The sequence below is a fragment of the Stigmatopora argus genome, chromosome 9 (assembly GCF_051989625.1).
Source record: "Stigmatopora argus isolate UIUO_Sarg chromosome 9, RoL_Sarg_1.0, whole genome shotgun sequence".
Taxonomy (NCBI): Eukaryota; Metazoa; Chordata; class Actinopteri; order Syngnathiformes; family Syngnathidae; genus Stigmatopora; species Stigmatopora argus.
The window spans coordinates 12428075-12554471 of record NC_135395.1 but is presented as its reverse complement, the minus strand read 5'-3'; the positions used below and the strand labels follow the sequence as shown (position 1 = coordinate 12554471).

Below are 126397 nucleotides of genomic sequence, written 5' to 3'. Positions count from 1 at the left end.
CTGTCAGTCTATCCATCACAATTGCATGCAAACAAGAAAGGGCTTAGAACCCATCCCTGATGCATTGGCTTTGCCAATGTTAACTCATCTCTCAGTCAATGCACCTCACCACTGACCTACATCTGTCATACATGTTGAGTTATTGCCTTTAAATTAATTCGAAAATTTGGTCAAATTTGGATGAAGTAACAATCTGCTACTATTACTATCATTGCTATGCATTGCATATTCTTACATTTCTATTGAAAATACATGAAAACATTCACAGAAAAGGGAACTAAAAGAAAGGGAACCTTTGAATTTATTAACTGCCGGATGTTTCTTTGTAAGTAATAACATCAACCAAATGTTTTCTGTTTTAGAGACGCTCAACTTTCTAGAGAATTTTGGACCATTCCTTTTTTACAAAACTGTTGCAATTCAGCAAAATTCCTAGGATATCTGGTATGAATAACACTCATGAGGCCATGCCACAGCGCCTCAAAAAATATGAAAACATAATTGTGTGGTATTAGTTTAAGCACTGTTGGTTTATTCTCATGATTTGATGATCACGCCACATTTTATGACCATTTTATATAAATCTTCCTCTTTTTTTCAAATTCCAATAGGGCACACTATTTGGCCCTTCTAACATATAATAACAATAATAATAAAATACATCAGTCTTAATACTGTAAATGCATAAGTAGCCAGTCACACATTAAGTAGGCTCAAATTCTTGTAAATGCCAATCACGTGACAGCTTTTGGTCTATCATGGCATTGTGTGTGTTCGTCTTTCATTTGGCTGCTTGACTGCTGGCCCTTTACACTTTTCCGTGGCAAGCCAAGCACAATATTGGCACGGGGACTTAATAACCACCATGATCACCTGGCAGCGGTGACAGTGGAGAGAACGCCAAGCTGAGGCAGCGAAAATCGAGTCTACGCAGGAAAACGGTCACACCTGCACTCTGATCCATTATCCACTCTGGCGTGACATGAGCTGGACTGACCAACACCAACACAGTGTTGCTTTAAAAAATAAAAAAAAAAAAAAAAAATACAGTATTTTAAGTTTCAATTATTTTACTTACACCATCCCATCCTACTGGTAATTAAAATCCAAAAATGAAAATATGTATTTCAGACGTGGCTTACTTTGCTTTAATCGATGAACAGTGTTCAGTACTGGGTCTCCAACTTGCAGCCCGAGGGCCAATTGAGGCCAGCGGCTAAGTATTTTGAGACCTGTAAGATACTTCCCTGGAGTCTTTTTTTATTTTTTATTTTTTTTACAAGCTACCCTATCTCGGGCTCCAGTCCAGGGTTTGTAAATACGTTCATCAAAGGATCATATTTTATGAACGAAAAGTGCACCAAAGTATAAGCCACACTAGCACTTCAAAAAAAAAATCCTCAATTAAGATAATAAAAACATATAGAAGTTGCACTGGTTTATAAATTGCTTTTTTTTCTTTCTTTTTTTTACCAAACTCAGTCTCACTCCAAATTCCTACAGAATACATTTTTGTCTTAATCTTCTGTATCACATCTGTACAACCTACTCTGGATGTAGAGGACACACCTGGAGTGCAGTCAGAATGATAAAAAAAACATATATAAATTGCACCTGTGTATGAATTGGAGGCCCAGCCAGACTATGAAAAACTATTAAACTTATAATCTGGAACATATGGCTCTTTACAACATAATAAACCAGAAATTGAGCAAAGGCTTTTCTTCCTTACAGTCTGCAACATGATGTCTTGTTCTGTTTTAATTGTTTGACATTCAAATATCCTTTTTTTAAGAAAAAAGGTTTTCTTATTATTTCTCAAATGATTGTTTTAATTGTTACTTGCTGATTTTACTGTGATGTAAAGCATATTGAATTTAACGATACAAATAAATTCCCCATGCCTTCCTTAAGCCTACTCAGGCTTAGCTAATAAATCTAATTCAAGACTATTTTCTGTAAGGGACAACGACATGTACGGTAACTAAAAGAGGGAGAGGTTCCAGACTGCCATCTGTGGCTTTTCACTGAATAAATCATATTGCAGACGTGTAACATCATCAGAAATGTACCACTGAGAATCCTTTCTGTATGTTGTCATGACATTTGTGCATTTTTTTGTGCTCGACTAATGACCACTTAAACGTTTTCTGGGAAGAAAGATGCAGCGATAGGTATGATTTGTCTGCTGCATTTTTTCCACCGTTCATCACATGGGTAATAGTAACTGGAGAGGGCACAGCCAATGGAATATCACCAACAAAATAATTGGGGATGCGTAGGCCTAGCATCTGCTCTTTGCCGAATCTGAGTGTCTTCCAATGAGGTCACTTTTTTTGATGAAAGGGCCGGTTTGTCTCAAATGGGCAGCAGTTTGATACAGTGACATGAAAACACTCCTGGCAGCAACTTCATAAATCCTACAACAGGCCCAGGAGAACCATAATCACCACTTTCATTTTTCAGACTTGTTTATTTCAGGGTCTGTGGTTGCAATTTAGGCCATTTGCCTTGCAATTACCGGGTTAAAAATAATAAATACAATTTTGGCCTACCTAAAATACCTGCATTACGTGTAATAAATTTAGGCTTTGCAAATTGAAATTGCAATGTGTGGACATTGTCACGGAGCTGTGTGAAGCTGCCCAGAGTGATACAACTATGTTTGTGTGGGTGTTTGTCTGCTCCTGGATTGCTAGCACTTTACAGAATGCAGCCAAACCCTGCTCCACTTTTCTGCCTGACTTTCACTGGATAATTTTAGCTGTGTGGATGTACAATGTCATGATTTACTGCGAGGATTAGTTTTTCAACAGCCACAATGTAACCGAGGAACATCTCTCAAGGGTCAGTGAGTAAATTTCCCTGTCAGTAACGCTGCACCCTCGGCACACATAAACACGCCGTGATCCTCAGCACAGCATACACTCATTTTTTTTTTTTTTATAAAGTCCCAGAGCTCGGCCAACTGCCGTACTCAGGCCAGCAGACAGAGACGTGCAGGAATACCCAGAGGGATATTCTTCACGTACGCCAGTTTACATGCGCGCAAACATCATTCTCTTTTTTTGACGGCAATGCGATAGTCATCAAATCCATTCGCTCTGGACTGGAAGGGATAGTAGAGGTCATATTTTGCCAACCCTCCCAGTCCAAATAGATTGGATGTTGATCATTTTCATTGACAGCCAATGAGTTAGTTAAGTTGTCACTCCTAAAGTAGGCGGGCCAAACTATTATAAAGAACGTGTTTCATTTTTGCAGGGTTTTATTTTTAGTTTATTTGGACATCTACAAACATCAGCAGACAAAGCGTCATGCCCTTAAGAGTGTTTAGAATGCTCAAAGAGTGTTTAAAAGTCCCAAAGAGTGTTTAGAAGTCCTAAAGAGTGTTTGGAAAATAAATTTCACCTAGAAAGTGTGGGGGAAGATGTGTAAATTGTGTAATGTATGTAGTAAAGTTGGTCTGAATAGGCTCCAGCACCCCCATCCTGGTCAGGATAAGCGGTATGGAAAATGAATGTATGTAAGTATTATATAAAGTATTTGTACATGGTAAAGAAATAATGGAACTATCATATAATATCTAATAGATACTAAGGCTTATGATTATTCATTAAAGAAAACATTGCAAGCATGGTTGAAATTGTTTTTCATTTCATTAATAAAAACAAAAAATCAACAAACAGTAGTATTTTCTTTTACCACCTAGTTATTTAGTTGCTTTGTTGGTGACACAGCTGAGATGGAAAGACATGCAGCCAACCACAGTGGTTGGAATTAAATCTCTTTGGCAGGCTTTCAGTCCCACACTGGGGGCTGCTATTGCTGTCTTTCTTGTGTTCGGATGGACTGAGGTGAGAAAACTATTGTAAGTCATGTGTTGCAGTCATGACTAAAAGACAAAAGGCATCCAACAATTTTCTTTGCTCACCAACGTAAAATACATAAATGAATAAATAAATGAATGAATGAATGAAAATTAATGACTGAATACATTATAAATTATCAAAATCCTATTGCGGACATATAAGTAATATTATCTTTCTTGCACATTTTCTAAGTATGAGAGTCCCCACACAAAAATGTATGAACAATTATTCTCAATACCTGAGATGGAATATTCTTTTTTTCTTTGCTGGCCATAAGCGGAAGACTGGAACAACTCAAATTATACTTGAATATCAATGCAAAGGTAATAATGTTGTCATTTAAAACAAGACTATTTTCTCATGACACCATCTGAGGCTACTAGCTTTTTTTTTTAGTGCATGCCGAGTCCGACCAAATTAAAGGTCACACTCCCTCTGGACAACCACCCACCTGTTGTTATAGGCAGCGAGCATTGGACAGAATTATTTTCTTGGCCTCTGACAAGGTTCATGAACACATTATCCAGTTACAGAAAGAGCAGCATGAAGAGATAACAATGACAACATGATATTTAACCACCACTTTACTCTGATAAGAGCTAAAATCTTGCCTTTTAGTTAGTTAATATTGCTTCTTTGTATTATATTTATTTTATATTTTCAAATAATCTATTTTGAGTTTGTGGCTCTTGAAATCCCACCATATGTACGGTAGGTTGCACATAAAAGCAAAGGTAATCAAAGACTACTACTACTCTTAAATTTCCATCAGTATTGGTAAATTGTAAATGAGATCATGAAACAATTTTAAATACAACACATCAGACAAAGATAAACACAAGTAAAAATAAAAATACCGCTTTCAAATGGTGATTAAACAGATAGGAAAATAGAAGATAGAAAAATAATTCCAAAATCTTAAGAAATTTTGGAACAGGTGAGAAATAATGGAATGCACATTTACTCTCAGTCAACCGGATTACAAACCCATTCCTTTTGCTTAATGACCCCCGAAACCACCGAGTCAGCCGTTATCCAGAAATGGAAAAAACATGAAACAGGGTGAACCTTGCCAACAGCAGCAAAAATTACCCTACTAGCATTGTGGGCACTTAGCCATGATCGCACAAAGGCCTAAGAAGGACACCATCTGAAGAACTGCATGCCTCCCCTGCCTCGGTTAAGGTTAGTGTTTTATGACTCAACAACAACGAACAAATAAACATGGTAATGGTAGTAGTGGAGAATCTGGGGCTGCGTTCCTATTTAATGACCTGAACGACCTGTGATTGATGGAACCAACTCTGCAACCCTGACTTTGTTGCCAGCCAATCGCTTGGCACAAGGAGATGAACATCCCTTTACTCTCACACTCATACCCTGGGACATTTCGAATGTATGTTTTTGGGATGTGGGAGGGAACCGGAGTACCTGGAGAAAACCCGCATGGGCACGGGGATAACATGGAAGGAAGGAACACACCAAGGATTGAACCCTCGTGAAAACCACACGTTCACCGTGGCCCTTTAGAACTGGACAATGATCCAAAAATGCATCTTCAGAACGTCACCGGCATGTTTTTGAACCCGTTTCCAAGTATTTTAAAATATTAAAACCAGCAACATGTCTTACCTCATATTAAGTCATTAACATGACTAATTTCCAAAATGGTTTTAGTTAGTAATTAGACAATTTCATCCAGAGCATTTGCATGATTTTATGACACATGAACCAACCACATCATAGCAACGTTTACAATAAAATATCATCCAATACAGAAAAATAGGCATCAGCTTATATACACTCAGTCACAATCGTCCAATCCAAAAGCAGTTCACCACCAAGAAAATGTGCCACATATCATTCATAGTGCCAAACAGCTGCTTTAAGCATTAAGCAAGCACATATGACCAATCATCACCCTCCTTAAAACTCTGGTCTGGTTTACTGAGATGATCCATCATGTTCCACACATGTAGCTGAGGAGAGGCACACAAGCAGTTATAAATAGTGGCGTAAAGTAAATACTAATGCCAAATAATATTCAACTCAAAGTGAATTTGCATTTCAAATAAAGGGCAGTGTCATGCATACTGTTTTTTTTAATGCCCTCCAAACCGAGAGGTTCTTGCAATTATCTAAATGTGCATGGATGTGTTATTATGTTAGAATGTGAATCCAGTATTGTTACAATGATAGAGAGAGGAAAAAAACATGGCAGAAAAGCTTGCGGATCACATACTACACAAGCCGTCAGTCTGAGCCTTGCGGGGGGAGAGGGGGCACATACAATAATTAGATATGATATCCTGACCGATCTGTGCCGGGCTCATGTTGCACGAAGGCTACAGGGTATTTGTTTCCATCCGCCGGTCCCAGGTCAGGTGCGTGGCCTCCCATACACATTTCTTTGCCCGTGTTTTGGAGAGGGGAAAGTGATATCGCGGGTATTATTCCCCAACTTATTGACGGCGTAAATAGATGTGGAGGTTTGCACTCTGCAGGAATCTGCAGCTCCGAGCCAATTGTCCATGTGGCGACAGTTTCAGCTTCACACAGAAATGAGAAGCATGCAGCAGACAGCAGGCAGCACTGGCTGTGGCAGCGGGCTAAGCGTGGCAGGGGCTCTCTCGCGGCCTCTACGCAGTGTGCGCCTCGTGCTGAATGTGCTCAGCTCCTTCCTCGCTTGTGGAATGATAACACACAAAGATTGCCTTTCACTCTCCTTTTATAGTTACCTCTTTATTAGTTCTCTCCCATAAGATGTTCATTTACTATTCCTTCTCACCGTCATGTCAGCGGTTCTCCGAAAATGGATCACATGGGAAGAATTTCAATGGAATGTTTTTTTACTGTAACTGCAGGCAAGCATCTGGTACAAGCAGACATCCATTACAAAAGATTCAGTTTCACTATCTTCTGGTGAGAGTTGAGGTTTTCATTGTTTTAAAGCCAATTTCTGGATTAACTGTGGTTCCATTTGAACTGTTAGAGGACGCGAGGCTGTCATCGGTAGGCCGATAACTGCGAGAGAATTTTTTTGCTGCCTTATATGAATAAAAAAGAAAGTGCTGGGAGACGTTCAGCTGTCCATGCCATCAACTTTTATGTTGACAACAGCCGACATTGTGATTTCACAGCTGGACAGCAATTGGGGAGTAATTATAAAAAACATTAGAAAAAAGTCTGATTTGAATGAATTAGTGGCAACATACTCTCAAACAAATATGCCCTTAGCAGCTCAACACGTGATGAGAGACAAGGGCCTTTTTAATTGCAGGGCAGTTTAAAAAGAACACAGCGAGTACACTGTGTCCCTTTTTCCCCAACCTTTCACTTTGTAATGACATGAGGTTTCCCCTCTGGATTGGGAACTGAGGTCCAATGAATTTGACAGTGGCCCAGATGGTACTCTACTGGTCTTCTCAAACTTCAAAACATCATATGACCTATTCTTTTGTGGGTTCTGTGTGAACCAGACATGGAAACGCCAAAAAGTGGTGATTTTTGACAAGACCTCATCGTCTTGCATGCTATTTATTATATATTTTAGGCACTATTGCACTAAAAATGGATGTTTTATACAAATGGGCTATACATTATTTTGTCTTATTACCACTTCAAATACTGATTTTACGGGAAATAGACAAACTGTTCTAATGCCTTATCTAACGCCTTCACAAGCGTTAACTCGTTTTAACTCATTTGCAGGGTTATTTGACATGATAAAATTGCATCCAAACATTTATGTTTTGATATTTCTGGATGTTGCCACTTTCACAATGGAATGTTGACTTCGATTTTGAGATTTATATGAATCGGGACTGGTTGCCATGCTAATAACAGGCTTTAAATAACTTTAAATGTTTTTTCTTAAGTAACCAAAAGGCGTTTAGTCCTTAGGAACTTGGTGGCAAAGCCAAACCTGTCTGTCTGTAAAGTTACTGATTGATGTTCGAGTCTTGCGACCATAAAATAAAGACTGTGAGCAGCAGGGCTCTAAATATTTTTCCTTGGGTGTAAATATCTGAAACGCCAAACACTCTTGTTCAGCAATTTTAATTACTCCCCACACTCGGACCAAACGTTTGTTTACCTCATGAGCAGGGTCACCAGAAGAATTAAATGTCACTGCCAAGGTAAGTGAGTCTCTCCGAACTCATAGTAATCAGAGATTGTGAACTAGTACAACAAGTTAATTTGGTTATGACAGTTTTCTCTGGCTTCTTATTTGTTTACCTATATATTTTATTTTTTATTTCATTACTTTAGTTTTAGCATTTACTTGGTAAATGCATCACATTCATAATCTTACTGTTTTAACAAACAAACAAAATTTTAAAAAATCACAAAAGCCATGCAATAACTAGAAAAACCTTGAAGCACTTGAAGAAAAAAATAATATTGTATTTTTTTTAATCCTGAAATGCATTTGTAACCACTCATATTGGTGGTCATTTCCTCATCAAACCTACATCTTGGAAGTTGAGCATTCTCAACATTGAACTACTCAAACTGATCGAAATAAAGACTGCGTGCAGAAACTTAGGAAAAGCAAATTCCATGAGAACGTTAAGAAAAAATGCCCTGGTGGCTGAAGCTTAACTAGTCTATGACTTTTGGCTCAGTAGTCAGCACACTCAACTCCAGTGGTGACTGTTCAAGTTCAAAAGTATTGTTTTTATCAGGCCAGTTACAGAACCATTCTTTTTGGTGTCATTCGTTTTAACACATCAGTTAAAATGTGGGTTTTAAATATATTTTATGAGTTTACGGCGGGCGAGTGGTTAACATGTCAACACCACAGTTCTGGGGTCGAGGGTTCGATTCCGGGTGGGTGCTCACTGTGTGGAGTTTGTATATTCTCCCCTGGGTATCAGGGGTTTTCTCCTGGTACTCTGGTTTCCTCCCAGAATCCCAAAATAATTTAGGGCAGGCTGGTTGAACACTCTAAATTGTCCCTAGGTATGTATGCGTATGAGTGTGAACGGTTGTCCACCAATTCAGGGGGTCCCCCCCTTGGTTCCCGAAGTCAGCTGGAATAGGCGCCAGCACCCCCTGTGACCCTTGTGAGAACCAATGGTACAAAAAGTATTTACAGAGTTTACAGTTTTTTTTCATGAAACAATTCTGGTAATCACTCCTACCAGTATTTTCCTGCAATTTTTACCTTTTTTACACAGTGGGAGTATGAATAGAACACATCTTAAGTAATTAATTCCCTTGATTACGGTCAGGAAGCACGTAATCAATGACACTAAAGCAGTACAGTCATAGACAGTGAGTCTCTTTGCATGCCAAATCATCTACTACTACACATTTATGTTGAGGAATAATTGCCAGAAAAGACAAATATTGCAGGTGTAATTCTCTTTGACCCCTGACTTTCAAAATGAAAACAATGTGCAGACAGAAGAGGATTCCGGGACTGGCTTTACTGACTGGATATAAAAAGATAAAATATGTGCTCTACTCATAAAAGTCTCCCATAATCCAGCACCACTGTTTGTTTTTTGTGCAGTTGACAAAGTTGCCACACTATTTTTCTGTTTTTATAGCTTACTCATACGAGCTATTTATGCAGTGCCGCTGTCAAGTTTGAAGCCCCATTTTGGAATGTTATTATTTTAATTGCATTTATTTTGTAATCCGTCCAATGTGAATGCACTCCCATGTAAAATTTGGGAAACATCACACAGTGTTATTTAGCAAATACCACTTCCAAAGCAAAGACCACCATTGGCTATATTTATTAATGCTACATTTCCAACTAAGTGTCTTACTTCCAAGTGGGAATTATAAATTGCATGCCATAAGCCAAATGGGAGACACAAGTCTGGTGTCACAACCTGCTGATTCAGCTGTACTTCCTTACTTGTCATTGAAAAAGAGCACACTGCCGTTCTGTCAAGGGATAAATGCATGGTGGCTGAATTTATCCTGTGTTTGGCTACCATTTATGATGCCCACAGTGATCGTGGTTCAGTTATTTCATTAGCCCAGGCCAACAGAGGACTCCTCACTTGAAACTAACCTATAAAAGGAAAAAATACATTACCACAGCACTTGATAGAAAAATAAAAGCCCATCCGAAAGAAGACAATAATTAATCAAAACTATGCCTATAAGTAGGCAGGGTATACTCAACGGTTGTCAGCCAATTGTGATGAATGCACTTTTTTTAACACGAATTGGGAACTGCAACCACACACACGCAAGAACCCTGTAAAATTTATTTGAAACGACTAAGAAAGCAATAATGATTTATTTACATACAATCACAGTACAAAAATCGTAAATTCTGCTCCATGGTTAATTGGGTGGTGCAATTGATAGATCTGAATTCAAATTCTGATTCATAGACCAATGTCCCCAATACGATACAGATTAATCTCTGAATGGATAATTGCGATCCGTTCATTTGAATACTGCGTTCCAGGTGACTTCTGTGTTTAAGTATTTAAACTTGAAGATCACCTTTCTGTGTACAGGAATTGTTTCATATATATATATATATATATATATATATATATATATATATATATATATATATATATAAACTTACACACATTTGGGTGATACATCTTACAGTCAGGTGTGGAATTTGCGGTAATCACTTGTTCTTTAATGGAATTGGATGCAGTCCTAGGCCACATGTGGTGGTGAAAGCCAGATTTGTTGTTCACATCTCCACTTAAAGCTGCATCTGTCCTGGACTGAAAACTTGCTCAGCAATAGAATTATTGAGTTAAAGGGAAAAAGAGAGCAAATAACTGCTTTTTTGTATGTTTGGATTATGAAACCACAATATTAGCGCAAACCATAATGGTTGGCCAAGCAACTCGCCACAACTTCACTCTCCCAGGCTATGATGTAACGCCTGCCATTTCATAAGAAACATTCGCCCTCAAAGTCTATTTATGCGTTTCTCCATCTCCTCAGAATAAAGCAGCCTATGTTCATCGAAAAGCCCTTTAAAAGTCCATTTATTCAAGCCCAATGAATTACAATACAACTGTGGTGGCAACATCTTACAATTATTTTATAAGAGACAACTGTTGGGTTTGCTTTTTTGTATTCTTGCCTGATGCAAGCAACCGAGCTTCATAAATCACTAGATTGGTGCACAAGTCCCATTTTGTGTCTGCGAAAACCTGCGGTACTGACCAGAAAAGTGTGTTTGGCTTACCACCAAGTCTCAGTTTATACAGCAAATCAGTGTAACCATTCTGTAATTGAATTGGTAACACTCCAGAGTAGTGCATTAGCAACACATGTCAGTGACTCTACATATCTGGGGCAAAAATAGCATGACTTGTAGATATTAAACCGTAAAGTATATTATAACGAAGCTGCTGTAAAACTGCTTGGCTATCCAACTGCCAGCCAGCTGGTGTATGTCTCATGAAATCTGCACTTCAAATTGTGGCAACCAATGTATGCCACTAAGGGCAGTCCTGCTTGTTTCGGAATATTTTCTAAATGGTAGTCAGATTTCTAATTTTGTATAGAGGTGAAATGATGTGTCACCATGAATTATTAATTAATCGTTCTGGTTGATTTATATCGATTGGTGAGCACAATAGAATCCCAAGGGATTAAAAAAAGGTCAATATCGTCCTGTTTTATATGTGCCATTTTGTTAGAAAGACAGGTTTCTATTCAAATAAACTAACGGAAATGAAAATGAACCAAAGCATAACTTTAGTAGTAGAAACATTGTATTTTATGTTATGGTACAGCAAGTATGGTACAAAGCATGCCATACTGGGGCTATTTTTAGCATGTTATTTTCTCAAGTACACGCTGTTATGATAAGAAACCGCCTAAAACAGCCTGTTGAAATCCTCAAATTATAGATCTGTATAAGTCATCAATCACTTAAGGCAGTTCTGCTGTTTTTTCTCACACAATTCCCTAGCCATGCCACTCTTCTTATTCTCTCTGTCAGTCTATTCTTTCTTTGATACTGTTGCGCTTGTCATCACAACTGCCATTATCATTTCACTTTGTTTGCAGCTAAATGTTCATTCCGACCTCATTTCTTTAGAAAAGGAAAATTTTCAGATGGGGACACTATGTTTTAACCGTGATTTTGAGGTCAACTGCTCACTCACGTTTTCCTAGTTATTTTTTGCCCTCTTTTGTGAAACTTTCCAGTGCTCCTGTTCGTCCCCCCTCCCAACCCCTCCTCTTTTCCTTGGTGCCCACGAGGCCATAGTGTGATTGCTGTAGGAGTAATCACTGCAATCCCAGTATCCCAGGAGTTGGCAGGGCACCCTGTTTGTCTCGGAACATTGTGTCCATGCTTTGCTGTGTGAGCGGTGCGTCGCAGATTTGAGGGTGAAAATTTTAGTATGGTGTTGAAATATGTCACATATTAGAATCCCGATGGTGTCAAGATGGTCTAATTTTCACTAAAGGGATGATGTTGGACATTTTTCACAATTTTGTCACTGGAACATTTTCATATTTTTAAAAATGATCCTGATATTGTGACGCCATTGATTAATTGATTGATTAGTGAATCCAGATTTGTGTTTCTTTGCCAATTTACTGAAGATTCAATACGACATCAACTCTATACGATATAGCGGTCAACTCTTTGTTTAAATTTATTGATACTGTCGGACATAATGATAATCACTGCCACCCCCGCCCAGTCAAAATGGAAGCCAATGATGCCCTGTCACATCCTAGTTTATCCTGTCCTCCCTTTTGGATGTTTTTTGCCGTTAACACCACTGAATGTTCAATCATATCGTGAAATTGTTGCCAGCTGGTGGACTTCCATACTTTTATGAACTTAGATGTGTGACAAATAAGAAAAAAAATAGATCATTAAAATAGAGCACTATAGCTCGTTAATTGATTGCCATTCGCAAATCTGGTGCAGCTGCTGTCACATTTTTGATCTTCAATCAGTATTGTGCACCTTTGTTGAAATGCCTTTCATGAGTATTCTGTTCCAACCATCTCAGGTTTGAAGGGTGCTTCTTCCAGTAAGCATGTTGGACTTCCTTCCACAAATGCTCAAAATGATTTAGCTCAAGATTTATGCTCAGGACAGCCAAGTGTTTTGTTCTTACCCAACCATTTGTTTTAGTGGTTACGGTTTAGTCTTTGTTTTGTTTTTTACCTCTTTGAACTTGCATTATATTTATACAACCTAAATCACTGTCTCAACAGGCTTCAAAGGCCAACCGTTAACATGAATATACGATCAATCCCCCCTATCGAACAAGGAAAATCTCAAAATTCCATCTAGGGAAAAATATGAAGAAAATTTGAGAAGAGCGCAATAATTTGTGAGAAGTGTAAATCAACAATTTGATGAAAATATATTATCTATTTGTTGCCAACTATACAATAGTTGCCAATATTGAGTCTGCCATGATTCAGTGACGGCCCTCCAATGTATTTAATACAATATGGAGACATTTAACACATACAGCTCCATTTCAGGTTGTTCATCTTGTGCCCTGCGATTGGCTGGCAACCAATTCAGGGTGTCACCTGTCTACTGCCCAAAGTTTTCTCAAACTTTTGACAAAAATCACATTTTAAACTAAAGAGCATACAGATAATATGTAAGGAGGAAAACTATCAAAAGAAACAAAATTCAGTCATTCACTCAAAAAACACAAATCATCAATACAGTTCTTTTATTAGTTCTCATTTGATTGTGAAAGTGGTCTTAAGTGTTGTGACTTTCCCGCAGGCTCCTATGCGGGAATGCCTGTTTACATCTTGATATCATTTGACATCCTAACAAGAAGCTATCAAGATGACAAAAGTGCCATTCACTGTTGCGGCAGACTAAGTTAAATCTGACACGTCTGGACCGTCACTGGCCCTTTCATTCCTCACTAGCACCTATCACTGCCCAAAGTGCCAATTTGAGGGCACATTTTGGGAATATAACTCATGTAGTACGTGCCTTGAGGTTGTCACAGAAATGAAACACATAGGTGTAAATAAATGCTTGAGCTTCTCCACGGCTTCTGGCAGCGTGCTGGCACGGCCTCGGCGTCAGGAATGCTGTGCCCATCTGTCAACATGGAGCTGCCTTCACTGGCAGATACCACAGAGAGTATTTTGTTACCTGGCCCAGGCTGGATTTCACAACCTGGCTCATAAGTTGTATTAGGCCTTGGAGCTCCAGGAAGATTGTGAGCTTGAATAAGAAGGAGTTGTAAATGCATGTGTGTGCACGAGGACATCTGTCTAGTAAATACAGTTGTTTACTTCAGCAGACTTTATTGAGCGACAGTATAAACCAACAAGAATCTAGTTGTACCCTGCAATCATCTCGGTCTCATGGGTTTAATACTTATCATGAATGCTCTTCTCTATATAGGGCCCTGAACGTGTGTGGTCGCACCACCTGAGCGATGTGTTCCCATACACACTGCTGGGAAAACAGTGCTTTGCTGTATCAGGACTCTGTGGCAGGGGGCAATTAGAGACATTTAGACAGAGACCAACTCTTCTCCAACAGTCTCCATTGAAGAGAGACAGACAGGCAGTGAGAGGCGACAGGAAGAGGACACTCACTCACTGGCATGACCATCTATGCATCGTTTTTAATTTACGACTAATTCACTGCCGGCAGGGGGTTTGGTACAACTTGAATTTTCAACTCATATAATTTCACTGGCTTTTTCAAGTTTTGATGGAAAAACTCAATAAACCAAGTGAACTCCACCAAGTGAGGGCCCCCTCATGGGATCAAAACCTCGACCCCAGATCTGTGAGGCAGACACGCTAACCACTCATCCTGCAGGCCACCACACCCTCATCTTCAACATAGTTGATCAAATTCTCAATAATAACTTGATAAAATGAGTTAGGAATACTCTAAATACAAACTTTTAAATTTTTAAGTCCAGACGTTGTTTTCAAGTGAATGATTTGGATAGTGGATGATTTTATAGAGTTGAAACACAAGTTGCGTTGTGATTGAAGTGTTGTCACCTTTAAGAGTTTTCACAAAAAGACATTTACAATTTGAGAACAAGAGACATTTTCTCAAATTTCACTTGTATAATAGTAAATAACCCTTGCTTTTATTACTTGGATGAAAATACTGCCTGAAATCTGGAGCTCTCAGATATCACTAAATTCCCAGAATTGTTTTGCCAGATTTTCAACAGCAGATCTTCATCTGCTTTTTTACGCCCTCACATCTTCAGACAGAGAAAATCTTGCTGAATAAGATGAACGCTGATCTGATTTCATTAGCTCGTCACCATTTAACTTGTTCTAGAAGGCAGCATTTCTAATGAAAGATGCTTTACATTTGAATAGTTTGTAAATGACCATATAAAGGAATTTAAAGTAAATGTCATTAGGATGACGGGATTTCTGACGCTCTTGGATGAGTAACTTTGGATACGTCAAACTGCTTTTCCTGAGAAACTAAGTTCATAAGATGCTTGAACAATGTTGAAGTTCACAGTAAATAAAAGGTAAAGAGAATGCATTTTATATCCAAAGTATCCAACATCAGGTGTCAAAGTGATGATTTTTTGCTGCATATCAATGTAAATGTTGGGAAAAAATTAAGAAAATACCAAAATAACTCAAATTAACTGTCAGTTACTCAATATAATAAAATAATATTACTATTTGACATTGATCGTATTATATATTCTTCGTTAGGAGTACACTAAACCTTGCTGCGCACTCATGTTGTGCACTGCCAATGCTCCGAGTATCCCTGGCTGTCAAAGCCTGGGAATAATGGTCCGAAACAGACTTGATTCTGTCAGACACAGCAGAGCTGCCAAGATGACGACACCATGTTCAATGTTCTAAATACTGTATGGGTTGCCACCCAATTAAAGAGTGGTGAAAATGGGTGCGGAGCAAGTCAACAGTGCGTGTTTGTGTGCAGACCGATGGAAAGCCGAGGGACCAAACACGTGCGCAGACACCAATGCCCAATTTAAAGTCTTCATGTAGTGTTGACAGGCCCCCCAAAAAACAGCATGCTTGTCTTTTTCTATGTTAGAGATGCTCATATGTCAATTTGGGGGAAAATTGATCAAAAGACCAGCACTTAAATAATTGGGAGTCCAAACAAGTGGCACCTTGCATACATCCCACCAGTTTAGTGTAGGTTTGTCCAGTTTGGATAGACTCTAGTTTCCCATGACACAACAACAGAAAATGTAGATCTTGTATTGATGATTTTATAATCATTTACTGTGATTTACAATGTGTTATTTTTTTAATCAGCTATTGCTCTTACCAGTGTTTCAGTATAAAATTACTTTTAAATTACTTATAAAAAAAAAAATTCATTCATTCTCAACACCGCTGATCCATGTCAGGGTTACGGGGTGCTGGAGCAGATCCTTACTGACTTCAGGCGAAAGGCAGACTACACCCTAGATCGGTCAGCTGTCAGTTGCAAAGCACACATACAAACAGACAACCAAGGATTGGTCGTAAGTCAATCACAGTTCACCCATTTACACCTATATGGACATATACTAGCAATTTGTTCTTCCAGATAAACTTGACTAAATTCAAAATGACTATAAAGACATTCATATATAAATCTCAATGAACAATGTATACCTTGCATTTACATCGTTCTCTAATCGACACTAAGTTTTGATGACAAAAATATCTGACATTTGTCTCCATGTTTTACATACAATATGATGCTGCACTCTTGTGGTCAAATTGTTTGCTGTTTCCAAATCTCTTTGCCTCTAACTGCCAATAAACTACTACCTATGTCACCCACTGACTGATTAAGTTCTGTCAACCACATAGTAGTTCATTTTTAACATTGATTTACCCAACAACTCCTAATTTACTTTACAAAGTCAATGAATATTAGAAAATGGGAACATGTCACTCAACGCCAAGGGGATATAACCATTTTTTTTAATGTATATATACGTTATAGCAGGGAAAGTCAGTATTGGGCGACGATAAAAACTTTAAAGACAGAACCATCCTTTTTTATGGGGTAATATTTGTGAGAAAGAAAATGGGGTGTGTGCTGTACGCTATAATTATTGACCTTGTGATCGTATTCTGAATCAAACATGATGTTAGGAATCTGAAAATTGTTTTTAATTTGTGAGAGAAATTCAGAGTTGAGTTGTGAATATGATAGACATTTTAATCAAGTATATTATGGCAGACAAGGTTTTGTGTTTGTTTGGGTTTTATAAATGATAATCTTATCTGTTGAATATGAACAGTTGTAGTTTATCTTTTGTACATTAATCACGGTTGTGAATGTCAAAATGTTACATAAAACTCTCTTGTACAGGTAAGGTTTTTTTATGAAAGTTATTTTAGAATGTGAGCCGTTGTAATTGTAAAAACAATGGAGGCAAATAATTGAACATTTGAGTTCCTTATTCTCTTTCTTGTATGCTGTGTGCATGTCAACAGTTATACAATATTTCCCTTGAAGTCTATTCATCAGTCCAGGACCTCCAGTACAGTATCCTACGAGTGACCTCAAACGTCAGCTGCCGGAGGACATAGACAAAACTACAGCAGATGCAGGATAAAATTCATCCTGGCTGATCCCTAAGGGACCCAGACAACACCTTCAAGTCAGTATAGTTATGTGTGAAGTCTTGCCAAACTATGACCCTGACCATCATGAAGGAGGTCACATGATGAAGAAGCTGCAGGCAGCATTGCGCACAAGGCAAACGATGCGTCGACAGATGCCACTTGACATAAATGTCAATATCATAATTTTCCCTTACAACCTGACTCCAGATCAGTGGATTCTTTAAGTTACAGCAGTGTACTAGTGTGATAAATGATACAGTGGTTGATGATCTTTGTTGCAACAGGACAGGTGCAAGTCTGGGTTATGAACTTTAGGCCTTCTCTCATCTCACGCTCATTTTTCCATGCTTTTTTAACTGAACTTTTCACCTTATCTCTATCTTTTTTAGAGCTTCTCTTTAATCCAAATATAAAAAATAGTGAATTATAAAGGATGAGAACAAATGCTAAATGTGTTATTTGAAAACAATTTTAGTCATTTCTTTTTTGTTTTAGATTCTGAGCCACTTGGTGGCAGTGTTACTTAAAGAGAAGCGATCATGGGTTTTACACTTGCTGGAATCACCAGTACCCAAATAAATTGGACGTGTATTGCCGTCAATAGCAGGCATTGAGGGAAACAAAGTGCATTGCAGTCTTTGCATAATTTTGTGGAAATAGGATGGTCTCAAAACAGGTGACTAATGAAATGTACATCTTTGGGACGTGTTCAAGTGGACTTTTATTTAAGGTTGGGACTCAAGTATGGTTCATCTGAATTTAAAGGTCGATTAAAGAATTATGTTTCATAGAAGGGGAAACTATTGCAGTCCTCGAGTTGCTTAAACAGATTTTAACTGAAATATAGAAGATAATAGAAGACTGAATTTGGAATTTTACAAAGTTGTACAGGTATGAAGTGAAAAGTCATATATTTGGATACTAAATTCTCCAACGTTGTAAATTTGAGGATCCAGTTTAAAGTACAGTCAGGTCCAAACATATTAGGTCATCGACAACACTCATAGCTTTGGGAGAGCTAAAAACTGACCAAAGGCATATTTGAAGTGAAATTAAAATGCATTTCAGGTGACTGATTCAATTTGATCTCATTGTTTCAAACTATATTTGATTACTTTCCAGTATGCTTTGGGTGGCACACACCGTCCACAAGTGTTTGGTTAGTTACAACACATTATTTTCTAATATCAATTGACCAATTGCAAATATCTTTCCCCCCTATATAAATTGCAATGACTTAGTCATTCATTTACTTAAAGTTGTATAAAACAAAACATTTGAATTTGGACCTATACATTTATACTTTTGATTTTAAAGCATTTATTTTGATTTTATTAGAATTTTTGTTTCAAGAATGGCCAGAGCTCGTTTGCACACACATTTCAAAACACCCACACGTTGGTGCAGCGGAAGTTTTTAAGCAAGCTTATCAGCATCTTTATCTGAACTGAAGATGTCCCACCGAAAAAAAAGGTCAAAGGGGACGAAGCATTAAGGATATGAAACACATGCCAGACGTTGGATTTACAGTCGGCACAGAAGTTTACATGAAAACTTACAAGCATTTTCTCCACCGACGGGCTGCCAGTTCGCCACTTTTGACGAGCGAAAAACGTGGCCAACTCTCGGGTTTACTTTATTGGGCCAATTATTAAGACAGTGTTGACTCTGCGCGTCTCGGAAGGATTGCGCGTCCATTCATCAGCTGCGGAGGCGCACAAATAGTCTTTAAAACTATAAACACGGCCCAGGTCGGAGCCAGAGGGACCCATTTAGCCCGTGGCTGTGCTAAACGCTACAGATAAAACAAACGATAATACTGTCTGTCTCCCGGCCCAGTCTCCACTCGCATTAAGCGGCTTCTCTCAAATAGCACACACACACGCACAGACACGCTCTTTACGCGTCAGTGCACGCAGTTTGCGCGCACGCACACTCTTCTCCACTTTACTGCAGTCATTATTAGGGATTTTATTGATCCTGATTGAAATTGTGAACAAGTTGTGAATTGGAAGTAGTCGGATGACTTTCGCCAGATGTGATCAGAAAAAAAGTTAGTCATAGAAGCAGAAGGTTAGAAATTAAAGAAAACATATCATTCGTGACTGTATTGTTTCATGTATTAACACCTTTGGCAATTTACTATACCAAAGTAATAATAGTAATAAAAATAAACAAATGTTGGACCTAAACAAATGAGAAATAATGATTTAAGATATTTATAAAAGTCAATTTCTTTCTGGAAAAAAATGAAAGGGTGCCATAAATAGGACGACCATTATAAAATAAGGAAATCTTAATTCTCAAACCATTATAAAAGAAGAAGAAAAATGACGTTTTCAGTGGTTGTAGCCCATCAATACTGTTGCTATAGTTCCCTATAGTTATCTTATTATCTTCCATTCACAACAATATAATTTAAATTGGGAGGTGTGAATGCTCATGTTTCAATGGGAGGGTCAAAATGAGTTGGACGCCTCACATCGTCAATGGCAGTCAATGAGTTAAATGTGTGCCCTATAAACGTTCAAATGTTTAATATTGATTAAATATGTCATCTTTGAGTCAGGTTGTTTTGTGGCACCAAGAATGATGACGATATTTAAAAAATATATACATTGCAAAGTAATAAACGTGAAGAATTATGATTTATATAAGACTCACGTTTGTAGTTTTTCTGGATATTATGGGTGTAATAATACATCGATCTGGATCAATACATTAATAAAAACCCAATACATCAATTGATTAACCCATGAACCAATTAAATTGATTATATTGCAAAACATTGATCCATATTATAATCCTTTACCATAGGGGAATTTATATAAATATCAATAAAACATCAAATGATATGGAAAAATCACCAAACCATTTTCCATATAATGATATTTCAATGACGTTGAACCATATGTAATTACTTGTGAAAATAAATACATGAAATCTAATTGTGCACCAAATTAAAAGCAAACCACAGGCACGTAAATTGGGGGTCGATTTGGTTGCAGTGTTGTGGGTGTCACATATAGCACTTGTGAGCCGGCAGCATGGGTGGGTGGATGTGTGTGTGTGTTGTGTGTGTGTCCAGGTTTGTTGTCGTCTGTTATCACGTCCAGATAAGGCCGACAGTGGCTCCAGCATCTCTCGGAGGCAGACGGCGGAGAGTGTAGCTTGTGGTTTCAGGTTCCGTGTTCAAACCTTTTGTTTGCCCCATTTCTTGACCTCTTGGCTGCCCCATTTCCTCGTCTATGATGAGCGACGAAATGACACCCAAAGTGTGCAGACAAACCAAATAGTGAGAGGGGAGGGGGTTACTATCGTTAGAACTGACCCAGCCTCTCAATAAAGAAGGGTACATACATGTTTTAGTAATTATAATAAAGAAGCAATCGTAATGAGGCAAGTGGGAATATGTAGAACTGCAGGTGCAGGAATATAAATATATAATGTATATAATAAATCAGCTACTATACCATTTATAAAGATTAAGTATAATTTGTTGAAAGAAAAGCTGCTTGTAAATAAATCAATTTCAAAGTCAAATAATTAATTTTATTAATATTCCTGTTTTGTGTTTCACAATATCAAAACGTTCTAATTGTTGTTTTGTATTTCGGTAGTGAGAAGAAAACAGCACATATGTGTAAAACTGTGTAAAAACAAGCAAAAGTGGTGTTGTTTTTGTGGTTTGAGACAAAGCCATGTCTAATATTGATTTACTTATTCTATTCATTCCAAGTGTCACATTTCACTCGTATTAGGTAATGATGAATTCTATTACTAATTCCAGGTGTCAAATTTCACTGATATTAGGTATTGATGATGATGATGCTGTAGCCCTACAAAGACCTCTGGGACAGTGTCCATGCAAAATCTGAACATTATTACCATTATGAGTTTAGACGATTGAGCTGGTGCTTGCTAAGGCAACAATCAAGATTGAGGAGGACCTTTAATTCATTTCTTGGTATATCAATAGTTTCAGGAATTGTTATGAGCTTCACTCACAATTGTAATATAGAGCAGTTCATTGCAATTAGTCTGACTTCCTTTGCTGTGGATCACAACATGGGGCCCAACATGTGTCAGACCTCATAGCCATGTCATTTGGAAGTACACCGTGGAGACCTTTCTTGCATGCCCACCCTCAGAGAGGAGGGGGGGGGGGGGGGAGAGAGAGAGAGAGAGAGAGAGAGAGAGAGAGAGAGAGAGAGAGAGAGAGACCAAAAAGTGTGTAACTTTGACGCTCAAAATGACTGAGAGCTTCACCGAGGACCAGCGTGTGGTGTCTACCAAAGAAATATTTTCTTCTGATAAACATTGCCAGTAAGGGACAAGGACTTGTCTTCTTCTCGTTGCCTCCACATGACAGTTTAATAGTCGTTGGCGATGTTTCCGAGCCCCAGCACGTCCACTCCCTTCTCTGTCAAGGATATATTAAACCTGGAGCACAGCCATGAGCTCATGTCTTCTCTGGAGCTGTCTTCTCGCATGGATTTTTGCAGCTCCACCCCACCGTCCTTCTGCTGTGCGTTGGGTCGTCTGAAGCACGAGCCCGTGCGGGACATGGCCACGGGGGTCCCACTTTTCGATGAGGAGATCCATCACCAGGAGCCCAAATTTGCTGCAGCCATTTACGGGAAACCGCTCACGCAGATGGAGGTAGCGAAAGAAGAAGCGGCAGGCCTGTTGGAAGGGAAAAATGGAAAAGGTGAGATGATGTTAAAAAGTCAAATTTCTTGGGAGAAGAAAGGCATGAAACACCTCAACACAAGATTGTAATTTTGGGGTGGGGGGTTGAGGTAATTTGGAAAAATTTGGGGACAATTCCAACTAATCTCCACAAGTCAGGTGACTTTTACAAAGTGGAAAATAATGAACTCAAACAAATGAATCAAGTTATTAGGTAAATATGTGAGGGGCAGTTGACAAGACCAAAACTTTCAATTCATTCCAAATAATCGGCAGTTTTTTTTCCCAGAAAGTCAATGACACCAAATATCTCATTTGTTTAATTATTTGATCCTACAGTGATCTTCAGTTTCCCCCTCAAGTTGAATGAAAATCCTAATTAATTATGATAACCTCAAACAAACCTATGAACCTTTTTTATGATGGCAGCCAATAAAATGGACTAATAAAAGGGCGAAACGTTTTTAAAAAAGACAAATGACCTTTATAAAACACGATGTGGTATATATATTTTGGATATTTTATTGGTTTATAGTAAAAATTGCAATTAAAAAAGTCAGGCCATGCACGCATCCAAAATAGACACAAAAAAAACACATTGCTCTTGTGCCAAGAAATAATTTTTGCGTTTTCTTGACTGGACCTGGAAGAATCGAGTCCGGCAGCCGATGCCCCAGACGACACAAAGCCCGACGACCCTAACCGTCCGAAGGCCCGCCGACGGCGGAAGCCGCGGATCCTCTTCTCGCAGGCTCAGGTTTACGAGCTGGAGCGTCGCTTCAAGCAGCAGCGCTACCTGTCCGCCCCGGAACGGGACCACCTCGCCGGGGTCCTCAAACTCACCCCGACCCAGGTGAAGATCTGGTTCCAGAACCGGAGGTACAAGTGCAAGCGGCAGAGGCAGGACCAGAGCCTGGAGATGGTGTCCCTGCCGCCGCCCCGGAGGGTGTCGGTGCCGGTGTTGGTGCGGGACGGCAAGCCGTGCGTGTCGGCTGCCGAGGCCGGCGCGTGCAACCCGCCCTACTGCGTGGCTCACGTCAACCACTTCGCTTACAACAACTACCCGCAGTTTAACTCCACCTGCGCCACGAACTATGCCTGCACTTACCCCTCGGCCGGCATGCAAACGGGGGCCCCAAATAATGGCAATTACGTGAACTTTGGCGTGGGGGACTTCAACAACGCGCAGCCCACCTTTCCCCCCACTAACGGGGGGACCTCGCTACATGGCATTAGAACTTGGTAGTAATAATAATCGGCTGCTTTATTTGACTGCATGTATGGATCAACACTTTTGTTTAAATATTTAACCATGACTTTTCGGTCCTAAAATATTGTTTTTATTTTGTTCGGATTTTTTCTTTTGTGTTATGAGAGCGAAATAATCAAAAATAAAAATAAATAAAGAGCACAAGAAAATGGTTCCAATTCTGCTATGGAAGTAAAATAATCTTTTATAGCATAATCAAAGAAAAATAGTCAGAGTTGAACGTTTTATTATTGGAGTTGCAATTTAACCCTTTAGGAGACAGTGGTCACCTATTGAAGTTTAAGATCTTTATAAACCATTATAGAGCACGTGTTTATTTTTTGACAATTAAAAAGTAACTTCAATATGAGAAAACAATTCTATATTTCATTATAGTATCAAAATGTTTTATTTTTACATCATTTTATGATCATAAATTTATAAATTAATATTCTTAAGAAAAATTCATACTGTCTACTCCAAGTAATACTAAAGTTTGCTTTCCTTGCATGGTTCTGATATTGATAGAAGTCCAATTAATTTGGACTAGGAGGGTGAATGCTCATTCCTCGTTGTAGCAATCATGAGTGCCTCGTAAAGATCTATATAGTATATATATATATATATATATATATATATATATATATATATATATATATATATATATATATATATTTAAAAATCATAATTTGTGCTTCATGAACAGGTGAACAGATTTAAACTGCACCTTTATGTTGGTTAAAACGTATCCCAAAATTCTTCACAATTAAATCAATTTTGTTCCACACAGAATACTATGTTTCTACTACATCACAATACGTATCATCAAGTTGTCATATCCCAAAGGAGGTGTTCAATGAACATTGCAGTCATTTTTGTTGAATTCATTTATACTATTTGTCAATATTTAGTTTTTAAAACAAGCACATATTAAGTTGGTTAAAGACCTGATGTGGTAGATAAATTGTGAAATCCTGCACCCCAGAGTTAAAAAGAGCTGTTAGACCTTATTGAACAAAATGTTTTTTCCCACTCGTACTTGATTATAAAATCTCATTTGTATTCAAGTGAACAAGATCAAGTTTACTAAAGAGAAGGGTGTAACCCCACTCATCCCAGTACATATGGGTTGTGTCACGTTAAAATGTTCAAGTGGCTATTATGAGACTTCATTCAATGTGCTTAAATAAGGTTAAAAGGTTGTTAGTAGTTTACATATTTTACAACTTGCTGTCAGCTACATGTACACTCACTCAACTTGTTGAACGGCTGCAGCCGGCAGGGAGAGATGGCTGTACGTGACCTTGACTTATTCATGCTTATATGAAGGGCAAAAACTTTTACTGTTTTTGAAAACAATACCGATCGAAGTGGTTTGCTCAAAATTCTGATTCATGAAGGCATAAGACTGGAACGTCAGGAATATTATTTATTAAACTGCCAAGTTTAGACAGCATAAAGTTTATTCCATGATTTAACAATTCAGGGCCATTGACGGTGAAAGGCCTCCAATCCATTTTGACTAGGAGAGGCTGTATACCAACAATCGCTGCGACCCTTCCGGTCAAAGTGAATCGAACATCTACGACCGTCAATGGCAGCCAATGATTTCATAACCTTCGTGTTTTAAGGGGAAGAAAAATCAAAATATGGCAACATGAGATGCGTACGGCGAGGTCATGCGGCTTCTCTGGACACGCTCTCCTACGAGGTGCTGAAAAGGCAACGTCAGATAACAAATCCACACACACCAAAAATATCCGCCACCATCACCCTCGGCCCACACTGGAGAGGGGAAAAACGGACAGGAGTTTGCTTTTCCGGGTCTTATCTGAAGAAAGACAGGGATGTGTGCTGTTCTCTCTCTGCCATTCACATATGTCCAAGGCAATACACGGCTACGTGCAGATTAACAGGTGCATTTTGAGGCGCTAACATGACTCAGAAAGTTAAAATGCACAATAGTTCAATGAAAGCTTTCTTTTATTAAAATAATATTTGAGTCTTAGTAACCCAGGCTTAAAGTATAGTGGCAATGTCATACTTATCACTAGGGATGTACCAATCACATATTTTTGCATGTGACTCAAAATCGCCTGATTTTGAAAATATGACAATCCAGAGTCCCCATCTGATATGCAGGAAATGTATAAAGTAGGGGCGGAAAAAGTACTATATTCAAATATCTTTGGTGCACCCAATTTGAGTAGACCTATCACAAAATTGTAATCACATAAAAGGGTGATTTTAACAAATTTTAACAGATTTCCGATAAATTCCTATCTGATTTCTGATAGGGGACATACCTATTTATCACAGTGGTGGATTTTGGCATCTCAAGAGAACAGGTGGCACAAATGCCAGATTAAGACACATTATGTTTAAAGTCCATCTTTTCAAAAATAGAACCTATGACAGCGAGCAGAAGCACACAACAACATCCATTTGAGGTTGTTTCTGCTGGCGAAGGGAAAGTGCTGCTACCTGGTTATGGCTTGTGGTCCTCAAAAGAAGGGAAAAAGTCTTTTCTTCAAGATGTAGAAGACAGTGGCGAAGAAGAGGGCAAGCGCGAGGAAGATGAGCAGTTTATCAGTGAGCTCCCTGCGGTTGTACTTGGTGATGAGCTTCCTCCCAAGATGGATGGTCCCAGTCATGGTCTTGAATTCGTCATTGGTCTCATGAACGGTCCGGGATGATGTCGCTAGAAATAATATGTAAAATATGTAAATGCTCATGTTGGACGTTAGACTTGCTTGGCTGGCAAGCATCATTCCATGTTTTTTTGTATTTTAGGACTGAATAATATCGGAAAAAACTGACTTAGCAACTTTTTGGATTTTTTTTAACAGATATAAAAAGGCCTGTGATATGAATAAAGTTTGTTTTTGATTATCACCCAGCACCACTTCCATTCGTCTATTTTCTACACTGCTTTCCTGCAGATTGGTCAGCAGCCAATTATCTGACGCACTTGATTATCTTGAGGCAAATGTATTTCTATTTATGAGTCTTACCTAGCGTGGTCATGGTCTCCTCGCTTTGATTAACCTGTTGGGCCATCATTCGACTGATGCTCATCAGGTTCTTTGTGATGTCACTGGACGTCTGGGCCAGATCTTGCTTGCTAGCCTTTCTAAAAAAAGACAAAAATACATTTTGAGATTTTTTTTTACTTTAAATTTTGAAATTTTAAAATAACTTCTGATGTTGATACCCTGTTTGTAGAACCCTAAAATAAGCATGCCAGAATGGATTGCGGTTCCACTGTACGAGTTTCAGTCTGCCCGAGCTGAAACCTGACTCTGTTTCCCCTCACCTCTGTCTCGCGCCGCTATCAGCCCCATTAAGGAGCTCCTGCTTCTCCATATTGTCGATTGACAACTTGCTGGCCAGGTTGGACTTCCTCCAGGCGGTCTGGTTGCTGCCACAAACACACACACATGCACGCACACACAATTCCTTTCACAACATAGCCACTGGCATGTTTGCATAGGCGCTTAAAAAGGGATACAAATTCCATTCATTTTCTCTAATCATTCTCTTCTTTGGTGCTGTGCTGAAGAATAGCACAGCAAAAATAGTGATTTAAAAAAAGTTACCTGAGCATTTGTTTCCTGTGTCCCTCAACTTGAATAATTAATGTTTGCCTGTCGGACTCTTTGTCCTGCTCCATCGCCATTTGCTCTAAATTCTATCCAAAAGAAAATCAGGCAAAGCGAAATATAAAGGGCTTCATGACTAGGTGTTTATGGTTTAACTTCTCACTTGTATGCGCAATCGTAGATTGTGGAAACTCTTCTTCACGTCCCCGTTGAGCTCCGTTAACTTGCTTTGAGGACCTCTGCACTCGTTGATATCCTGACACAAAGCATTTTTATGTGATGCAGAATTGTGCAATAAATGAATAAAAGCACAATCTTCAGTGGAGTAAAACCAATGAAATATGGTGAGAACACAGAAATCCTGTGGCGAAAATTATAACTTCCTCAGAACAACTTTACCACTCAGACACCATGTGTGTTATTATGAAATTACCACTTTACATATGATGTGGGCATATTGGTAATATAACATTTTCAATAAGCAAAAATTATGTAAGCCAGTGTACATCCAAATTTTAGAACTATATTTAGCCAATAATCCTCTATCATCTTGTAATAACAATAGAGAATGGATCTTATAGAACCTTTATATATATTCGGTTGGTGTAACATTGCCAGTTTGCATCAGTCCTGAAAAGTTGGTAAGGATGAATGAGGCAATTTCTTAATGACATTTAAGGCAAAAAAAAAAAAAACATGTACAGAAAAAAAGAAAATCGGATTTTCTGCAACTATAATGGGAAAATAACGAGAGCCTGAAACCCAGTCGTCAACATCTGCTTCATCTGTTTACGCGTCATCATATTTTGACTCGCAGGAGAGGAAATGCTAAATAAAGACGTTTCAGTGCAATGACAACGTCAAAAACCACCAGGTTCTAACACAATCCGATATGCCCACCCAAAGAAAAAAATCGCACCTGGATGAGAGCCTTCACTTCCAGATCATATTTCAAAATTTCCTGTTCACATATTCGAAGGTGTACTTCGGAAGTAGCCATGTTGTCAACGTAGACGCTGTAGATATTATATGAATGACACTGGATTTTTTTCAGAGGACTCAGCAGCGCAAATGGCCAGCGGCCATATTGCAACAGAAACTTCACTGGCATGGGTGTCAGGTCTGCTTGTAAAAATATCAAATCAGATATGACCAAGAAAAAAAAAACAAAGCGCTCATTATTAATGCAAATGTTTGATAATATAATTGCAAATTAGGTTAAAGACCAAAAGAAAAAAAACTCAACAGCTGGTAAATTAAACATGATCAGATATTAAAGGTCCATACAAAAAAGGCCCAACACAAAATTAATGAAATGTTTAGATTTAATCAATTGAACACTCAGCAGCAACCAATAATATATATACACCAGACATGAAAATTATTATATTTTGTTTAAAGCACACACAGCAGGGATATATTTTAAGGAGCGTTCCTTAGTGATTCTATTTTGTACAAGGCACAGATGTGGTGTCACTCTTGAAGGCCACGGGGATGTTGAGTTCAAGGTATTTCATTGCAGCAGGATTGCAGCAGAAAGTGCTCCATGGTTTTGCAGAAATTTCTGTTTTGAGAGCAAAACAGAGTCGTCAATCAAAGATTTACGAAGTACAATCATAAAAAAAAATAGGGTTGGGTGACTTATTTAGAAAAATAAACAACTTGACCTCAAAGCTTTTTACAATTACATATAATTTAAATAAACATTTTGAAGAGGCTTGATTTTTCTATCATTTTTATATTTCTTTTAGCATTTGCAATGGCAAAACTACCGAGTGTTTTACATTTTTACACATGAAGTGAATACAATATCAATTAGAATAAATATATGACAATAAAATCATCCAACAAAGCAAGGAATGTACAAAAATGAATATGGCCCAGCGATAAGGGCCATTTTTGACATATACATTAGTAAAAATAAAAAAGCTCTTCCTTCATTTTCTGAAGTTATGATCACAATTTTAAAATCCCCCAGTGCTACTGCAACATTCAAATAATTTTGGGTGCAACACCCAAGTGTTTACCTGCAGTGCCAGGTGCTTTTAAGACCAGTGGAGGTTAAGGTACCAGATGGTATCAGTGGACAGGGAAGGTCCGAACAGTGGGTTTAACTGGGCCAGAATTGCAATCAACCAGCTGATGGAACAAAACAAATGAATTTTATTCTCTTACTCAACTACTGTTTGTCTGCTGTCCCCTTGCGTACATGTAATGTATAACAAGAAACCAGGAGGAAACTTTAGCATAGCGTAAATTATTTAGATACGTTTGCAGTCTTTGTTGACGTTGTTTGGAAGTCTAAAACCTCGATTTCTGTAAATTATTGGTTATATATTTGCTTAGGCAAGACACAACTAACATTACATAGATAGCCCTTGGTAGATGATGTTTAGTATTGGGTGAAATGCTTTTCGTGACAAAAAAACACAACAAAAATGTCATTGTGGTTTTGAGACCGTCTAAAAAATGACCAATTTAAATGAGTTTTAAATGTTAAAATTGAATAAGATAAGAAAAGAAGCCTGGGAATACTTACAACAAGTAGCAGCAAACGGAAGTTAATATCACCATTGTGATGATCACTCTGTGGGCAAAACAAAAGTACGTTTTTGGCGACAGAAAATTGGGAAGTTTCCCTGTTTTTTTCCATAGATGAGCTATTTTTATTATAAGCAACACAGCATAATTCACGAATTCAATGGTCGCTTTGGACAGAAATACAAAAGCTGGAAAGCGTTCGCATTTTCACACAGGAGACACATGATCTATCGAATTAATCTTTCTAACACTATGTTAAACTAAATAACATATACATGACACATTGAACACTCCCAAATGCGTATGCCAGTGATAATGACAGGTTATAAACAGCGGCAAACTGGACTCATCAAAAATGAAGTTAGCAGAAAGCTAATGAAGTTTACTCTCACCCTTTGTTTGGTCCTTTGGGGATAAACCATGGCACCACTCCTCCAACTATGCCCCAAAACAGGGTCATTACGGACATGGTGATGACAAAACTTAAATCTGCCATGGTTGGATAAGGCCAAAAAGTGTTAATTATCACACGAGCAAAACTTCGACCAACTTGGGAGAAAAGGCAGCAAAGGTCATGTGACTACTTCACGAGCAAAGGAGGAAGCTCCAGTGCGCATGCGCTATACCACGTGCGGGTGAGTTTTCGCTTTTATTTGATAAATGTGCTCAATTTAACCGATCATATCATTCAATGTGTGGAAAACTTCTAAAAACACTGCCTGTTTAGAGCAGTTAATTTCTTGGCAGTAATATTTGCCACACCAATTGCATGGAATCATTTTATAGTACGTATGCCCTATCCATTCATCTTTCATCAGTCTCGTTTTCTTCAATGTATAGTGTTTTTGTTTCATTTTAAAAACCTATAAATGCAGATGAGATTGATATCCAAACATGACTTCCCTCTACTAGTTAACAGCAGCCTGGTGTCAAAATGCAAAAGAGCCTTTGCAAAACATGACCTTTTGACATCAAATCATATATTCACACAAACACATAGAATCGTTCAAGGGTTTTATACAATTTATTGATAGCAAAAGGTGATTACTCCTGCATCTTCTCAATGGTTTCCTCCTTGTATTTGCCCTTCTCCTTCCCATCAGCACGAGACTTGGCCTTGCGTTCCAGGATCTTTTTGCGGTCCTTGTCCAACTTTAGCCTGGTGATGACCACCTACGATGCAAGAGAAAATTTCATTAGTTGTGTAACTCATTTCGGAGAATCTTTATATCCCCCTGACATTATCGATTGGAAAATGATCAATCAATGTGCTAGCTGGATATCTGAACTGTTCAGCTTTTGCGGAATAAACCGATTTATGCGTCCACAGTAGTGATTACTAAGATTGCATTCCTCAAGGTAAAGTCAACATCTTAAGTGTCAGAGATAGTCACATTTTTGGCATTGAAGGGCAAGCACGATTATCCCACAAGTACTAAACCCCATGAACCAACTTTAGCTCAAGGACTTCAGACAGAGCTTTAGCACTCTGGTCTGGAGTAGAAATGAGCCTGGAACTCTGTCAGACAATATAACATTTTAACCCCGGACGGAGTCAAGAATTTAAGATTTGTACTATTACACAAACCCCCCCAAATTGCTTCACATTGGCTTTCATCTCATATCCACTCCAATGATAAGACCCATTTGAGAGAGAAAGTGTTCACCTTGCTGGGGTGGATGCCAACATGGACTGTGGTTCCGTTGGCCTTTTCTCTCTGGACGCGCTCGATGTAGATGACGTACTTCTTCCTGTACACCTGCACCACTTTGCCAATCTGCTGGCCTTTGTAATGTCCGCGGACAACCTGCATGTACGAGTCAAGAGCAAAGATGATTTAGGCATTGCATCTGCATTTGGAACTCAATTCAAAACAATCAACAATTTCTTTACCTGGACCTCGTCATCTTTACGGATGGGCATTGACCTCACGTTGTATTTCTGACGGAGCTCCTTGGACAAGGGGGAAGACATGATCTTTCTCCTGATGTGTGAGGGAGCATTGAAGTGCCTCTTACGGTTCTTGCGCCGGGAAGATGTTACAAACGGGTTCAGCTTCATGTTGCTGTAGGGGACATAAACACCATTAGAGCCATCAAACGTAGATGCTTCATATGATACCATGCTAAGTTGGACAAGTACAACTTGTAAATTCACACGATCGCAAACTGTGGCTTCATATTTTAAACAATGTAAACAGGGTGTGTGCCATCAAAACAGTAGTACCTTAGTAATTGCATATTTACCAGCCCTTTTGAGCTTTTATTGTGAAATTAGGCATGTCAACTAGCGTTAGCGTCGTTAGCATAATATTCAACGCATTCAATGAATTTTCCCGTTGCAAAATTGACCTACTGCAATCGCATACTCTATTACTGTTGCGCTTTTTTACGTGGGGTTAATCATTTGGTTTCCTCTAGTGAAATAGTACGTTTATTGACTATACATGCGGATATGCACGGAAGCTAAAGGAGCAACTAAGCAGCAGACCTCTTATTTCAGTCATCGTTCTTAAATATGGGTCGAAATGTGAGGTGGTTGAGTTATACGCGTGGTTTCGGGAATTTATTTGGAGAAATCGACGTTTAATAACGTGGATTGATGACGATTGTCGAGTGTAAATACTCGCATCGAACCTTACCCTGCCGTGTACTCTTCAATGGCCGGCGAAAAAGAGGACGGTGAAGTACTTCCGCTGGTCTTAGTTCACGCTTAGATCTCGCAAGATTTTACGTGAAATTTGTCACTGAATCTTCTCCTTAATCTTCTTACTGTAAAACGCATTTCTCCTCATTGTGTCCCTTTAAACTTAAATGTGTGCGTGTGACTGGAACAATATCCGAGAACTATTATATAAAACAGTTGCGTGTCTGAAGGATTCACGTTGTATCTTCGATTTTGCACGAATACAACCAGAAGATGGCGCTAAAGTGTACAGTATAAACCAGAAATAAGTTGTGTCTGATTGGTCAAGTTTGATTTTGCATCTTTTGCACATGAGGAAACACCGTATTATATCCTTAATTAGTAACCGTTTTGCATAACTTGTACGACACGTGCAACACCAAAAGCTGTCGCTTACTACAAATATTGCTACAAATAAATTGATTTCCCATGTGACATAAGAAGGCGTCCAATGACATCAAGTGGAGTGCGGGACAGAGTTCCATCACCCTCGCTTGAAGGGAGGTTAGGGCGCGGTGTGTGCGGGAGGTGGAGCAGGGGGTAGCTGTCATCGCCCCCCACGTCGTGGACACGCTGCTTCCCTTCCCGTGCGACCCGCAGGCAGCACCCCTGTGATTTTCTGGCTGGCAAATCGTGAAGGCAGTGCGGATGTGGAGCCTGCGAGAAAACACTCCACACCCGTCGGCAAGCATCGGAGAAGGAGGAGAAAATGAAATGTTTTTCCCGTTATCTTCCGTACATCTTCAGGCCACCGAGCACCATCCTATCGACCACTTGCCACACAGAAGGTAAGGGTGATCCACGGAGGGGTAAGCCTGCGAGTTGTTTATGTTTCTTTTGGGACATGGATGTGGTCATTTATGAAGCGTGCATAAGTTGTAAGAGATTTCAGATTTAAAACGGGTGAAGTTTTATGGGACATACTTGTATCATGCTTAAGAATGATGTTTTTCCCCCCATAGCTTTGGGTGCAATATCTTTTATGCGTTGAATGGAAAGTTATCCAAGACTGGATTCTTATCCACACCTACATTTGATTATTCTCATACAGAAATGCCAGTGTTAGGATGAAAATGAACAGCCGACCCATGTCATCAATTGCAGAACAGATTCAATGGAAACTATTAATGTGTTAATCTGAGTGGTTGTTGTTTGCTTATGCCCAGTAACGGCGTGGCGACCAGTCCTGGGTGTACCTCACCTCTCTCACCCTTAAGCGGTATAGAAAATGGCTGGATGAACAAAAGTTGTGATTAAACAGTATATTGTATTGTGAATAACGTGAGAGTCCCAGATGGTATCAGTGTTTGCTATAAACAGCCGATTACTAGGTCATCATGTGGAGACTGGGCCGCTGCATTATTTAGTTTTGCATGCTTGCCCTCCTTCCAGTACTCTCTGCCCTCAGGAAAGAAGGCTGATATAGTCCAGTATGTGGAGGTCAAATCATATAATATACACTACCAGTCATATAAGACTTCATAGATTATGTATTTGGTAGTTAAATTAAGGTCATGCATTTTATACTTTCATCATCTGCTGCCATCATACCACTTTAACCTACATTGAGGGGTGCACAGCCAGTGTATACACAACATACACAGTATCCTACAATACCTGTCTATACTGTAGTTTCAGACCAAAACATCAGGATTGCCTACTGTGTAGTTTTTGACACCATCTTAATGTTGAAAGTGGAGAAGGCGAACTAAACATTTTATTTTTGATACTGCCGTTATATTTGCTTTGAGGATTTGAGTAACCAGAGTCATGTGTCTGGCCACAGTAGATGTAATCTTTGCAGTATGAACAACGTGTGATCAAGCTTATCTTGTGAGGCACACATAACAGTGTTACTGGTGGTCTGGTAGTGGATTATGTTTGTGGCTCCAACTTCCATTAAGTGATAATGTGAAATTGACTGTGAAGGATTATGGTTTTGAATGTGCCCTGTGTTTGACTTCTAATTATTCCAGGAGGAACTAAAACTTTTTCTCTGATTAGGACTGGGGGTTGTTAGATGTTGGAATTGAAGGAATCAATCTTTTTTTTTTAAATAAGACTTTGTGACTTGTTATAATGAGTTTCATTTACAATCTCCAAAATGTCCTCATTTTTCTGTACAAAATATCTCCCAAAACCGTCTGTTTTCCCCCTAGTGTTTGTGAAGTTTTCATTGAATACAATTAGTCATTACACTACATGACGCTGTGGGACAATCCTTTTCATACTTTTAATTGTATGTGTCATGTATTTAATTATCTGTTTGCAGAAAGTTGTGTCATGTTAAATCACGCAGTGATCTGCAGTGCATTATTGATAACGTATTTGAATGTGACTGAATAATGTTTTAATCATCAGAATAAGGTTCATATGCCAGCAGTCGGTAACAAGATAACTAGCGAGATTACATCTTTATTTATTCTGTACTCTTTTAGTTTTTAAAAGTTTTTCATGTCAACATTGTTTTCTGTAACTTTAGCAGAATGTGGTTACTGTTTTGGGCTATGACAGCGCAAGTGAATCGACACGTGGTCTAACATAATTGGGTTGATTTGATTTTTTTTAATACAGCAAGTTAGATGGAACTATTTTGCCTATCTTCTGCCCATTTTCAAACGATGCTAAAGTCAGTATCTGGGTTGTGATGTCAAACAACACAATATGCGAGCTACCTGTGTTAGGCCAATTGTTTCTGAATGTTATGCCAGATTATCAGTTTAATGTGAATTCCCTTGTTTTAGATGGGATATAAATATTTGATGAAGGAATAAGAAGCAGATAAACAGAGAATGGAAAAATGAGCTGTTGACTCTTATGTAGATGAGCATTGGGAATGGTGACACAGCCGATGATGACCTTGGAAATGCCAGCCTCCCCTTCCCCCCGCATTCACACAATCTATTCTACACTGCGTAGAACACATCCACAAACGAGAGCGTGCACATTTGTTCGTTTGTAGTGTGGAATTCCCTTTGTGGTCCCCTCAACAATCTTGGTGAAATTTATATAAATGCACCTCTTGTCCCACACTGTTACCCGCTCCACCCCGCAATCCACTATTTCTCAGCATCAATGTCCACTCCAGCTGAGCCGAGTTCGCCCCCGGGAAGATGAGTGCGCAGTTACCATGTTAGTGGAAAATGCATTACGTAATCCTGGTTGTCGACCCCAATGTTCTTTGTTTGGAGGGAATGTTTTGATGGGCTAGCAGCGCATGGATTCACCTGGATTCTCTACAGATTTACGTGCACATAAACACAGTTTTGGACAATAAATTTCCATTTGCACAGCTGTTCTCCTCAGCCCGTCGGGTCTGGAATGGCGAATTAAGTCCTTCATGTTTCCGATGGCTATGGGCTGTTGTGCATGAGTAAGGGAAAATCAGCATCAGATCTGGGACTCCTTGTCACATCTTACCTCGTCCATCAATCAATCAGGTCAAGCACACCTCAGACACAGTAGTGTCTTGAAGAGGCCGTCACAAAACAGTGTCGTATTACTAAATGGCTAAAATAGATACAATGTGATGGATGACTTCTATACTTTTTTGGTGCCCCCATCTCATGCCATGCCTTTGAGTGGATCAATGTTGTCAGCAGTTATGCTGGTTTGACTTATACTCAATTTCTTTTAATAAGTGGAGTAAGAGTTACATTTGGAAGGGGGGGGATTGTGGATTAAGTAAGGAAGCCACTTGACAGTTAAAACTTAGAGCGCTGTTTACAGACACACATACTGCGTCTTCATCTTTAGGTTTCTCTAATGCAGTTTGACCAGTATGCTTAACTTCATTTTACAGCAGAATGTATTTCTTTCATCTCAGGTTTATTCCCTCCAACTCTATTTTTACAACAATTGATTTGCAATTGAAAATGAAAAACACTTTAAGTAGTAAAGACACAATAACCTACTGTTCTGGAATCAATTGACTTTGGAAATTTTTACAACTCAGTGTGTAAAAGATGGAGCCTTTACAAAGGTGACCTGTAAGATTAGATCCATCCATCCATCTCTAGTACTTATACTGTGCAGTGTTGTGGAGCTGACAGTACCCAAGTCTAATTTTTAGATATTTGATTAAAGGCTAAACACAAAAGAATGATAAATTGTACCATCATTCTTTTCCCTCTCGCAACAAAACGATAATAAGTCAGGAAAATGCAAGGTTGATTTAATATTGACAAAAAATAAGATTTGTGGCGTGGGCTTTGTAGAAGAGGATTGTCATCATACTTGCAGTGCTGTAATGTAACTACATAGTATGATGTGATTTTGATGGGCGCAATCTGGTATCCAAAACCCACCAAGTAAATCTCAGGAGAGAACTGAGATGCCCGGGAAAACACAACAACAACATGGCCATGTTTTTCTCTCACGGAACTCATCTGCAGTGTTGTGTTACCATAAACACTTCCTGCTTGGCCTCTGGCAGTGAATCGACATGAAAACAAAATGATATGAGCAGTCACAGTATCACCATGCCTCCCAACTGACTAAAGACTGTGTGGTGGAACAATAAACACAGACACAAGTTTTATTGTTTTTCTACCTGTGTTTCACCAAATGTGGATTTGTTTTCTTTTATCCTCTTATTCAACTTGATGCCGCAGTGTCGGGATCCCCTTTGTAACAATATTGAATGTGCTTCGATCAAGAGCTTTATAGACAGATAGAGAGGATCTTTATGGAGCTGGACTGCTGAGCCTGAAAGACTGCAGTACATGCAAAGACTACTATTGGGAGTGAAATGTATATATAGAATGGTGGGATGTGCACTCCCTCTCTCTGCCCATCTGTCTCAGTGGCTTTATGACCGTTCCAATGAAGTGAATGAGACTAGTTGTTCATCGATGGTAACAGACTTTGTTTCTCCTGCTTAAAAAAAAATAGCATGAAAAATTGGGGAACAGGTGCACGAGTGGTTAGTATGTCGACCTCACAGTTCTGGGGTCGTGGGTTCAATCCCAGGTCGGTCCTCACTGTGTGGATTTTGCATGTTTTGCGTAGGTTTTCTCCGGGTACTCCAGTGACCTCCTACATCTCAAAAACATGCAGAGTAGGCTTGTTGACCACTCTAAATTGCCCTTAGGTATGAGTGTGAGCTGTTGTATGTCTCATTGTGCCCTGCGATTGGCTGGCCATTGATTCAGGGTGTCCCACGCCTGGTAATTGTAGTTAGCTGGGATAGGCTCCAGCACCCCCAGGTGACCATTGTGAGGATAAGTGGTTTAGAAAATGAATTAAGGAAATTGGGGAACTTTGCTAACATGAATATGGTAAAATAACAGGACTGAAAATTACCCATAAATGTGAATATGAATGTTGTTTTTTGTCACAACTAATAAATTGTCCGTACTATACGGTTAGTACACATGGTATAATTTGGAGTATTATCATTCAGTAGTTCTTGCTGAGGAAATATTGATTAATTGAGGGTGGGAAAATAAGATATTCTAAAAGGATTATATGTGCATATGGCCCCAGATGGCAGTTTACTTTCTGATCTCTTTGAGATTCCCTCAGGATGAAGGGGAAGCTGGGCTCAATTTCACAGCTTAAGGGGCCCTGGGTAGAAATTGAGGCACGTGTCCTAAGTAACACAGGCTGGACATGAACCTGAACAGTATTTCTTTTAAACAAGCCACTACAAAAAGGAAACAAAACAAAAAAAAATTCATTTCAAGTGAGCTAATGCTGTCAGCTTGCACCTACGGGAGTAATGGAAACATTCCATCTTGGACTTTTAATGTTTTTCCCCCCTTCCTAACACTATTTCCAATCTGCTTCTGAAAATAGCCTTGCAAAGTCATCACTCCTCTGTTTGCACAGAACAACCTCAGTATAACGGGGTCGATGTGGATCAGGGATAAACATGGCCGGGAGCGGCGATGACTATACAAGAAGAACGCTATTTTATAAGGGTGTCATGTCAGCACCATGTACAGTTGTGTTTGCGTGTTTTTTTTAAGGGGGAAAGGAACTACATCATCAACTTAGACTCCAAAACCGGGGTGCACACAAATCTGACTATCAGTCTATTGGTTTGGCAAGAAAGAATATACTCCCAAATTGTTTGGAAAGTAGTTGGAATTATCTGTGGTATACTGCACTGGCTATCTCGGGTAAACGTCAAAGCCATAGGCTATTTGAGGACTTCACTACTATACAGTATACTGTTTGTATCTCAATGCAGCAATATTATATCAACATAAATGTAAAGTATGGCTTTCCTCTTTGCCTCTTTTTAATTTGCTCTCTCCACACACACACTCATCCACCCACCCACACACACACACACACGCGCACACACACACATACACACCCACGTTGCGAAGAGGAGCCATAACTCGGCAAGCCAATTTTCTGTCTGTCACTGTGGTATGATTCGTTTTCGAATGTCACCTCATTTATTGGCAAGTTATCAAGGAAGGAAGCAAGTGTAGTCCACCTGGTGTGAAGAATTTTAGTCACAAAGGCCCATCAGCCCTGCTTGGGAGTGCTGCTCAGTCTATTCGCGAGAGGGATGAATGGATGGAAAAAGTGGGGTGGTTTAATGTCGGGGAGGGGGCGAGAGGAGGAAGAAGATTTCTGGGGGCAAAGAGTTGAATGTTGGGCTTGGCTGTGACATACTGAGCTGCCACTTTCCATACCAAGCACTTGGAGCTGGCCTATTAACACCCACCTGCTCCCGCTTTTCTTTCTTTCTTTTGCATCATAGGTTCACTCCTTATCTTCACCGTTCTCTCAGTCGCTGCCTCTTCACCCTTTTCTCGCTTTCTCCGCTCATTGACAAGCTTTTCTCCTGCTTTTCCGCTCGTACGGAGGGCTGATGGGATAGGGTCTACGGCTTCCAGGTTTCCATAGGGATACTTTGTTTCCTGATGTCATTAGTATTGACAGTGTGCAACTGGGCCAAGCTGTTCTGGCACCGGAGTTGTTTACTCGCTTTAACCGTTAATTTTCAGGTTTGTCAACATTCTATTATCACTTGAATGTTGACATGCATATTCAGGTCAAAATTATGTGAAGTGGTGTGTTTGAAGTTATATTGCATTCGACTTGGAAAATGTCATTTTCAGCCAAATCTTTGCTGAATTTCTTCATATGTATAATATCAGCCCTGGCTCATCTCACCCTTGTTTCAGAATAGGTCAATTCTGTGCATTTATCTTTTGTTCTGGTGCACATGTGCATGACCTCTGGTGTGTGAGTAAGAATGCTCTCCCTAAGCAGTGCTGAGCTTCCAAGCCAGTCCTCAGCTGGCCGCTCGCTTCCTCTGTGTTGCTGGTCATTAGTTCTGCTTACCATGCGCCCAGAGACGTGCCAAATATGGATCTGAAATTGATACTGTCACATCATGTTTAACTGTGCACATGTTGTGCCTATCAAATGTGAAATGCTCTGAGATCTTATCTTGTATTCCAGAAAATATATAATAAACGACTCTGATAATCTCGAGCAATTATGTGTAGTAAAATTAATACTAGGATAACAGGTGTGTAGTGTAATGTATTTATTTTCCAGACGATGGCGCCCCAAGATCACGTTGTTTTTGCAGAGCTGCGCCTTTTGAAACTATTTTTTTTTGTTTCTGTATGAGATGCTGAAGAAAGGATTATATTTGGATTATAATCCTTTCTTTCTTCAGCATTAAATGCACCAGTAAAATATTATATTCACATACAAAACCCACATTCCTTACAAAATGTGTTTTTTTTCCAGTCTAGAAATATGACTTAAAAAGTCATATAGAGTTGGTTTGAAGGTATTCATGAAAAAATATTTATCTCTGTTATTGTTTCTCTCTACATTTTATGAATGAGAAGGGAAATATCTCATAACTTCATGAGCATACAATTTAATATAAATCCTTAAAATAGTTGTGTTTACACCTGGATGACATTGTTAGATTATTTTAAAGTCTTGCCTCATGGCCTTTTTTTCAGCCAGTATATAGTTAAAGAAGGGTGAGATCAGTCTACCAGTTGATTTGGGCTGTCCAATTAAAAATAAAACAAAGATGATTACTTGTGAATTTAAAACAACCACCGTTTTTCCTCAAAACATTACATTTTTTTTATTTTAGGAAGGCTACATTGACTGCAGTTCAGATAAAATAAATATCCTATATCAGATTTTATCCACAAGGGGGCATCATTCCCTATGAAACGCCAGTATTTGTCTAATAAGTGAGACAAAATATTTAGCTCTTTTTTCTATTCCCCTTTTGTATTAACTTTTTTTTTCTTTCTTTTAAAGATGTATTTTAAAAACAAATACTTTTGAGGTGACTTTCATCAGATGAACCACTTATACTGACTAATATACTGACGGACAGGCCTCTGCTCAGACCAATTTTGCATTCATTCTGCTGTTTCAAATAATCAGTCCTTGTGGTGCAATGTTGATCCACCATGCCAGATCAGTAGTCTGTCTCTTTGAGCCCAAGATAGGGTTTTATTAAAACAAGTGGCATTTATCACTGGTGGTCCTGATCCACCTTAAGCTCAAGTGTGTGTGTTTATTAAAGAGAAAAGTGTGGATGGACAGCTTGCCACCCCGTGGGCATCCCAACTACAATCTATCTGTGATCCACGCTGGCAGATGCTCTGCCAAATGGGATTTTCCTGGAGATTACAGACTCTAAATGAGACACGCTCGCAAGTGTTTGCCTTTTTGTTGACACAGTGCCTTGCAGACTATTGTAATAAAGCTGTGAGATTTTTTGTGTGTGTGCAAGAGTGAAGAACATGGCCGAATTGTCGCGGGGAAAACCTCTCTGGCGGCGTGTTGCCAAAAGGGAAGGTGGTTGCACCAGGCGTCTCACACACACATTAGGAACTCATAGAAGAAAATGTACTGTCTTAAAAGTATATATTCAAGTACTTGGTAGTTTAAATTTGTGTTTGTAAGGCAGAAAATAGGTGAGAAAGCAGATATTTACATCTCTATCTATTTGTGTTTTAGAGGGTATTTCGTTAATATGCAAGGCATGGTACAGTTCAATAGGTAGTTTAAAATTGCTATGGTGTTTACCCCTCCTTAAGGGGGAGATATTTTATTTTATCTTATCTTAACTGCAGTCAATGTAGCCTTGCTAAAACAACAAATGTAATGTTTTGAGGAAAAACTGTGTTTTTTTTAAATTCACAAGTAACATCTTTGTTTTATTTTTAATTGGACAGCCCAAATCAACTGGTAGTATCACAAAAGGATCAGGTTTTAAGAGTTTTCCACTCTCTAACCAACTGCTTGTTTTTGGGAAATGATTTAAATTCACTGGCACCATCCGGTCGGTGTGCGTATAAAAAATTGTTGCTCACATGATATCGAGCATAAAATTGTCTCATATCTTAAAAATAAAACCCATAACCTATGCTCTTTAGTGCATGTTTGAAACAATGTAAAAAGACAACAACAACAAAACTAAATGCAGAAAAAAACGAGGTAAACTTATAATGTGGCACTTTTGTGACAGTGAGAACTGTCCATGGTCCTGAACACGAGTGGGAGTTTGCATGTCCATTTGCATAGTGGGTGGGTAGGTGGCTTTGTATTCACTCTCTAACCTGCTTAACCTACTTTCCACTTGGCTGTCTTTCATCCATCCACAGAGAAAGAAAGAAGTGCTGAAGGATAATTATAGTAACAACTTAACAACATGCACAGTTTGCCTGTGTACACATGGTTCACAATATTCTTTGTGCCTTTACCCTGGGCACATTGCAGATCATTTGACTAATAAAACCTCACTCATCTGCGAACATGTACTTCATATTCAGTCCATTAACCCGACCGGTATAAAACATGTTGGAACACGTTAGGCCCTTTATGAAAATGTATATGAGCAACATAAAGACATTTTAAGATGTTAATTGTCCAATTATCTTGACAGCTGTTGTACTGCATGGCAATGCCAATTGAATTGCAGTTTCCTAGCAACCGGAGTGGTACAATGAAATGATTTTTCTTCCCCCTTAAGTGGCATTTCGACTCAGCATGTTGAGTTTGTACTTCCCCAAATCTGCACTGTGCGTAGATGTTTTTTTTTTCCACCTTTAGGCTAATTTGTTCATCAATTCACATCTTACAGCTCACAATTTATTGGTCACGGTGGGTGATTGAACTCTAAAACAATCACACTTGATAAATTCTGTCCCAGAATGTACCATCCTGAGCTAATGATTGTACATGCATTCTTTTCAATTAATTTACTATCAAGGGAGTTGGGCATGGTGATTTTGGGGGAGGGGAAAGGAGAGTCAGGGGAAAAAGAAATCCAATCCTGCTGGTCTGAAGACTCGGAGCAATGAAGCATTAGTCACATGCTGATGTAATTGGAATGGCAGCAAGAGTAAAGCCTGCTGGTTTAGGCGCAGCCTGTAGGCAAGATTTAAAGCCCCTACACAAACTATACACCCCTCCCTTCATATCTCTCTCCTCTTCCGTTCACCATCTTCTTACCACCCCCACCTTGTGTGACACTGTTCATTCACTACTATTTTCCCTCCATCTGTACTCTATTAAGAGTGCGAAAAAGCAGCACTTTATCTCATTTAGAAGCTAACAAACTTGCCTTTCTCACACTCTTTTTTTGTTTTTACTTGCACATTTAATATGATTTACACACTTGGCTGACTGTGCACACAAAGGTTAGGCTTCAATGCTGAGTAAATATCTCCGGAGCAAAGTGCAAAGCCAGGACAGATAGAGCAGGTGGAAGCGGGCCAGGGTGCTTGGGCGCTGGGCTTTGCTGCTGCTCAGTCCCTTGACAGATGGACTGGCAGGGCAATCCTATTACCCCCATGTGTTGAGCTCCTTTTAATGCCAGAGTAGGTTGCATAGTTAATGGCAGCCATTGCATGTTTCCTGCTAGAATCTCACGCTACTGAATGTTAATCATCCTCATTTGTTTGATGACACGAAGCAGATATGTCACCTGGAGATCAGGCTATCACTGTAAGTGTTTTGGGATAATTGTTACACAACTGAATGCATATATAATTTTGGGGGTATTTTATTTTTTACAACTCAGAACCCATGGGCTGCTATTGATAGCGAAAATTAACATATACAGAAATGAACAAATGTTCATTCCCTGTCACCCTTCCAGTGTTTAGAATGTCTACTAGTGATGAACACATTTAAATTCACAGCGAAAGGATGAAGTAAGGGGACGTCTGTCTTTGTCAATGGCGGTGAAAGAGTTGATTTGAGAATGTTGAACTATATTAATTTATTTGAACCCAGTAATTCCAGTCTGCCATGCAATTTGTTTCTCCCATGGGATTCATAAAGAATCTATTTATCCATGAAAATACAACCCACCAAGGGTTTGTGACCCTTGACCTCTTGTACTATTTGTGATCGGTTTATGTTTACTGAGCAAATAAATCATTTCTTCTCGTGAATTACAATTAACTGACTTTGAGATGCAAAATTGACAGCGACAGAGGCAAGTATGACATGCCTTTTTGAACCAATGTTTATTGTAGTAGAGATAAATATAATGGCTAAAGGCAACATGTCCATAGTTTGACTGTCCATACTTATCACTGATTTTTGGATCAAAATATTCTCAGTTCTCTCTTTCCAGCTGAATTTTCTGAATACAGTGCAGTACAATATAAACAGCAACATATAACACATAGAAACACACTTCAGGTTTGTCAACACGCACAAAAAAACCTAACTTTTTCTGACTTTAAAAGACACCCCAATTTACAAAGCGAAAAAAGTCTCATTAAATGTAAGCAGTTTGCTTAGTTTCGAGTAATAATAATATACATCATAAGCAGTTCAACATCCCAAGTTCAACTGAAATGACAACAAAGAGGTGTTAAAATACACAGAACTAACATTAGCATATCAGTGCTAGCTTTTAAATTGATTTGTTGCATTAACTGGACGAAATCTTTAGTGAAAGTGGGCTGTCAGTGCTGATATGTCCAGACTAAATATTCAATGTGCACGAATGTTGCTTGCTTGGTATGCAGGCGGTGCCCTTGCATGGCGTTCCCCGAGTCGAGCAATTACCACACATCAAGGAAAGCAATTGAGCATGACTAAAATATCATTGCCCAATACGTTTTGACCGGTAGAATCTAATTTAACCCACTTTGTTGGCGTATTGAGAGACACGCTTTCCAATTTTCACGTGGGCCCCCTGAGCCTTTCCTTTGAAGCATGGCGGCCCGGCCGTATAGATGCGCTGTCACAGATCTTTACCCAGCAGACATGAGTGTTGAAGCAATGCAGAAGTTCAGGTCCTTCTTGAGAAAATGGTTATCGATCTTAGGTCGTGTAAGGGGACCAATTTACGAGGCACAGCGTTGTTGTTCTAAGCCACTTCCCTTTTTTGTCTAGTGGCCATTCTTGTGCTGTCACATTCTTTAAATGGTTTAAGAGAAGTACTGGGGGTGAGTGGAATTGATAAGAGAGGTTATTGAAATTTATATGCATAAAGTGCAGACTAAGCGAGACAGAATTGATCCTAGGCTTTAGTTCTAGACAGCATTGCACTCTTACACACCCATAAATCTACCACGCACTTACATTCTCATCTTCTATTCATTTGTCTTTCACAAGTGCTGGATTCCTTTCTATTCAATCCATTATCTCGCAGATTTTATTCCATTGTGTTATACAGCTCAACTGTAACTTAGCTGACTTCTCAATGGCAGAGGATCCCTATTGTCCCTAGATCCTGTTTAAATATTGATAGAGACGGGAAACACTGCGGACCACTCAGTCAGATCCGGGAGGTCAAGGATGGACGCGTTTTTCTGCAAATTTCATTAAGAGAGCAGAGGATTGTAACGAGGGAAGCACATAACCAGCTTTCATTATTCCCTGCATGGATAATGCCTTGTAATGTATTCCGGGGAAGGTGCAGGGTGATGGTGTGTAAAATAGCTTATGTAGGAAGGTGGTAGGTGGGCGCTGTGTTCTTCTTTCCTCGCAGCCAGATTCCCATTAGAAGTAAAGCAGAGGATCTGATGTGCAAATGGTCCTGTGGATTAGAGAGCTAATGCATTTAAGACAGGGGGTCCCCAATCCCTTTATTGCTGCTGCTGTGCATTGGGGGATAGCTAAAGGGTGATACACAGGCCCTTTGTGAAAGCGGAGAGATTTAGGTTCCAGTGAGTAGATAAAAGTAGGGATGTACACGTTGGTGTTTTTTTGTGTGTGCATCCACAGAGAGCCATCAAAGATTATTGTTTGCACATGAGAAGGCATGGTGGTGTTATTAAACTTTAAAGGGGATCTTTGGAGAAAGAGGTGCAGACAGCATCCCCACTAATCTAATTAATCAACGTCTGGGCTGCTTGTTTTTTCTTCTTCTTCAGCCTTCTTTTTTCTTTTGTTTGTCTTTGTGCTTGTGTTTATCTGAACATGTGTGCTTTGATTTCATTGAATGCACCGACGGTGCCCAGGCACTTTCCATCCCATGCCTTATTATGTGAAAAGAGTACCGTGCCTCCTAATTAATTAACAACACAGTATTTTTAGGTCTTAGAATCTACCATACTGAAAATGTAGAACCTGATAAACAATCTTTCTACATTTGTAAATCTTTCAATGTTTTGTACTAGTTGACTCATTAGCTTGTATTCACATTTTCCTACAATATTTTATAAATGCTGTTGTTTACAAAGTCTATTCTATAACTTGAGAATGCGTCCATAATTTCTTCTCAAATTTGTCCCACTTATGCAGAATGGCCTGCTTATATACTGTATTTAACATCAGATTTTTTTTTTTACCATTTCTTTATTCATTTTGTGAATCTCTTATCCTCACAAGGCTTCAAGTTAAAAGAGGACCCCCCCCTATACATTGATCTGTCCATCCCTTCATTTTTTAATTATTATTTTATGGTGGAAATGTTCAGTTTGTCAGCATGGAGAGGAAGATGAAAAGCAATCCGCTTCAACAGACCATCAGTCTGGTGTCAGTACAACACCCATGCCATCATGACTGGTGGTCATCAGCCTATTAAATTCCCCTTTGGGTGTGTGCGAGCGTCACATTTGCTGACTGCTTGCGATCGTGTCTCCCCTGCCTGCATCTGCATGGGAGGGGCCCCTCTCTGCTCAAGTGCGGAGGCAGCAGCCCCATGTCAGTGCATCTGCGTGCACGCACAGCGAGTCAACGCGGCACATTGGAGACAGGGAGGAATAGTAACGGAACCACCAGCGAGCTGGCGAAATTGCCAGTGCAGAAGCGAGCAAGCCAACCGCCTTGACGCATAATCCCGCCCGCCCCGCTGGCACTGGGAGGGGGGGCAGCAGAGCCATCCTAGACCTCAAGTCAAATCCTGAGATTTACGAGTGCGTCGCTGCACCTTCCCGTGACATTTTGCTCATTTATTGGTGATTATGGTGAGCGCGGAATGATATTTTAAAGCTAGTCGCTGGGGAGGGGAGAAACAACTCTTGGAAAGCCCCACCGGGCACCGTTTGATGCGTCCTGACGTGGAGGATATCACCTGAGCGAGCGAGTCGAGTGTTTGATCGCAGGCGTTCCACCGCAGATCTGGAGCCATGACAAGCACCCCGCTGCTTCCACGGCCCGCCTGCTGACGGTACCGGGCCAGGATGGGAGAGAGGTCTGCCGCTGTCAGGATCCCGAAGCAGCCGATTTATCAATGGAGGAGGAGAGTGACACCCGGAAAATTAACAGCAGCTTCCTTCGCGATCACAACTATGCAACGGAAGGTATCTTAAAATTTCACTAAGCGTCCAATTTATTGAAACTGGCTGTGAATGTTCATGGCTCAAATGCCATTGACGGTGCTAGACTGGGAGAAGCTGGCAGCCCTTGCTGTCAAAATGCATTAGACATCGAGGGCCGTCAATGGCAGCCAGATACTTAATATCAAACCGGGACTCTTCTTTTTAGTTTGTTTTTGTTCGCCACCCCCAAGAATGTATCAGAACATTCAGTTGCACTTGGGCCATGCTATTATAGGTAGAGGAAGGGTTTAATCTGTGTGCACTACAAGCAAATCTTCCAATGGAGTCCATTGTGAACACGTGATGCCATTAAAGCTCCAGAATAGAGAATGACTAATGTTTTTGAGACAAGATAACCCAATTGCTGCTGTTGACAGCATGTCAACAGCATATGTCATCCATTTTAAACTATTATGGAAAACAGTGAATGATTTTAGTCATTTCCTTCCATTATCGGCAATAGACATCGAATCCTATTCTAACTCGTTCCCTGCCAGCTCTGGTATATGTATAATATTCACAGAGTATGGGTTGCAGTAGTTAGTAAAAAAAAAAAGATTTATCTAAAAAAAATATCACTGCCTGTCAGTCCAGTTAAAATGGATTGGACGTCTATTTCAGTCAATGGAAGCTAAAGTGTTACCTAGGAGGGCTGCCAGTGAATTATCACTTAAACTATGATCTCTGTTGCACGAGTATTGTAACAAATAGGGTTGACATAACTGAAAATGTACATTTTTCCAAAATTTTGTATTTTAGCCGCTTGCTTTGGTTATTATGACTATTTAGTCATCAACTGTACAATTGTATCATTTTACTTTCAGAAAAATTCCAACCAATAAATGTTAAAGGTCGCCTGCTCTTACTCAAACTGTCAGTCCCCCACACAAAGATGGCTGAGCATGCAACAATGTATTTTTCTTGCTCGAGAGCAATCATTTCGGCTGCTCCCATCTTGTGTGTGCGCATTGTCCTCGATGGCACATCGGCTTCTTGAATGTCTGCCTGTTAACTGTTGGATTCTTAATAGTTCCCTCAAGCTTGGCAAGCTGTTCACTCACCATAAAATTATACATTTAAGTTAAGCTAAAGACATTCATCAAACCAAATGTTTCATTAGAACTGCTCTGTCTCTAGTGTAGCTAATTATACAGATTGGTTTGTACTTTTTGATGGCTGAGGGGGGGGAGGGCTGATAAGATAATAACAATAATAATGTTAACTTGCAGCAATTAACTAAATGTGTCATATTGTCATTGTAGTTTTGAGTAGTGTGTAGGAGGTTTTCATACATTATGCATTCATTCAATCCTTCATTTTCCATATTGCTCATTCTCACAAGGGTTGTGGGGGTGTTGGAGCCCCTCTCATACAAGTATGGGCAGTAGGCGGTAGACACCTTGAATTGGTTGCCATCCAATCGGAGGGCACCGTAAACAAACAACCACACACTCTTACAGTCATACCTAAGGGCAATTCAGTGTACTCAACCAGCCAAACATTTATTTTTTTGGGATGTAGGAGGAAACCATAGTAACCAGAGAAAACCCACACAGGTACTAAGAAAACACACAAACTGCACACAGGAAAGTCGGAACCCACCAGGGATTGAGCCCTCAATCTGAGAACTGTGAGACATGCTCACCACTCGACTACCGTGGTGCCATAAATTATACAGTATCTTAAATACTTCCTCTAATGTTGTACTTGATACCATTTAAGTGTAACTTCTTCCAGTCATTAATGTTTAATAAGGCATAACTAAATCTAGTGTGTTTTCATGGTGTATTTTCATTTAATGGAGTTTTTTTGCAGCTTGGTTCAGACAGTAAAGCAGCATTCAAATTGCAGTGTTTTCATGTTGGTGTACTTGAAAACTGGCGGAGTGGGCTCCACTCCCCCTTGCACACAGAGAAAGAGACTGTGAAGTGGGGGGTGGATGGCATGAATATCTTTGTTTGCGCTGAGATGAAAAACTGAAGCTTCTTCCAGTTGGTGTTCCCGTCTAACTCCTTCAAACCAATCTCTGTTCTGTACTGAATTTTATCAGAAAAAGTGGGGACACAGGTTGTAAACGACGGCCCAGCCTGTGGCCCATCTGCGCTTTTCAAACAAGCCAAGCCTACTTTTGTTATATTTTACTGCTTTAATTTATGACGGTCATGGCCCATATATCAGGAATGGGTGTGCATGCTCTTCTTAAGTAATATGAAGTCAAACTAAAGTCTGAGCTTTTAAGAGCAGGTGTCTCATCATGATTTGCACACACATGTTCCATCAGGCCCAGTATACTCGGACCACACACATTCACACCTAGAGAGATAGAGATAGTGATTTTGGAGGGATACCCAACCCCCTCAGGCAGTGCTTGGCCGTAGCAGCAGGAGCCTGTAATGATGTCACGTTTTAATGATGTCAATGGCGCTGACCTTTGCCTTTCACCAATCCCATGCCTGGCTGAGTGTGCGGGTAGTTACAACGAAGAGACGAAATGTTACTAACTATACATTGAGTGTCACTTTAGGCACCTCTTGTCAAAACGTCACCATCATTTCAATAAAAGGAAAGGCCATTAAGGCTACTTGTCATATTCCGCAGCAGCCACCTGCAGATGACACATTCAGCGCTAATGGCAACTGAATGGTTCTAGGGTTCATGACTGCATGTCTGGCTGTTAATGTGCACTCTGACTTAATGTTATGCTCTTACAATACTGCACAGTGATCAATTTAATATTCTCTGCCTAAGAGGTTTAAAAAAAGGATGTAAATAGCTTCCTTGCTGTGAAGCGAAACCTAACCTAATGTCTCCTCCGGTATTGATTTTTGCTCCTTTACGGAACAATGACCTAAAGATCTATTGGTAGTTGGTGTAATCCTTTCCTCAAGCTCCCCACCAGTCCCCCCAGACACAATTTCTCCTTTAAGGCACTATGTGATGTGAACCTTTCAGTCTGACTGACTGTTGAGGCAGACCCCCATATCAGAAAGCCTGCAATCTTTATTGCTCCCGCTTGCGAGAGGAGCAGCAGCTCAGCTTGCCTGTTACTAAGCAAATGGCTCGGGGCTAGACTCTAGGACCCCAGCATGAAAAGACTTAGTCCACCATACCCCGAGGTCCTATTCATTATTCACCCCGAAACGTTAATAACACCTCGCCTCGCCACGCAGTGCCATTGCACCGTATGCGTATTAGGGGGAAGTTGGCAAGCTGTGAAGTTGGGGGCAAGTCGCACTCCTTATTCAGCAGCTGCTTTTTTTGCCCTGATTAGCTTATTAAATCTGCAGCACCATGAAAATTTAATGAGAATTTATGAAATTGTACCCGTGGCTCTGCAGCAACATGAGTACAAAAAGATCTTTTTTTCCTGGGTTGCTGTAGGGGAGCCACTGCGAAGGCTTCACCATGAGTGGGTCTTGTTAGCCGCAAGAAGGAGTCATGTTTGACCTCTCTGAGCTTAATAATTGGTATATTAGGACATTTTGATAGGGGAATGCTGTGTTCATATTGGGCCGCACAGAGAACCTTTTGTATTCTAGTGATGATATCAATGAGGAAGCATGATATACAACTCTCCTGCAGACATCTCATTTTTTTTATTCCTTCAGCCTTGAAAACAAGATGAAAGGATTTCAGATAGAAAGCAAGAGGCAGCTTTTGTTTTGTTGGTGGATTAAAATTCAATCTGCCCCCGTTCTCCTCTCGCATGTACCACTCCTCCCTCCGGTCTAATTTTCATGCAAGAGGATAGATTGTTAGCTGTTTTATGCAAATACTTTTATTTAACATTTGCCTCCGTTTTTTTCCGTGTGCTGAAAATGTGAATGAATGACCAAGGCCATTATTTTGATAGGTTATTGCGCTGACTGTTACATTCCATTCAATGACTACTTAGATCCTATTCAAATATGAAAATGTTGAAAAGTGGAGGTGGGTAACGTGAATAACAAAAACTAATAATATTAAACGTATAATAAATGTAAAAAGAAAATATTATGTATTAAAGATGTCACAGATCATATGATTGGAAACGAGCTGGATCATGTCATTTTCAGAGGATAGGAAAAAAGATTTGGGTTTTAAAATGTATTTTTTCATTTTATGTATTAACTCTTTGGCTGCCATTGACGTTTTCTATCGTGAAATTTGATCACTCCATGCCATCCTTTCCAATTAAATGGATTTTATGTCTTTAACTGTCAATGCCAGTGAATGAGTTAAAGGCTACAAACAAGAAAATAATCCTCAGTCATGTTGCAAAAAATACACTAACAGGACTATACTATATATATTTACAGTAGTGAAGCCAGCTTTGAAGAACATTTGAGAAAATCTCCATTTCAATTGATCAAATTACATTATTTCTACTGCCTCCCACCAACTTTGTTCTAATTTTTCCTCTTCTGTTGTGTCTGCAATCATTTCCCATCTGTAATGAAGTCGGAGAAATGAGGCAGGGATACCTTTTCCACCCATCTCTCCCTGGAGCGTAGCGATGTCGAACATACACTACACTAAGGACAAAAGACATGGTCTCGCTCTCATGGGGCTGATCGAGTAGAAACCAGGTTAATTAGCTTGTTCACATTAGATCTTTACAAAGAGTCGTGCTCCTCTCATGAAAAGAGCTGCTTTACTCGCTTTGGCTTTGTGCAGAGCTCATATAGCGTAATAAACCCCTTAATCATATGGCTGGCTCACCAGTCAGTTACAGCAGGATTTTGTTAAAAGTTTTGATTGATCTTGATTGTAAGGCGGCTCTGAATTTGAGCCGTGATCATCTGTTTAATCTGGATAGAAAAATCCTTCATTAATGCTTATTATAGTACATGTATGATAATGCATTTGAGGCTTAAACACAATCGATCAATGCGAGCAATAGTGTATGCAAGCTACACTCACTGCCGATGTTAAATTGCACATATACTATATATAAGCATATTTTTGATCGATTGGAATTGTTTTTTTTACATGGCGTTTGCTTTAACCCGGCCCTCGTCGCGTCTCTAACAAAGCCTTCCCACAATGCCCTGTTGCTTCATGTAAAAGTCCTTTCAGTCTGCCTTTATTACCATTTTAGTCTTTGACAAAAACACTTTGTGTTGTTACAAAGTGAACCGGAGTATGTCTATTTTCACCATTGTCTGTACCAATGAGAGGATCTTTTATTGACCTACTTAGTGCAACAAGCCTCTACCTCCACATACTGAATCAAGCTTGCCCCTCCCACTCCCCCATCACCAACAATTCTCTTAGTGCCGTGTCCTTGTCTATTTTGCCTGATGGATATTGCTAACGCTGGGGTCTATAAATACATTCACTAGTCTCCCAGCAGTGTGCTTGTTTTCGTGGCTCCCTGTTGCATTTCAGAATCAATACCATATATCTGTATTTCCATCTAGTTAGGTGCACTAGTAATTCCATGTTGAATGGAGGGCGGAGATGGGCTTTAGACTGGTGAATGGAAACAAGGAAAGATTTATAGTCGCTCAGCACATCACAACGGCAAGCCAACGTGCTCTGTTATTCCTAATGATAAATGTGTGTAATGTCAAGCATTGCAAAAAGCACTGACCTGTCCACGTCAGACCTGGCTAGCCACGCGATATATGTCCTTTATCCTGTCATGGTCTGCTGATGAACCATGCAAATGTGCGAATGTATAATTACATGTGAGCTGTAGAATCACCACCACGCTTTTAACCTTCAGATAATTACAAATTGTTTTGTATTGACCTGCAATTGATGTAGAGTCATGTAGTAATGGACATTGAATGATGCTCCTGGAAATGAGGCAAGAGACTGTTTATTCCCCCTCACATCGTTTCTTATCATTTCCAGCCGAAATATGGCCATTCAGCAAGTAAACATCTTCTTTCGCTTTAAATTTGACAAGGTTATAAATCATTTTGGACTTCAGTCGATCAAATACAAGTACGTATCCATCAGTGTCTGAGATAGAATACTTGATCTTCTGTTCTGCTTTGAATAAATTTGCATGTTGAGGGTAAGAAACTCTATTAGGGTTTTCATTTTGACTTTCAGCTTCAGTGACTTTTGCTGTCTGTTCACTCTGTGAAATGACTCAAGGACGTATTGGTGTGTAAACTAGCTACCGGTAAATGGTGTCCATCATTTACGGTTCCTCTTCAGTGATTTAATTTGTTAATGATGAGAAAATGAGAGAGAGAGAGAGGAAGAGAGAGAAGAAAGAGAAATGATTTGAAAAATAAATGTTGGAATGCTAGAATCTACCAAGCTGATTCTTGCATCACTGGTTTTGCCCTGATGGCTTATGGGGTGGAAATCCCCACCTGCACAAAGGGCAGATGAATTTGTAAGTGTGTGCACCACTTGCATAGTATATCATTGACTCGTTGGATTTTTTTAGGGTGTTGTGAACTGGCTGGTATTTTTGCAAAATCTTATTACATTTCCTGACTGAAATGTGATTTTGTCTTGCCGGATGTTGTCTTTACTTCATCAATTATTGTTCTCACATATGCAAAGCTTTTATTTTTAGCCTCTCACTGGCTTGAGCAGCTTTAAATGTACACACACACAGTAAGCTGGTCTGCAGGTCATCTATTATAAGGACATCACAAATCCTACGTTTCCGTAAATGTGGGAGCAGATTTTACCCCTATTTCTGTACTCTCGTCGAATGACAGCTAGCATCAGCACCAAAGTCTGAGAGCTATCGGCACACACGCACATACGCACAACCCCACCAACTGCTGCTTGAGATGGAAATGGTCTCCATAGCAACACCCCCCTCTTCTGTTCACAAGGTCCACAGAGGGTGTGGAGGGATACCAAACAACTAAAGCTCTTCTTTCGCACTCTCTTTTTTTTTTGCTATGAAAAAATAATTGCCAATTTTAAACAGAGGGAGCCTCTACTGTTCAATGTCTGTAGCTCAGAGATGTGTTATCATCACCGTCATTTGTTGCAGAGGGAAGCTTTTTAAAATTTTAGCTGCTATTGACAGCGATAAACATCCAATCCATTTGAATTGGGAAGTCCCAGCAGGGATTTTATTTTAAAAAAACTCTGCACTCCACAGTGCTGTTTTTTCTTTAATTGAGAATGGGCAATAGATGTCCCTTTACCAGAAATAAATCACCACAAAATACATAGTGCCGTAATGTGTTTCTGTTGCAGTTTTTCCACAAAATAAAAGCGGTATTTTAAAAGTTTCGACTTAAGCGTGGCTTCTATTGGGCAGTTTAAAAAATAAAAAAATTACATTATTGGGTTTGTCAAACAAAAACGAAAAAAAAATTCCATTGTACATTAGCGATATATTTTGAACATACAAATCTAAACTCATCTGCCAAATGTGAGTGTTTTTTTCTTTCCAAAATTCAGATGTTTCCATTATTAGCTTTTCTTTTCCAAATTTCAGTTTTGCTAATTACTAGGGTGCCAACTAGTGGAACTGTGAGTGAGCGTGAAATAGAATGAGCAGCAACACAAACGTGGTCTTCATGATGATTAGCTGGATCTGAATGATCATGTTAACGTACCGGTGACGGTGATAGAAGTCCAATCCATTTTGACAGGGAGGGGTGGCAGCTGCCATTCAATTGCTGCTAATCCTCCCAGTTCGAATAGATTAGACGGCAGCAGCCCATCAGTGAATATTTTCATTGTTTCATAATAGGCAGGGTTTCGAATACTATCACATGCCTCTTGGTTGATCGTTTATTGGAGCTAATTAAAATGTGCATCTAGTGTATTAAATGGGTAAAATGCTCGCATGTTGGCTGCCTTTTTAATGAAGCTTTAACTGAGCTCAGATGAGATGAGGGACTTGCAGGAACATAGACCTTTTAGTGTGACAGGAACACATTTTAAAATACACAAGAGCATAATTATATGCCACAAATTTGGCTCCCGTTCACAAAATAAGGTTCTGGATAACAGCCAGTCACTGACTTTAGTGCTTCTCGTTACCCGAGGGCGTCTGAGATGTGTCCTTTGTGAGTTAATGACTGTGTTCTTCAAAATCGCTTCACTCTCTAATATGTCTGCTTTTTTACAGGCGGTTACGCCTTGTGCGCATCCACACTGACATTTCTCTGTCCTCTCTCTCTCTCTCTCTTTCTCCCCTGCAGCTGACATTATCTCAACAGTGGAGTTTAACTCATCGGGGGAGCTGTTGGCCACCGGGGATAAAGGAGGCCGAGTGGTTGTCTTCCAAAGAGAGCAGGAGGTACGCAGTGTCCACATAGCAACCATTTTTATTGAATGCTGTCATTTTAAAAACTTTTTAGGTGCATAATCCAAAACTTATTTCACTTGCGAAGTCTTTGAACAATGGATCTAGCCGTTTTCGTATATAAATAATAGGTTAAATAATACTAATCTTATAATTTGTAAAACAAGAAATATTGGCCTTAATAGATGAAACGCACTGGTTTTTAAGGTAAAAATGACATTATTTCCTCTTTCTGGAGTGTTCAACTCGAGGACTATCGCATTTAATGTTCTAAAACAGGGGCGCTCACACTTTTTTGCACCGAGAGCTAGTTTTTAATGAGCCAACATTCCTCGATGTACGTTTAGTGGTCATTGAAAAATCACTCAAAAAAATCCAGAATGGCTGTCAGAAAACCGTAGCTCTGCATGTATATTACTACAGAATATGTTTACCCTTTTCAAAGTGACCGAGTGCAGAGCCGAAAAATGTCAGATCCAAGATATCATCTGCTTCGACATTTGGCGCATCACTTTTTTTGTCTCCTGAAGTGAACACTATACTGTAAATGTCAAACTCTAATCGTCTGCATATTTTTTAACTTCACAGAGCAAAAGTCAACCCCAACGTCGAGGGGAGTACAATGTTTACAGCACATTCCAGAGCCACGAACCAGAGTTTGACTACCTGAAGAGTTTAGAAATAGAGGAGAAGATCAACAAGATCAAATGGCTTCCACAGCAGAACGCCGCCTACTTTCTGCTTTCAACCAATGGTAAGTCATTTACTGGAACATACCAGTAAAAGAGAAAAAAAAACAAGGTTGATGGCACTAATGTCATCAAAACTATCTTCTCGCCTGCTCGTGTGAACGTGTTTGCGTTCCACTCGGTCGAGCATGTGCCACCAACAGAAGGCTTCAAATTGAGAGTTACATGCATGAACCCCGCATCGCACATAGACACACACACACATCAAAACATATCATCTCTGCACTCGCGCTTCAACATCAGCGGAGGAGACGTCGTGCAGATTGTGGTCGTCATGCATGGCTGCTGGGGAAGCGCTAGCGACGGGTGGAGCAGATGGTGCGGGGTCCTGGGGCGATGGCCTCGCAGCGCTGACACCAATATACACAGCGGATATTGAAAGAAAAAAAAACGATAACAACCTGAGTGCTGCCAGCGTTCTTCTCAGTGGACCGAGAAGATGAGATGTAACTGATGTTTGTAAATGCAAAATTGGAATGCAGCCAAGGCGGACGACGTCGTCAACTTGTAGATTGCTATCGGTGACATTACAAAATGTGCAACCATCCATCATACTGCAGCCCCTTTCACATGTCAGATTGGATGCCCCACACATCTGTTTTGTATCAAAGATTGAATGTATACTGAGCCCTTGTCATCTGAAGTGATTTTTTTTCTCATTACATAGACAAGACGGTGAAGCTGTGGAAGATCAGCGAGAGGGACAAACGGCCAGAGGGCTACAACCTCAAGGATGATGACGGACGCATCAGGGACCCGTCCACCATCACGTCACTACGAGTAAGAACGCACAACAAAAACGGAACTCTCTCTTAGGTTCAGCCCACTCTTTTGTTTTAAAAAAAATATTATTATTAAATACATTACTACGAACAGCATTACAGCTAGGATCGAACCCCCAACCCCATAACTGTGAGGCTGATGTGCTAACCACTTGCACCATCGTGCCGCCCAGTATATATACATGTTTAACATAAGTAAGCTTATTTAAAAAAATAAAGTTGGTCATCTAGTGTGGTAAATTCAATTATTTGAGTTTCACTGCCATTGACAGGCGATAGATATCCAATCCAATTTGACTGGGCCACTGGTAGCGATCTTTTTTTTTAATCTGATTCCGATCCTTTGAAAATGACGTGATTGGCCTTGATTCCCAATATTATCAATGGATCATGGAGAGCTTATGAAAGTTATTGTTCTCCAGTTTAAGACATTTTATGTACAGTAGCATTCTTCTTAATAGTTCTTCATTGTAGACTATACAGACCATACAACAAAGTGAATAGAATGGTTAACATCTCCACATCTTTTTTTGCCATCACGTTCTATTTTGTTAGTTTCATTGATTTTATATTCTGATGCAACCTTTGCTTTTCATCTTATCTGCTCTCTGGGCTCATTTTTTTGCTCCTCTTTCTCAAAACAACAGCCAGTATGAAGTAAAAAAATGAATTATTGATATGTGGATTGAGGTCAAGACCATCGTGGCATTATCATCTCATTGCACTTTTGTTATCAACCCCCCTAGATTTTTTTCTGGAGAGGGGACTCACATAAGACAGTGTGTGTCTGTGTGTGTCATAGTCGATTAGTGTAGTGTTCAGCGTGTCTGTACCTCTTTGTCTGGCTAGCCAGGGGATCATACAAGACAGGCTGGTGACTGTGGAAATCCTGTTTAGAAGGTGTGAAATCTCCATGCGCTTGTGGTGTTGCTGAAATGTTAAAAACCTGAATAAGAAATAAATACCAAAAAAATCAGGAATACAGAGTTGTGGAGAGTAGGTTCATATGCTTTAAGTCTCTCTAGACAGTAAATGAAAGATTTGAAATGGAGTGACACCCCCAAGAGAGAGTCGATTTGTTCCCTCATTCGCTCCCCTTTCCTCATTCTTTTTCTCGGTTTTATCTGGCCAATGGGGGTTGCGTGTAGACAGAAACTGGGGTATATCTGGAGCCTTGGCATAGCAATTGTTTCTATGCTTGGTGTGGTTCTCCGAATGAGCGTTCTTGCTAATTTCAGGTACAGAGAGTTCAGTTATCGTTCCTCAGCAGGACAATCCCAGCCTTAAGATATCGCTCTTAGTCTTTGCCCTTTATTTACTCTCTTGCAACCACGTTGTTAAAAAAAAGAAGAGAGAGAAACCATTTTAGCTTGTGTATGCGCATGTGTCTTTTGGAGAGAAGCACAGATATTCACAGTCTGATCGAGACAGCTCATCAAACAGCCCCGCGAGCGTTTGCACGGCTTTCCCCTGTCTCATTAAGATGAGTGGAGTATAAATGTCATATGAATCCCTGCAGTTGAAGGGTTGTGGTTTGGTGTACACTTACACACTTTTGTCACATTCGCACATCTGTCATCTGCATTTGAAAAAAGACAGATAAACAGACCTGCAGCATCGCTAGCTTGAAAGAGGATGCATTATCCTATCAAGAATGTTTTTCTCTTTTTTTTTTTTTATTCCATCGGTTCAGGTGCCGGTGCTGCAACCGATGGATTTGATGGTTGAAGCCACAGCCAGACGAGTGTTCAGTAACGCCCACACCTACCACATCAACTCCATCTCTGTGAACTCCGACCTCCAGACCTACATCTCCACCGATGACCTCCGAGTGAACCTGTGGAATCTGGAGATCACTGACCGTAGCTTCAGTATCCTTTTTTTTGCTAAATTTAGCCTCCATCTGGCATCATGAATTAACACTTGACAAAGCTCCGGTTTGTCCTTAAAACCCGTCACTTAGACATTGTGGATATAAAGCCAGCCAATATGGAGGAGCTGACTGAAGTGATCACCTCAGCAGAGTTTCACCCCCAGCATTGTCATACTTTTGCATACAGCAGCAGCAAGGGCTCAATAAGACTGTGTGACATGAGGGAGGCTGCACTCTGCGACAAGCACTGTAAATGTAAGTAGCAACGGCAGAGAGAATGATGGCCGATTCCGTTTTAAATGTGTTGTTAGAAAACCACATGGCACCGCCATCCGTTAAGGTTTCATCCTGACATTAAAAACATCAAGGTTGTTGCCCTCTAGTAATATTTGAATAATCATGAATAATATATGCACATATAGGAATGCATGAGGGAATAGTAAAATTCTGATTTAACAGATTAAAAAGACACTTTAATCAATGCCAATGCATGTGGGTGGTGCAAGTGGGAATAAAAACAACTTTATATAGCAAATCTTATTTTTCATTTTAATTTTCAGATGGGTCTTTATTTTTAATATTTGTGAACTGTTTAACAACAACACTAGTAATTATAAGAAATTATAAGACATGTAAATATACATTAGATTAAACTTAAAGGAGGCTCTTGAATTAAATCAAAATTAAATCGGGGTAGACTTTGTAATATGGTGTGGTGTATTCTCTGAGATGAGGAAAATGCCACAGTGAACAAAGTCCAAATACAAAATGTATTTTACAATTTGTCTTATTAAAAGATACTATATGAGCATTGTACAAATCTGTACACACTTGTTCACTCACACAGTCCATTTTTCAGATTGGCTTTGTGTGACTGTAGCATGCAGCCATTCTTCTGTTCTACAGCCCACCACTGATTACTCATCAATAAATCGCAGTGTGCCTCTTAAACAATGACTGACCCAGCGTTCAAGACTTAGCATCACATGCAAGCACTTAAATTGAATGAATACATTGACATTTGAAGCGGGAGAATCGATAGCAGGAGCAATCGCATTACGAGACCCTCACGGACACACCCTGCTGTCCAATAGTGTCCGTCATTTCCTACGGTGTAGTATATTGACATATTCGCTGGCATGCGTGTTACCTTTTTAGATACATGGTGCTTGCTTCTTTACTCAATAGGAGTTGTTGAAATAGTGAGGCACCAAGCAAACACTCACAACTGTACACGCACAGCGGGTGGGCGTAAGCCTGCAGTCAGGCATGCTACTATTGAACCCATGATAAAAATACGTATGTAACCTCATAAAAGCTGTATCACTAAGCAATATTTTTCAGAATAAAAACAACAACAACTGCAACAACATATTAATCACAGTCTTCTGGCGCCCACGTACACGCAGCTATAAATCACTGAGCTGAAATCAATCAGTTTAGAAATGAGATGAATGGACGGACGAGAGAAGGATGAACAGGGGGAGAGGAGAATGCCAACATGCTGAGCCCCAGGATAGAAAGAGAGACAGCCACCAGCCCCCCTCCCTGCCAACTCCCCCAGGAAGCCTATTATGTGCCCCCAGAGGGGAATGTGGGGCAGAATGGAGGCCAAGGACACGCACACATACGCATATAAACATGCATCACTGACATACACGTAAATCCAGCGGGGCTCGAACGGGCCTAGCACTTAGACATTGATTTGTTTTTCTTATTTCTATACCATTCTAAACCCCCCCTCCGTTCTCAATTTTTTCATCTTTCACTCCGCATCCCTTATTAGACTCCCTACTGTCATATCACAATATAGAGGGAAATGGGAGGTGGGCAATGATGGAGACAGTGTGTTGGAGAGGAAAGCGGATAGGATTGCTGAAAAGTAACACAGGTTCTTATGAATAAGAGGATCTTTATTTTTCAGGCTTGATCTTCTCATGTTACAGATTGATGGTAGAAAATGAGACATGTTTCTGGAATAATCACGTTAACATGATCGCAAATCCATACTAATGTTACATTTATCTCAAGAGTGGAAGAAAGATGTTTTGCCTGCCGTTACTGCTGACCAATTATTATTGTGTATTACTTATTGTGTATCGGTAAGTTTTATGCAAAAAAAGTAAAAAAAATATCTCACTGTGCTGTACTCCGATTTCCTCCTGCATCCCAAAAACATGCAGGGTAGCCTTGTTGAACACACTAAATTACCCTGAAGTCTGAATGTGGGCATTAATGGTTGCCCGTCTCTTTGTGCCCTGCGATTGGCTGGTCACCGATTCAGGGGGCCCGAAGTCAGCTGGGATAAGCTCCAGCAACCCCTTGGTGAGGATAAGCGGTTCAGAAAATGAATGGGTGGCATAACATTATGGAGCTAGAACTTTTTTTTTCCCATATCGCTCAGTACTAGTGGGAAAGCAAAAATGTGGGAGTAAGAGCAGAGATGAGCAATAACTTGACAGCTCACAGTGGAATGTCTGGCTCTCATCACCCACGCGCAGATGAGCAGCTGCCAGAATCAATATGAATCATAACCAATATTTACCCATCATGGTGACCTGTGGCTGTCTCCCTGAGCAAATACACACAAATAATCCTCAGAGGGAATCCAGCTGCTGCAGACTACATAAATCTGCTTTTTTAACTCTAAGTGTATCCTTCTTTTGTTTAGACTTCGAGGAGCCAGAGGATCCCGCCACACGCTCCTTTTTCTCCGAAATCATCTCGTCCATTTCTGACATCAAGTTCAGCCACAACGGACGTTACTTGATGACAAGGGACTACCTCACTGTTAAGGTGTGGGACCTGCAAATGGAGAACAAGCCGCTTGAGACGTACCAGGTATGCGTTCGCACACCCACATTCACGTGCCGGCGAAAAGCAATCACGATGTATCGATTTTGAAGTCATCGCTCAAGATAATCCCATTCACTGTCACGCTGCAACCACGCCATGTTAAGCAATCATGCCCGGAGTGCTTATTGAGCCCAGTCCTGTAAGAAGACAGATAGTGGTACTGTACTGATTCAGCCTATAAAGGGCAAAACCTCCCACTGTGGCAGGTCACATGGGTCACAAGCACACAGGGTGATCAAGGGAAGAAGCAATCTGAGGGCAGATCGTGATTAAAAAAGCCCTCTGTAGGGCTCAAGGGATTTTTCTGTTCAGTTCTCTCTCCACCTGCTGCCTGGATCACTCATTTACTGCTCGTTTTATGGGTACTCTTGGGATGCTGCGCCCTAAAGTGTGGACATAATTCAAAAGTTGACAACACAAAATCACAAGCAAGGCAAAAGATGAAGCTTAGTCCATTTGCATGTAATTTGATGCTTACTCTCACAACATTCCCAAGTAGATTTTACCTCGATCGTGACGGAGGAATAATTGTCGCGATGATCTAGCCCTTGTCTCGAATTGATTAGTGGCAGACTTTTTAATGCTGACAAATATCATAGTGTTTTCCAAAGAATCGGGGTTGTATCGTCATAAAAATGGTGAGTTACGCCCTTAATTAGATGAGTTTAAGCAGTGATTAAAAGCAATTGAATCGCGAAACATTGATGAGCATTTTAATATTCTACATTTCACAAAATTTGCTTGGAATTTTTGACTGCTTGAATTGAGTTGAAGTGCAATTATCCAAACAATCCTTACTGTGTTTTGATGAAATTGCTGGTTTACACCCTGCGTATGTACCTGACTCTTTTTTTGATCATTCTTAAAATGACATATTGGTGTTTATTCTTCAGGTCCACGACTACTTACGGGGCAAACTTTGTTCCCTCTACGAGAACGACTGCATCTTTGACAAGTTCGAGTGTGTCTGGAACGGATCAGACAGGTGAGATGACTCCCTTCATTTCCACCTGTCACCAGATTCTTCCACTTACGCCATATTCTCTCTTAACCCAGCGTCATAATGACTGGCTCCTACAACAACTTCTTTCGAATGTTCGACCGGAACACCAAACGGGATGTCACGCTGGAAGCCTCCAGAGAGAACAGCAAGCCCCGAGCCATTCTCAAGCCCCGCAAGGTACGAACAACCCCTCCCGGGAGCTCGCTTTAAAACTACCCGTGCTTATCCGCCATGCTGTTCCGCAGGTGTGCGTAGGCGGCAAACGCAGAAAAGACGAGATCAGCGTGGACAGCTTAGATTTCAGCAAGAAGATCCTTCACACTACGTGGCACCCGCACGAGAACATCATCGCCGTTGCGGCCACCAACAATCTTTACATCTTCCAAGACAAGGTCAACTGAGACGGAGAATCCGCGGGGTTTTCCTGCAAATGGACGTACGGTTGTGGAATCTTTGAGGACGTGACCAAGGTGTCTGATCATTTTATTTATTCATCCACGCACCCGCGGACAGAAAGGGAATCCTGTGCAACAAGATTGCAGCTGCATGAGCAACAAGATGTAGCAAAACCCCGGAGACAAAGGCGGGGGATGTGGATACAGCGAACAAAAACCTAGAGCGCACGTGACTCGAGGTCATGTAGCAAGAGCGCCCCCTCTCGAGCTACTTACTGCGGTGCAAATTAAGCGCGTTCTGAGATGGCACAACTTCCTGCTGCAATTACAAAGGGCCGGGGAGAAGAGACTTTTTTTGCCTGTGACACATGGTCAGTCTTTTTACTTAAGTCTGTGATATGAATGAGGCTGTTTTTGATGGGTTTATTTAATACCGGTCGGTCCGTGAGTGTGTTTAGCTGCTGTGGTGCCTTCTTTTGGTATTTGGGGGTTCTATGTAGGAGGGATGATGAAGAAAATGTAAATGTTTCAAGAAAAAAAAGGCATTTCTTTTGTTTCCCCATCTTTTTCTTGTGAACAAAAATGTGTTTAAACCGAAGAATGAGGATGGCGTCAGAGGCTTTAACATTACTACATTGTGTTTAGTAAAAGTCCGTTGTCCATTTCAGGTGAGTTTTGGAGCCTTGTACAAAGGGGAAAAAAGGTTGAATTGAACATCACTAAAAAGAAAATGTTCCCTTGAAAAGACAAATTACAGTTCTGAAAAGATGCATGTGATGGTTAAAACTTGTGTTGCACTAATACCATTTTTGGCTCTCGATAGGAATCTGCTGTGTGGTATTGGCTGATACCAATACAGTGCTGATACCACAACATAAACAAAAATGTTTTTCCTTTTAGTATTAAATTACTGCAGAGTCACTTGAATCTAAAATGATTGGTCAGACACTGCTTAACAACTTTTGCCAAAGTCAGTGTTGATAAAACTTCACATCCTGGCTGGTATTTACCATTTGACAGCTACATTTATCCACCATTTGAAGTAAAGGCTCATACATTGAATATATGACTGGTAAATTAGCACTTCTCAACAGGACTTAGAGGAGTAAAAACTCTCCTAGGTTCTTCTTATTAAGCATTTTGAAACTAAATTTCCAAAATCCACATTGCACGGTATTGGAGCTTTATTTTTCAGGACTCACGATACCAATCTCTGCATTTTAGTGCCCTTTCGAATACTAGTATCGACATTGGTGCAACACTAGTTAAAACCTGCTGAAATGTAGACATTTGAACTTGGAAAGACCATCTGAAGCACTTTGTGAGCTTGTTGTTGCTTTGTAAATTCATGTTTTTATCTCAGATTGTTTGTCCATACTCATTGGAGGAGTGTGGTCCAGTATTGCGGGTTGGGTTTTAGAACCAATCTGGCGTTTTGTGTTAAGAGCCAGCGTTCGCCGAGGTAAGTAAGCACTAAACAAAAAGGTCTAAGCAAACTCTGTGAAATCAGGGAATTCATTCTGTACATATATGGTTCCTTTAAACACTACAACCTTCATTTGTGAGACTTTTATAGCTCAGAATGTAATAATACGAATGACCATGCAGTCTTATTGCTTAACGGACTTTTCTTTTGATTAAAAAATGTAATAAAGCTGTGCAAGTTTAAACCAAAATTGGTTTGTGTGCTTCTCAAGCAGTAGTTAGAGTGAAAGCGCTCCCTTGTGGATAACCTGATATATTACATTGATTGCCAATTCTTGACAGTGAATGTTTTAGTGCCATTGACGGTGAAAGACGTCTAATCCATTTTGAACTGGCAAAAAATCCTAAAAAGGAGTCAGTTTCTTTTTTTCTTCAAGTAATGCTTGTTTCTGATGAATTTCATGATGTGTATTTTTTCCATCTCATCTCATCTTCCATAACGCCCATCCTCGAGAGGGTTGCGGGGGTTGCTGGAGCCTGACCCAGCTGTCTTCGGGCGAAAGACAAACTACACCCTAGACTGGTCGCCAGTCAGTCGTAGGGCACACAGAGACAAACGACCATCCACCCAATCATACGGCCACCAGCGGGAATTGAGCCCACGCCTGCCCGCACCATAGTCAGGCAAGTGAATGTATTTTTTTTCTCTATAAAACAAACATTTACCTGTTAAGTACAGTAATTTCATAAATGATGCAATCAAGAAAAACTGAATAATTTGGTTTGGATATCAGACAAAATGTGTGCTCCTGATGTTAGTACTGTGGTATGTAAAATCATTCCTAAAAATGTTTCATATCATTAGTTTTTTTTTCAATCACAAAGCCTTTTTAATGCACACATTAATATCTATATTTTTGCCTATCCATTTGAAATGTTACTGATTTATTCACAGCGCAGTCAAATGGAATTGAACGTGTCTCGCTGTCGGTGGCACAACATTAGTTAAAGAGCGAATACATCAATCAACTGGTTGAGTTGGTGTCGCCTTTAGTAAAACGGAAGTATTTTTGCACCCAAAAAAATGAATAATTGATCACAGCCATGTAGTAAAGCACCTCAATGTATGGTCGGTCTCCTTAATTGGCCCCAGGAGATGGAATTCCATTGCCATCAGTCAACTGGGCACCCCAGCTGTCAATCAAACATCATCTTTATAAGTTGCCACCCAAGCTGCTAAATCCGCAGACAGACAGCCACTTCCCTGTGATCGCAGACTAAAGATCCATACAGCATTGAATCTGTTTCATAAGCTCCCCAAAATCATTGCGAAGATTTTTTTTGCTTTTCTTGGGTGATGAACAATCTGTCTGGAAACAATTCGACGGTGATGAACTGGTCATTCGACAACACCGGGTCCTTCCAACATTTGGACCCCGGTGAGCTTCGGGTCCTTGTGCCGGCCATCCTGGGCCTCCTTTGCGTCTTGGGTTTGGCGTGCAACTTCACCGCTATGGCCATCTTATTCTCCAGCGCCCACAAGGGCAAACTGTCCCTCATCAACTCCCTGATCTTCAATCTGACGTTTGCCGACGGCCTGGTGCTTCTCTTCAGCGTCCCCTTTCGGGCCGCTTCCTTCTCCAAAGCCAGCTGGACTCTGGGTTGGCTGATGTGCAAGACCTCCGACTGGTTCCTCCATTCCTGCTTGGCGGCCAAGAGCTTCACGGTGGCCGTCATGGCTCAAGCCTGCTACCGCTACGTTTCCAACCCCACCAAGCAGGTGAGCGTGCACCTGGGCTCCATCCTCGTGGTGCTCTTCTTCATCTGGCTGTCGGCTTGCTCCGTCGCCGTCCCTCACTGGCTCTTCTCTTCGCTGCGACGAGGGCTCAGTGGTCTCGTGTGCGTCCTGGAGGTCCCCCCTGAAGCTTGGAAGTTCATGTCTGTATACACAAAGCTGTACCCGCTGGGGGTCTACTGCGCTCCCCTGAGTTTTTCCCTCATATATTTCTGGAAGGCTTACGGTCAATGCCAGCGCCGCTCCAGTAAATGTCAGAATCTGCGCACACAAATCAAATCCAGGAAGCTCACCTTGATGCTTTTCAATCTGACGGTGGCCGCCGCCATATTGTGGCTTCCACAGTGGGCTGTGTGGGTTTGGCAGCGCCACTCCGCCAACGGACAACCCCAGGGCTCGGTCCCTTCTCCTCCTCTTCTCGTCGCCGTCTCGGCTCAACTCCTCGCCTTGTCGCTGTCGCTCGTCAACCCCATCATCGTGCTGGCTCTCTCCGAGGAGTTCCGGGAGGGCTACTGGGGGCTGTGGAGGCGCCTCACTTTCAGCAAGCAGCCACCCCCCAAGCCCAAACCCGGACCTCACACCCCCACCTCGCTCCGGTCGCCTCTCCCCAGACCGGAGACATCCGGCCACCGGAGGCATGTGGAAAGCGCCGAGCCGGGAACAAGCGGCGAGCTTCGGCTGGAGAAATGCGAGGCGAGGGGAGGAGGAAACGTGGACAAAGACGGACTCGGATTGCCGGACGTGGAGCAATTCTGGCACGAGAGGGAGTCCGGATCGCACTTGGATGAAAACGACCCGGTGCCGTGGGAGCATCAGGACCACCAAGAGGGAAATTAAATCCCTCACGTCAGGATGACGAACGCCATCCTTCTTTTGGTGAATTGGATTGGACAGTAAAATCACTGGTATAATTATGTGTCCCATTTTGGTACAATTAGTGCAAAATTCAAATAGAATTCTACAGTGTAAAATGTTATTTGCTATTTGAATTATGTTAGAGTAAGCAATTTAAGAATAGAATGGAGACAGACTTGATGCTTAATAAGTGAATGTTTCCATTTGAAAGAAAACAAATGATTTGTGAGGTTAAAGATAAAATTAAGCTTACATTTTATGTAGAATGGAAATAATTTCAAAATTGAAATTAAGTAGGTTTATGAAATATAAAAAAAACAGCAGTCATCTGATAATGACCAAAATGTGGCAAAAAAATATATATTATACTTTTCCATTTGTTTCCATTACTAAGTGTTGATCATAATAATTATGGAGAATGAAAAAGTTGAAGTATAAGAACAAGTTATGGTAGACAAAGATAGAATGTGGTTTAAAAAATTGTGTCTATGTCATATTTAGAAGAAGTAATGAACCTCCCAAATTATGTAACTGCAAATGTATAATTAGACTGATTATTCGAGAATATTTCAACTCTTTTTTAAGCAAGTAACTATTTCTGATAATTAAAAAAAAACATATATATTATCAAATATTACATATTAATGATAAATTTGAATTCTAATATAATTTCCTAGTATTTAACTTATTGCCTGCTATTGATGACATTACACATCCAATTCATTTCAACAAGGGACAGTGGGCTGTGAACGCTTCAGTGTGCTAATCAATGCCAATCCTCCCGGTCAAAATGGATTGGACAGCTACATCAGTGGTAGCCATGGAGTTTATCTCAAACGTGTGAGCAAAACAGAATATTTTGGCGTGACAGATTTCTGTATTTTGCCTGTCATGCTGTTAGAACTATGGCAGGCAAACCTCTCAATCCCTCTATTAAATGTCTCTGTTTTGCTGTGTTTTGCACATGTGGAAGTCTGTAATTCCAGTTCTTGCATTCCTGTATAAGCAAATTAGCAGTGTCTGCATTAAATTCATTTTAAAAAAGAGTGCCCTGTCGTTTATATCTTTCCAAGTAGATGACACAAGAGTGAAATTATACATCACCGGATGATCCCCACTGACATCTGTTCATTAAGTATATATATTTTCACAGTGGTAGGCCGTGCATTTCACTCGGCCTTCAGTGATGCTACGTCGGAATCAATCCAACCCTCAATAACCATTTTATGGCTATAAAACCTTTACTGCAGCTACAGCTGCGACACATTAAAAAAAATGCATCAATAATAATCTGGGCGGCCTCACAGTGGGGGACCTGGGTTCAAATCCAGCTTGGTCCAACTGTGTGGAGTTTGCATGTTCTCCCGAGGCCTGCGTGGGTTTTCTCCAGGTGCTCCAGTTTCCTCCCACATTCCAAAGATATGCATGGTAGGCTGATTGGACACTCTAAATTGCCCCTGGGCATGAGTGTGAGCGTGAATGGTTGTTTGTCTTCTTGTGCCCTGCGATCGGCTTGCCACCAGTTCAGGGTGTCCCCCGCCTCTGGCCCGAAGTTAGCTGGGATAGGCTCCAGCACCCTCTGCGACCCTAGTAAGGATAAAGTGGTTCAGAAAAAGAATTAAAGAAAGAACTCTACTATAGTACCCATTCATTCAAAGAGGGATGCTATAGTTACTATACTATAGCATCCCTCTGAGTTTAAATATGCATTAGAGTATCATTGTAGTATACATACACACTGTCTTATAGCATCGAGATCACAAAAATCACGACTCTTCCTAGTCATCTTCAAAACATAGATATTAAGTTGGGAGGGAGGACAAACTACCTTGTGGAGCGTGGTAAGCAAGCCACCATCTTTTCCACATTCAATATGGCGCGACAATATGGGCGTGGCTACGCAGATGCGTAAATTAAGCACACGCGCAGTGTCTTCCCCCTTTGGAACCATTTCCATGCTGTCGGTCGAACGACTAGCACCTAAACGAGGTAAGCCCTAGAGCAATTCACTGGCCTAAGTGCATTTTTATCACGCTACCGGTAGATTTTTTAGAAATCAATTGAGCCAAAAACGCCAACATATCTGTTCGTTTAATGCCAGGTTGAACACACGGTCGACACGTTTGGGCTCCTTTTCACCACTGGCTGGGTGCTGTATGTCACTAGCTATTTTAGCATTAGCGTCACGGCGACTATTTAAAAAGTATGTTGCCAGTTTTCTCTCCATTATTGAGTCGCGTAGTCGTGACTTTTTAATTTAATCAAGCAAAGCCGAGACATCGACGCACAGTAAAGGCTCACTCAACGACTTCCTGTTGTGCTCTATGTAATGATAGTTTCCACTGCGAGTGCTAAAACCCGTTTCCAATTAGTTATTCTAATTGTTCTGTGTTCACAAAAAAAAAAGTACAAAATTGTTATGGCCAACTTTGTCCTAACTTTTAACGTCACTGTTTAATAGCCTTGTCTGGGAAAGGGAAAGGAGCACGGAGCACTCACTAACTTATTTTCATTATTTATCTTGATCATTTATTGTAAGATTTCTCTTTCCTGTAATAATTGTTTGGCACTTCCCAAATAGCTTGGTTAAATCAAGATGCAGCTATTCCGTGTGCCCAGAACCATGCACATCTTGAGGGGAGAGGAGACTGTGCCAAATCAAGGTAAAACTAGTTAGAAAACCCCCCCACCTAAACCTATCTGTTGAATCTCCAGTCTCTGTATATGATTACTTTTGCTTATTTTCTTGCACGCACCAGGTCCATGTCCAGACTCTGGAGAACCAGGTGATCTTCCCAGGTTGCCCACTTGAAGATGATGCATTGTCCCTGAACTCTGCTGGCAGTCTTCTGAGAGGTTAATTTATTGTAGAATAGCTAAGTCAAAACATTCTAATCTCACATTATTTTATTGACTAACCCCCCTCTTATTTTAGATGCACGCACCAGGTCTGTCAGGACTCTGGAGGACCAGGTGATCTTCCCAGGTTGCCCACTTGAAGATGATGCATTGTCCCTGAACTCTGCTTGCAGTCTTCTGAGAGGTTAATTTATTGTAGAATAGCCAAATCAAAACATTCTAATCTCAGATTATTTTATTGACTAACCCCCCTCTTATTTTAGATGCACGCACCAGGTCATCTTCCCAGGTTGCCCACTTGAAGATGATGCATCATCCCTGAACTCTGCTTGCAGTCTTCTGAGAGGTTAATTTATTGTAGAATAGCCAAGTCAAAACATTCTAATCTCACATTATTTTATTGACTAACCCCCCTCTTATTTTAGATGCACGCACCAGGACTCTGGAGGACCAGGTGATCTTCCCAGGTTGCCCACTTGAAGATGATGCATCTTCTCTGAACTCTGCTGGCAGTCTTCTGAGAGGTTAATTTATTGTAGAATATCCAAGTTAAACATTCTAATCTTTATTTTATTGACTAACCCCACTCTTATTTTATAGGTGAAGTCCCGATCCCTAAGGTAAGGAGGATCTCTTTTTTTTTTTTCATTCAGAAATTTCAATAAGAGAGATTTGAGTGTCATTTGTCTTTGTTAAAACACTTGGAGAAAAAAGACCCCAGACCCTCCATGGTCTTTTTTTTTCCTTTAATTTTTGGTGTTTATATTCTAAGTCTTTTCCCCCCAATTTTTTTACTAAGTGTTTTGACTGTTTCCAGAGCTTTTGTAATTTGATTTTAAAAATAAAGTGCAATAAATGTTTGTGTACAGGTGGAGAAGACCGGCCATACCAATCTATGCTTCATTGTGTTAACTCCTAAGTGTATTTTAATAAAATTGTATGTTGCTTGGCTTTGTCTACAGGTAGAGAAGACTGACTTCAATGTGATACCAATTCCTAAGTGTGCAAATGAATTTCTTTTAATAAAAACTTGAATGTCATGTTACTTGTATGTGTCTTCATATAACTAGCAAAAGAATGCATGTGTATATTTCAAGGGTTTTATTTTTTCCACAAAAAAGGGGTTGAGATAAAATCCCATAAGCCATCCAGCATTTAAAGATGAGGTGATGTTTCCATCCATTGATGAAGAATCTCTCCTTGGCTCTGGAGAAAAAAAGGAGAGAGTCAAGGGACAATAGACTAAGGCCAACATTAAAAAACTAGATTGGGGACTAGTTAGGTAAAAAAAAAAATTAACAAAAAATACACTTAACTTAGTGTATTTTTTGTTATTTTCTAATCCTCTGGCACCTGTCTAGTATGTTTTCCATGTCTCCCACCATCTGAATCAAATGATCAACTCATGAGTAGCTTGATCATGATTTGATTTGTGTGTGTTGGAGGACCTGGAAAATGAACGGGATAGGGATCCTGGCATATTTCTATTTTTTTTTTTTCCCCTCCTGGGGCTTTAATGTTGCTTGCCTTCTTTTGCAGTGGGATGGAGGCCTGCTGACTGAGGAAAGGAGGGCCCTTCTGATGGTGGTAAAACCTAACTTGGTTTTACCACCATCAGAAGGGCCCTCCTTTCCTCAGTCAGCAGGCCTCCATCCCACTGCAAAAGAAGGCAAGCAACATTAAAGGCCCAGGAGGAAAAAAAAAAATAGAAATATGCCAGGATCCCTATCCCGTTCATTTTCCAGGTCCTCCAACACACACAAATCAAATCATGATCAAGCTACTCACGAGTTGATCATTTGATTCAGATGGTGGGAGACATGGAAAACATACTAGACAGGTGCCAGAGGATTAGAGTTTGAGACCCCTGCTCTATAACAAGCACCAGTGAGGGGATGTGCCATTCACTCTGTCACCCTTTCTTTAGCGTTGATTTGGTAAACTTGGGTGGACCTTGAAGAGAAGCAAGATACAAAATGAGTAGGTTTAGTACACAACATGAAAATAATAAACAACCTGAAAAGCACGTCCTACCTCAGACAACTTCTGCCTTGACTTCTTTGGTCTCCTCGTCGATTTTGACAGCTTTCATCTCCTCCACCGTCTCTGCGGCTTTAAATATCTACAAAACACCACAGCGTGATTATGAAATTGCTTATTTAACCATTTTGATGCACAAATGACCCACATTCATTTTCCATGTTATTTCATCCTGGATGAGTTTTGCCAGTCAATCATTTCAAATCCATTAAAAAAATATATATATCCCCCAAAAATCATAATTGCATCCATTTTTCTCTTCATAAACTGAGGAAAAATGATTGTACCATGTTTAAACAAATCAAAAATGACCCCTGCACTATTGTTGAATGAATCTCTTTGATTTTGTCCAAGCCACATTTTAAAAATGAAAAGGGCAAAGCCCAGGGTAAATGTCTATTCACGATAACATGCCCTGCTTGACCATTACTGGCTGCAGATGATCACGTGACATTGCTTGGCCAATCAGTGCTGCGAGAAATGTATACGTATCTTGAATTTGAAAAAATATATATATTTTAATTCACATTAAATTAGGGTTCGGTATCTCCAACGAGGTTAAGATCCACTGGCATAAATTCTACAAGTGTACTATTTCCTACACCTCCACTGATCCAAAAGGGTTCTTGCTATTAAAAATCAACACCAGATCAGTTAGTGTTTTCATTCAAAATTTGAATGCATCATAATGCCAAACAAGCTGATTGAGCAAAGCATTGAACGCTGACATTTCATTGTTACACGGGGAGAGAAAATAAACTAGGATTTAAAAAAAACGACTCACTTTGCTGACAAACAGCCCATTATGGGGTCGACAAGCTGCTCCTCTTTGGTCGTTTTGGCCACATTCTTGATGTTTCCCAGCAGTCTGTGCTTATTGAGGGACTGAAACACACAATGGAATGATTTCTTTTTAAACAAAGAGTTATAGGTAACGCAATGTAGCCAATTTGTTTGCAAACATTTTTCTGTCTGCACCCACATGGGACTACATCACGCGAACGAAGCATGCTCCCGTCAAAAAGCACTCTTAAAATGACAACTGGGGCTTCGAAATCCCCAAATGATAACGTACCGAATGCGTTGCACTGTCCTGTAAGAACTTTAACTGGTCTTTCTTCGGTAAATCGTCACTTCTGAGCTGCTCTGCAGTCCACTGGCGTCCTAGCTCATCCGCCATATTGAAGAATGACGGGGCTATTTGAACTCTGACATCGGCCACGCCCATTAAAAATAGACACACAAAAATACGTTGTTTTCATAATAACGTGTATTAGACTAATACACGCTCTTGTGAAAACAGTATTTTTGTGTGTCTATTTCTGTGCATTTTACATATAAAATAATGGCTGAAATGTTATTAGTTAAATCACAGGTGTCAAAGTGGCGGCCCGGGGGCCAAATCTGGCCCGCTGCATCATTTTGTGCGGCCCGAGAAAGTAAATCATGAGTGCCGACTTTCTGTTTTATGATCTAATTCAAATTATTATAGATGTACATTACATTTCCTGATTTTCTCCTTTTTAAAAACAATCATTGCAATTTTTTTAATCATTTTTTTCTTTTGTGTTTTTAGTTCAAAAAGCATTTTGTAAAATCTAAAAATAAATATAAAAATATTTTTACGTTTTCCACTTTAATATTGAACACAATTTAAAAAAATATTTTGTTTACATTTGAAATGAAAAACATGATTAAAAGAAATTTTCAATTACTAAGAAAAAATAGCTCAAATAAACATTACTTTAGCTCTATAAAAACGGACTATTTACGGCTTTTGATCCAGTTCTTTTAATCCAATTAAAAAAATAATCTAAATATTAGATCTAAAATGGTCCGGCCCGCATGAAATGGCATTGACGTTAATGCGGCCCGCGAACCAACACGAGTTTGACAACCTTGGGTTAATTGCTTAAATTTGAAAAAACACACCTGGAAGCAGCGCAACCAGGTGAAAAGCAATGAAAGGAAGCTGACAGACAATTTGGAATTATTCATGGTCAAAATATCATTAACATCAGTCATCATTTTTTTTACGCCAGCAGAGAAGGCCTTGCAGGCCCTGACGGTCCACCACTGTATTTTCATAAGGGCACCTAGTCTAATTGGGCCTTTTCCTCTGAACTCAGATGGAGCACATTCAATGGACTTCACTTATTGATCAGCATGAAGCTGTGTTCAAGTGTCCTCACATTAAAGAAACTAGAGACAAAATCAGTTTTTAGTGACGATGATCTATTCTCTGAGGAACCTGCCAAGAAAATGTTATCTTTTTCTTTTAAAAATCTTGGATGTACAGGTCCACCCAGAATTGCTCTTTCTGGCCTCACCTCCCTGTGACTTTTTCTCTCTCATTAATCATTGATGTTGACCTTTCTTTGCCTGAAGCAAGTGCCTCAATAAGAGCAACACTGAACTGTACGGCTCACTTCGGTCCCTGGTGGGGGGTCTTGGCCATGGACACTGAAGTTTAGAAGAAATGCATTTAATGGTGAATCCCTGAAGTCCAGAGCGCTATATAATACGACTATACATTGAGCCAAACCCATTGTTGGTACGTTAGCAACAATAAATCAACCTTTTTTCCCCTGTTCAGTGTGTACAATATATCCAACCATTTTTTGTCCACTTTTACGGCAAGCTGCAAAGCCCAAATCCTTTGACCGATTTGCACTGTACTGCCCAATGACAGCTATATCCGTCAATTCCAACCATAGACCGAACAACAGGTCAAAGCATCCCCATGCAATTTCTCCACAAATGGCATTTTCCAGCATCACATTTATCATGTGACTCAGGTTGATAGAAAATGTGTAGAAAAGAGGAATATAATCAACAATATAAGTGGCAAAGATCTAATTAGTCAATTTGAGGGGCAGGGTTGTCGTTTCATGCCTCCTGGCTGTGCACCACGGCAGGGATGTTTCATCCCTTAGCCAATCATTATCATCTTTTATAGATGAATCACTGCAGGAAGTGACATGCTAGTCAGACACTAATTGTGCTCAGCGGGACAGGGCGCTTGCAATTAATCCTGTCTGTGGATGCAAAGTGTCCCTCAAGTGACCTTTCTATTTACGGTCGTGAATACATTTTTGTATTTATGTGTGCTTGGTATTCAATAGGCTTCTGATTCGAATAAATCAGACATCAGCTCAATAAAGAACACCCCAGAAATGCAGTTATGTGAAAGTTATAGGTTTATGCATGCACAGTATATCAATAAATTCAATTTCAACCACTATTTCCTTCAGAAAACACTGACAAAGAATGTAAAACATGAAACATTTTTATTGAATTCTGGCTGAATAGGTAATGTTTTGTATTTGCATAGATATTTGGAGAGGAATAACATGACAGCTGCATTTCTATGTTCTTTAGAACACCAGTCTTCACAGAGTCATTGATACAGTGGTACCGTAATTATGACACTTCCCTGTTTTAATGCCTCAGTTTGACAATAATAACACGGACCTCATGATTTAAATTTCGTGTCAATTTCATTCTATTTACTCCATTAAAAAAGGCTTCTCTATCATTAGGCTTGGCCAGTTTTCTGGGGTCAACCCTGTGGAGTGTTTACTTTTTATGTCCACTGCATTTATGAAGTTGAAGGTAACACTACAAGATGAATGGAGGGAAGAGATGACAATATTTCATGGAATAGTTATCGTATGCAAAAATAAAAAACGAGATGAAATAAAATAATAAAAAATACACAGTGGCCTTGAATTTTTTTTCCAGAGATAAATTATGATATATGCCCCTCATCATAATTACTGTACATGCATCAACTGTAGTCCAGTTAAAATTTCCCACATAAGCATTTCAGCACCGGTGTATTTTCTTAATGTAAGATATCATTTACTGCCGATGCTCTTTCAGAGGCACCATGTTTAATTGATAGTGTAAACATTCATTTTTTTCCTATACTTTGGGAATAAATACTCCAGCAACTTTTACAAGACTGCCGACATTAAATCATTCACATTTCTTCCCACTAGGCTCCCGCATCAATAGTGAGTAGGACACAGATCCATTCAATTCATCAAATTGGTCCGCAAGGTCTCCCTGAGCTTTTTGTTCAAGATCTGGACGGAAAAAATAGGATAAAGAGAAAGCACACAAAATATCTGCCTTGTTCCCCTGATTGTTATGTGTCTGAAGCTAGATCGTGACTCAAAAGCTTTTACCTGTTTGGCTTTTTCTGCTCAATAGATGTCACCAGAGCAGCCTTTCCCTTCAGCAGCGCGTCAATAGTGACATGTTGGCCTTTTGATTGGTGCTGAAATACACAACAAATATTGGTTTATAGTCCGCATAATGTTTTGTGTAAATATCTCACAATACAATCATATTCACAGCTGCCGTTTTGTTGACAGGACAAGGCGGTGGAGGCCTGTTTGGTGGTTCTGGTCGGGGTACAGTGGGTGAAAGCGTGGGTCCCGAGGGTGGCGGCGGAGCCTGCTTTCGCCTCGGCTCAGGCGGAAAGGGACAGTGACCCCGAAAAGAGGATTGTCTCGGGGAAACACTCTGTTGTGCAGCATGGACTGGGACAGGCGGGGGCTTCATGGTGGGACGCATGGATAGAAGTTTTGGTGCTGGGCTTGGATGAGAAGAGGACTTCTCCTATAATAATAATATGGTACCTGAATTTGATCACAAAGTACAATACAGTCCTAAAAAATATCCTAAATCATTTTGGAAATTTGACCCTTGACTGGTCACCAGCCAATCACAAATGACATATAGACGTGCCATGGTTTTCGATCTCCAAATGTAACATTTGGTGAGTCAATGCTTCACCTGTTGATCCGAGTCTTGCTTCTTCAGCAAGAATGTTGGGTTGGTGTGACCATTTGCATCAGCATCCCGCCGCAGAGGCTTGGCTTCCTGCGGGACTGAACAACTGGGGGTCCAAACACAAGCATGGATGCAAACATGTTTGGACAAGGCAAGTAAATGCAAACTTCATGATTTTAACTCCAGGTACCTCGGAACAGGTGGTGGAGAAGATGTTTTAAGTGGTTGGAGTTTATGCTTATAGCGCCACCACAGTCCAACAGCCAAAAGAACCAAGAAAAGCAGCGGAAGGACCAGCAGGATTGGAAGAAAGTTACCTGTGTCAAAGGAGTACAGTTCCAAATAAATGCTCTGTAAACAGTCAACTTTTAATTAAAATGCCTATTATTTTTTTAATAAGAATACACAAAAAAACAATAAATATGCTCATTTCTAAATTTAATTTAAACATATACTTCAAATTTTAATCAAATAGTAAATATTTTCTATTTTTTATTCTATTTAGATTTTAATGAAAACACAAAAGTCGAAAAATAAAGTAATAATTCCCTGACATCTCTAATAAAAACACTAAATAATGTAATTTATATACAAACTTATTCATTGCCTAATCACAAAAATAACTGGTGATTAATCGACAATAAAAATAAGCATTTATGACACGCCTAGTTCAAAGACAAAAATAACTACTTGCAGAACAAACCATTCTACCAAGTGAATCGGACATCTATCATGGCAGTTGAAAGCTATTTTCTTACTCTGAAAGACGACAGGACCGCTGTCCACGCTCCCACCCGTCCCCCTCTGGTTACACACAGGCGGGGCCCAACCACTCTCACAGTGGCAATTGTGCCGGTTGTTACACAGCTGGTGGGAGGAGAGGATACATGTTTTGGCATAACAATTTCCTGTTAGTATCTTTCAGCTGTACAACATTCTAGGTCAACTGCACGGACAAAGTCATGCGTCACATGACAGTCACTAGCAGGAAGAATATAGTACAGTAATCTCACTACATTCACATTAAACTCACCCCATGTCCACTACATTTGCCATGACAGTCATCAGCTTTGAGGAAAGATGCATTACGGCATTCCCCGTTGAAGCAAATCTATCAAGAGTGAAAAATGGGAGGAATTTTACAAAATAAAATTCAGACAGACTATATAAAGATCATTCCCACGTTGAAAGACATTTTGCCCATGAAATTGCTTTCATGCAAAACACTAAAATTTGAAGTACTAATTTTACTATTCTGAGAAAAAAATAACCCAAAGAAACTAAGAGAAAAGAATGCTTGAGGAACGTTAAAAAAATGTCTGGTGTACCCCCTGCAATGTCAAAAAAGGCAAATTGGAGACATTTCAGGAATGGAATGACTCATATATTGGTGTCATATTACTATACTGTATGAATGCAGACTCACTGAGTCGTCGCCACATTTGGTGCCAGTCATGACGAGGCCTGGATCCAGAGTGTCCCCCGTTTCCTCGTCATCTTGTTGCCCCGGTTTGTACACGTGTGTTCCCAAGCACTTCATCCTCTTGTTCCCAACATTCACAGTTGTCTCGATGCGCACTGCATTGTTCTCTATTGGCTTGGCCGCCGCAGATAAACACTGGATTTTACCGCATTTAGCGTCTCTGGAAAAACAAAGAAAAGCGATCGACAAATCCTTGAGTTTGACTAAAACAGAAATTAAAACAAAAGAACTAATTCAATGCCTTTGACAATCCAGTGAAAGATAAAATGCACTTTTCTAATACAGTTAGTAAGATGTATTACACAGTATAATGTGGCTCACACCTGTCTTTACAGCTCCTGTACTTCCCAAACAGATCTTTGCCGCAGTTGCCATACATGTCACCTGCTTCATTGACCTTCTTGAAACACACGTCATGCGCCGGACGGCCATCTGTAAAGGATACATACACACGCATGCACGTTCATGCACGCAGTGTGTCATTTGACCACCTGATGGAGAGCAGATGGCATTCTCACTGTTCCGTGTGGCACTTCTGTGATACACGAAAGGCACCCCGGGGAAGTTGTGTCACGGTATGAACTTGGATATCAGCCAACAACAAAAAGTGAAGTTCTGCCAGTGAGGACCCATGCCTGACCTCTGCTACAACCTTTAACGGCTTTTCGTGTCCACTCAAATAATTCATCAATGTAAGAAATTAGCAATGCATAACATATTCAAACTCCACACTGTGAGGACTGACATGGGATCGAACCCTCGACCCCAAAACGGTGAGGTCAAAGTGCTAACTATAATACATCACACATTTTTAGTCTAAAAAAATATTAACCTGAATTACCATTGTTTTATATTTCATTATTTAAAAATGACTATAATAAAATAAAGAATTTACAATTTTAATAATAAAAAAAGTATGGGACATAAAAAAGTCTTACAAGTAATCCTGGAAACAACCAAAAATAATAATAACATGAATTACCATTGTTTTCTATTTCATTATTTAAAAATGACTATAATAAAATAAAGAATAAATTTACTTTTTAAATAAAAAAGTATGGGACATAAAAAAGTCTTACAAGTAATACTAAAAATAACCACAGGTAGGCGCTAATGTAACATTATGATCTGTTCACTTGACATACGTACATTAAAAGGGAAGATTTGTAACCCAGGAAAATATGCATTGTATATCGTGAATGAGAACTGGTGGGATTCAATAATTTATAATCACCCCATTCCCTTTCAGGCATTTTTTGCTGTTTTTTTACTTTGTGACTTGTAATGTAAACCCATTGAAAACTGATGAACTGTGCATTTATTAATAAATGCGACTGCCTGAAAAATGTACATCCTTATTTAAATTTGTCTATATCATCCAGTAGTCTGACTCTCTGTAATCTGATGCCTTTTTCCCCTAGTGTATGTACCGTGGCATGTTTGCGTACTTTTGCTTTTACTTTTACTTTTATTCTACACAAACTTCACTCACCTCGTCCCCAGAGTGAGCGGCACTGTTCCTCCAACGTAAGGCACATCCCGGTGTAACAGTAAGCTTTCCCTTCCGAGCATGACGTGCCATCCACCAAATAGAAGTTAGCGGGGCAAGACTCAGCCTTGCCGTCGCAGTACTCAGGCAGGTCGCACTGGCCCGAAGGAGCTCGACACATCACCCCTGGGCTCTTCAGCTTAACGTGGCGACGAGGAGAGATCAGACGTGAAAAAAAAAACCCTCGTCACACGACGATAGCATTGTTCATAATATCCATACCTTGCAGTTATGACAGCAGACGCCATGGGCGCACTCGGCTCCAGCTTTTAGAGTGCAGTTGTTTGCGTTACAGCAGGGACTGGTGCATTCCTTGGTGGAAATGACCCCGTCAGGCCTTTCATCATACACACTAATGCACCACTGACACCAAGACGCTGACCTCTTCCTCACCGCAGTCACATTCCTCCCCATCCTCCAGGTAGCCGTTGCCGCAGCGTTGTCCTCCATACATGGCTCGGGTGTTGGGCTCATTGAAGAGACACTTTCCTCCCCCCGAGCTCAAGTAGCTCTTGAGCTCCCGCATGTTGCAAGCGTTAAAGACACGTGGAAAGGGGTGCCTGCGAAAGGTGTATATGAAAAGCATTACAGCTCACACGTGTCACTTATTAATTTGGTGGGGTGGATGATAGACAAAAACTAAAGAAAGTCAAGTGTAGCTACCCTGTTGCAGCTGCCATGATGCAACCCCCATCCTCATCTTTGGCCTGGCAGCAGCCAGAACTGTCATGACTCATGCCGAAGTTATGGCCCATTTCATGCGCCATGGTGGCGGCCACGCCAACAGCTGATTCCGAATGGTCCTTTTCCATAATCACAGGGGCAGAGACAGGTTTTAAAGTGGGTGTTTTGAACTGAGATTTTGCTGAATGCACACATTTGTTGACATGCTAGGAAGGTTGTTGTGATGCAGCCAAGCAAAAAAATAAACTAAACTAAATGGAACAGTGTGCCAAGGGAATCGTTACAGATATTTACCCAATTTTATCTCAGGTATAATATGAAAAAAATAAAACAAACTGGATTAACTTGGGAAAGGAAAAATGTAACATTGCAAAAAAATATGAAGTTCTTTAAAAAAAATGTTCATACTTTTTACAAAATGTACTCAAATAAACCTACGAGGAAAACCTCACAAGGAGTTTATGATATCATATATAATGTCAGCATATTTTCGAGGGGATTTTTTAAAATGTTACCCTGAAGCACAACCTGGAATTTTAAAGAACATAAGTAGACTTATTGTATCTACGATATTTGCAGTACAAAGAGGCAGAGGAAATGCTTACTTAATTATAATGTCTACGTATTTCTCACCGTGTTCACTCCACCAGACTGGTATTCCGAACACATGGCTCTGAGGGGCGCCAAGCCAATCGTGGTACCCAGGAATGTCTTTCCCCTGATGACACAAAGTGTGCATGAGTTCAACTGCTGGATTGTACAAACTCAGATCACGTTTTCATCCATTAGATCGATACTGACGTGATGAGCTGAGCATTGTCATTGTGCAGCGTGTTGAGTTGTTTGCGTCTCCAGGAGAGAAACGCCGCCAGGGTGCTGTGTGGGTTGTCGGAAACGTCAATCATGTCCTGGTTGGTCCATACCTCCAAACCAATCAACGCCACACGGATACTTAAAGCCTTGTAGTACTAAGTGTGTGGATACGGTGCATTGACAGAAGGGGAAATAAATGTAAGAAGCTCACGATACTTGTGGTTTGTGCACTGAAGAAAAAAAGGTTACCTTGTCAACTAAGTTGGCAGCTTCCAGCAATTTCAGTTTGGTCTTCTCGAGGCTACTCCCATGTTTGTCAAACTGAAAACCACAAGTACCAACGTATAGTTAACAGCGGATAGGACACACCCGTACAAGAATTCTTTATTCTTCATATTATTCAATCAAGTCGCACGACTTTCCTTACTCAACTCAAGTGATTTAGAGTATCCAAACTTTTGTCTCTAAGGGCTGCTTTCAGAAAAAAATTTAAAAGACCACCATCAAAGATATATATTTTCAAAAGACTATATTGCATTAAATTAAAAAAAATAATAATAAAAAATATATATATATATACATATTTTTTTATATTATCTGATATTTACCGATTCAAAAAACTTTTCAAGAACAACTTTTAAAAGTTTGTTTACTATGTAATATTGTAGGTATTTGTTTGAATGGAGAATTTTTGTTTTATGTTCACCACTAGCTATAATAATCAAAATCATATAAGAACATAAAAACCCCTAACATCTTCACTTTTAACAGTAGCTATATATATATTTTTTATTTTAGGTATTAAATGTTGATATGACAGCACTCTTACCTCTGCCTTGTCTGCCACCAACAGCAACTCCACATATTTCATATTCTGACTTAGGTCTCTTCGTTCCTTTAATGGATCGGTCATTACATCTTTGAATATTCAAATTTTGTGCAAATTTTTCCCTGCTCATGTCTCGTCCAGTTTCCACTCACCCTTAACTTTTGTTCTGATGTCATCCCATGCAGGAAGGTGCCAAGTGCCTCCTCGTTACCATGGCCCTGAAGACAGCTTGTAGGAGGTAGATGGAGAGTCTCGGCGCGCAAAATAGCGTGCTCGTTTGTATCCGTGGAGATGGGCTCAATGAGGTAGCTGGTGCTTGTGTTTAGAGAAATGAGTCCCCTGAGGGAAATTTTAAAAAGCGAGATGGTTTTCTTCAGGTGTGGCAAATACATTTGGATTTGCAATACATCCGTTGACATAAAATACTTAAAAATGACAATGTTTGAATTTAAGCTCTTGATAAAAATACATCTGTATACAGAATGCAATTTAGTCTACCGTCAGTGAAACAGTGGAAATAATCTGTGTTGGGGATTAATCCTTGGTACAACATTAAATAGATATTATTTAACAATTATTTACTTTTATTTTGAGCCTCTGTTTCCTGATCCGACCCGAAGCGAGTAAGGAAGAAAAAAAACATTTAAATGAGGTCAGAGACACCAGCAGCTCAAACAGCTGCCTTGAACATCTGGAAAGTGCTGCCACCCACCAAGTGGTCACACCATGCCTTAGGCATAGAAGCTATGTTAGAATTCATAGAAGTCATTTTTAAGACCATCATTTTTAGTTTAAAAAAACCAAAAACATTCTCTACCATATATAATTTACAGTTGCTGGAGCACTTTTAAAAAATGCGTATGATATAATTTTCCTGTTTTAATTTCTAACAGTATACTAATATTTTGACATACATTTGTTTGAATTTTTTTTTTTTTTTACAATGTATGCCTTACCTGAGTCCTGAGCATGTGCTGACGGCCACACTGGAACCATCTACACCCGCAACCTCTCCATGGTACAAGCAGTGATTCTGGAACAAAATACCAAAACAATTTATAAAATCAAATGTAAACATGTAATTTGTTACTGGCGCATTGTGTCTACTATTTGCTGTATAAAAAGTTTGTACATTTTACATTCATGACAAGACTATTTATGCATGTTCCTGCTGCCACGAAAGCAGCAAAACATGGATAGATTCTGCAAAAAGCGTCTCTAACACTTACCATGTTGGCAGGGGTGAAGGTTTTGCGACTTCCATTCGGAGTGTACCATATTTCCTGATATCCAGGTGTCAACAGCTGACTGGGAAAGGGAATATTTAACATTAATTTCAAATATGAGATTAAACACACTTATAGTTGTTTATGAGTAAAAAAAATCTTCTCGGCACTGACCTAGATTTGCAACAAAAATTCCTTTTCATTAGGATTTAACTCATTTAACTGCTCATCTTGGGTGTATAATTCAATTTATAAGGATTGTACTTTTATTTTCAAGTTATGACTACATGCTCAGATGGATCAGTTGACTGAACTAAAACATCTACAGTCAAACTTTGCACAGAATGCAAAACCTTTGTTGTATATGCACTGTTTATGATGAGTCGTGTGCATACTAAAACAGTGTCCCAAGAATTCATACCAAAATCTTATTCGTTACTCCAGATGTTTTTCGTGCAGTCTTCCTCCTCGCCTTAATCAACCTATCCTTCCTGTTGTCATTCAAACATCTTCCCTGCTCAACAGCTGTTCTGTTATTTTCTCCCAAACCCCAGTTCCTATTTCTTCGGATATACCGTCTCATTACTATCCAACAAACCATCTGTAGCTCTGACGCAATGAGAACAGACCAAAAAAGTGATGCTGGATTAGAAACCAAATTTAAGCACATATGGAACACATCTCCATTGTTGCTCTTGCTTTTTATGATATATTTCTCTTCATGCCTTTTCCTATGTAGGAAGCTTTGCAAAGTCACTTCAGGTTTATACATATATCTTTAAATATCATTAGATAGTGCTTTTCCAGATGAAATGTAGGTTGAGGGAAATGAGCAGCAGGAATTACAGCTCTCATTCTATATACTCACATGTTATATGAAATTCAAACAGATTTCAGTTTCATTTGGACAATAAACAACCAAACCTTTACAAACTAAACAACATATATTGACATCATGGCTGTTGAAAACCTGTTTGTCGAGAAGAAGAAAAAAAAGTTACTAAACAGCCATTTCTACATTGACGCATAAATTACAAAACTCGCGCTCAAGTTGTTTTGTAAAACACTACATTACATTACACATTGCGCCAATGTCACGGCTGAGTCCAGATTTGACCTCTATTCAAAAGTCTTTCAATTGACTTCTATTCTTTTGAAAGACACGAGCCCTTTTCAATGAGCACTATTAAAAATGGGTAAATAAATGTGGTGGCCTTAAGGGGCTTTGCAGCGGTTGGATGGGGTCCAATATGAGGACAGATGTAGTAATTGAGGAACGAATTGCTGTCTGAATCAGTAGCTTTTCGCTAAACAAAGAGTGGCTTCTGTTGGGCGAGGGGCTGGCTGGCCATGCAAATGTATTTTGCAGCAAGCAAAGGGGGTGAAGCGAAGAGTCAGTGATGTGGGGTAATGCATTAGGGTCAGTGGGTCGCATTCTCTCATCGTATCGGATGACATCACCTCACACAAGACAGGGTGAGGGAGGCAAGAAGCTGATGCTGGCAGCGTATGATTTATAGGCTTTTATAGCACGTCTGTTGGCCTGCGTCTTTGTCATCAGCGAGTGCAGGCGTCTGGGGGAAGATCATGTGAAACAGGGACAGGCAAAGACATGGCCTACTCTCTGATCTCTAACCCTGAAATCAATCAGCTCATGGTTTTAAGCCTTGTTTGTGTATTCTGGCTACACACGTCTGCGTGTGGTCACAAAGCATGACACCAGTCAACGGGATGTATGTTAGTCTTCAAGATCTGGAGAATGTCAGAGGAGGAGGGGAAAATAGAGAGAACGGACTGTCCTTTTTTTTAGGAATCTCTTTGGAGGACACATGAGGGGAGGTCAGAGGGCACGGAAGGTGATGGCGGGAGCATGTGTTTCAGGTTAGCTGATGCACGTTGCGTGCCAATGTAAAAAGCTAAATTTACTTAGGGAAAAAAGAGGTGGATTAACATCAAGTAATCAACCAATCCCAGTTTGTAGTGTACTGTTTGACTAAAACTAACCAATTAAACTCCTTTTTTATATCCCTTTTTCTTTACATTGAGTCAGCAAAGCAGTCCATACCTGGCCTTTAACCAAATCACAATAATTTATTAACTCAAGCAGATGCCCAGAGCAAAAAATAGATAATAAAAAAAGAGAAGGCGTAAATGGATTAAACTTGGATGCCATCCACCACAAAAAGCTGTAGAAGCAATTTCATCCCAGTACACCATGGCTATATAGTACACTATAAATAGTATTAGCAATACCTCTCAAAATTCTATAAAATATAGTTATAATGAAATCCACATTTTTAAAAATAAAACATGTTGGATGGTGCCATTTTTTTGTGACGAATACCCAATAAAACTTTTGTTTGTGGTAGAAATCAACTTGTTTTTCCTATTGCTATCACTGTTAAAAGAAACTCTTACACGAACGTATTTCAGAAGTGTGGCACGTGTATGGAAAAAAAGAAGTGACCCTAAAAGTGTCAATCAAGTTTATGGTTGTGTTCAGGTTGATATATTGGCAAAGCCATGCATGCAACACTCAACTATTGTATTTCTCTGTTTTAATCCTCGCTAATAAATCAACACAATGCTATTCATTCACACAATTCAACTCCAGGAAACTCTTCAAAAGTTGCTTAAAAATGGTTTCAAAACATCTGTCCAGTAAGTGAACACTAAGGAAATGAAGTGAAACACACTCTTTTATCTGCAAGTTGCCTTTTTTGTTCTTCTTTCCACATCCAATACAAGAAAGTGATTGATGAAACATCCCTGCCCTGAAGGAAATATAAGAGTGCCACCACCTGCTGGGAAGGCAGCAAATAGGGGGGGAAATCCCTCAGGGACAAGTCAGTCAGACACACTGGAGTCATGGCTTCTTAATTGTGTTTGTATGTGAGAGATGGTGGAGACTAAAGGTATACAGTGTGCTTTTAATGTTAATAAATGCCTTCTGTTGCACTTTTATTTTGGTTGTCACCACAGGCATCTCGAGAGCACTGACTGGTAACCCACCTTCAACCTCACTGTCCATTAAGTAAGACACCATCTTATTAATGGGCGTATTATACACACTGAACGGGAAACACTCAAAACCACCAGATTGCAGGATGCTAGTCTCACTTCCTGTTAGCCAAAAGCCACACAGATCAGGTATCAACACAACCCTCTGTCATCCAAACATATTACTGGTAATCTCCATTCCAGCACTCACAGTGGACCTGAAATCCTCCATATGCCTGACTTCTTCATAAAAACATGAAACTTCCCATTGCATAATGTCAATACCAGCAAAAAGACTCACTCATTCCTCTTTAGGTGAAGTCGTAGCTCCTGGCCCTCAGCTGAGATGAGAACACGAGCTTCGGCGGGATGCTGGGAAGAAACAGAAGCGACTCTAGGAAATGTAGTGGAGTGCCCTTTGTGATTTTATCGCATTAACTTGACTCACCTCTTTGTCGGAAGACCTGCTGTGCCTGCGAGGATGCAGCCATATGGGATAGGTGATCTCATTACTCTCCACTGCAACATATTCTCCTGCAGGAAAATATGTTTAGACACTTTATCAGCATAATAATGATTCCATTAATGATTCGCAACCAGTGATGCGATTACCACTGGTGCTACACAAGTTCCCTATCGTCAGAATAATACATTCATTTTCTGAAACGCTTATTTCACAAGGGTCGCTCCCACTCACACCTAGGGACAATTTAGAGTGTTCAACCAGCCTACCCTGCATGTTTTTGGGATGTGGGAGGAAACCGGAATACCCGGAGAAAACCCACACAAGCCCAGAGAGACCATTGCAAACTCCACACAGTGAGGACCCACTCAGGATCGAACTCTCAACCACAGAACTATGAGGCCGATGCGCTAAACCACTAGTTCACCAGGCCGCCAGAGTAAACAATTCAGTGTTATTCATAATTGATTTGATGTGTAACTTAAAATTGTCTTTGTCAGTATTATTGTCGACAAGTATTAAGTGTTAAACTGCCAGTGAACATTTGAGAAGGGAAAAGGGGAGTTAAATATTGGTCATTCTGGTGATACTTGGAGAACAAAATATTTTTTGAGCTACCTAAAAAATTTGGGAAATGGATTAAATTCATTAGTTTATGTAATAATGGTCCAATTGGGTTTACACAAATGGTACTTAGTTGCAAGTCTTGAATGTAACAAACATTCACACTGTTGTTGAGAATATCTTATTGAGATTAAATGCAAAAACAAATACATTACTACTACAACTACTACACTAATAATAGGCTTTACAACCATTTTTGGGTAATGATTTATCTTCATCTGTCAATCCGTACAGCCATATAAACTGAGGCATGTATTAGGTCGAGTCCACACATTACAGTGCGAATTATTTTTATTCTTAGTGGATGAAATAGCACACCATTTGCCTACTATGTACTGTAGCTACCACATTGCTGGAGTTATCTCTCGAAGCATCATAAGAATGATGCTACATTTAAACCCAGTTGCTCTTGTCCTGGATTAGATGAAGACTGCATACTGGTGGGCATTCTGCCACTTTAACAACAGTTGTGGGACAATTCACTATTGAGCCTTGAAAGTATATTGCTACAAAAGAAATAGTGGAAGATATCTCATTTGTTTCATGCAAATAAGGTTACAGATAGACAGAATCAATACTTAATGGATTGCTCTCCTTAATGCACAAATAGTGGTCGCTTCTTTGTACAAAATAGAGTGTAATGACATTTCAGTCTTTTACTTATTGATGTAAACAAGACAGACTCACCAGCTTGCACAGTTGTCTGAAGCCAGTTGGAGAGCGCTAAAAGGGAAACGCAGAGGAGCGAGGACACCACGCCATGGAGAGGAGGAGGATGAGGATGAGGAGGACGCATCCTAAACATGACAGGCTCCAAGTTAATTCGGACGGGAGAGACATCAATGTCGCTCACATCCGACACAAGGAGACTCGACGAGGAGACGCCGCTCCTCTGAAGGATGATGGACCTTTTCCTCGAGCCCTCCCCTTCCAGATACCGCGTGCGCACGCGCATGCGCGTTGGTCGGAGGCAAGAAGAGAGACGCGCTGCAGCATTTTACTAGATGATCAAATAAATGATTTAACTTAATACTTCCCGCATACATGTAAATGGACCATGAGCACACACAAGTTCCATGGTCACGCTGTTCAATTACGTGGCGTCTTTAAAGCACAAAAAGTATTTTCAAAAGTGATGCTGTATTATTCGGAAGTGAAAGATTTACACTTATGTCAGTTTTTGATTGGCACTCATAGAATAAGGAGAACCAAAAATAGGATTTTTTTTTTTATATGTGTAAACCACTAGGGGACACTCGTGCTATTTGGACAGATGATGTTTCATTTCTATCGTCGGAATTTTTTTTGCAGGGTTTTTGGACTAAATTGGTCATGTATTAGGTTCTCATCTCATTTTCTGATCCACTTTATCCTCACTAGGGTCACGGGGGGTGCTGGAGCCTATCGCAGCTGACTTCGGGCCAGAGGAGAGGCAGGGGACACCCTGAATTGGTGGCCAGCCAATTGCAGGGGGCACAAGGAGATAAAAAGCTATTGACGCTCACACTCATACCTAGGAGCAATTTAGAGTGTTCAATCAGCCTCCCATGCATGTCTTTGGAATGTGGGAAGAAACCGGAGTACCCGGAGAAAACCCACGCAGGCCCGGGGAGAACATGTAAACTCCACAGGTGGACCGACCTGGATTTGAACCCAGAGTCCTGCACTGCGAGTCCGTCGCGCTAACCACTCAGCCGCCGGGCCACCCATGTATTAGGTACAGTATATAGTAAAAATTCAGATAGATATGCTGAGGAAAACCATTTGTCATTGTTAAAAAAAGTGTTGGACCAAAATTATTCCCTACCTGAATGGACAACTCAAATACTCACCATTGACGGAGTAAACGTTGCCGGCCAATACACTAGGTCATATGATACCCCCTACAAGTTTCAACTGGCAGGCTTGATCGTCAACACATTGTGCTTTTAAATAACTGATCCACTTGCTCATGTTAATGTGGTGAATGCAATGTGTACCAAAAAGTCGGGTCACTGACTGTGTTGCATTTGGCTGTGGCCCAAGTGAATTGTCCTGAATGTAGCGGGATTGTTGTTTTTTAAAAGCATTCCAGTGGATTAAGCTGTGTGACATTCATTCACAGATCTAAGTGGTATCTGGACGGGATCCTCTGACCCAAAAATAAACCAAATACAGTAAGAGAAACTACGACAGAAATGGAATGCAGTCATAGCAACCATTCATACTGAGACTGTAATCTACAAGTGTGATAATAAATATGCCACGGAGCACATGTCAGGGGGATAGAGTGTACTCAGGGTGTGTGGAGGTATTCTTAGCACTGATGACAGTGCAGGCACACAAATCCATTCACTACTCTAAATGGCATCCTGGCAGTGAGACAAGAGTGAGACATCTTGCCAAGCACTTTAGTATCAGCTTCAAACACACTGTGTAAGGTGTGTGAATGCAATGTATAATGTCTTATATACTTCCATTGACAGAATATAAAATTGTTAAGTCCTCACTTTAAAAAATCTTCATGATTTATTAAGAATAGATAGAATTACTTACTTGTGTTTGTGCCACCAATGGACGAGTGGTTAAAAAAATACACCTCCAAGTAATGGAGCCACAAGAGTGACGTCAGGTTGAGTTCATTGCTCTGCCCAACTAGACGGGAATGCGCTTTTTTTTTATATACACGCATATCACAGTTGATTCCCCACTATGTCAGCCATTGTGTTTGTCATCCCCAATGCTAGCAGCCATCATTTTCCAAAATATTTGAGTGTTGCTCCCAAAAGTCTTGCCCTATGATGTCAGAATGGTAGGCCTGCACTCTCCTCTTGCTTTTGTCCTTCTTCTTGCCATTCACAACATTATTGGTGACAGTTTCATCCTACAATAGGGACATAAATGATTGAAAATTGAGCTTTTTTGGCAATGGAAAAATGGTTGCAAGGGACTTGAACAGGGGAGAAAAAGAGAAAGATCTAATGCTATTCATTTCATCTTTCACCTTTACCCAGATGAGAGTTGTGCCTTTCTTATAGACAGTTGGTTCGTTGTTGTAGTTGATGTCGAATTCTGAAAACAGGATTTCATTTTTGTCGGCAGCTACAGTTCCCTGACAACACAAATGTTATACCATGTATCAGAAAGCTGGTGTAAATTAGGTGTACAAGAGGTTCATATTTAATGTACAAATGCACACAAGTCATACAAATAGTAATAGTACTGTACAACTAGAAATTTTCATCAGTAGTAAATAGTTTTTGTGCAATGGTGAAGCTTGTTACCTTTCAGAACTTTAAGTGTGGTACTGTATTGAAGTACAGCACATTAAAGGGTTGCCAAGAACACATTTAGCTCTATCTTGTGGAAGAAAAATGTATTTACAGGCTTAAATACAGCACTTCCAATTCAGAAGCACTAAAATTAAAGTATTCTTGCCACAATAAAATACTAAAAGTAATACTTGTGGTATTAATTACTTCATAAGTACATTTATGTCCAAAATGTATGGGACAAATTGCCACCTTTAAGCGCTCCTCTGCTTGAACCGTCGTTAGTCCTCCTTTTTGGACGAGGGTCCAAAACACTGTGTTATACAGATTGTTAATGTGACCTGGGAAAGGCAACAAAAAGAGCCTTACAATTCTGTCGACATCATCATCTTCATCCAGGTGTAATAAAAGTGCTTCGTAAAATACTTACAGTCTGCCTGTCTCCAGCTCAGATAGTCTTTCAGATTGCAGTTGCTAGGATATAGTACAACACGCCCATCAAAACCCGGTGGATAAAGGAGAGGCTGATCTCCAAAAAACTCTTTCCAGTAAAATACATAGGAGGATGAGAATTGCGACGCAACGTGCGTCATCAGTTTGCTGCCAGGAGGAAAAAAAAGTCAGCAAAAAAACCCAAAAAATACAGATATGATGAAGACACAGGTACCTGGCTCTCCTCTTGAACCAGGTGGAGGACCTCTTGAAAACAAAACTGAACTCATCACTCTGTCCATAGGCAATAGTAATATCCTCGAGTTCCTCCATAACTGAGCGGGCACTGCGTGTCATCAGGTCCAAGGCCCTGAGGTCATTGGGCTTGGTGAACTTGTGCTGCTCTGCAAACCTAAAACACAATAATAGTCATTTGAAAGGCATTTAAAATAATGATAAAAATAAGAATAGAGGTTATAGGTAATTCTACAGGTTCTACCTGAAGGGATAAGTCAAAAATCCAGCCACCACCAATGTTGAAATTATCAACACAGGACTAGACCGCCCTCTTGCGGTTAAATGTAAAAATAACATGTGAAATAATAGAGTGCATATAATTTCACACATAAATTGCACAGGAATATAAATTGCATCTCCAGCCAATCTAGGAAAAAACTGCGACTTGACTTCAGAAAATATAGTACTAAGTTTGAAGTGGCTATTCCAACCATAATCATTTTATTAGATGATTTTGGGGGAAATTATCTCGTTGCTATCTCAGTGACAGGTATGCAACAATTAAAAAGAAGACTCACTTGTGGAAATTGCGTCCATCCAGTCTCACAACAATGTAGCAGTTTCTCAGGCAGGTGTCATCTACTTCAAAGTTACGCACATATTCAAACTTGCTCTTGGCCATGGCAAAGGTGGAAGTAAATAAAAAAGCAAGTGGTCTGACAGCACAGGACTTTACTCCTTTGCAAAGCCGGCAACCATTTAAAATCTGCATCAGCGTGTTCCTGCAATACAATTTGTGTAACACGTTGTAATCAGGTAAAATCTGCGGGGGTGCTGGAGCCCATCCCGGCCAACTATGGGCAGTAGGCGGACCCTGATTTGGTTGTCAGCCAATTAGAGGGCAGAAGGAGACCAACAACCATTCACACCCACACTTATACATTCTTAGAGACAATTTTGGGTGGTCAATCCGCCTGCCAGGAGTGTTTGTGGGATGTGAAGGGACACCGGAGTACCTGGAGAAAACCCACATAGAGTACATGCAAACTCCACACAGGAGGACCGACCTGAGATCGAACCCATGAGCCCCAAACTGTGGTGGCGACGCGTAAACCACTCCTCCACCGTATATTACTTTTGTGAAATAAAAACAAATATACTTATAGTTTATGAAAAGGAAAATGTACGCAATAATCATCGGTTAGGGTACAGGGTACTTAAAGAATATTTGGCATATTGAATCATAGAATTAATATATTTCAAAACATAGGCTTAAGAAAAAACTCAACTAAGATGGAATAACGCGGGAAATGAAAATAGGTCATTTTTTCACGTATGTTGTGCGTCAAAAAAAGGAACTATTAAGCTTACCACAGCGAAGATGATAGAAATCTTTCAGACGGACTCTAAGCAAATTGGTCCGCCTGCACGTGCAGCCCTACTGACAACACGGACATGATAATTCAGCGTTCCGATGTAAAAGCAAACGCGAGTTTTAGCGAGCAAAATATTATATGCATATTATCATTACTGGATATTTAGCAAAATTAGTAAACAATATCAATTACAACTGAATTATGAGATAGTAGAGCGTCAATTTAGGAAAACAAAATGAACAAAGATCGTCTATTCACCAGTTACTCTTCGAAAGATCACATTTCTAAAAGTGTTAAAAATGGAATTTTTACAATTATCACATTTTATAATATATATATATATATAATTAAAAATATTTAATGCATGGATATCGTTTTTAAAATTAAAGCCATCTAAACAATCAATGTCACTAAGGTAATAAAGTGAACGCCTTACTTTCTAAAAGTTTATAGTCCCATGATGCTTTGCAATACATATGTCTGCGGTTGTTTCAAACAAACATGGAGGAGAAAGAGCGGAATAGGAGAACCCCGGATAAAACTGAAAAGGAACCCGCTTTAGACCCTAGTGTTCCGGCATTGTCAGAAGACGACGATGCCTCTAAATTAGATGTGTGCTCTGTAAATTTCGACCCACTTTTAGCTCTGTACGCCCCCGAGGTTTCTCTCCCTTTTCCGACCATCAAATGTTTCAACAACGTCGCCGAATATGAAAGCTTCCTGAAGGGGGGCCGGGGCAGAGCCAAGCCGGAGAATGTGGAGAAAAAGCAGCGGAAAGCCATGAAAGGGGTCGCCGACCCGGAGCGCATCGAAAGGCTGAAGAAGCTAATGGTCAACAAGAAATCAGTAGATGATGATGGAGAAGAGGGAGGAAGCGGCCATCCCACACCACGGCAACGTCAACACAAGCCCATTAAAAATGTCCTGACTAGGATGACATGTAAGTTCACGCATTCACTGCAAAATTCCACGATTCACCCAACCTGAGATGTATTTCTGCACAGCATGTCAAGGCAGTCCTATGGGCGAGCTGCACAGATGTGTTGAGCAGCGGATCAGGGTCAAAGTTCACATCAGGACCTTCAAAGGACTTCGTGGCGTGTGCTCCGGCTTCGTCGTGGCTTTTGACAAGTTCTGGAATTTGGTGAGACTGACGTGATTTTGATGGATATTCAGGATGCTTGCTGATCGCTGCCTCGTCCTCGCCAGGCCATGGTCGACGTCGATGAGACGTACCGAGAGCCCCTTTTGGGGAAAGCCTTGTACCACGAGAAAGCACTCACCATTTCACGGGTAATCGTTTCGTCGTCTATACTTTGGCCTTGGTCTGGTGTACTGCAACTCAATGAAGATCAATTCTTTGCACAGCTCTTTGAGAAGCTCGCACTTGGGGACGGCCGCGGCGGTGAAGGCGCAGCAGAAAAGCTTGACGTCCAGGGAGAAAGAAGCCGGCGGACGTCTTCGAATCCGAAGCAGGACGATGACCAGAAAGCAGAAAAAGCCATGGCTCTATATGCGAGTCAGAAAAAGGAGTCCAAGGCGTACGCCAAGGTCCATACTCGCCACATCAACCAGCTCTTTATACGGGGGGAGAATGTTCTCCTGATAAACCTTGAACGTTTATGATGCTCTTTGCATTCCACTTCATCTAAAGTTATGTGTTATCGACTAGATGTTAAATGCACGTCAAAAGAAAGCCTTAGATTTCTAGTTATATTATGGAGAAGCGACCATTCATAATGTATATCATGTTGATATGTAACTTTTGAATTGTGTTCTACTACACCTTGCGGTTAAGGTATTTAAGCTAGTTGCCTCCTTTTGTAGTTGTTTCTTTTCTTTTGACGAACAACACAGTGTCAATATTCGGCATATGTCACACGATACCCTGAATTGTTTTTGCCAAAGTAGACAACTCATTCTTACGTATGTATTACGTGTCTGCTTGCATGCATAACAATTATGGAAAATAAATGGTGAAAAATGCAATTTTATCAAATTTATTTTTTCCCTACAAGTGCGTCTTCCGATTTATCCAGCAAGTGTCAGTATACGCTCGCTAGTTGAGACTAGCCATCGTCTCCCGCTTGTCTCTTGATGTTGCTTTTCCACTTCGTTTGAGCAAGAATGACAGCGCAGTCTCAGCGGACTTCATAAATGCATTATGAATAATTGAGTTTGCGATGCTAGAGATTGCAGATGGCACTCAAAAGCTGTCATTTGTCTTGACGTCTCGAATTGCTTTTACTCTTTAATGTGCACATTACCCATAAAAAGCACAATTTACTACATCTCGTGAAAATGGTAGATTGTTTTATTTTTCTTCACGGAGATTACTCATTGTTACTTTTTTGTGCAATGGAACTAGGTCAATTTCCTCACATTGAACAAGTACATACTTTCATAAATTGTTTTGAGTCCTAGTTATATTTTTTCCCTCCTGTTAGCCATTGATGAAAATTTTATTGTCACGACTCCAAAAGTCTGCGCTTGACTTTAATAGTAACTTATCTTATACTTTTTGATCAAGTTTCAAGTGGCTAAAAGCAATTTTGAAGTGGAATAAGTTCAACTTAATTGTGCTGCTCTTTCTGCTGAAGCTAATGTTACAACAAAGCAAATAACATACAACATTAAGTCATTGAAATCAACAATTTAATGTAGAGAAGCAAAATTGGTGCTTAAATCAAAATAGAATAATGCAATCTCTCTTATTTTGATCTTTGCATATATACTAGTGTTTCAGAAACAAACCCATTACTTTGAAATCAAAACAAGAAAAAATGAATTGAGATAAAATAAAAGAACTAAAGTAGCAGATTTTGGTCATTGTGATGTTTAGACTTCAATAAAAGGCTACATTGTATCAGTGTGCAAGACCTCAAGGCTGCAGTATTCACTTTCTTGTAATCTGGCATGTGAATAATTCATTTCATTGGCACCCCCCTCCTCAAAAATAAGTCAGGCACCCAGGATTTATGTACTAATATTACAGTTTGCAAGGGTCAGGAGGCACTTGGTCCAGCAAGGAGCAGTGCTTTGTAATTCCATCCAACACATGAGCACCACAGATAGTCCTCCCGCCCAGTTTTCAAAACACCCGCTAAGTTGCTAGTGAAATTCATGCACTCACATTCACACAAGCTAACAAATACTGCATGTGAGCTGTTGTAAATGCAAAAACACAGAAGAAAAGGGGTTGTGATGCAATTGGCAAACAGTCGGCGCCAACGGAACTACACAACCGAAGAGAGGAAGTAACGAGGCTTAGGAGACAAAAAGCAATAAGTGAACTAATTAAGACAACCGTCTGGTTGGTATACAGACAGTTAACTTGGCTTCAGGCACGAGATCAAACGTGCAGAATTTTTTGCACGGTGAGGTTGCTGTCTTTAACACTACATGGTCACATTGTTTCCTTTATGGAGTGGAACTGAAGAGAAAAGGCAAAGGTATTCCAGGCACTCTGGGCTGTACGAATGGATTAAAAAAAAAAAAAAAAAAGACCCCAAGTACTGATTATCATATTTAAATGCAAAATGATTACACTTTTCTTTAGGAGAAATTTATATATGTACACAATCAGCTCTTGAACCACTGTTTTGGGGATGACATAATAGTTAACATGGTTACTTCAATCCAAGTTACTGTCGATTTTACTGCAATAGACGTCCATTCCATTTAAACTGAGCTCAGTCAAATGAATTGGCTATCAATGACAGTGAATGATAAAAAGGAACGTTGTATTTGACCTTACAGGATAAAGATATACAATATTTCTATTTACAGGCTAAAGGAAGACAGAGGACAAAACAAGAGGTAACTTGATAATATATTAGAAAGTTAAAATGGCTGATCATGTTCTCCAAACTGATCATTCAATAGAAGGCATCTCAAAAAATGATGCATCTACCGATATATAGGTACGGTATATACATTTTTGCTATTCTGTTGATTCCATTTGATTCAGGTTAAAAAAAGAAAAACGATCACACCTGACATTCATGACCAGCAAGGCACACAATTTACAGTAGCAGTCTGAAGACCGCACCGATCATTGGTTCGTACTACGCACACACACAATCATCCATTTAGATCATTTCGTTACACAGCATTATTTGTTTAAAATGAAGAGATTGCAATGTGTTGATGCTGTGGGAGTTGATATTATTCAAGTACTCTTTGTTTGAAGCTCGGAACAATCCTTCAGAAAGAACTCCTTGGCTCACCTTTGCTCTGTGTCACTTCCCAAAGTTCCCAAAGTCAGCGAAGCTGTCGTGTTTGGATTGCTGAACCATTGCCGGGTTCATTCCCATTCCCATGGCGCCAGGCATTGCCATTGTTACTCCTGCCATGTTCATTCCCATCCCCATCATGCCCTGGTTGGAAGCCATGGCCATGCCCATCATTGGGTGGTTGGAAGGCAGACCCATTGCCATCATGCCAGGGTTGGGTGCCATTGCCATTCCAGAACCAGGGTGCATCATAGCATTGACAGGTGGTCGGGCTGCAGACGGTCCAAGATTCATTGTAGAAAATCCTTGGGACAGCATATTGGCATTGGCCTGGTGTCCTGCAATGTATTCACCAAAGTACAATCAACAGTCATCTATTTAATTATACATGATTTCTTTTCACTCTATCTCTTTAGCAAATTAGTAGTCATGAGTCCTTCAACTCGAATCAATCTTGGCCGCTAATTTCATTTGCCAGTCATCCATGATTAAATAGCAGCTGATGACTGAAGTTCTTCGGATTTCATTTCTACATGCTAGGTGAAAAATAAAGAAAATATGAGAACAAGTGGTTGACAGTGGTCAGTAGGGCTGATGGTGCAATTGGCTGCCCCACTTCTGTTAGAATGCCCCAAAAAGCTGCAGTTATTATAATGCCTTATCACCATCTCATCTAGAGTGGTTTGAATGAATAATGCAATGTAAAGCGCTATATAAATCCAATGCAGTTTTATTATGATTAAACGCAAAACCGCAAACTGTCAGCCCATCTCACTCCTATTTTTCCTAAACCTAAACTTTCGTCAAGCTTGGTTGGTGGTAGACACCACTATTAATAATAAATTTAGTAATATTTGTACATTTTAAAAGTAATAGCAGTAGTTAAATATTTTAAAATTGCATTACTGTTAGGATTGATAAATGTAATTTATGTTCATCGAGGTTCATAGTTGCAACGAATTAGATGGGATCAAATTAATTGCAAGCTTGGCTCTTTGCTGCCATATTCATTAGGACTACACTGCGAAAAGATTGCCAGATTGACAAAATTCTTAATGATCTTAATAATTGTTTATTCATGAGCATCTCCCTACTTAGCCTAGTTCCAAGAGGATAAGCCTTTCATGTTGAGGTTGCGCCATGTGGTTACGAAAACAAAGATGCAAATCAAATGCTTGTTGCCAGTTCATGGATTCACAATTTAGGTGGATGTCTTCCCGTTACCTTGTTGAAGTGTGTTGAGAGTAGGTTGGTTCTGTTTGGGGGCCTGCATGCCGGGTCCCAAGAAGTCCAGGCTAATATTCACTGAGGGGTCTGACCAGGTGGAAGGGAGCGACGCTTTGGCTGGAGCACCCTGAGAAACGACTCCCAGCTGAGCACTCTGCGGTTGTAAAGGTGCCCCAATTTTTGGGAGGGGCTGCAAAGACATACAATAAAAGGTGCCTTAAATGTGTAGGACGGCATAAAGATCAGATTATTACAATTGTGAAAATATTGATTTTTCAAGATAATGAAATAATAATGAAAATCAGCCGTCATGCACTGGGCACTTTATGAAAAGAGACCAATAACATAAGTACAGGGTAAAGAATTAGACAATGTGTGCATTGCGATTTATGAACCAAATGAATTGATGTGATAGCTTAAGCCAACGGGGAAGCAGTGAGGGGCCAATTCGTGCCTCGGCTGTTTATTAGCCAAAATATGGCATTATTTTTGACAAGTGAAGGTCAAATTTACAATACTTCAAGAGGCAGACAAAATACGACTGCGCAGACCCAATTTCTAAACAAGCAATTAAAAAGTAATCAAAAGTCTACAATACCCATATTCTTACTTATTAATTTAAATAAGTAACAGTTTTCAACCGTAATTGAATTTTAGGTACGAAGAAGTTTCCCAAAATGTAATCAATTTCCCTTAAAGTCAGGAATATATTTTCTGTCTTGTCTGTAAGCAGACTGTGTACTGAACACAATCACCTTTGATCATGTGACTATGTTGAAGTAATTAGTATGTCTTTAGTTTCTAGACTGTCATGCTCTCTTGATCATGTTCTCCTTTGTCTTTGGAGATAAAAAAAAGAAGAAAAAACAATTGGCAAAGTGATCCGTCTACAGAAGCTGTTATTCTTGCAATTCCAACAGCAGATATCATAAAAGGTCATGTGACATCTCCTGTAGTCTCTTGTGCCAGTACCTAATGCAGAACGACTGTTTCCATTGCTTAGATATTGTAATTGCTAAACAAAAGTGAGTTATTTTTGCTTCAGAATGTGCCTTTGAAATAAATACGTTGTATTTCATGTTTCATTGCATCAAACTTAAACAGAGTATCCAATGGCTTTGAGAGATGTTTTAATTTTTGTTAGTTGTTTGCTTTTCAAAGAAAGGAAAAAACTGAACATTTATTGTCTGTTATAAATTTTACTTACAAAGCAAAATCCCATAAATTTGAGGTTCATACATCCATTATATAACAACTGCTGTAAAGTGAGATTAGGCATGTGATTCTCTGCATTGATAAATTAATATGCCAAAAATATAGTGGTCCATCCCACTTGAGTTCAAATTTGAGCAAATGCAGCACTTGAACTGAAGTGAGTTTGACAACACTTTCTATTCCTTTTGACCCATTTTGATTTTTACATATAAGAAACATTGACTGATCATTTCAGAATTCCAAATCTGTCCTACAAAATGTCATCATATAACTGATGTCATGTAACGCTAAGCATATTGATAAATAATTTAAAAAGGATGGCTTGATATATAAGTGCAACCATGCATACCTGTGACATCGACTGAGGCAGGCCTGTAGTGGTCATGCTGTGCGTACTGTTCACGTTGAAGTTAAGGCTCTGAGAGGAAGTGAATGTCTGAGTCGGCCCCATCAAATTAAACAGATCTGCTGAGGATGAACTGGAGCCCACATTGGTGACTGGGGCAGGGGCGAGAGCGGGACCTGCTCTCATGGTTCCAAAAGGGTCATTTCCACTAGTGTCTGCAGGATGAACAGACGCTGGCATCTGGCCGCCGGGGAATGCATTCCACTCACCAAAGTCTCCCTTATTGCTTGAGACTGTTCCAGCTATGGGATAAAAAAAAGTATATATATATATATATATATATTTTTTTTTTTAAAGTCATTTCTGAGACGGTTGCTTTGCTATTGATACACAAAGTATAAAAAACAACAACAGCATTCTACTAACAGGTCAAAGCATTCAGTCAATACATTTTCTGGAACGAATTCCCAGTGATAACTCATGCCAGATTTTAAAATTTAATTAAATTGATTCTGCTTGTTGTCTCTCCGTCTCAACTTCCTCCGCACCCCGCCCACCCCTGCCCCGTCTTCCTCTGTCCCTGTCTCCTTGTCATCCATAACTGGGGCTGATGTGTGTCTGTTCTTGTTATGCAGAGCAGGTAGCATGCGCCATATGGCCAGCTTTCCTCCTGAATATTCTAGCAGTACGCTGGAGTAGCTACAATGGCACAACACATACTTGAAAGAAAGTCTTGAAACTTACCGGATCCCGTGGAAAGGCCAGCAGAAGCAGCGGGCGATGAGAAGTCGGCAAATCCACTCATCAAGTCTACAATGAGAAAGAGTCATAAAGATGTCCATTTGAGAGAGGAGCTCCAGGTGCTCAGCTGACAGATAGCATTCCTTCAGTGTGTTCAGGAGCGTTCGGCAGAGAGGAGGGGTGGTGGCATCTGTTCAGTCCTACCGCCCTCTTCACTCACCGAGGACTACTCCAAAAAACAGCTGGTGCACTTAGTTCCTATACATTAGCTCCCTCCTCCAACTGTCCCCAAAATGTGAGCTTGGCACCAGCAGCTGCGCATAGTGACAAGTTCACAACTGTCGGTTTGAAGCAAGTTAGCTTGACAGCTATCTTGTTAGGCAATCAGATTGGGGTTTCCCATTGCCTTGAAAAGCCAAGTGCACAGACTCAACAAATCAAATCAATCTCACTGTATGGAACTGGATTAAGTGTGTGTGTGTGTGATTTTGTGAGAGACGGAGTGAGAGCGTGAGAAAGCCCAAAATGGATAGGCGCAGAATGTTACGTCCAGTATTCAAAACTAGACTTGAATCATAGATGACAACCATGTCATTGATATTGTGAGTATTTGATCAAATATTTCGTTAGAGTGGGAAACACTTCTAAGTAAACATGACATTCATGTAAAAGAGTATGCAAATAGTGGACCTCTGATAATCGAGGAAATAATATTGAAACAGAAAATAATCTTTTTTGTGTGTGTTTCAATCACATATACAAAACTTATGCAAAGGTGGATTTGAAAATCAGTATGAACGTTTTGCAGGGAAAGTGACTATTTTTAGCAATTATTTAAGCTTAATCCCATAAAGATGAGGTTTAAGAAAAATAACAATAATACGTATAGCTATTTGAAAGATGTATATGCAATATAGTTATAATTTTACCTGAGGAAGCGGGCTGTGAAGGTGTTGAGTCTACCATCAGTAGGTCAACTAGTCCACTACTTGGGGGCTGTGATGTTGCTGATTGAGGCTGTGATACAGAACGCAGAAAAATCAGAAGGCATATTATAGATGAACCCACATAAAATGCATCTGAAATGGATCTATACGCAACTTGTTTAGTTGCGGTGTTTGGGCTCTTTTCTCCTGTGTACTGGGCCGCTGCCCCCAGGTCCACCTTCTTCGATGGGACACCTCTCTTGCGGGTGGCTGTAGTCTCTGTTGCTTGGACAATTTGTACACTTTTGGTTGTAACTGTCTCTTCATCATCTTTGAACTCTTTGCCAGATTTGCCATTTTGTGATGAGCGACTTCGCTGCTCCTCCTCATTATCACTGATAAAGAGGAGTAACAAAAGAATTATTCAATTGATCCAATGGATGATATTTTCGAAATGGCCACTCACTCCCCCTACCTGAATCTATCTGGTGAGTCGTCTCTGTCCTTCTTCCTAAACTTGCTGATAGTATCATCGATGGTGCTTCCAATCTTGCCACTGATCTCCCCCAATTTATCGCTGAACGCAAACTGTCCTTTGTTATTCTCCCAATCATCATCCCACCGGCTACGGCTTTCACTGGAGTCATACCTGTCCCCCGCTGTAAAAAAAAATCACAGCAGCAAGTTTACGTCAGAAACTTCAAAGCAATTGAGATTAGATGCAGTACATTTGCCAAGAAGACTTACAGTAACGTCTGTATCCTCTACTTTCAGAAGAAACACCAACATATTTATCTTTATTTTTCTTGGCCTTTTTCCTCTCTTCCCTGAGCCTTTCATCATCTTGGACAAACTCCACCATCTCCTTCACTTTCTGGCGAACATTCACCCCTTGGTCCTTTCCATGTTCATCTAGAAATAACGTCAACATGAAACATTAACACAAGAATTGATAAGGAAAAAATAATGTTATTCCTTTCATTCATTCTAGAGTAATCTTGAAAAGAAATACATTTCTGACCTCTGTAAACTTGGACCTCAAGAGTCCAAATTTAACAACCCCTTCCATTTTTTTTAAATCACAAACATGCTAAATGGTGGGATAATAATGCCTCTATTCTTTTGTTATACGGATAAACAGAAGCAAATACATAAGTTCCCCAAAACACTTACCAACAAAGTGGTAGCTTTCCAGTGATCGCAGGTCATAAAGATGTTCTCTGGCACTCGTTACAACACGCTCTGAGCCATTTCTGATTAGGTGAGCAAGCAGCAGTAGAGACTGCAAGGGAAGAGATAACAGACTAGACTAGTCATACAAGGTGCTTGAGTATTTATTTTGAATAATGCATATTGATGAACAAACCCAAAGAGTTTTTGTTTTCCTGGCATATTGATGAATAAAGCCCATATAGTTTAATTTCCCCGACCAAATATCTATCTTCCCTTTCAAACTGTAGTGCACCAGTGTTAATGAGTAATAAAATACATTTTCTTATATCCATAAAAGGGTCTATAAAATGTGATCATGTGTCTCTGCCCTGGTTTAAAAATACTGAATTTATGGGGAATGGTCACCGAACCTTATAAACTCTCCTCCAGTTCTTCTTGTTGTCACGCAGCATACGGGTCCACAGCATGTTCATCACGTCTGGGAACTGCTCGTACATGAAGGTTGCTCTGAACAAAAAAACATTTACAGAGGCAAGAGATGAGTAACATATTAATACTTCGATCTAAGAATGAAACCCAATATTTTTCCTGGCTTGTCTCATAATCACATTACTAGCCAAAATGCTGAATTTACTCAACTTTTGCGTTGGCAGCCTGCTGCTCCTTTTTTCCCTCTTTTTTGTCATTTTTGGGATCTTGTTGATCATGGGTCATCTGTTTTATTTTTGGGGTCTTTTGGTATTTTGTCACGTGTGGACTCATTGTGGACTGCTTTGAGTGTTTCGGCTATGAGTTTCATTTATAAAAATAATCTTTTGAATTGAAGGTCACCACTATTTGACTGTCACTATTCTATATTAGGATGCTCTGACACGTTGACAATAAAAATCTACAGTACTAAATAATGGCCATACTTGCCCACAGGCTGATAGTTAAGGAATTTTAGAGTCAATCTGGGAATTTATATGCATATAATTTAGAGTGTGCCTTATTTCGATACTTTGAAGATTAGTATGCGTGGGAGATGTATTGCATAGTACAGCAAATTTCATGGGTCGGTTGAATCAAATTGCCACTGAATGTCACGATATGAGGTAAGTTGTCAATCAAAACACATGAATATTGCTAAATACATTATTATAATATTGTACTCCGTTTTTATACTTCATGAACAAGTCCATGCTTTTCCAGCAGTAAATGAGTTAAAAAAGGGCATTTCAACTATGATTGCATCAGTACAGAATAGGTGGGCAGATTTTTGTTGTTGTTTTGTCACGTGCATTCTGTAAAGGCCTTTGCAGTTGTTGTAGAAGCGCTACATAAACTTGAGATAAAAAAAATGATCTCATGTTATAGCTACCATTGGATCAATAACACAGATCTGATAGTGTTTCAACTATAATAATTCCCAAAGGTTTGGCAGTTCCTATTCAAGCAAGTGGTAGGACGAAAACATACACTCTACATAAATATGGAACTGCTACAATATAGCTGTAGAATTTATAGCCTCTTTGCTAATGATTCCAGAGGCAAGAGTAATGCAATATTCTGAATGGAGACATTGCATGCGTGACCTTTGTGTTTGTCAACATACTGGAGGTAAGAGAAACAGCATGCATCAGAAAATGAAATTAGTCTAATACTTTTGCAAAACAAAATTGTGACCAAATAAGCACAGCAAACAATAAAACATCCAAATATTGTTGAGCTGACCTTGAAATTTCACTCATTAGTTGTCCTGATGGTCCCCAGGGGTCATCATTGGTGGCCTCTCTTACTTTAGACTCCAACTCTGAATAGTTCATCACCACATTGGTTCTGTGGATCAAAAAAATAAAAGGGGTTGGAGGGATCATTCACAAATGTTAAATGTTGCTTAAGTAAAAGAACACGCTCTCTATTTAATACCCATTTAAACAGGGGTAAAAACATAGTAATTACTGGCACACCCATGTAGTTGTTTTTTAGCCTCTGAACAATAGCACAAAGAGGAGTACTTGGGTGAGATGATGGATGACGCATTAGAAAAAATAAAATATATAATGACATGCAAAAGTGAATTGTTGTCCAGTACAAAACAAAACAGGGTCACTAAGAGTAAATGGCACAAACAGGGACTGCAACCGCACCCGTTGAGAGAGCAAAAGAGAGTGCTATTGTTTGGTGACATTTAAATAAAGCCACAAGGAAAAAGTAGGTCAGCAAAATAGTAATGAGCTAGTTTTTCTAAATGTAGAAATAAATAATTAAAACAAAAAGATCTATATTGTAATTAAGCTTACACTGTTTCAGAATGAATGAAGGTTTCTTCATTGCTGTGAAAATGCTTAAAATTGTGTTAATACAAACTTTGTTGTGGATTTAGCCATTCAGTCTCTATGCTTACAACTTCTGTTTGTGGGATAGAATGTGACCTCTTTAAACAGTTACAAAATAAATATCACAGCTTGTCAAGAATGTACGATGGCGTAAACCACAAAAGAATAAATGTGACAAAAATATTTAGACAGACTTGCCTGAGAAAGGCTTTAGGTAAAACATTGGATTTCACGATCCATTATCACAGTGTACAGTAAATAGTTCTGTGTTCGTATAGTAAGTAAGTAAATATGGGAGGTGCCTAGATTCTTGGAGCAAAAGTGCACGCGGGTTGTGGGTGTGTGTGGATTTGCAAAACCCTGAAGACAACTAGAAATTAAAGTGCTACACAGGTGATTTAGACATATTTCAGTGGTATGTGGGTGCCTCTGTTGTTTCTCGCTTCCTGACTTTCACTCCGCTTATACAACTGGTCAAGCGAGTTTATCCCGGAAGGGATCATTTCAGCTGTACAATACTTCTACTTTGAGTATTCTGAGTCCAAATTGGAAGCAGGAAGAGTTAACAATATTTTCAATAGTTAACTTGCTCTTCCTGGTTCCTTTGTCCAAGCTTAAGTGGTACGGCGATAACACGCCAAGCACAGCTGCACAGCCTACACTCTTGAGAATATACTCTAAAGATGATCGATACGGCACAAAAAGAATGTGTTTTTATCAAGACAGGTATAGAGGAAGAGCCCAATATGGACTTTATGATTTGTGGCAAAGTGCTTACAATGAATGCATGAACCATTGCAATTGTTTTGGGAAAAGACATGGCACTTCAGGCAAATCAACAAATGTTCTTTTATGAAAAAGTGTTGGATTTAAAAAATAAGTGATTATTGAGTCTTGTTGCGGTAAAATAAAGCCGAAACAAACAAAAAAAGCTTCAATTCAAAAAGCATGTCGGATTGTCATTAATCTATTGTTACTTTTTAAATTTCTGAGCCCGCTGTGGATTTTTCTTTTATTAAAAGAGTTAGATTGGTTTACCACTGTAGGGAAAAAATGATTCTATTCACATGTAGTGTTACAAAGTCTGAGATTTCTTACTTGTCTTGTTTTTTTTTATCAATACATACGGCCACTGATCAAGAGAAGTTGACCTCGATAATAAGGTGAAGTTCTTACAAAATAAATTCTAAGAAGGAAGAACCCGTGTGCATTCTTAGAGGCAGTTAAGCAAGTGATGTTAGCGCTGAGTTTTTTTTTGTCATCGCGATTTATTAACAAATTTATATCAGATCATTTGCTAAAACAAGGCGGAGGAAATGTTTGGATCCTGCATATGCTCAAGCTGTATCCATGGCACTTTTGCACATAGCCTGAGAGAACAGCGTATATTTGGTTGGTAGTTATTAAATGAGGATACACCCTTTTCTGTGGTCTGTGTCACCAAGTCCAGTTACACTTGGACTACACCACGTTCTAACTGTGGAGGGGGAAAAATAGGACCATAGCAACAAAAATGTTTAATGATAGTATGCCAGTTTTATATTTGGATTCCATTTCCTAAAATGGAAAGGGCAGTTATGGAAACGGTTATGCAAATAAGTGTATAACGAAAAATGTACTTCAATTCATCCTACTTAACTTTCAATATTTTCTACAATCCAATTTGTAAACCCAGACTTATTCACCACATACTGTGGATGTAGTGATGCAATTCTTATCTATTCAATAGCTACCATTGCTGATATCAGCGGTAAAGCGGAAGTTACTCACAGTTCCGACAGTGATGCACTATCACATAAATTTCCGTTATGAGCCAAGGATTGTTAATTCTCATGTGCAAAAGTGTTTCAGTATTTACACACAGTCATATTTTTTTACATGCAGCATTAACAAAACAAACAAAAGTTAACATGCAGTCAGAAACCTGTAGCACTAATAGACCACATCCCTGTGAATAATCCATAACATGTACTTACTTGATTGTTTCATACAGGAAAAAAAATATAGTTAAGAAAAACATTTAATGACGTAGGATCCCTTGTTTAAATGCTTAGTTTTAAAACCACAATTCCTTGTATATGTTAAGTCTGTACAAAAGTATTAAGTCTAAAATTATACCGAGAAAATTAAAAGGCAGGATTACTGTCGGTCACAAGCAAATATGCCTACATTTAATTTAACAAAAGGAAATTAGATTCTTAACGTAAACAATTAGAAGTTGCTGGTTGAGGTTAAGGCTTGTAAATATGCACTCTTGATTTTAGCTCAACATGTCATTAAACAATGTAATGAGACCTAAAAAAAAAAAGTGTAACGTTTTTGTTTTTGTTTGTTTTTTAAATGGTCAAATGCCATCGGATTACACCTTCAGTTGATACCTGCTTCGATTGTACTCCTCCATCTTGTTAGCTGAATTACTTTTGAGAGACAGAAATAGACACATCCAACATTTCCTTTATGATCTAATAAAATAACAGGCCATTGAATATGTATAAAAATGTTTTACACTTGTTCGGCATAACAGACAGTCTGTCACATAAATCCATACAGTGCGGCTAAAGTGAGTAAACTTGAGATCAGATGCCATAAAGTGACTTTATGGAATGAAAAGGTTTATTCAAGTTGCACCCGTCAAGCAACGCTTTTCCCCAACTCCATTCCCACTTCATTGTACGAAGCTGTCAAACTAGCTTAGCTGGCTAGCCTGCCCACTTAGCCAACCTAGCATGAAATTAGCTTACTGGCTAAGTAAGTTAGCTCGATGTCTCACTAAGAATCACCAAAAAATCTCTTCAACGCCGTTGCGTCGCAAACGATCTCATATCACGAGACACCACCGAGAAATCAACATTTAATAAAATAAAGGATCGTTGTTTGGCTTCCATGATTAGCAGCCTAGCTAACTTGTTCGAGTGACGTGACGTCAAAGTTTTTGATACGTGTCTCTTTCAAACAGGTAAACTGTATAAATAAACAACATCAAACAAGTGTAAGATACTTACGCTTTGTCAACCAACTCCCGAACCTTCCACATGTTCAGCATATTGGCTCTACGAAGAAGCTCTCCTCCCCGATCGAACACTTTAGTCGTGTTCAACCCCGATCTCGAACCTTGAAATGGGAAAAGTAAAGTGTCGTTACACCTCTCGTTCTAGACAGGAAGCGCAAACGCACAATCCGTCAGGTTTACGGGATTTCGCTGTCCGCGTCATTAGAGATACATATTAAAAATAATACGCCAACTCCAACATTATTGTACCTTCATCATGCTTATATGTAAATACCCGCTTTATTATTATGCTTACAGTAGTGACAAATACTAGCCCACCAGGGCAGGAACAGCTGCTCTGCCACTTGTTGTTCAGTATTATTATTTCATTCATTTGAACTCCTGGAAGTTGATGTATTGTTAAATACGAATTTCTTTTTTTTGTGCATGTTACTATTTTTTTCTGTTGGTATATATTGTTTTTATTTTCAGTTAGTTTTTCAGGAACTTCCTAAATTGAGAATTAAAACTCACTTTTAGCCCTCTCCTATCTAAAGGATTGGATGTCTACTGACATTAATAGCAGCCAATGAGTTGTGTGTATATCTAATCTATTTTTTTTTTTTTTTAAGATGTTGGATTCTGGGCCTGTATGATTTGCAAACCAAATTTATCAGAATTACAAATGAGAAAGGCTTGACATATTTCCCCTGATGTCTAGTGATTTGATCCCCAAAATATTGATCTCTTCCACAGTATTCTTAATATACTATAGACTATACTATGCTTTTGTCTGTGGTTTGTACTCATTTTGTGCATATTTTCTCTTCAGTCTATATATGCATACTATGACAGTACTAATAAAAACATTTAGGTTACATAGTTTGCACTGACCCCATTTATTGGGAACATACTGGGTTCTTAAATTACCTTTAACTACTGTCCTACTGGTATGATAGTACTATACCATTATGCTAAGTCCTGGTGGAATTTGGAACCATACCTGTACAGACTATAGAGTACCAAAAGTAAACTATACCACTGCTTAGAAACTCAGTCCAAATTAATGTCTTTACTGTTAGTTTGTCTCACCAACTGTTATATTTTATCCACACTGTAACGCATAAAGTTTTTAATGTTGCACTCTTGATTTATTCCTATGCATTGGTAATTACGTTTGGCTATGTGCAATGATTACATTATGGTCTCATTAGTCAAGCTGAATTAATTCATGCTCTACATTTGGTTGGCTCCAGTATAACAGATAAGACATACATTATATTCACACTTTGTGAGCTACTGCATTTTATATGATGGTGCAAATGAGGTTTAAGGAGAGGATTATTAATTAGCTTATTGGGATCATTTATTCAAGTGGACTCACTGAAAGAGGTTGTCTAGGACCAGATGCCACAACATACAGTTTGTAGAGTGTGGCTTTGTTGGGGGTCCGCACTGAATTGAATAGTTTGCCATGTAATATTCTTGTAGCATCTCGACAAACTTCTCACACTCCTGGTGAAATCAAAACCTGTCATTTGTGTCCAAATGTGCTCCAACCACATGAAAGTGAGCAGGTCATTCTCTCTGTGTCCTGTCACTCTCTCCTCATCTGGCATTCAGGCATGAAATGACCCAGTGATTCTGTGTGACAGGCCAGCTAGGGCACTGGCTGTTTGTGTCAATCCAGATCAATCACTCCCTCTTCTGGACGGACGACGTCATCAACGCACACAAAGGTCACCGGGGGCTCACTGAAGCCGGGCCTGATGTGGCGGGCAGCGAGGTCATTGTGGCATGTGAACACTTGACTGACTCGAGTGTCAGTTTGGATGTAAAAGCAGTTCACGAAAACAAAAAGAATTAAAGGAATAGCAGTAGTGGTTTGGTCATGTTTTTAAATACACATTCAATTCTCTGGTGACTTGCGTGTGCATTAGGGAAAAAACATCTAAAGGCTTTTTGTCCTATTGATTAATACAGCACTGGGACTGAAGGCCGGCATTCAACAGGATGTTCTAATGATACAGATTGGCCCGTGAATTAGAACTTCTATAGGAGGGCAAGAGGAAACAACACAATAGCCAAAATACAAACCTTAGGAGAGAAGAAGAACAACAAGAAACAGCACTTAACGGCCCAGAATGCACTGCACCCAAGGGAGCAACCTCAATTACTGTTACACGTCCAAGGAGCAGAAGTCTAGGTGAAGTGATTGCTGAGATGGAAATGGCCGTGTGTGATTGTGCATGTGTGAATGTGTATTAGACGATGGATAGAAAGGCACTCAGTAAAAAGATCTTTCAGGAACACTTTGCCTCTGTGACGTTGACACGAGCTGTTGATTGACGTGCACTTCTCGACACAAGCCAGAGCTATCAAGCTATCTGCCACGCATTAGGCATGGCGTGCCCCTCTGGGAAGGGCCTAAGTGGTAAATGATGTTGCCGAGACACTCTCTGTCAACAATGTGTGTGTTTTTTAGACTGTGTGAATGCTGAGGAGAGCAAAGTATTCAATCAAACATTTGATTGAAAAGCCCATGTGTCCAGAAAGATCAGAAATCTGTGCGCTGATGTGTGGATGCCGTGGATGCATGTGATACAACAATCTTAATTGTTTTGGTACCAAACAATATCAGACTTACAGTTTTGCATTTGATAAAATAAATAGATAAATAAAATACTATTTCACCCACCTCTCATATAGCACAGCATTTTTGCTAGGGACAAATTGTCTAAATCAGGGGTCACCAAACTACGGCCCGCGGGCCGGATCCGGCCCGCCGGCACATTTGGACCGGCCCTCTGAACAATACCAAAGACGCTATGTTTTTTTTTCTTTTTTTTTTTTTTTTAATTTTTTTTTTTTGGGGGGGGGGGATGCAGCCCGCCGGCACATTTGGACCGGCCCTCTGAACAATACCAGAGACGCTATCGGATTTATTTTCCTATTTGGCCTTGAAGACTGGGATGTTTTAATCTTGTGTTTGGTTCATTGCACCCCTGCTGAGCCCACAAATCATCCCAGTGAAGCGGGCCTTCGCATTGCTCCTTTGGTGACACGCGCGGGGAGAGTGTTTGCCTTTGATGTGTGCGGGCATTCCACCGTTGCATGCGTGAGCAGAGTGTTAGCGAGACATCTGGACGATCGCAGGTGAGGGCGGAGCCCTCGTACCATCGCTATTGCGATGCTATTCAAGCATATAAAAACTGTGCAACCTGAACCTGTTTGAGAACGGAATAATGGCGAAAAGGTTAGTTAAGAGAAAAATTGATTCAGAATGCAGGGTATTTAACCTGCAGTGGACAAACGATTATTTTTTTGTTCAATGCAAAGAAAAGGCTGTTTGTCTCATCTGTCAAGAGACGGTGGCAGTATTCAAAGAATACAATCTTCGCCGGCACTACGAATCCCGTCACAAGGACAAGTACGATAGCGTGCAAGGCCAAATACGAGCAGACAAACTCTCAAAGCTAAAAGTTGGACTATTATCTCAGCAGACTACATTTCTACGCCAAGCTCAGCTGAACCAGGCATCCGTTCGGGCCAGCTTTCGGGTTGCTAAACTGATAGCAAGCAACGGTAAGCCTTTCACTGACAGAGAGTTTTTTAAGAAATGTATGGATGTTGTCGTGGAGGAAGTGTGTCCCGAGAAGAAAGATGCATTTAATGCCGTAAGTCTGTCGGCGAGTACAATCACCAGACGCGTTGAAGAAATCGGGAATAATGTCTATGCCCAGCTGCAGCAGAAGACGAAAGAATTTGACTTTTTTTCGTTAGCACTGGATGAAAGCACGGACGTGCAAGACACAGCGCAACTGCTCATTTTTATTCGTGGAGTTAGCGCAAACTTTGAGATATGCGAGGATCTGGCAGCCCTCCAAAGTCTCAAAGGGACCACAACGGGAGAGGATATTTTTGACAAAGTGTGCCAAACCATGGAGAAGTTGGACCTGGACTGGTCAAAGCTGGCTAGCATCACGACTGACGGGGCTCCTAGCATGGTGGGCGAAACTCGCGGTTTAATAGGACGCATGAACCGTGAGTTGGAAAAAAGGGGTCTCACCGCCCCGCTACGAGTCCACTGCCTAATTCACCAGCAAGCACTGTGCTGCAAAGTGTTGACGTGGGATTCTGTAATGAAGGTTGTGGTGTCGTGCATAAACTTCATCAGGGCAAAGGGACTTAAACACAGGCAGTTCCAAGAATTCCTGTCTGAACTGGAGTCTACGCACGGAGATGTGCTGTACTACACAGAGGTCCGATGGCTGAGCCGGGGCAGAGTTTTGAGGCGTTTTTACGAGCTTCTACCCGAAATTAACGCATTTCTTCATTTAAAAGACAAAACGGTCCCAGAGCTGATCAACCCAGAATGGAAATGGCACCTCGCATTTTTAACAGACGTGACAGAAATACTTAACCGCCTTAACTTGCAGCTACAAGGCGAAGGGAAACTCATTTGCGACATGTATTCACACATAAAAGCATTTGAGGTGAAATTAGCGCTGCTTTTGGAACAAGTGAAAAAGCGCAACTTTGTCCATCTTCCTGCTACCCAAAACCTGTCGACAGAGAACCCAGCGGTCCCGTTCCCAGCTGAAAAGTGCGTGGAAGCACTGGAAATGCTGAAGGCGGAGTTCGGTGTGCGATTCACTGAACTACATGTTCATGCAAAAGAAATCCGTCTTTTTCAGAACCCCTTTGTTGCCGACATTGATGAAGCCCAGCCTTCATATCAGTTTGAGTTGGCTGAGTTACAGAACTGTGATGTTCTAAAAGACGCATTCAATCTCAACAGTCTCATTGACTTCTATGCCTCCCTCCCAAACGACACATATCCAAACATCAAAAAACATGCAATGAAAATGTCCTCAGTTTTTGGCAGCACGTATATCTGCGAGAAAACCTTTTCTCGCATGAAACTGCTGAAAACTCCGATGAGATCAAGATTGACAGATGAACATTTGCATCAGTGCTTGAGACTGGCTGTAACTAGAATGGAACCTGATATTCAACTTCTCACCAGCCAGATGCAGGCCCACAGTTCACACTGATGAACAGACATAGGTAAGCTCACTTTTCTGATTTGAATGAGTCATTCTGAGCATAAACAAATATAATCATAATAAAATCTACTGGGATAAAATCCATCTTTACAACCATACTGGTAGTGAAATGTATTGTGCTGTGTAGGTGCGGTTTCACTTAGTTCAGTTTCTCAACCTGCTTCCTTTGTGGTTTTCACAGGGAAGTTGATGAGAGAGCTGCAAACAGCGGTGTCTACAAGCCTATTGGAACAAAAGGATTATAAGGAAGAAACACAAGAACTTTAGGAGACTGCTCATATGTGTCAGAGAGATTCTGCTCTGACAACTGAGCTGAACTTTTATCTGTTAAGATTGTGCATGGCACAACAGAAAGTTAATGTTCCATGGCTTTTTTTCTATGAAGAACCCAGAGAGAGTTATTCAGTTCTTATTTATTTCATAAATAGTGTTATTTATTTCCTGTTTTTTTATGTGAAGAACTCAGAGAGGGTTATTTAGTTATTATTTATTTCATTAATAGTTTTATTATTTGTTTTCTGACTTTTTTCTGTAAAGAACCTGGAAAGGGTTATTTGGTTATGTGTGGCTTTCTGGAAAACAATAAAAAAAAATTAAGCTCCCCTACGATCGTCACACTTTTTCTGTTACAAACTGACACCGGCCCCCCATCAGAGAAGGGAAAAGTTATGTGGCCCTCACAGGAAAAAGTTTGGGGACCCCTGGTTTACATAGTGCTTTTTCATTTGCCATTTTTTGGGACGGATCGTAACGATCACCTCTTCGCCGTCACCAATTAGCTGGGGGGTGGGCAAAGGGTTTGTAGAAGCAACGGGGGTTGGGCAAGAGAAGCACCTGACGGCAATCCACTGATTGCACTTGTAGGACACTAGTATTGTGGAAAGCTTGCTCTTTATGAAAACCTACATTTTGTGGAATAGTTTGAAATGAAAGCTTAGTTTTATGGGATGCTATGCCTTTACATCAAATCAAAAGCCTTTAGTGTCATCATACACCGCTGCATATAATGAAATGGGTAAAATATCATTCAACAAAGGTGCTCTTAAATGAGTCAAAATGGTCAAAAGTCTGCATTTTAATGGCCAACATTTACAATAGGTCCAGAAAAAGACTTGGACTGGCTTGGAGAGTCTGCAACAGGGGTCCTCGAGGGCCGCTGTGGGTTGGGCCAGCATTTTGTTCCGAAACATCCAGCACAGACTCGGTCGGACTCAGTTGAAGCAACGGGGGTTGGGCTGCAAGAAGCACCTGACGCCGATCCACTGATTGGACTTGTAGGACACTAGTATTGTGGAAAGCTTTGCTCTTTATGAAAACCTAGATTTTGTGGAATAGTTTGAAATGAAAGCTTAGTTTTATGGGATGCTATGCCTTTAAATCAAATGAAAAGCCTTTAGTGTCATCATACACCGCTGCATATAATGAAATGGGTGAAATATTCAACAAAGGTGCTCTTAAATGAGTCAAAATGGTCAAAAGTCTGCATTTTGATGGCCAACGTTTACAATAGGTCCAGAAAAAGACTTGGACTGGCTTGGAGAGTCTGCAACAGGGGTCCTCGAGGGCCGCTGTGGGTTGGGCCAGCATTTTTTTTTCGAAACATCCAGCACAGACTCGGACTCAGTTGAAGCAACGGGGGTTGGGCTGCAAGAAGCACCTGACGGCAATCCACTGATTGCACTTGTAGGACACTAGTATTGTGGAAAGCTTGCTCTTTATGAAAACCTACATTTTGTGGAATAGTTTGAAATGAAAGCTTAGTTTTATGGGATGCTATGCCTTTAAATCAAATGAAAAGCCTTTAGTGTCATCATACACCGCTGCATATAATGAAATGGGTGAAATATTCAACAAAGGTGCTCTTAAATGAGTCAAAATGGTCAAAAGTCTGCATTTTGATGGCCAACATTTACAATAGGTCCAGAAAAAGACTTGGACTGGCTTGGAGAGTCTGCAACAGGGGTCCTCGAGGGCCGCTGTGGGTTGGGCCAGCATTTTGTTCCGAAACATCCAGCACAGACTCGGTCGGACTCAGTTGAAGCAACGGGGGTTGGGCTGCAAGAAGCACCTGACGCCGATCCACTGATTGCACTTGTAGGACACTAGTATTGTGGAAAGCTTTGCTCTTTATGAAAACCTAGATTTTGTGGAATAGTTTGAAATGAAAGCTTAGTTTTATGGGATGCTATGCCTTTAAATCAAATGAAAAGCCTTTAGTGTCATCATACACCGCTGCATATAATGAAATGGGTGAAATATTCAACAAAGGTGCTCTTAAATGAGTCAAAATGGTCAAAAGTCTGCATTTTGATGGCCAACGTTTACAATAGGTCCAGAAAAAGACTTGGACTGGCTTGGAGAGTCTGCAACAGGGGTCCTCGAGGGCCGCTGTGGGTTGGGCCAGCATTTTTTTTTCGAAACATCCAGCACAGACTCGGACTCAGTTGAAGCAACGGGGGTTGGGCTGCAAGAAGCACCTGACGGCAATCCACTGATTGCACTTGTAGGACACTAGTATTGTGGAAAGCTTGCTCTTTATGAAAACCTACATTTTGTGGAATAGTTTGAAATGAAAGCTTAGTTTTATGGGATGCTATACCTTTACATCAAATCAAAAGCCTTTAGTGTCATCATCATACCTGACAACCCCTTACAAACCCCCAAAAAACCTTACAAACACCGTACGACTCATACAGTGTTTGTAAGGTTTTTTGGGGGTTTGTAAGGGGAATCATAATCATTTATAAGGGCAGTTATCGGCAGAGGTTGACAGGTATGCATCATACAGCGCTGCATATAATGAAATGGGTGAAATATCATTCAACAAAGGTGCTCTTAAATGAGTCAAAATGGTCAAAAGTCTGCATTTTGATGGCCAACGTTTACAATAGGTCCAGAAAAAGACTTGGACTGGCTTGGAGAGTCTGCAACAGGGGTCCTCGAGGGCCGCTGTGGGTTGGGCCAGCATTTTTTTTTCGAAACATCCAGCACAGACTCGGACTCAGTTGAAGCAACGGGGGTTGGGCTGCAAGAAGCACCTGACGGCAATCCACTGATTGCACTTGTAGGACACTAGTATTGTGGAAAGCTTGCTCTTTAGGAAAACCTACATTTTCTGGAATAGTTTGAAATGAAAGCCTAGTCTTATGGGATGCTACGCCTTTATATCAAATCAAATCAAATCAAATGTACGTATGTATCAAAAATACGACCAAGTAAGGCTTTTTTCTTTAAAAAAACAACAACAAATTATAGTAAGGCTTTTTTCTTAAAAAAACGACAGTACAGTAAGGCTTTTTTAAAATTAAAAAACGACATAGTATAGTCAGGCTTTTTTTCTAAAAATACGACCATGTATAGTAAGGCTTTTTCTCCTAAAAAACGACCATGTATAGTAAGGCTTTTTTCCTTAAAAAAACAACAACATAGTATAGTAAGGCTTTTTTTCAACAACAACAAAAAACCGAACGTGTATATATAGTAAGGCTTTTTTATTTAAAAAAATGACCATGTTTAGTAAGGCATTTTTACATGAAAAAATACCATGTACAGTCAGGGAATTTTTTACAGACAAAAACGACCATGATTACATCAAAATTAGTTAAAAGATTTGGCCTAAAAAAACAAAAGACAAGAAAACTTTTATTGGCCAGGACCATGCTGCGTACGGAGGTGGCTTACACACTTAGCCAAAATCACTCCAGCGCCCTCTTACCGAAAAGTCTTAGCCGGTCGAAGTTTAGTGGGTGTGTGGGTGGGCCCCTTGGCGCACACAGTAGAGTATGCGCCTACCACCTACGATCGTCACACTTTTTCTGTTACAAACTGACACCGGCCCCCCATCAGAGAAGGGAAAAGTTATGTGGCCCTCACAGGAAAAAGTTTGGGGACCCCTGGTCTAAATGAACCAATTCAAAGGAAATCAAATAGATTGCATACACGTAATTTATAAAACTCGCAGCTAGAGGGCACACTGACTTTTCTAAAATTGAGCTGAATTCCCTTAGCAAAACCACTGTGGTCTCCTGTTTTTGTGTAAGCATATTCAAATGGAGTACCGTTACTATAAATGAAAGTTATTATTAAAAGTTCAGACTATGAGTTTACAAATGCAAACTTATTTTATCATAAAGTCAAGTCAAAGTTATGTGACTTTTACAACATACACAGTTCCGCCAAAACGCACGTACACGTGTAGAGCACGTGACATTAGATAAACAAAAACAACAATACAGTCAACACAATCTTTAAACAAACACAACACTTCCTGTCCATTCCTACATCCTCTTTCAGGCTTAAAGCATTGACTGTGAACGTGCTTCGAACCTTGCACGAATCATACCTCAGCTGGAAAGACATTTTTGTGACATAATTCTTCTGTAACATTTCCTAACATGCTTGATTGTTATTACCACATTAGCTCTAATTTAACAGCTCATTTTCTCTGGAATCCTTTTGCCAGTCTCTACTTCCCTTTTGTCCATGTGAGTGTTCTTTCCCCACTTTATATTCGGTGCTGTTTTTGTTGGCCCCCTTGCAGCCGCAGTTAGATCTTCTAGTCCTTTTCCCAAGCGATACAACCCACGCACACATCAAGCAGTATCTGACCCCTGTCTCCATGACACATGACAGGTCCACTGTGGTGTGTGCTCTTGTGTGTGTGTGTGTGTGTGTGTGTGTGTGTGTGTGTGTGTGTGTGTGTGTGAGAGAGAGAGGGAGAATGCGTGTGTAGTGCCCATTGTTTTTGTGAAGCTTGTAAATATTTCTATGCTTCACATAGATATGCACTCGACTACACAGAGCAAATCTGAGTATGCAAGTATTGCAATGAGTCCAATTGTGACATCCTCAAAGTCACACACGCATCCTGCTGTGATCTTAAACCACACACACAGATGTTCCTAATGGGACAAAAGCAGCATTCCCATTCCTGCGGATAACCATTCTGTTTATTTTTCTCTTTATACTAGACTTGACTGCCACTTTCTCTTGTGAGAAAAAGGATGAGAGCTGATAATAATAAAAAAAAGTGCAGAGAAAGGCTCCCACGGCAGTTAAGGCTTCCAAAGTTAGCTGCCAGAACTGAACTGAAAAAGCTAAGCAACTGTGATTTAAAAGGGGCACTCATGCCTTGTGTAATGGAAGCTGATACCTGTGCAGATTTGTGTTTTTTTTCCAACATGAGGAAATGAGCTTCTTGTAATGTTGAAAACTTATATTTACGAGTCGTGATGTTGCACTAAATCCTTTTTCCTTGAACGTAGCCGTATAGGAAGCCACGCAGGTATGCTCAAATCCAGCAAGCATCTGTTCCTTTACTACCAGATTGAATTAGCAATTACACAGAGTAAAAAGCAGAACAAAACATCTGGAGCTGTAAGGAATAAAGGTTATAAATCTGAGCAAGAGCAAAGGGGGTATGAAAATGAGCCAAAGTAAGATTCTCAAGGACAGTGTCTCTGATTGGTCCATTACTATGGCAGAGGTGTCGAAAAAGGACCTGAGGCAATGGGAGAAATACCACCAAGCACTGGATTTTAGAGGGCATAGAAGCAATACAAATGAATTTAGAGTGTATAGTGCTAACACCAGTGGTACATCCACAAGATGCTTAATGATAGTAAAGTACATCGATATTCAAAGCAATGTAGCTAAATGACAGATCATCTGGAAAACATTTATATTGTTTCTTAAGAATTTGATGTTTAGCACATATAGATCTTCAGAATGAATGCAGACATGCTGGAGAGACCCAAATTTGGGAAACAAGTTGTTGTAAATTGTATTGACATCTGGTAGTTATGGGGTGAATCCAAGAGTTTTTTTTGTTCTTGTTTCTTTTTTACAACTTTGTGAACATTGCACAAGACACGTTACCATTTTTTTAAAATATTCAGATTAAAAACATCATGACTAATACAGTAATGTGTGGAAGAAGACCACGCCAAGCTTTGTTGTGTTGTAGTCCTTCATTACACTGGCATCAAAACGTTTGGGCATACGATATACCCAAATATTCTCATGCTTCTGTCGGCAAATTATAATACAAGTAATAGGTACGCCCAATTAGCTGAAGAGCTGTCCACAATTGTGATTCAAAATGGTATTTAATATTTACCATTTTGATTTTGTCCAAATGTGTCCTTTCAAATGCAATTCCATTGAAATTTGGTTTGCTCACCTGCCAAAAAGAAGTTTAGATTTGAGTCATTACATTAAATTGCAGCTGTCAGACACAGTAAAAGATTACAGATTTAAAACTGCATTGTATGAGGCTTTTGAATTTCCATGTTCTCTCTTGCTTGTGGTGGTTTTCTGCACATATACCCCAATTTCCTGCCACGGTTCAAAAAGAGGCATGTTAGGTTAATTGAAAACTCTAATTGCCTCAAGGTGTAAATGTGTCATCTCGTCTCAGATAGGCTCCAACACCCCCACAGTCTTGAAGAGGTTTACACAGTCGACAATTATTATAGTAATAAAACCACACCCCCAGTTAGAAAAAATGTTTAAAGGCAAAACCATTGACATGGCAATCATTGAAGTAAATTGAGAAAAATTGTGGCTGTCATGATTCAACTAGAATAATTCATGTGCATAATAAATTGCAGAATTACAATTGTAGATGTCCTGTAACATTTACAAACTGCAAAAGGGGACAGTCATAGTTTAAAAAAATCCATACACCAGATAAAGTGTTAATGAAGTACTCTACCAAATACATCTTATCAATTAAAAGCTAACATTTACATTTCCACTCTAAGGCCAGACACTTGGTGGATGTTTCAAATAGGTCAAGGTTGAAGTGAAAACAAAAGTTAGTCAATAATCAGTCGAGGTACGCCATTCCTAATTTGTATGCTAATCTGGATGATCATTGCGCAGGCCCTGCTTTCCATTCTACATCTGCATGCACTCATTTAATTATCCAAACACAATTCACAAAAGTCACTGGAAACAAACCAAAATAAAATCATTTGCATATATTTAAAAGAGCAGATCAACTCCCTGGAGGTTGGTTAATATTTTAGAGGCATAATAATAATATGCTAAATCATTCACATTTTATCCTGCACCAAAACAAAGTGGCTTTGTCGATGTAATTAGGGTGTTTTAGAGTTGAATCACCCTGGCAAATGACCATGTTTTTCTCTCTGGGAAATCGGTGTGTGAACGCAGATACTATACCTCTCCAAATGTTCGTGTGTGTGTATGTGTTTGTGTTGTATTGTCATGGTTCTCCTCCATGTGCGTGCGTCTTAGAAAAGGATTGATTAAAGAGCGAGTGTCTGTCTCAGAGCAGTTAATGAGGTTTAGTCCCATGAGCTGCGAGGATTTGGGTGTGTGTGTGTACGCAGGCATGGGTGTTTGTGTATGTGCACGTAGACCTAGTGGAAGACACTGTTAATTGGCTAAGACTTACTTTCAGCAGGGGGATAGTCAAGGGCACAGTGCCTTCACAATTGTCAACTTGTACAGATGTAAAACACTGTGATTTGGTTATTTTATTGTAATTTGAATATGTATTACTCTTAGTATGTTTGCATATTAGGATAAAACATAACGAATCCCCAGTGTGTGACTAATGGAGAAAACAAGATTCTCATAGAAAATTGAATGGAAAATAATGTGCCATTCTTGGCTTTACCTGAAGCCTACGATTGTGAATGAAACACATTCATTTCTATCTCTAGGGATGAGGGAAATATACAACAAAGAGGAGATTAAAATAAGAAAGAAGGCATCATCAGAAAGAATTAAGATTGGTGGAGAATAGTGAAAGAGTGGCCATGATGGATAGACACCATGTTACCTGTTTGGATTTCGTCACACACCTGTCCACCTACAATAAAATAAAGACCTGTACGTTCCTTTGCAGTGCAACACTCAGCTAGTCTCAAACAACGAGGAGCATTGATGCTTTCAAGTGGAGCATAGCTCAAAGTAGAGCAAGACTGCGTGCGTGTGTGTGTGCGTGTTCGTGCGCGTGCATGCGGGCTTCTGTGCACGTGTGTAAAACCCAGGCATTTCCCCCCTTGGGACCTGCACAAACACGCTTCCCATCTTTCCTTTGAGTTTTACATTCAAAGGTTCCACTCGTTCAACTGTCAATCATTCCCTCAGCCAATCAAGGCCCTCCCTTTTCAGTCTGTTTATAGATCAAGGGTGGTTTAAGCATATGTATGTGATGTGACTGGAATTTTGACTATGACTAATACTAATAGTGTAAATATTCATATTTTTTTAGACCCTACCCGTGGTGTCAATCAAAATCAACTCTGTTGTGTCATATACTTTGTGCACACTGGAACAATTTTTATGGCTTCAAGCTCTGGAAACACAGTAACAATAAATCTGAAAGGAATCTGGACCAAGAGAAATATGTTTAAAATGACTGAATGAGGTAGTATCAAGGATGCATGAAGCAATGGGAGAACATTCCTTGCACAGACGGAGGTTATTAAAGACGAATTTTTGTGTTTATTAAGGTTAGTGAGTGTGTGTATGTGTGTGTGTGCAGATTTGTGTAATCAGTGCTTTATAGTAGCATTATTCCTTGTACAGGGTTATCGCAACCTAGATATGTCATGCTTAATTTAGTAGCGAGAGAACAAGAGAAATAACGATATTACTTACAAAATTTACAGTGTGGTGCAAAAGTCTTATTTGTTCTTTTTGCATTTCTCAAATGAGCATATACTTGTACAAGCCATACATTAGCTGAGGCCAACATGTTAAAACAAACTACTGGTTTAACGATGAACATAAAAATACTCAAATGGTACAGAATCATTTATGTACGTGGAGAACTTTATTCTAATATAGATTAAAATCTAAAACCTCAGCATGATACGATGTGGTGTGTATGTGCTGATACATCACAAGCCCACATGGGATGCTAAGTGTGATAAGCAAACAGAGCATCAGGTAGGTGACATCTGGCATCACCTCTGATTGCCATCCATTATGATGGAACAATAGTTTCCTGTGGGCCATGCTAACGATGTGTTTGTGTTTGTGTGTATTGGTGCGTGTGCGCGAGATCAACAGGGGAAATTAACCCAGCCATACTTTGTCTGCTTTATGCCAGCGGGGAAATTGACAAAAGTGAAGGGGAATGGTGGGAAAGAGAGGAATCGCTCACACACACCTGTTATTTTGTGAGACAGACAGCTGCCATATGTTGGTTGCTACCTGCCTGCCATGAATGGTAAGTAGTCATCGCAGCAGAGAGCTTCTGAGCCGGTTGGGCCCTCAGAGGCCAGTTAGGAAACTTTAGTTTGAACTAAACTGTCTCCTGCAAATGTCACCCCGGCGAAGAAACACTCTCAACGAGTTCTGGGTCTTAATATAAGTATAATTGATGGACTGATGCAGTTTGTGCATGAAGCAAAGTTCAGTTCATCACTGCCAAACTGCCATGGTGGGATAACTTCGTTTTTTGTTTACCCCCAATTGAAATGAGGTGACAGTTTGTTTTGACCTGGAGGCCACTCGTAATAGTGGACCGTGTGTTCACGGCACATCCTCGGAGAGAAAGTAGCTCGATCTATTCACACGACATGTAGAGCCGTGGCCTCCAGGCTTGGGTTCCTGCCTGGGTAATGATTGTGTTCCCCTGTGGAATGTACAACATTGTCTCTCCTCAAACGAGGGAGACCCACAGACATATGCACTTCAATATGCATGAAGCACACAAGGATGTAAACGTGCACAGACCAAATATGACACACACACGCACACATAGGTGTCACATACATTAGCTCCACACTATCCGAAGCATCGATTTGAACTCCTTCTCAAGCTTGCTGGGCTCTGCTGTGATCAATCAGTGAGCTTATAGCCCACTATGTGTGGCAGCTTGTATTGCTCTTTCTCCCTCTTCTCTAGCGATCAGAGAAAATCCCACTCCAAGCAAGCGCAATGCACATTCATGCAATTTTAATGACTCTTAAATTAACCATCATATTTTTTTGCTTCACTTCTTCACTGACTAAATCGCTTAATATGCATCAGCGCTGGCCTCACTTGTGGATTAGCCCTGACATTTTTATAATTCCTTTGCACAGGCTTTGTGTTTATTTATGAGTGTGTAGGCTTTTTTGGCTGATAAATGGCACAATTAAGCAGCGCTCAGACACTTGAGCAGGCGTTTCAGGCTGCTGACAGATTTTTAGTGTCCTCTTCCTTGGCTAACGATGAAAGTAAATAATGCCTTAACGAGGTTGCCGGAGCAGTTGTTTTAGGATTCATTTTATGCCTTATATGTGCTTTGAGCAGCAGCCGCAGTTGAACAGACGCACCCCAGATTTTGATACTTTGAATTTAATTTGAGAAGCTTGTTAACAAATTCCCCCTATAATCACTTTCAAGGTTAAATGTGGCAAAATTGATTTTTTCCGTCACATTTCAAGATTGTTTGCTCAAGACAAACAGAATTATTTATTCCTCATCCTCATTTTTTACAACAGCATGTTCGATGTCTTGATATGTTGAAGTACTAGTATATTTGAAAAAAAAAAAAAAAAAAAACACTGGGAACTTGTCACTTCCTGTATGCGATATTGAAGAGTCCCTTTTGGCTGCTGCGGGTTTAGAGAGAAAAGCGGTCTGACGCAATACTTTGCAACAGTGTTTTACAGTATTGTTTTACAAACGATCGTAAAGCATCGCTACAACAAGGGAGAGTATTAGCCTGCTACCTGGGAGGAGGGAGGGTGACTTTATGAGCCCTGTGAGGCCGAACAGGGAGCGCCAGGGCTCCTGTGCAGTTAAGCAGTGGGCTGTGGTCCTACAAGCTGCCCCCACATTTCCAAAATGCCCTTGGACGGAGTGTGTGTCTGTGAGAAAAAAGTGTGGGGCATGCATGCTCATGGGCTAATGAGCGCATGTGTTAATGCCTATGTGTGTTTGTGTGTGCCTATGAGTGTGCACGGTCGAGATGTTGCTGGGTTGAGTCAGTCTCCAGAGGAAAGGAGAAGGACAAATGCTCCTTAAAAATAGCCCCTGGGCAGCTGGTGTACACAGTCTATCAGCAGTCCGTCCCTGGGGCCAACGAGGGAGGGGGGGATGGAGAGACGGGATGGATGTAGGAGGGAGAAGTGTAGTGAGAGAAATGTGGAAAATAGGCTAGAATGTGAGTGCAACTGAGTGAAAAGAGGAACAAAAGGTAGAAGAGAAATAACTGAGAATGGAGAAAAAGGACCCAAAAAAGGCAAGGAGAAAAAAAAGAAAGTTGGTGGTCAGTGGAAGAAAAAAAAGAGGATGGAGAACGCGTCTTCGTCCCAGTAGAGGTCACAGTGCAGGCGTAGGATTTTAGAGAGCCGTTTTGTCCCCAGACGTCTTCAGTTACTAATATACCAGTGTGCCTTTCTCTAAATCGCTCCCAGTCGGCGAGAGTCGAGATCCACAAGACCCGCTGAGACCCTTTGTGGAAATAACTCGACTCCATTTGCTCTCGATAAGGGCTTCTAACAACTTGCACTTATCCAGTACGTGCGTGAGGTTGTGTGTGTATATTTGAACTCACTGAGAGCAATGGACATAGGCTTATTAGGGATCTTGAGCTTTTTCCACTTCTCTTCAGCAAAGTTATCAAGCTATTAGATATTTATGTCACCGCAAGGTTCCAGATTTTAAGGATCTTGTGTGTGTGTGTGTGTGTGTGTGTGCTTTATGCAGAAAAAAATGATTAAACCCAGAGACATCAGATAAGATTCTCCAAAGGAAAATCAGGGAGGTACAAGTGTGACTGGGAAAATTTGTGGGTGTATTTCAACTTTAAATGAGAAATAAAGAAGTGGAAGTCATTCTGTTTGCCTGAAGGATCCCACACTCTCTCAGTATCATCTACACACCAATTAGAGCCCCAGACTCGGGAAGGATCAATGCACTTCTGAGTGTGTGTAGGCGGTGTATGTGTCTATGGATGTATTTCGCTAGTTCCTCCACTGAGCTAATTGAGCTGTTTTTTTTTCAACAGTTGGGAGCTCTTAGGCTGCGGACAGATGCCCTTGGGCACAAGGTGTGTATGTGTTTGTCCCAGCGGTCATGTGTTTCACCCCTCCAGAGTTTTGGCTGTGCCGGCCCAAATAAAATGCATATGTGTGTGTGTGTGTTTGTGTGTGAGGTGTTTGTGTGCATGGCATTTAGGCTGTTGCTCTGTCATTGGTGTATTTAACGGTCTCTAGACATCATTAGTATCCTGACTGTCACATTGGACTGTCTTAGCTGAGCTCTTTATAAAGCTTTGTTTAGAATACTCTGGCCACATGTGCTCCGTTGCGACTGATGAGGCTTGAGCGGGTGCTGATGGAGTGTGGGTGTGCATGTGGAAGTGGGGTGGTGATGGAGCAAAGCCACCCTGAGAGAGATGTTACCCAGCAGCGGCATCCCGCCCTTCACACACACACACATAAACACACACACACATACACACGCACTATAACCTTTTCTCATACAGCCTGTCTCTCAATAACATGGTATCAAATTTAACTTAAGAGTAAAAGATACTTGTTGATGATCTAAATATGTTTTCTACTCAAACTTACGGTGCCTGAAATGTTTGCTATGGTCAAGCTGTCATGCTTTATTTTGATATCATGAGCATTGTGTTCTCATTCGTTTGTTAACACGTTAGGTTAATATCGGCAAACAAATACGTATCCAGTATAACAAAGTTTAATTGAATAATGTTGGTATTAGTTGTCTATACATTGTTTAAGTATATGTTAGTATTCAAGTATGCAATTGGATTTTTTTTAGACTGGTGATAAAGGAGAAAGTGGTGTTTAAAAAAAAAGTGACAGTTTATGGGCTTAGCCATTTTGGGATGTCAATTATAACCATGTACATACACACTAATAGACACGAGACAGGTGCATGTGGTAATGGGTATGGAAGACATGATAAAAAGGGTATTTAAAAAACATTTTGTTGGCTAAAATCGTGCAACATTGATAGAATTCCTTCCCCCTTGTGAGGTGGCCACTTCCTAGAAATATTGTTTTTTATTTAGTAAGTTTCTCTCCGTGATTACACTATAGAAAAATACAATCAATTGATCAATTCTCTTGAATTCTTTAAACCAGTTGTTGAAAATGCAGCTAAATTTGTTCCCAACATAATGGGCAGGATAAATCAAAGTAAATCTTGAAATTACCTTTTTTTCCGTTAAGTACTTGCAAAGAATGCTGCGACATAGAAGAAAATGGTTGCTAAAATAGTACTGTTGAATGTTTAGACTATATCTATTTTTTAAAGAACTATTAGGGATGATAGGAAAGAGCACCATCTGGTTCTTGTGGCTACATTCATAAAATTACCACAATCATCTGTTGGATTGCACACCCTTATCATTTTTTGTTTTGCTTTTTATTCACACCTTCCCAAAGGTCTTTGGCAGAGTGACGAGCACTCAGCATGTGACCTCTACAATGAGCTCTCTCCCATGGGGAGTAGACTGTGAACGCCATGTGTGTATACAAGCACAAAACAACAATTATCCTGCAAAGGTGCTGTACTGTTTGTGTACGTTATGTCTACACAAGAGATTTTTATGATCACTCTCTTGTAAAATCATATTTTCAAGCATG

The 126397-nt window shown here is 40.0% G+C and overlaps 10 protein-coding genes, 2 long non-coding RNA genes and 1 pseudogene across 16 annotated transcripts; 6 read left to right on the top strand and 7 right to left on the bottom strand.

The window, feature by feature from the left end:
* The first annotated feature begins 21815 nt into the window (after positions 1-21815).
* On the top strand, positions 21816-23364 carry nkx2.5 (NK2 homeobox 5). The gene is made up of 2 exons (XM_077610043.1): positions 21816-22155; positions 22784-23364. Exons 1-2 carry the CDS (start codon positions 21816-21818, stop codon positions 23362-23364), a joined length of 921 nt encoding a protein of 306 aa, XP_077466169.1.
* Positions 23365-25332: 1968 nt separating this feature from the next.
* Positions 25333-27975, bottom strand: bnip1a (BCL2 interacting protein 1a). Its single transcript, XM_077609519.1, has 6 exons — positions 27889-27975; positions 27133-27225; positions 26967-27058; positions 26684-26788; positions 26382-26500; positions 25333-26068 (listed from the first exon to the last, which is right to left on the bottom strand). The coding sequence occupies exons 1-6, from the start codon at positions 27967-27969 to the stop codon at positions 25872-25874; spliced, it is 687 nt and encodes a 228-aa protein (XP_077465645.1). The 5' UTR covers positions 27970-27975; the 3' UTR covers positions 25333-25871.
* Positions 27976-28276: 301 nt separating this feature from the next.
* Positions 28277-30123, bottom strand: atp6v0e1 (ATPase H+ transporting V0 subunit e1). Its single transcript, XM_077609749.1, has 4 exons — positions 29903-30123; positions 29509-29556; positions 28997-29108; positions 28277-28533 (listed from the first exon to the last, which is right to left on the bottom strand). Exons 1-3 carry the CDS (start codon positions 30004-30006, stop codon positions 29015-29017), a joined length of 246 nt encoding a protein of 81 aa, XP_077465875.1. The 5' UTR covers positions 30007-30123; the 3' UTR covers positions 28277-28533; positions 28997-29014.
* A 392-nt stretch (positions 30124-30515) lies between these two features.
* rpl26 (ribosomal protein L26) lies at positions 30516-32312 on the bottom strand. The gene is made up of 4 exons (XM_077609747.1): positions 32153-32312; positions 31405-31576; positions 31178-31318; positions 30516-30683 (listed from the first exon to the last, which is right to left on the bottom strand). The coding sequence occupies exons 2-4, from the start codon at positions 31570-31572 to the stop codon at positions 30555-30557; spliced, it is 438 nt and encodes a 145-aa protein (XP_077465873.1). The 5' UTR covers positions 31573-31576; positions 32153-32312; the 3' UTR covers positions 30516-30554.
* Positions 32313-32652: 340 nt separating this feature from the next.
* On the top strand, positions 32653-63645 carry LOC144082523 (serine/threonine-protein phosphatase 2A 55 kDa regulatory subunit B beta isoform). Of its 2 annotated transcripts, none has more exons than XM_077609745.1 (10): positions 32653-32984; positions 55058-55155; positions 55750-55915; positions 56578-56690; positions 58386-58563; positions 58656-58820; positions 61237-61406; positions 62315-62406; positions 62478-62601; positions 62670-63645. In XM_077609745.1, the coding sequence occupies exons 1-10, from the start codon at positions 32906-32908 to the stop codon at positions 62823-62825; spliced, it is 1341 nt and encodes a 446-aa protein (XP_077465871.1). In that variant the 5' UTR covers positions 32653-32905; the 3' UTR covers positions 62826-63645. The 2 variants fall into 2 exon arrangements, with proteins under 2 accessions (XP_077465871.1, XP_077465872.1); XM_077609746.1 differs by lacking the exon at positions 32653-32984 and adding an exon at positions 46297-46919.
* Positions 63646-65410: 1765 nt separating this feature from the next.
* gpr151 (G protein-coupled receptor 151) lies at positions 65411-67583 on the top strand. Its single transcript, XM_077609890.1, has one exon. The coding sequence runs from the start codon at positions 65602-65604 to the stop codon at positions 66874-66876; it is 1275 nt and encodes a 424-aa protein (XP_077466016.1). The 5' UTR covers positions 65411-65601; the 3' UTR covers positions 66877-67583.
* A 1820-nt stretch (positions 67584-69403) lies between these two features.
* LOC144082685 (uncharacterized) lies at positions 69404-70032 on the top strand. Its single transcript, XR_013303305.1, has 4 exons — positions 69404-69557; positions 69654-69750; positions 69830-69937; positions 70017-70032. It is a non-coding gene; the product is annotated as an uncharacterized LOC144082685 (long non-coding RNA).
* An 807-nt stretch (positions 70033-70839) lies between these two features.
* LOC144082764 (uncharacterized) lies at positions 70840-72984 on the bottom strand. Its single transcript, XR_013303335.1, has 5 exons — positions 72869-72984; positions 72578-72678; positions 71788-71875; positions 71639-71706; positions 70840-70959 (listed from the first exon to the last, which is right to left on the bottom strand). It is a non-coding gene; the product is annotated as an uncharacterized LOC144082764 (long non-coding RNA).
* A 2106-nt stretch (positions 72985-75090) lies between these two features.
* On the bottom strand, positions 75091-88178 carry adam19b (ADAM metallopeptidase domain 19b). Of its 2 annotated transcripts, none has more exons than XM_077610337.1 (23): positions 87955-88178; positions 86629-86714; positions 86482-86552; positions 83184-83262; positions 82911-82987; positions 82107-82293; positions 81955-82020; positions 81375-81446; positions 81114-81280; positions 80946-81030; positions 80292-80431; positions 80011-80188; positions 79851-79940; positions 79572-79767; positions 78403-78511; positions 78023-78239; positions 77630-77707; positions 77355-77463; positions 76787-76913; positions 76600-76702; positions 76156-76422; positions 75987-76078; positions 75091-75884 (listed from the first exon to the last, which is right to left on the bottom strand). In XM_077610337.1, the coding sequence occupies exons 1-23, from the start codon at positions 88070-88072 to the stop codon at positions 75878-75880; spliced, it is 2721 nt and encodes a 906-aa protein (XP_077466463.1). In that variant the 5' UTR covers positions 88073-88178; the 3' UTR covers positions 75091-75877. The 2 variants fall into 2 exon arrangements, with proteins under 2 accessions (XP_077466463.1, XP_077466464.1); XM_077610338.1 differs by having other exon boundaries at positions 81114-81235.
* A 1574-nt stretch (positions 88179-89752) lies between these two features.
* thg1l (tRNA-histidine guanylyltransferase 1-like) lies at positions 89753-93834 on the bottom strand. Of its 3 annotated transcripts, none has more exons than XM_077610402.1 (7): positions 93547-93834; positions 91766-91969; positions 91186-91362; positions 90949-91118; positions 90771-90859; positions 90251-90358; positions 89753-90130 (listed from the first exon to the last, which is right to left on the bottom strand). In XM_077610402.1, the coding sequence occupies exons 2-7, from the start codon at positions 91957-91959 to the stop codon at positions 89990-89992; spliced, it is 879 nt and encodes a 292-aa protein (XP_077466528.1). In that variant the 5' UTR covers positions 91960-91969; positions 93547-93834; the 3' UTR covers positions 89753-89989. The 3 variants fall into 3 exon arrangements, with proteins under 3 accessions (XP_077466528.1, XP_077466527.1, XP_077466525.1); XM_077610401.1 differs by lacking the exon at positions 93547-93834 and adding an exon at positions 92559-92802; XM_077610399.1 differs by lacking the exon at positions 93547-93834 and having other exon boundaries at positions 90257-90358.
* Positions 93028-94552, top strand: lsm11 (LSM11, U7 small nuclear RNA associated). The gene is made up of 4 exons (XM_077610403.1): positions 93028-93503; positions 93568-93707; positions 93773-93856; positions 93932-94552. Exons 1-4 carry the CDS (start codon positions 93065-93067, stop codon positions 94187-94189), a joined length of 921 nt encoding a protein of 306 aa, XP_077466529.1. The 5' UTR covers positions 93028-93064; the 3' UTR covers positions 94190-94552.
* A 649-nt stretch (positions 94553-95201) lies between these two features.
* clint1a (clathrin interactor 1a) lies at positions 95202-107937 on the bottom strand. Its single transcript, XM_077609935.1, has 12 exons — positions 107747-107937; positions 104140-104244; positions 102837-102933; positions 102427-102535; positions 102001-102165; positions 101729-101912; positions 101429-101648; positions 101257-101344; positions 100331-100396; positions 99590-99888; positions 98023-98215; positions 95202-97136 (listed from the first exon to the last, which is right to left on the bottom strand). Exons 1-12 carry the CDS (start codon positions 107785-107787, stop codon positions 96805-96807), a joined length of 1899 nt encoding a protein of 632 aa, XP_077466061.1. The 5' UTR covers positions 107788-107937; the 3' UTR covers positions 95202-96804.
* Positions 107938-111330: 3393 nt separating this feature from the next.
* On the top strand, positions 111331-113408 carry LOC144082920 (general transcription factor II-I repeat domain-containing protein 2 pseudogene; annotated as a pseudogene).
* Positions 113409-126397: the final 12989 nt, after the last annotated feature.

Bases quoted from the DNA above. Each gene is read 5' to 3' on its own strand.
- nkx2.5 (XM_077610043.1), top strand. From the start codon at position 21,816: ATGTTTCCGAGCCCCAGCACGTCCACTCCCTTCTCTGTCAAGGATATA. The intron at 22,156-22,783 runs GTCAAATTTCTT...CGAGTCCGGCAG, and splicing joins AGGTGAGATGATGTTAAAAA to CCGATGCCCCAGACGACACA.
- bnip1a (XM_077609519.1), bottom strand. From the start codon at position 27,969: ATGGCTACTTCCGAAGTACACCTTCGAATATGTGAACAGGAAATTTTG. The intron at 27,226-27,888 runs GTGCGATTTTTT...GCTTTGTGTCAG, and splicing joins AAGTGAAGGCTCTCATCCAG to GATATCAACGAGTGCAGAGG. The intron at 26,501-26,683 runs GTGAGGGGAAAC...GTCTTTTTTTAG, and splicing joins GATAGCGGCGCGAGACAGAG to AAAGGCTAGCAAGCAAGATC.
- atp6v0e1 (XM_077609749.1), bottom strand. From the start codon at position 30,006: ATGGCAGATTTAAGTTTTGTCATCACCATGTCCGTAATGACCCTGTTT. The intron at 29,557-29,902 runs GTGAGAGTAAAC...TTTTGCCCACAG, and splicing joins CCCAAAGGACCAAACAAAGG to AGTGATCATCACAATGGTGA. The intron at 29,109-29,508 runs GTAAGTATTCCC...TTGTTCCATCAG, and splicing joins TCCGTTTGCTGCTACTTGTT to CTGGTTGATTGCAATTCTGG.
- rpl26 (XM_077609747.1), bottom strand. From the start codon at position 31,572: ATGAAGCTGAACCCGTTTGTAACATCTTCCCGGCGCAAGAACCGTAAG. The intron at 31,319-31,404 runs GTAAAGAAATTG...TCGTACATGCAG, and splicing joins GTAAAGATGACGAGGTCCAG to GTTGTCCGCGGACATTACAA. The intron at 30,684-31,177 runs GTGAACACTTTC...CTTGCATCGTAG, and splicing joins TTGGCATCCACCCCAGCAAG to GTGGTCATCACCAGGCTAAA.
- LOC144082523 (XM_077609745.1), top strand. From the start codon at position 32,906: ATGAAATGTTTTTCCCGTTATCTTCCGTACATCTTCAGGCCACCGAGC. The intron at 32,985-55,057 runs GTAAGGGTGATC...TCTCCCCTGCAG, and splicing joins GACCACTTGCCACACAGAAG to CTGACATTATCTCAACAGTG. The intron at 62,407-62,477 runs GTGAGATGACTC...CTCTTAACCCAG, and splicing joins GTCTGGAACGGATCAGACAG to CGTCATAATGACTGGCTCCT.
- gpr151 (XM_077609890.1), top strand. From the start codon at position 65,602: ATGAACAATCTGTCTGGAAACAATTCGACGGTGATGAACTGGTCATTC.
- adam19b (XM_077610337.1), bottom strand. From the start codon at position 88,072: ATGTTTAGGATGCGTCCTCCTCATCCTCATCCTCCTCCTCTCCATGGC. The intron at 82,988-83,183 runs GTAAGTGTTAGA...ATTTTGTTCCAG, and splicing joins CCTTCACCCCTGCCAACATG to AATCACTGCTTGTACCATGG. The intron at 76,703-76,786 runs GTACCTGGAGTT...TTGGACCCCCAG, and splicing joins TCTCCACCACCTGTTCCGAG to TTGTTCAGTCCCGCAGGAAG.
- thg1l (XM_077610402.1), bottom strand. From the start codon at position 91,959: ATGCAGATTTTAAATGGTTGCCGGCTTTGCAAAGGAGTAAAGTCCTGT. The intron at 91,363-91,765 runs GTGAGTCTTCTT...ATTGTGTTTTAG, and splicing joins GATGGACGCAATTTCCACAA to GTTTGCAGAGCAGCACAAGT. The intron at 91,119-91,185 runs GTACCTGTGTCT...TCCTCCTGGCAG, and splicing joins TGGTTCAAGAGGAGAGCCAG to CAAACTGATGACGCACGTTG.
- lsm11 (XM_077610403.1), top strand. From the start codon at position 93,065: ATGGAGGAGAAAGAGCGGAATAGGAGAACCCCGGATAAAACTGAAAAG. The intron at 93,504-93,567 runs GTAAGTTCACGC...ATTTCTGCACAG, and splicing joins TGTCCTGACTAGGATGACAT to CATGTCAAGGCAGTCCTATG. The intron at 93,708-93,772 runs GTGAGACTGACG...CGTCCTCGCCAG, and splicing joins TTGACAAGTTCTGGAATTTG to GCCATGGTCGACGTCGATGA.
- clint1a (XM_077609935.1), bottom strand. From the start codon at position 107,787: ATGCTGAACATGTGGAAGGTTCGGGAGTTGGTTGACAAAGC. The intron at 104,245-107,746 runs GTAAGTATCTTA...TTTGATCCACAG, and splicing joins CGGGAGTTGGTTGACAAAGC to AACCAATGTGGTGATGAACT. The intron at 102,536-102,836 runs GTTCGGTGACCA...CTTCCCTTGCAG, and splicing joins ACTGGAGGAGAGTTTATAAG to TCTCTACTGCTGCTTGCTCA.